General features: G+C 37.4%; 1 protein-coding gene and 1 long non-coding RNA gene across 3 annotated transcripts; one reads left to right on the forward strand and one right to left on the reverse strand.

Moving 5' to 3' along the window:
• Window positions 1-2932: 2932 nt before the first annotated feature.
• On the reverse strand, window positions 2933-77147 carry ACVR1C (activin A receptor type 1C). Of its 2 annotated transcripts, none has more exons than XM_008525444.2 (9): window positions 76830-77147; window positions 48980-49210; window positions 27726-27965; window positions 22394-22624; window positions 19635-19802; window positions 18434-18590; window positions 16256-16380; window positions 13764-13894; window positions 2933-9535 (listed from the first exon to the last, which is right to left on the reverse strand). In XM_008525444.2, the coding sequence occupies exons 1-9, from the start codon at window positions 76897-76899 to the stop codon at window positions 9410-9412; spliced, it is 1479 nt and encodes a 492-aa protein (XP_008523666.1). In that variant the 5' UTR covers window positions 76900-77147; the 3' UTR covers window positions 2933-9409. The 2 variants fall into 2 exon arrangements, with proteins under 2 accessions (XP_008523666.1, XP_070435924.1); XM_070579823.1 differs by lacking the exon at window positions 76830-77147 and adding an exon at window positions 58138-58173 and having other exon boundaries at window positions 6258-9535; window positions 48980-50961.
• A 1519-nt stretch (window positions 77148-78666) lies between these two features.
• Window positions 78667-81334, forward strand: LOC139076611 (uncharacterized). Its single transcript, XR_011528363.1, has 5 exons — window positions 78667-78798; window positions 79248-79342; window positions 80308-80398; window positions 80604-80675; window positions 81199-81334. It is a non-coding gene; the product is annotated as an uncharacterized lncRNA (long non-coding RNA).
• The last annotated feature ends 41771 nt before the right edge of the window (window positions 81335-123105 follow it).

Raw genomic sequence — 123105 nt, forward strand, 5'->3', positions numbered from 1 at the left:
ATCTATACCCACACTCAGCCTTAATGATTTTCTTCCTATGACATCTCTTGTATTACTAGCTTCTAAGTTTAGATTGCTCTTCATGTGCATGCCTTGCCTTCCTAAACAGATCATCTTCTCAAATGCAGGAGCTTTTTGTTTTCTTAGCATCACCTACAAAGACTGTTAATGATACTGTGCACTTAACGGCAATATTTGATAAAGATTTGTTGACTAATATTTGAGGGGAAAAGAATTTTAACCTACTCTAATTATAGAAGTGATTGTAATTACAATTTTGTTAGAGACGGCATTAACAAAAGACCCTCTCTATAGAAATATGTTTCTCATTAAATAGATTTAAAAAAACCTATTCAAAGTTTTAATAACTCTCCTTAACCACAACATACATATATTTCCTCTAAAAGTCACAGAGCATTTCTTAAAAATCTCACTTTTAGAACACCCCATAAAACAACCTGGCTTTAGTGATCCCCTAATCTCCAGGAATCTATCCTAAGAGAAAAAAGCAACTATCCAATTTAAAGTTCACTCATTAGGTAAATTATTTCATCAACATGAATGTTCACCACCTTTTGCACAAGGTGTTAAAAAATAAAAATGCTGAAAAGTTATTAAAAAATTACAACTGAAGAAAACACGAACTACAACTCGTCCTGCTGAAACTGAAGCATTTTTATAAAATTTCACGCACAGGTGCCACAATTTAGATTGCCATAAAATAAATATTTTGCCTTTCTCTACAACTCCATGAAGAAGCTAACGAGGACAGATGAGAACTTGACTTAATGACTGCTGATCAACAATATTTGGCTTTGAATCTGGTTAGTACCCATTTAATGCAAGAAAATGAGGACACATTAACAAAACTGTCCCAAAAGTGGAAAAAAAATGAAGCAGCAGAAGAACTTAAGAACCCATAACAAAAGTAAAATCAAAGCAGTGTTCTGTCTCTCTTGGGCTAAGTCCTAGAAAATATCAACTTGGTAGAGTTGGGAATTAAAGCAAACAACCTAATTTTCTCATAATGTCATTCTGGAACAACCACTATGAATTTGGCTAAACTGTTCTTTTTTCTTTTATTTTTTTGGGGGGGGAAGATTAGCGGTGAGCTAACTACTGTTGATCCTCCTCTTTTTGCTGAGGAAGACTGGCCCTGAGCTAACATCCGTGCCATCTTCCTCTACTTTATATGTGGGCCACCTACCACAGCATGGCTTTTTGCCAAGCAGTGCCAAGTCCGCACCCGGGATCTGAACCGGCGAACCTGGGGCTGCCGAGAACGTGCAAACTTAACCGCTGTGCCACCGGGCGGGCCCCTACACTATTATTGATGGGGCATATAACTATCCCTTGAGGTTTATTACAGACATTTGCGGGGGGGGGGGGGGTTGTGGAGGGAGGGGATAATGACTTCCATGGAGTATATCTCACTGTGCAAAACAATATATTACTCAATGTTTTAAAACTGTATCTTCAGACTTAAGTGAAATGACTCCTAATTCTAGTGCTCAAGGATTTAGTCATTGTGATACCGTATACATAAGATATATGATATAATATAATGCCAGTTAATGCAAAGTGATATAAAGAAAAATAAAACAAGCTAAGTGGATAGTGAATGACAAAGGGTGTTACTCTAGAAAGGATGGCAAAGAAGAACCCATTTGGTGATGGTATTTTAACAAAGACCTAAACCATACACATATCTGGAGGAAGAGTATTCCAGGCAGATGGAATAGAGCAAGTCCCGTGGATCAGGCAAGTGTATGGCAAGTTCAAGCAACAGCAAGAAGCACAACTCTGGAGAAGAGCTGAAGGTGGAGGTGGGGGGATACCGGAAATGAAAGCAGAGAGGTTGTCAGATTCCGTATCCTGAGGGTGCTTGTAGATCACGTGAGTGTTTAGGATTTTTTTTTTTAAATGTGAAGGAAGCTATTTTTAGCCTGAGAGCAGGACAAGCCATTAAGTCTTTCAATAAATGCTTACATAAGTGCAAAGAATGGTTACTCTACAGGAAAAAGAAAACAAAGACTATGGTCCTAAGTGTCATGTAGAGAAACGGCTGTTGAAGAAGCAAGTGTCACTTCCAGGAAGAAAGACGCAAAATCCCAGTGCCCACCGGAGCCAGCAGTGACATTCCAAAACGCCCTCCATACACTGCATATGAATATAAATACAATTTAAAAATAATAGGACATAATTGTACAGAAACCAAAATATGACACATTTCCTTTTTATTTAAAATAGAGCTCTATATGCTTCACAGAAACAAGTGCAAGGAGTGCTTAATTTATTATATTTGCCACTTTACAAAACAATACATTTTCAGAAAATGCATACATAAAAATATAACATTTAGGCAGATACGTATTTACATCTAGAGGCAGCTGAAAGTTATGCAATAATATTAAAAAAGCTTTAAAATAAATACTTTTATGACTTGCTGTTGGTAAAGTTAAACATTTTGGTATGAAGGCTATCATTGAGTTCTTACTAAATTCTAAAATACTATTATTTCTAAACAAAATAAGTATATATATATATATATATATATTACTATAAAATGCATATTTCCACAGACTAGAAATTAATGAAACATCTGAATATCATTCATTTCTCTTTGGATTTTGGAATTCTCTTCAGCTTCAACAACTAAATTACAACTACCAAAATTGCCATCTGCATATTTTTTGATACAATTTATTGCCCAATTCTTATTTTAAAACCTGATTTATTTCTTCATATTCCTTATATACATTCATTTGGGCCTGTCTCTTGAAAGGTAACCTCTTTTTACATACTTAAGAATATTAGCTAGCTTACAATAAGTCCTTACAACAGTGACTCTTTTCACAGTAGTTCAAGAGTTCAAGGCATGCTTTGCAATGTCAAAATGCAATGGTTTTGACATTTACAATATGTTCTTAGGTATAAGAAAAGTCACACTACCAAAAGAAAAGTATAATTAGTATTAGTACTTTGAAAGTCAATCCAAAATTCCTTTTTTTCTTTTGAGATTTGAATCTGATTTTCTGTTTTTAGGACATTTTAAAACCTGAAACACAGATTAAGTTTGAATAATTTTCTTTAGTCTAGGAGCAGAAGAGTATAAGAGCTCGACAGGAGTCATCGTGAAAATGAACTAGAATTTAATATTTTGGCTCAGATACCCTTGTTTTATATAAAGAGGAAAAAAAGAGTTCGATTTTTAGAATATTTAATTACTTGTATTCAGCCTATTGGAAGAAATAGACATATTGGTAAATCTCATTTTATGCCTGCATTAGTTAGACAGAACTTAGGGATGCAATTTCCTCCTTGCAGGCAAAGTCAATGAATAGGTTTGCACAGGAGATGAAAACTCAACTGAGATATCAAAATTAGAGTCCATATGTCTTGCTGCAGATTGGGTCAAAAAGTTAAACCAACAGGACAAACATGTAATTTCTTTTGATCTCTTGGGAATGCTAGGATGAAAATCTAAAGTATTTTTTTCTAATTTCTCTATTCAATCTGCAGATGTCAAGAACTATTTTGAAATTTTAACTCTCATTTTCGGAAGATATGTAAGCAGGGCCATTTCCTGAAGATATATAAGCACATAAGGTGCTTTTTGCAAAATATAAAAATATTTCTGAGTTGAGGAGCCAATTGCAGGTTGGATTTCAGCCCTACCTGCCCCTCAGCTGAGAGTACTTTCGTGGGGAGCACAACATGCACAGCTGGATGTGGTGACCCTCGGTATAGGCTAATTTCCTAATATATTCAGATTCTTAGGGCTGTGTTAACATTCAGGTTCACGTAGCCCAGGGTAAAAATCGTGCAGTTAAAACTGTTAGATCTGGAAAGAAAAAACTTCTTGTAGGAAAACATGAACAAATGATAAGAAAATATAGTCATATCTGAAAATATTAAAATCTAGGATGAGATAGAGCTCCTGTTCTCCCAAATGTTGTACTAACCTACAACTGAATTAAGAAGTATCCAGGCAGTTCTTAATAGAGAGATTTTAAAATAAGGATTATTACCTAACTTTGATATAATATTATCTTCCAAACCATATGATGTAACGGCTTAATTTAAAAAGATAGCCAAAGCACAACAAAGGAATAGTATGAAACAGCAAAAATAAATTTAGCAATCACATTATGGGATACGTATTTCACATTCTCTGCCCAAGTCACCATCTCTTAAGTGGAATTTAGCATTAAGGCAAAAGTAGACATTTCTTATATGTTAGCTAAAAGCTAGAGTATAACTAGATTGCTAGTCTTTTTAAAATTTAAAAGAAAGTCTTCTCTGCCATTAATGAATATCCTCTTCATCGTGACAAGTGAAAAATTACTGGAGGAGGCATGAGACGAAATCTTTCATACAGGGGTATAGGAAATTGAAATCTTGTTAAGAAGTCCAGTGTGTAGCAATCTGAACAGGGGCAAGAATATTAGACAAACAGGAATTATAGACTGATTGTTGGAGTTGATGAAATCCTGCAAAAATTTTTTAATGTACTGAAAGAAAATGAATGCCAAAGATAAACTAATGAGAAACTAAGAAGAGTGAGAAGAAATAATATGCTACTAGACATGGTCCCAAATTCAACTACCAAATCACCTTTCACTCCCGTTCCAACGCATAAAGAGACAGAACAATTCCTACAGCTAAGAGGGGAAAAGAGTCATGAAGAGTCTCTTACCATTACTTGCACTAAGAAATTCTATGTTCTCACAATTCCTAAATTTTATTCAGCACTCCAATAGTTGCCTACCTAACTTGGCAAATATTTCACAATTCTTCGTGAGCCTATTTTAGTTTCTCTCACTGACCTCACCATGAGTGAACAAACTATTTTAGCAGAAATAAAAAGAGAAGTGGGATTTGATCATCACCATTAAACAGCACATTATGTTCGTGTACATTCAAAGTAGGTTACGATGTATGCTAATTATTTCTTAATTAGTAAACGTTGGATATGGGAGGGCACTGCGGTGGGTGTCACCATTCAGTGCTCCTGTCAGTTCTGCAAATAACTAGCAGTCATTTAATCTCTGATCCTTGGTTTCTTCATCTATAAAATATAGAAATTGAATTGTAAAGTCTCTTATATCCTTTACAATTTCCAAATTCTGGTTTTTGTTTCTGTGTGTGACACATCTGAAATAATCTAGACCACCAAGGGATTCTCTTTCATAGAAGGATAAACACTAGAATGATTAGGTTAAATAATAGCTGGTTATTCTCAAAATTAGAGACTAAAGATAATTTTAAAAGAGTGAGGGAATGTTTTAAAAGGAGGTAAGAGAAATAATGAAACATAAAAGAAAAGCTAGAGGAAAAAACAAAAGTCAAATATCAGAAAATTTGCATTAAAACACTTTGAAAAACTATATTATAGAAATTCTATTTAATATTAATATTTTTATGAAATTTTTATATTCCAACTGATTTTTTTTCTGTTTGGAAGAGGCCCTCAGGAGCAAAGAGATTACTGTCTTCACTAAATAGTACATAAAGTCCATGTAGGTAGAAGCTTGTGGAGGGACCTCAAACAAAGCATTGTCAAACAGAGAACAGTATGTTTCACAAAAGAAAAGATATTTAGAATATCTTCTAAAACCACAACGATACCATTTTAAGATACTAATTCCTAACCATTTCCAAGTAACTTAAAATTTTGTTTTTGTAAATTTATTTAACGAAATGATTACAGAAGACATCAATTGCCATCAGCTTTACTCATTTGCTACTGTTACTTTCTTAATTTCCCGATGGGAAATAAAATGTTCATATTTTAAATAAATTTATATAAACAAAATACATTTCCACATTTATCTTATAAGTAATCAAAAACTATTCTCTGCCAAGCAATTTTAAGTTGAATTTTGCGTAATGGCAAACGTGGGCTCCCTGCTTTCGTGTGATTTGCTAAGTAGGTTCCTTGGTACTCTTGCATAAACTCTAGATAGCCCTGAGTTTTCTCTGCCCCAGTAAGTCACATGGTGGCAAAATTCCAGCATAGTACAAGTAGTTTTGTTTTGTTTAATAATTCTACTAAAGTAGAAGTATTAAAAATAATAAATTATTATGGAACTTCTAACCTAATGAATATATTGTAGATTTTCATTTTAAAACAAAAGCTGATTTGGAAGTCTTCAGACACTGCGATTGGGTTACTATTTTCATACAATCATGGAAATTTAAAATGCAAAGTTAATTGAAAGTATAAAGATGAAAAACAAGTGCTACGCCTAAAATAGTGCACGACACAGTCATGTTTCACTTAACTTTCAAGTCAGAACATAAATTAAGAATTCTAGATGTGACATGCCAAATATTTTAGACATAGAAGAAAGCACACAACAGAATCTGTACCAATTACACACTTAAATGCATAGCTTATAAGGCAACAAGTTCATGCTGAAATATTGACAACAAACAATGTTTCCCTTATTTTAAGGAAGTGATGCTGCATACAAACTCCATCACCATTTTATACAGTACTGAAATTTCATAAATAGCATTTTCCCAAGCTTTATATTACACCCAAAGCCAAAATATGTGAAAGGAGCAAAGAACACTGACACTTTGAGCCTAGGAAGAGTATTTTTTGCTTATAACACAATTCAAAAGAAATAAATATTATACAATAAGACTCCATCAAAAACAAAGAATAAGAAGTTTGACAGCATAGGTATATACAGAAAATTTGACTTATGCTCTAAACTTTATCCTATTTTTCTAAGTGAGCCTTTTCTACTTATAATCATGTTGAGTGTCAAGGAAAAATTAGAACTTTTAAGTTTTCCTTGTCATTTCTGTTAACCTACCCATTTTCTTAAAAAATGTACGTGGTAATTGAAATATAAGACCATTCAGTTAGGAGTTATAGTTAACCAACACAAAAACAAGAAAAATATCTCAAAATGTACAGATTTCTCTAAAGTTAAAGTTGAACTAATAAAAATATGGAATTATATTCAGACACTTTCAAATAGATTACAAAACATTATGTCAAGGAAAATGTTAAAACATCCTCTCCTAAAAATTAAATAAGTATATTTACCCAACATAAATGAATAAAACAGGAAATATTATTCTTGTTTATTTGAAACTATAGTATGACCATAGTAAATAAATAATTTCATTCTCATATATGCAGAAACAATCTATGAGAAATCAAACTAACAAGCATAAGCAAGACTACCCCTTCACATAGCTCTTTTTAAAATCCCTCCACATATGCACTTTTAAAACTTATTATATAATTTAGATTGTCTGGAATAGCCAAATAAAGATATTTTCTAAATGTGATGCAAATTAAAAGTAATTTTCAAAACCCACTGTCATATAGAACTCAAGACATCCTACTTTGTATTATACCTATTTGCCAATTTACTTCCTTCCCCTACACACCCACATCCCTATTCCCATTCCCAAATTAGACTTTAAAATCCCTGAGGGCAGAACTTATCCAACTTTTCATCTCCCTATGGGACCCAACATTGTGGCAAGGAAGATATGGGGGCTCCATATTATTTAATGAATGGATAACTGCATGAATGGGAGCAAAAGTATACGCAAACCACAGGTGTCAGAGTTTTGCCTTCGATATCTCATACCAGTCAAATGAAGACAGGGTCAGTAACATATTTCCATAGCGAAATGAAGTGTGATCACTAGATTGTGCTCTACGTGAAAATACTAGGTATATCCTTTAGAATACTGTTACCCAAGTTGTGCTTTGTGGAACCCTAAAATTTGTGATAGCAAAAGGTTTCCCCTGCTCTTAACAAAAGGGTTCCATGGTCAAATAATGAGGAAGCCCAGTTTAAAGAAATTCAAGTAAATTTCTTTACTGCTAGACTCCTCAAAGCATATGATATGTGAAAGTGCAGTATCACTTTTCAAGAATCTATCAAAGAACGCTTTTGGTCTTCGTTCATCTCAGCAGAAGAGTGTTCTAAGGAATAGAGTTTAGGAAAGAACATTTTAGAATAATAAAAGATACCATGTTCAATCTCCTTCACCAAAGCTTTGAAGGAAATATTTAATGTTCCATGTATTATTCAGAACTTATCGCTGAATTTGTCCGTCTCCACAGGAAGTAGAATAAAAGCAAATGATCACGAGCTTTCTTCTGCGCCCACTAGCTCATTTTGAAAGGGGAGGTGGTTATCTCTCCACAGTTAACTGATACCTCTGTAGGGTTTAGTGGTTGTACGTCATTTAAGAGTTTTATCAGTTTTTCTCAAAATATCTCCTAGTTTCCTCTTTCTGTTCTTTTCTTTCTAAAAGTGTATGTGCAAAAGTAGTAGGGACCTCTGAAATGCATCTTAAAGACATCTTCTGACAATGGATCTTCATGCTTGATTAATCTCTGGAAGTATTCGAAAACAATATTCCTCTAGAGGGTGACTATGAAATTTCTGTGAGGAAAATCTCAATGGATATTGTCTTGAGAGTTCATGCAGGTCCATTATGATTCAGCAAAATAACTCAATTTGTCTTCTGTTTGACTAAACCACAAATACCATGATGAAAGTTGTTGTTTCTGCATAAGGAGAAAAGCACTATGGGAATTAAAGGGAAAGTAGGAAGCTAGCTAACTCCACAGTGTGGATTACCACAGGATTTGGACCTACTGCCGGCTCTACCATTAGCTATGTGACTTTGGAACATTTCTCAATGCCTTAAGATGTCAGCTATCTCATTTGTAAATGAGAGGAAGTAACAATTTTAGTGGCTTTCAAACTGTTTGCCTGAGAGGCTGCTGTGGTGGTGGATTATGAGGAGTAGGGACACAGGGGGAAGGGAGACCAAGTAAGTGACCTCTGACCTCACTTCTATCTTCCAACCAAGCAGCGCCATTTTTACTTGTTTTATATACTAAAGTTCAGAGCAATATTTATTTTTTTAAAGATTCTACTTAATTAAACGAAATAGAGAAAACCATAGATGGTATGATCTAAAGTTTTGTCTAGACATAACATGCTCTAGTTCACATTTTTAATGAATGTGTTTTTATCTCAGGAAAAAAATGTGTTTTTACCTTTTTGTTTCCTATTCATTCATATGCTCTTGATTCAAGTAAAATAAAACCTTAATAACTTTTATTATTTTTATATAGCTTATTTTACACTTTTATAATATCCTTCTTATTAAATAAAAAGATGAGTTAATGTATTGCTTTTCAAAATAAAATTAAAGACAACACAGAGAGTGGATGAAGTCAGCTCCTGCCCATGCTTGACTTGAGAGTTATTTTTTCATGCTGCCTTTGGGCACTTAAATACTGTACTGTATTATCTTTGAGGTAGAACAACAACAAAAAAGGCAAACATTCACATAAAGAGGGAAAATGAGAAAGAAAGCTGTGAGAGATTTCTTTTTTACACGATTGTCATTATTAGGCCTTGCAGTCTTCTTTGACACAAAGTTGAGAAATAGTCTTCTTAATACGGAGGGCGGTTAGGCGGGCTGCCCCATTGGCATACCAACACTCGCGCATTATTCTCCCCATGACTCGGAGTGCCTTTAAGAGAGAAAGAGATCAAAGATTTTAGCTACTCACACAAAACAGAGTGCAAGAGAAGCAAAACCACAAACCCAGAAATTGATGCTAGGCTCTGATGAAGAAATAGTAAACTTAAAACAATATGAGAAGGAAATTAGGGCAAAACTCCATCAAAAATCCTGTCAAAACACATTTATTAATCTTATAGAGGCTAACTTTTAATTGAAAATTCAATCCATTGATTTCTGGGAATATGGTAGAATGGCTATCTTTTAAAATCTTCTAAGAAGGGACATGAAACACAAAAAGGGATATGAGTGGGTTGGAAATTCTCTGTATATCAACCTGGATGGTAAGTACACACTTGTATACATTGTATAAAAAATTCATCAGTCTGTCTACTAAAGTTTGTGAATTTTACCATATGTAAATTATGCCACAATAAAATAATGATCTAAGTATAAATATCAAAAATTCTGAATTAAAAAACATCAGTATAAGTGAACTGGTAAATAAATAAGATAAATACTCTGAGGAGAAAACAATGAGAATGCATAAGTCCACAGAGATATGAGAAATCGCTGAAGTTGAGAGGCCGCTCTGGTGGCATCACTGATCTCAGAGTCTAGAATTTCAGAAATGATGGACTACATGCGAAAGACAAGAAGCATAGCCCAAAGCACACAGAAGGTGTCAGATCAAGATGTTCACAAAGTCCTGAGTGTGAGGATGAAGTAGTCTTAGAAGGAACTTTGTAAAGAAAATTGTCTAAGTCTTGGCTCTTGGTAAAGAAAAAATCAAACCCAGGCCTGAAAATGTTGCAGTAAGTCTGAGCTCATAATGAAAATTCACAAGCACATGAGGAAATAAAGTATCATAAGCAAGAGTCAACTGAAACAACACAGTAAAATCAGACCCATCAAAACACAAGGTGCTAGAATTAAATGGTATAAAATATAAAATCAGTCTATAAAAATACATTTTTAAGAAGCGAAGTGGAAATTCAAAATATAAGTAAAAAAACAATATTTTTTAAAAAGTGCTAGTAAAGCTTCTTGACCTGAAAAATATAGCCATTAAAATAAAAAACTAAATGGATGAGTTACATGGCAGATTAGACACATCTAAAGACAGAACTAATGAAATGGAAGATAAATAGGAAAGATGATGCATAAAGACACAAACATGGAAAATAGGGGAGACTAAGAGACAAGAAAAGTAAAATGAAAGGTCTAACATGTCTGCAATGAGTTCTCTAAAAATGGGCAATAGAGACAATGAAAGGAGGAAGTATTTGAAGAGATAATGGCTCAGAATTTTCTAGAACTGAGAAAAGTCACAAATCTTCAGAATTAGAAAGTCCAAAAGTTCCAACCAAGATTAATCAAGAGACATCTACACCAAAACCTCATAGAGAAACTGCAAAATACTAACAACATAGGGAAATTCTTAAAGTAGTCAGAAAGGAAAGATAAATTAACTAAAAAGAAACAAATATTAGTTGACTTCTCAACAGTCAATAATGGAAGCCAGAAGACAGTGGAATAATACCATTAGGGTGTTTAGAGAAAATAACTGTGAACCTAAATTTGTGTGCCCAGATAAACTATTTGTTCAAGATTGAGGACAAAATAAAGACATTTTCAGATAGCCAAACACTGGAACAACTTACAACCACTAGATCCCCACTGGAAAACCAATTTAAATAAAATACATTTAAAAGATACATATCAGGAAGTCAGAAAATGATCTTAAAAGGAAGCTCTGAGAGCTAAAAAGGAATGTTGAACAAAGAAAATGATAAACATATTCATAAGTCTAAACAGACAGCGATGGTATAAAATCATACTAATATCTAATACATGGGATTAATACAAAACAAGATAGAATTAAAATACCGGGCAAAAATGGACAAAAATTGCATATATCAGCAATGTACAAAATTGATCACATAAAAATTGTTAGATCTATTTCAGGAACGCATGATTACTTTAACAGTGGAAAATCTATACATGCAATTCATCAGCTTGAGAGACTACAGCAGAAATGTCCTATCATCACCTCATAGAAAGGGAGAAAGCTTTATCAGAGTCAGCTTTTGTTTAATGTAATTAAAGTTCTTACAAACAAGACCTACAGCAAACATCATACTCAGAGATGAAACATACAAAACTTTCAGAAGCAAAACAAAGATAGTCAATATCACTACCTTCAGGCAACATTATACTGGGAGAGCTAGAAACTGCAATAAGAAAGAAAGAAAAGGCATGGGGACTGCTCCCAAAACTCTCATTATTTGCAGATATGATCATCTATGTGGACACCCCAAAAGATCTAAAGTTTTATGCCTTAAAGAAACTTTTCCATGCACACACATGTATAGCAGCATTGTTTTAAAACACTAAAAATCACACACATGACAGTCAACAGAGTAGAAAAAGAAATTGTATTATATCCATACAATGGAATACTACAAGAAACGAAAATGAACAGATACAGCTGTACATATACAAGGGAAAATGAAAATAATTTTAAGAAGAATATCAATAGTAGGTTTCCGTAATATGTTTCATGATATACAAAAGTAAGCAATATATTTTTCAGTATATATATATAGATGGCAAAATTCTAAAATTCTAAAGAAAAGCAAGGTAATAATAAATGATTAACTATAATAGTAACCTCTCACAGGGGTGAGGAATCTTCAAAGGTACTGGAAATGTTCTATTTTTAAAACTTGGGACTGAATTCACTGGCTTTCAATTTATTCTTATACTTTATATATTATACTTTAAACTTTACACATATGTTATTGTGTACTATATTATGTAATGTATATATAAATTGTTTTATATGCATGAAATTATTAATATTAGAAAAGAATTTAATTTAATTTCAATTTGGTTCTAAGTGCCTCAAATTCTGCTTCTAAAATAAGTATGTAGTTAAGATATCTATACAAAATAGGAATACCAAGAGATAAATAGAAAAAGAGTTGAGTGAAACACAAAGAAGGGGAAAAGGTGAAGAAAAAAAGTAACTGTATATAATAATCCCTATGACAAAATCAAACTAAAAATGTCACTTAAAAAAAGACCTCAAGCATTATATTTAACTATGGCAGAAGGTACAGAGTAATAACTGGGATGGAGGAGATTAAAGTAGTTCTGGACTTATTTAGATGGTTTATAGTCTTTCCCCCACCTTCCCTTCTTTCTTCTTGTGGGAGCTAGAAAAGTCTCTCTCTTCATGTAAGGGCAGAACAACCACTGCGATAATCATTTATGGTGTATCTACTATATGATGGTTACTACATGTGTCAATGGGGGTGAAGAAATAAACAACAGTGGGCCCTGCCATGAGGAAACTTCTCTGCTGTGAGAGAATAAGCTCAAACTTCAGCAAGTTAGGGAGTAGGAATAATTTATTGACTATAAGGATGATTGAAATTGTAATACTCTGTGCGGCACAGACATTGACTATCCACCAAATACGCCTGTGTTCTCCACAGTTCCCAGCCACCTTAGAGTCAGATGGCACGGTGGGACTGATTCTGATCTATAAACCCTGAGTGAAAGTGATGTGAGTCACAAGGAGCCAAAGCATTAAAGAGGCAGTGTGTGACCCTCCAGCTCCTCTCTTCTGCTGATCTAGACACCTGGAAACTGTGTGTTGAGATAGCAGCAATCCAAGATCAAAGTCACCTGGATTACTGAATCATCACAGAGAACACAGACGCTGTTGAAAGTTGCCTAACCTGTAAAGGACTTCGCACAGCAAGAAATAAAGTCACGTTAAGTAAAGTCACTGAGATGTCAGCGTTTGTTACTGCCACAAAACTTAGCACTATGTATACACACAGCTAAAGGGAATAAAATCCTTCTGAAGACTCATACAAAGACATATACCCACATACAGTCATGCACCGCTTAACAACGGGGATATGTTCTAAGAGATGCGTCGTTATGTGGTTTTGTCATTGTGTGAAAATCATAGAGTGTACTTAAACAAACCTAGGTGGTATAGTCTACCACACTATCTAGGCTATATGGTGCTAATCTTAAGGGACCACTGTCATATATGTGATCCATCATTGACCGAAACATTGTTATGTGGCAAATAACTGTATATGAAAGGAACTGGATGCCTGGATTAAGAGAAAAGAACTATACGGTCTCTGAAAATCTCCCCTGATAGTTACCTAAAAATTATAATTGAAAAAATATACATAAAAATATAGCCTTACTTCACAGCTTTGCCACTGGTTTGGGATACTCGGTCGAAACTTCTGGTCACAAACAACCTTCCTCATTTCCTCTATTGAGGGATCTGAAGGCACCATGTCATAATAAGGCAACTGGTACTCCTCAACAATTCCTATAAGAAATTTGCATAATAAATTTCCCAGTGTGAATAAAAACAAAGATGCTTATTTCAAACTAATACCAATTATGTCTTCTAGGTACAGGTGGCACCCGGGGAAACTGGAAAGTCAGGTTTATCAAAATTAAGAATCACTATAAAACCAAAGATATAAGTTTAAAGCACTCAGTTGAATAGTTATTATATGTTTATGAAATTTTATATTATGAAAATTTATATAATTTTGCAATTATATAAAACAAAATTATATGCAATTATTTTATATATCATTTATATAATTATTTTTATAACATTTATATTTATATAACTATAAAAATATATTTTATATAATTATGTATTACATATACTTAATTTCTTATGTAAATATATTACATCTATATAATTTTAAATAACTGTACAAAATAGAATTTTATATTATGAAAATTACGTAAATCTTGATTTACATAAAATGCCGTTGTGCAATTCAAAAATATTGTGTAATTGCAAAATTTGTAGCATGGCCTCATTCCTCTGTGAATGAAGTATATTTCTCTATTAATTAACATTTTCAAAACAAAATAGCTTTCTCTTTTTGAAAATTGTTAGGCGATCTCTTAAAAGCTGAGTTTCTTATTTAGATTTTAGAACCAGTGCACCCGAGAATGTTCCAAAGAAGCAGCCAAAGGTATTTGAAGACAGATAGTTCAGCATGAAGGTCAAGATTTAGAGTCTCAAAGACATAGACAAAGACTTGACCTCAATTATCAGAATATCACTCGAATTTGAACATTTCCTTATAACATCATTTGAATTAACTACAGTCCTTTTAATTTAAAATATTTAAGATATGCCATAATATTAGAAAATAAACTTCAAATCATGTTAACTAAATTACTATTTCAACAGTTGAAGAAAATTGAAGGACAAAAACCTAAAAGCAAATCTAAACATATATCAATATGAAATTTTAAAAAATAATAGCAAACATGTTTGAATCTTGCTATTTAATAAGCACTGTCCTAAGCCCTTTACTTATTTTAACTAATTAGTCCTCAAAACCACTGACTAAAGAAAGTGCCATACTGTCCCTATTGTACAGAATGAGGAAACTGAGGGACAAAGTGTGTCATGCATTTGCTCAAGATCACACAGCTAGTAAGTGGCAGATCTGGAATTCAAGCCATGTTCCACACCACATAATTCTATTCTATGAATAGTTTCATCTTCCTAATGCCTTACTATCTCATCTATGAATAAAGGGGAAAAGTATGTTTTCTCATTCAAATACAATTTTAACCTTGTAAGATTTTCATTTTTTTAAAACGAGATTGATGTGGGGCTGACCCAGTGGTGTAGTGGTTAAGTTCACGTGTTCCACTTCAGCAGCCCAGGGTTTGTGAGTTCAGATCCTGGGTGCAGACCTACACCTCTCATCAAGCCATCTTGTGGGGGCAATCCACATACAAAATAGAGAAAGACTGGCAACAGATGTTAGCTCAAGGCCAAATACAAAACACAAAAACTGATAGCGATTTAATAATAACAGCTGCTATTGAAAGTTTAACCTGAGCATGCTCTGTATTAAAAACGTTACATAAATTAACTGAATTAATTCATTAAATCCTCAAAGCCCAAGGGGTTGGCTTTATTATCATCTTCATTTTACAGATGAGGAAAGTGAGACCAAGTAACTTTCCTTAAGACAGACATTCAGGAAGCTGCTGAGCCAAGGCTGAGCCCTAAGTCTGTCTCACTTGAAAGTGAAAACTCCAAACCATTTTCTACCAGTATTTAACGTTTCTCCACTGATGCAACAATTTCACCAGACTGCATTTGTAGGACTTCATCCTCTCAAACTCTTCCTCTCATTATTAATCTCTAAACTGCCGGGAGCAGTAGAGTCAGGAAGTCAGTCTGTGCTCAGCTCTGCCCTCCACTTTATCCCCCACACATTCACCATCACAGGAAAGAAAAGCCTGAGAACCAGCCTATGAACCAGGACTTCAATTCAAGTCCGGTGGCCTTGGCAAGTCATTTGACTTCTTTGGGTTTCATTTCTGGTATAAAGTAGGGAATATAGCTAACTGCATTCAAACTCAAATAAGAAAATTTTCAAGCGCTTTGCAAGGTATTGTTATGGAAACCAGAATTATCAGGAGAACTGTCACCTCACCTAAGCAGTAATCATAATATAAAATCTCCGTTATATGCAGGATGCCCCACTTTTGCCACTGGAAAGATAGTACCTAAAAGTATTTTCTTAAATATTAAGAAATGATTCAATATAGTGCTTACGAAAAAAAAAAGATAGAAAATCCTATCTTATATTCGCAGCATCAAGGAAAGGCTGACACAAAGACTGTTTCTAAATCTTACCTCCAACTGAACACCTTCGGGCTATTTCCCAGTAAACCAGACCAACAGAATAGATGTCAGCTCGTTTGAAGGACTCAAAGATATTCACATTTATTGTATCATCGAGCATTTCAGGAGCCATATACCTTCAAAAACAGGCACATTTCAGATTCTGTATAAGATTTATAGTAGTCCAGGAAAACACAATCTTAATAAATCCTGATACAAAATATAAATTAAGATAGCTTACATCAATTTAAGCCACTATAATAAAATTTAATAACATAGTTACTGACTCAACAACCATAATATAGAAAACATTTTAAATAGAGCTAGAGGTCAGCCTACTCTGTGTTAAAGTACATGCGCCAGGAGCCAAATACTTAGAAAGTACAAGCTGGAGGGAAATTCAGTAAGCAAAGAACTCAATAGGAGAGATGGAACTCAATTTCCACCAGGAGTTTGTTGCCACAGAAAGTTCCTTGAGGGCAAAGAGCAGGTTTTATTCATCATGATGGGCCCAGCACTCCAACACAGCGCTCAGCAGCATTCCCTAAATATCTTCTCTGAATGAACAATTTTATTATGCATTGGCTCCAAGAAACGTATACATATTAAATATTGGCTCCCCCAAAAATGACAGCCTTGTCTGAATAGAAGTAAATCAAAGAAATCTACAGACCATGGGACCTGAGTGAATCTAGCTGTCCTAGGGAGATTTTGAGGATTTTCCAGAATATTGAGGTGAGGACATTTCCCAGAATATTGAGGTGAGGTTGCAACCCTCTCCCAAACTCTTTTACAAATTTTAGATCCTCGGAAGGACTCTGACATCTAAGGCTTCCCTGAGGGTCTCTAAAGTGGGGACCATCAAATGGGCAAGTTAAGACTTCCCTTTTACTGGGAAAAGAAGAGGTGCCTTACAGCCACCCAGTTTGAACAAACTGTCCTGAAGCATTCCTAGGGCCTCATTAAATCCTCCCATCGAACCAAGTGAAAGACTCAGAAGGACTAGCTTGGAATCTTTTTCTTTCTCTTTTTTTTTTTGAGGAAGATTAGCCCTGAGCTAACTACTGCCAATCCTCCTCTTTTTGCTGAGGAAGACTGGCCCTGAGCTAACATCCATGCCCATCATCCTCTACTTTATACATGGGATGCCTACCACAGCATGGCTTGCCAAGCGGTGCCACATCTGCACACGGGATCCAAACCAGCGAACCCCAGGCCGCCAAAGCGGAACGTGTGCACTTAACCGCTGTGCTACCAGGCCGGCCCCTAGCTTGGAATCTTAAACAGGGCTGAGGCCAACTATACCAGCTTAGAAATTCCTCTCAAAAGCCTTTAACAACTCCAGGAAAATGTTTTGGTTGTTTTCTGATTTCAAGGTCAAGTACCCTGGAATTATGCCAAAGCAGTACAGAGCCTGAAATTCAAATAAAAAGAAATGGAAGTATGCTGGCCATATGGTCACTGGCTGGCCATAACATAAAAACACCAGAGCTCCCATTATTAATGGGCCTGTCCTGATATATGTGTAAAGGTTTGCTCTGTTTATATCATGCTTGTTCTTAACCCTCAGAGATTCTGTTCTTTGAAAGTGAGAATTGTGTGCAAACTCATATTATCTTAATACACATCAGTTTGAGAGATTCAACAATAAGCACAAGTACAGGTAAATACAAAAACTGTTATATAACATTTCTAAATATTAGAGAACACAATAGCATACATATGTATTTTATTACACAGAGTCCCTTTCTTAGTCCAATATATTGATTCTGTACCAGTTGTTTAGAACCTGAACACATAGAACGAGCCCTGAGTTTCAGTTCATTTATGAGGTATATAGGATTTGGAGGAGTTATACACTGCTGACATTCTTCTCTCTTATCTGTAGGAAAATGTATTTTCAGAACATAGCACACTAAAAAAATACATCACCGTCTCTTCCTCCATTCCTCTTCACTGGATTCCCCACTCAAATGGATACTGTCTATATGACCAAAATGCCAACTCTCCTTGCTTCACAACCATTGTGCCATTGACTTATCAACGACACAGAGAAGCCTTCTTGCTTTCTTGGGCCTAATGATTTCCCATTCGGACCTACCTGCCCCACCCCCTCTCCCCACATCCCAGGCATTCATATTTATGGGGTAGTCATAAGTCTTAGTATGCTACCAAAGTTAGTCATCTTACCTTTTGGTTCCCACTTTAGGATTCTGAGGTATGTCGATAGTGTTCAGTATTGAATCATGCTTCACAGCCAATCCTAAGTCTGCTATGGCACAAGTTTCACATTTTTTCACTAAGATATTCTTTGATTTTATATCTCGATGAGCAATAGCAGGTTTACCTATGAAACAGAAGAAAAGCACATTCTGTTTTTTGTTTGTTACTGAAGATTGACTCTCCAAAAGGAGTCATTTTGAAGACTTGGCTCAAATGTTACCTCCTAAAAAAGGTCTTCTCTCACCACCATTCCAACCCCAAGTCCTTCTCCAACAGAGTATCCCATTTTGCCTTCTTCATAGCTCTTATTACTATCTAAATTATCTTGTTCATTCACATGCATGTTTAGTTATCTGTCCCCCCCAGCTAGACTATAAGCTGCATAAAGGCAGTGACTGTGTCTTGCTCATCGCCACGCCTCCAATGCTGAGAACACTAGATGACATTTAGTAGTCACTAATAAATATTTGTTGAATGAATAAGGAAAGAATTAAGATTGCTTTGTCCACATAAGAACATGGCAAATACTCTCAGAAAACAAGTTTCAAATTTCTACTACCCTAAATCAGCAGTTCTCAAATGTGGCCCAAACATCTCCAGGGGTCCTTGAGACTATTTTCCAACCACATATCTGTGTGATATCACTTTTTCTTCACATACTTCAGCCAAAACAACAATATGGGAAACAAGTGAATAAAGAACAGACACGAAAATCCAGACATTAAAGAGATTTGAAAAATGTAAAACAAAACCATTACCTTCACTAGATTGGGTTTTGTATTACAAAAAGCTATGTAATTTTTTTAAACTATAATATTTATGTTAACATTTACTTGGTTAATTATTTTATGTAAATTAATAAATATTTTTAAATTTCTCAATTTTAGTTTCTAATATAGTCAATATCCCAAGTATAAGTGCCAAATGACAAAGGTGGAGGCACTAGGAATAAAAATATTATTATGGGTAATATACCAAATGAGGAGTATGTAGATGAGAGTTGGCTGTATCACGGCAAAATCTTCAGCTTTATAAAGTACCTTTAGCATTTCTTTACATTTGATAATTGTTTGTAATAAACTAAAATACAACTGAACACTAACATACAACCTAGTGTTTCTGTCCTCATATTCAAGGAAATTAACATTCATTAGAAATAAAAACATACCTTGTGTACCAACAATCTCCATATGAAGGTGGGCCAGACCACTAGCTATCGAAAGGGCCAGTTTGATCATTCCAGCCACTGTCACTATGTTTCTATTCAAATAGTCATATAAGGAGCCCTGTTCATGATATTCGGAGACAAGCCAAAGTTGAGTCCAAGTTCCATTATCTAACAGAAAAAATTATTTTGTTGCTATAAATATACATTGAGAAAGAAGCCAAACACTTTTAAAAATGTGTTTTTTTAAAGTAAATCTGTATTGTTAACAAGGCAAAGTGAATTCCTTCAGTGATAAAGTTTACGGTCCAAGTGAGTCAAGCAAAGATTCTCAGTGAATTCCTGACGATGCTGACATATTAGAACTTCTCAAACGCACCCATCATAGTTACAGAAAGCTGTGAGACAGTGATTCTAACTGAACAGCTCCTTTCTCACTCCCTCTACATCAATACCTGCTGGTGATAGCAACCACATTGTAGGAGAAACTACTGAGAGATGCTTTTGGGCTCAGTCTTGGATTATAAATTACTCCTGAGCTTTTAAGAAAGATTGTATCAATGAAAAACAGAAATATAACAAATTACACAAAGTAGCACAAAAACTCTTACACTCCAAGAATGTTCATGTTATTCACCTTTCAAAATATGAAGTTGATGATTTTCCCTAAAGGTTATAGTAAGAGACAAACACAATTACCAGACATTATCAAATAACTTATCTCATTTAACCAAAAGTGGATCCAGCTTATAAAAGACTTTTAGCAGAAGAGAATTTAGCCTAAAATTTCTCTAGGTATTATAGCCCCTAGAGCTGGTTTAAGCTTTTGCGATAAGGTGTCTACAATAGCCCTGGGCAGTCCTAACCAGTTCTGACACGCAGAGAAAGGAAACCATAATAAATATTTGCTAAGGAATTTTTCTACCTAGTGCTTTATGAACAAGAACTCCTTGCTATCTAAATATTTAATTTCCAAAACTGGGTGGTGATAACATTTCCTAGCAATGCAAATCAACATAACATGATAAAGTTCACTAATAAACTCACCATATACAAAGTTAACCCTTACTCACCCCTCTCTCCCTGCTTAACATCAGTGACTACCTTTGCCCTCTCATATCAATGTTTCTGTCAGACAGTTGACTAAAGAGCGAAACTGCAAATGTTGCAAAAAGATACATAAACGCATGAAGATGAAAGCGATATTAGAGACTACTTGGAATCATGCACAAAGCCACTGACAAGTAAACCATTGGCAGAGGTAGACCGGTTGACTGAAGAAGAGAAAACCAAGGATGATCTCTCTTGTGCATACTGTTTATAATCCAACAAGTGTCATGAGTGAATTAGCCCCGCCAAGATGACCCATATAACCACAGTCGTTACTGCTTGACAACACTGCTTATTAATTTAACCAGTAAGCAGTTCAGCGCAATCTCAGGAAGGAAAAGAAAAAGTTCTTAACAGCTTAATAAGAAATATCTCATTTTCAACAGTCTGGATATATTTTCAAAGTACATATAGTTAAGAATTTGGAAAGAATCTTTTCTTTTTAAGCTCGCCTTGGCTTTAGTCTGTTTCTGTCTAGCAAATCAGAAAAGACAAGTCATCAGCACACATTATTCCGGCCAAAATGTACGATAATGCTAAGCATCTCTTTTGCCGTCTAAGTAATAATGAATACTTTCATGATCAAGCTTATATTAGACAAAAACAATCATATTTTTAATTTTCATAGGTAATGGTGGGTCCCTGATATCCATAGATGATTCGTGTTTTAGATAGAGCTTACAATCTCTGCCTCACCAAAGTTCTTTATGAGTATCACTAATTCAAACAAAAAAATAGACTGGATCAAATTTTTCTCACTTTTGTTCCGTGTTTCTCTCTAAAGGACCTAAAGTCAAATGAGTAAAAGCCATGTGAAAAGAAGAAGGAGAACATGGGATATCCACAAACTTTATATCCAGCCTCAGGTTATTCAGGCATATATACAATATTTTATGAATATGGATTTAAATATCACACGTTGATGCTGTGTCTCGCTCCATGAAACTCAAAAAGTAATACTGTTTGGGGTTGTTAATGTTAAACCTCAAGATGTAAATCAGATTCAAAGTACATTAACAGAAAATTTCACTAAAATTGTCTTGCTTGCCACCATTCTGATAATGTTCACAGAAAACTTGAGTCCAGGAGTTGAAGCCTGTTATGTAGATGGAAAGGAAAGTCCTGGCAAAGGTGACTATTCAGATAGCACTCACTCATGTGTCTACACCAGTTATTAAAATACTGAAATATTTCCATCTTGGTTGGTTAACAGCTACTATACAAAACTCCCAATGACATTCCTCTGCCCTAGACACCCAAAGCGACACCCCTCTCCCTGCCCCCAAGATGCCTCTAAATCTCTTCATGACCCACCAACTAAAGCGGTAAAACCTAACAGAGTAGGGTGCTCCCAGGACTCTGTTCCCCCTGAAGCTTCTATTCTGATTGGTTAGTTCCTATGCCATACCAGTCATCAAATATTTTAAATATCAACCTGGCTATACAGCATCATCATGATTTTATATCACTCATTTGCCCTGCTTTATTGTACGGTTATGCACATTTATCTGCAGAGAAGAGAAAAGCATTTTCGTTCCTGAGTAAATGCATCAGGCTTTTACGTAGATTTTATTTAAACAAAGAGATTATTCATTCTCATCTGATAGTAGACAGAATATCTTATTTGCTGAACCCAACGAGATTGAAAATACCTTTGTTGTCGGCAGCAATGAAACCAAGGATGTTTTCATGTCTCAGCATAACCGTCTGGTAAATTTCCGCCTCGCGAAACCAAGATCTTTCATCTCTGGAAGAGAATATTTTCACAGCCACATCTTCCCCACACCATCGTCCATGCCAGACCTCACCAAATCTCCCTTTTCCTACGATCTCCTGAAGTACAATCGTCCTTGCAATTGTTCTTTGAACCAACAGAGGTAGACCTAATCAAAGAAAAGATGGCATTGATGATTAAAAACAAGTGCCAGAAAAGAACTGTCATGATGACTATTATTTTCATAGAAAAAGCAAACATTTAAGCACTTTAATAATTTTACCAATTGTGAAGAAATAAGCACCTTTATGCCAAATTTTAATGTCAGGCCATGCTCAAAAAAATACTCCAAATTCTTAATATGAATTTCTCTTCTCATATTCATAAATAAAAATTTCTTGAACACAGCCTGCTGCTGCAGATAGCTGGTTTTCCAGAATTGCTACAAGTCTCTCTGATTTGTTCATTAAAGCCAGGGAGGTTACCAAATACACAAAAGTTCAAAAAATACATGTCGTTGGCCTCTAAAATCAACTGGATGGCTCCTAGGACAACTGGGAAGGCAGAAGAATTCTTTGCGAGTTTTTTTAAAAACAAATTAAAATTGGAAAGTGAAGAATCAAACTCAGTGATCAAGTGGGGTGAACATGTTACACTAAAGGCAAGATCCAGTCATAGAAAATATCAAATAAATATTTTTTGTGGAATAAAAGAATATTCAATATATTCAAGAAAATATATTCAGGGTAGAATATTTAGATTCTTTGAGCCAATAACTTCACCTCTAGAATTCTATCCTAAAGATATAATGCAAAATGCAGAAAAATTTATGTCAAAATGTTTAGAGCCAGCCCCAGGTGCCTAGTGGTTAAATTCAGCATGTTCTGCTTTAACAGCCCAGGTTCGGTTCCTGGGCACAGACCTACACTGCTCTGTTAGCAGCCGTGCTGTGCTGGCAGCCCACATACTAAAAAAGAGAGGAAGATTGGCATGGATGTTAGCTCAGGGCTAATTTTGCTCAGCAAAAAAAAAAAAAAAAAGAGAGGGAGAGAGAAGTTTAATATATTATTATTATTGATGGAAAAATAAAGAAAAGTGTCAGATAATAGAAAAATTGTTAAATATAATGCAGAGACTAAGAGCACAGAAAAGAAAGACCTGGGCTCAAATTTCAGTTGTGCCACATAGTAACCATAGGCAAGTTTCTGAACTTGTCTGAGCTTTAGCTTCCTTGTCTGAAAAACTGGGGATAATTATATTACCTATCTCATAGGGATACTGTGAGAATTAATAAGCTTAATATTAAAATCCTAGCACAGGATCTGGCATATTACTTACTCAGGAATGGTTAGCCCTTAATATTATGTCTTAGGACAGATTACTTAGAGCTAACAACTGCTGCCAATCTTCCTCTTTTTGTATGTGAGCCGCTGTCACAGCATGGCCACTGGCAGACGAGTGGTGTAGGTCTGCACCCAGGAACTGAACCTGGGCCACCGAAGCAGAGTGCGCCAAACTTAACCACTAGGCCACTGGAGCTGGCCCTGAAGAGGTATTTCTTAGTGACATGAGAAATTACTTTTGCTAGAATGTGAAATGAAAACATTATGGTAAATTCTATCCATCTAAATAAGTGTATCTAGCTATTCAAAATATGCTCAGGAAAAAGACTGAAAAGGAAATATGCTAAATGCCATAACAGTGACTTCTATTTAGTGGAATCAGGGTGAACTGTGATATGCTTCTTTCTAATTTTGTACATTTTCTTAATTTCCACAATGGGTATTTACTACTCTTATAATTAGAGGGAAAATAGTTAAAGGGGTCACAGTATAAATTTATTCTGGAAAGTCATGTTTAGTTACTGTCATTGCACTCAGATGGCTGGGAAACCCTCATAGCAACAGCCCTGGAAGCTCCTGCAGACTTCGGCCTCCCCTCCTGAAATGAGCCACGGTTTATGCACACGCTCTCAGCTTCATGAGAACCACCCACCATGGCTAAATAAGCGCAGACTGTAAGTTTGCTATTATGGGTCTCAACAATTAGTCACAGAGCCCCACAGCCAGAAAGTTCTCCTGAGATCATCTGGTTCAACTTTATCATCTTAGAGATGAGAAAATTAGGGCCCCAAGGTAATCAAAGATTTGCCTGGGAATATGTTGCTAGCGAGAGGCAGACCTGCAACTAAAACACTGGTCCTTAGTTCAAACTTTTGCTCTCTCATCATCCAACAGGTATGCCTGCAGTCTTCCTCTGTTGAGCAGATTTCTAGCAGCAAACCATACGGGCTATTTTTGTAGCTAGAGCCAATTTTTTTTTTAGTACTTGACCACACAATAAAAGTTGTACTAACAATTATTAGGCCAAATCGCAATATTAATCTCTCCCTCCCGCCCCCATCTTGCACACACACTCACAAAAACATCACCACCAACCACCACAACCAAACAACAACTGGCTAGTGACCTAGACAAGCCGATGTTTTCAAACCACAAATTGATCAAGCACGTGATCAATGCCACAGACCATAGACAGAAGTAAGATGACAGCATCTAAGGGACTCAGCACAGCAATTAGGTTGGGACAGTAAAAGTCAATGAAAGGTGCTTCAGGGGGCCGGCCCAGTGGCGCAGCAGTTAAGTTCGCACGTTCCACTTCTCTGCAGCCCGGGGTTCACCAGTTCGGATCCTGGGTGCGGACATGGTACAAACGCTTGGCAAGCCATGCTGTGGTAAGCGTACCACATATAAAGTAGAGGAAAATGAGCACAGATGTTAGCTCAGGGCCGGTCTTCCTCAGCAAAAAGAGGAGGACTGGCAGTAGTTAGCTCAGAGCTAATCTTCCTCAAAAAAAAAAAGAAAGGTGCTTTGGTATCTTTGAAAGCAACCTCCCCAAATAATCCAATTCTTGTGTTATACACTTAGAGCTTTCTTTTGAAGATCCATGGACTTTCCTTCCCTTTGTAGGTTCGTTTTACTCTTTTTTACAGGAGTTGTAGAAGCTGATGCCTTTCAGATGGAAAGGCACCTCTCAGCGGTGTCAGAAGTGTTATATCATGAGAGGAAAGCCGCCATCTACCCAGTTTCTGAGAAGCCACCTGAGACACAATCCACTCTCAAAGAAAGCCCAGCAAAACAGTTCACTTTCTCTCCTGCCGGCATTATGTCTCTTTGAAATTTGTCCCTGACCTGGTCATGGATAAGCTTCACAATTTCTGTTTCTCAACATCTGACAAAGCTGCCTCTCGTTTAAGGTTACTGGCTAACGAAGAGATGCCGAGGGGAAGCAGAGCTGCCTGCCTTCCTCCCCAAGGGTGAGCTGCTGTGACAGAACCCTGGCTGCAGATGGACCCATCCTCTTGGGTTCTGGATGGCAGCACAGAGTTCCTTTCAGCCAGTGGTCACTGCTAAAAATATGCAGCTGGCTTCGGGAAAAAGTGTCTAAAACCCTTTCAAATTGGTCATTAAAGAAATCCTTCATGCTTGGGTACATTTACAGCTTTCTTTTTAAGAGACAGAATAATCTAAAAAGGAGAGGGTCCAACAGTCAATAAATCCAGTTTCAGGATTAAAGATGCACCCCAAAAATTCACTTTTTCTTTTATGCCCTGGCTTAGGACTACTTTCTTAAACTAAATATCCAGTCTCCAGTTATAAAATCTCTATTCCTTTTATTGGAAAGGGAAATCCTTGGTCATCTCAAACATATTCAAGAAGTAGCTCCCAAATCCACATTTCTACCTGACATCTTCAGACGAACCGCCACGTTTTGGTGGGGATTAAATAGATGACTATTTAGCCACTCGAAACTTTTAAAGAAATTACGTGAGGTTTCAAGGAACTTGGCACAAATCAGAGCTCTCTGTGCCCACAACGTTGCCAGTGCTCAAGAAATAGGGCACAGCAGGCCTCAAAATGTAATGCTAGAGGAAAGAGTGTTGAGTCCTACGAAGTTGTAGTTTTAAATAAAGAACACTAACATTACATCCAATAATCTAATTTGGATTTCAGTTTTATAAACTTGGCAGTTTGGAGATAGTCTCCCGAATATTCCTCCTCTGAAAACGTGCCACCTAATTTGTGCAATGGTGGTGTAACCATTGAAACTGGTCAGTGACAGTGGAGGCGACCTTGCTCCTAGAAGCAGCAGTCTGAGCTCCCCGGATGACGTAGTTAGGCTTCTCTTTTCCGAGGAATACTTGTCTGTCCAAAGCTGCTCCATGTTAAATTTGATGTTCATATAGATGCTATCATCCCTCTGTCATCTGCCCCCGTTAACTGTGCCTGCCTGGAGGCTCCTAAAGGCCATGGGCAAGGGAGTTCCTCAAAATCTGTTTCGGGTAATCATCCTTAGTGATCTTTCCAAAGCAAGAGGCGATGCAGGAGCTTCTGAAGTGGCTCTCCTAGGCTTACCCTAGTTCTTATTTCTGCAACACCACGTGCTGACAGGGTTTCTGGAAATATATATGAGACCAGGGTTCCTCTCTGCCATTTCAGAGAGTTTGCTATTACAAAGGAAACTCTCCTCTGTCACCAGAAACCCAAAAAGCCCACAGATGCTTTGTGATGTGAGAAACGCTCATTTAGGCCATAATACAGCCTGGTACTTTGAATTGCTTCACCAGGGATTCTGGAGTTCCATTAAAGAGGAAAAGAGTGCTATGTAACCTTAGCAGCAAAAGCCAGCACAGGAACGCTGTGCGCTTCCCTTTCATCTTCCATTGCTATGCTTTAAGAACACATTCTTGATTTTAATTTCGGGTCAGCTCCCTGTTAACTTCACACACACATCCCAGGGGATGCCTACAGATTCTGAAGACCTTCATAACCACAAGCAAAGGGGCTGTAAGAACACTACTTTGCATGACTAACATCTTTTCCCCAAGACTCAACTGCTTATATAAAGTAACTCTTTTGAACCCATGAAACATTACCAAGAGAGCAACAATGATTATTACTAACTATGATGGGGGAGAGGGGAGAAAAGAGAAACTCTTTCTTGCTTCAAAAATAAATTCTGAAGTCATGTGAAAATGACAGTCTGAATGCCTAAAACATAAAAGGCAATTGAGAAGACTTCTTCAGGCCATGACAGTGTTTTCTCTTCATCAAATCCTAAAAGAAGTTTCTATATCAGAATTTACCATGTACCATAGCAAGCATTTTAAACAGTAGAATTCATAATATTTGGGCCCTTTTTTGTTAAAAGTTGTTTTTATTTATTTTTAAATAAGTTTTCTTACTGAAAAATGGACAATGGGCACATACCAGAGCCAGATCCAGAGGCGGTCACATCGTAAATCAGATCTTTTAGAGTTTTTCCAGCATTTACCAGATTGCACTCAGAGAGGGGCTCCTCCACATTCTGTCTCTTTTTCTTTCTGTATGTACACTGTCGGCCTTGGCAGACCCATACTGTCAGCACTGCAGCTATGGACAGGAGGCAAACTGGCACAGTAACAACAATGGTCAGCTCCAAGGGTCCGAGTTTTGGGGCATTTGGTGATGCTTTAATTAAAAAAAGAAAGAACATGACCATAAATCAACCCATTTCAAATATTTTAGAAATTGGAAATGCAATCGCCCAAATTTCACATCTATAACGTGCAGCTACACTGTATGCACTTATGTCAGTTGGTAAAGACTCTGTGCTATAAGCAAAGATGGGGAAAGGGATTGAGGTTAGGGCGTAGCTAGGAATAATTATGCCAGGCGACAACACGAGACAGAATTAGGAACTTGGAAAGCACTAGCATACAGAATCCTTTTTAAAACCTCCAAACCATCTGAGATTTTTCTCCCACTCTCTCCCCATTTTTCAGCTGTCCATCCTTAGAGTACATTCATTCATTCATGCCACAAATAATTCCTGAGTTCTGGCAATATGTTGCCAGCACTATTCGAGGCACTGGACATATAGTGGTGAGTGAGAGAGCCCAAATCCTTGCTCTTGTGATGCTTATGTTCTCATACACCCATTAAAAAGATGGCTATGCAATACAAACGCAAGGGATGGTAAGTGCTATGAAGAAAATGAAGCCAAGGAAACAGAGTGACAGCGAGATGCTACTTTCCATCGACTGGTCATGGGAGGCCACTCCGGGGAGGCACCAGGGAGCAACAACAGAAGTCTCTCAGGGAAACAAGGGTGAGGTGCCCTAGGTGTGGACCTGTTTAGCGTGTTCGAGAACAACCTGTGCCCAGAGCACAGTAAACTCGGAGAAGATAGAAGGAAATGGGGTCAGGGAGGTAAAAAAGAGAAAGATCATGTGGGGTCTGGTAGGCTAAAAGGAGGACTGTGAATTTTATTCTAAGTAGAAGCTGTTGCAGGGTTTTCAGCAGGCAAAAGATAAGATCTAACTTATATTCTGAGCGGCTGCTGTGTGAATAGACACACGTAACACAAGCTTACGAGTGAAGAGACCAATTAGAAACTGAATGCAATGATCCAGGTGAGACATGATGGTGTGGGGTGACAACTCTCTAAAATAGCACTCCCTTCTCATTCTCCATTCACTCTCTGTACCCTTTTCCTGTTTTATTTTAATTCCTGGATCTTATCACCACCTGGCACATCATATATTCATTTATTTATTATCTGATTCCCTCCCAAGAACATATGCTTCGTGAGCGGAAGAACTTGGCCTGCTTTGTTCCCAAATATATGCGCCGTGTTTACAATGGTAGTTCTTGAATGGGAGAATCACTAAAGGTTCTACTGGTTTTATGTTTAATAAGTAAGGGATAAGACATTTAGTTTCAGAAAAATAAATATGATCACTGAAACCAAATAACATAAGGATATAATTAAACTTGTGACTCTAATTTTAAAACACATATAGCCAGATTTTTTTTTTAAGTTGACCTTGCATGTAAGAAATCTTTTTAATTTAGAACAAAAGGGGATACAAGAAAAACCTGTGATGACAGATACTTCCTGTGTTTTTCAAAGAAATTATTTTGACACTTGAAGTGAGCACGTAGTTCATTTTCTTTTCATTCACTAAAGACAGCCTCAGCATCAATTTAATTTTATCCCTAAGTCCTGCCATCAAGGATGTTGATTTTTAGTTTTGATAAACCTTGGGGTGTATTTGATAGAATATTGGAATAGAATTCTGAAGTCTTAGGTTCTCAAACACCAAGGAGAAGGAGAAGAAAGCAGGCTTTGGAGAGAGAGGTCTGCTTCCAAGCGTGGGCTGCCACTTTCTCACTATGTGGCTATTGTGCCGTGGGACAACTGCACGCCCTCCGGCCCGCTGACTCTGCACAGGCACGGTGAGAGTTAGAGACAATGCATGGGAATCAACAGCATAATGCCTGCACCTGAGAGTCTACACTCATGACAACGACAATGGCCCTTGTGAATCAGCCATTCCTCAGACTTCCTAGAGAGTTTATTATAGTAAATCTATTTACATATTACTTACAATGTGTCAACCAGAATACATATGATTTGAAAACAAATATTATTTAATTCTAAAGGAAAAAGAATCAAATTCCTCAAAAAATGTGTTCATAGAAGTTTCACTATAATCCTAAAAATAGTAGTCTATCTACTACCAATGAGTAAAAGATTTAAAAGTGTTGAGTGAACCTTGGAAACAAACACAATCCACACTCTTGCACTTCGCCTGGTGACTTCTGGCAGATCACCGGCTTTCCTCCTCCTGAGTGTTTTATACTCCTCTGAAAGCATTAGACGTCGCACGGGTGCATCTGAGGACAGCTTGGGCTTGAGAGTTCTTACAAGAAGGAGATAAAAGCTCCTGGACTTGACTTTGCTTGAGAAATCATTAACCATGGCACCTGCAACTTGTAACGTTTGCTGTTATAAAAGAGCTTCATTACCCATTTGACAATGAACTTTCAAATCGACATTTCAAGTTGTATTCATATTTTCATGGCCTCACAAAGGTATTCTAGGAATGCAAAGAAAGCCCACAATGCTCTTAATTACTTGCAACTTACATAAACATCTATTTAAATCTGTTTTTAAAAATAAAATTCCACTATCTGATACATTTATATGGCTAAATTTTATTTTGAAATACATTATCAGGAACTATCAATATCAACATTACAGTTAAAAGCTTATTGATTATCTTCATTTTGGTAAAGCTCTATTAAGCAGAGCTCTGATCATCACTATGGCAACCCATAAAGAGGCAAAAGGTCAGTAAGCCTGAAAACAGAATAATATTTATAAAAGTACACTGCTCTGGTGAAGGCTGCTGCACTCAGGGATGTTTATTACAGATGGGCAATGTTTCTACTTTTGTGAACAAATTTACTGATATGAGTTAGTAAGAAAAAAAGATTACTCAGCTAGAAAAAGGCTAGCGACATCATCCAGAAAGAGCTCCTTAAACACTGAGCAATTTTCAAAGCAAACATTTGTAACACTATCTTCGAAACCAAATGTTGATTGTAATTTCTACAGGAGATAAATGAAAAACTGTAATGTACACCCAATGAGTCATGATAGAAGGAGACAGTAGTGCAGTTAAGAATACATTTTAATAAGTTACCTTTGATGACATATTAATTTTTCTGGCAGGTTTTACATTCTTGATCATAGAACTCTTATTTTTTGATAGTTTCCAGTTTTTGAGATTGTCTGTGTCAATTGAGATGCGTTCTCCATGGAATAAGCAGCTTCATGGGGGGATATGTTAATCCCAAGTGCGGTCTGGGAAGTGCTGCACTGCTAATTCAAGTTATTTCACTCCCTAGTGAATTAAATAGAAGAGAATGGGGAAAAAGAGAGAAAAGTGCTAGGCCAGATGGGTGAGAGCAGAGCTCACAAATCTCTCCCCTGTATAAGTTATAATACATTAAACCAAGACAACACAGGGGAAGGAAGTATTTACAAGGCAGGGAGAAGGGAGCATCGACTTGAATGAGGTGGAAGATTCTGTACAGCTGAAGACATCATGTGAACGGCAAAAGAATTTAAGAAGATAAAATTTTTTTTAAAAAAAAGGAAAAACAGAAAAGGAAAAAGGAAGGAAAGAAGAAAGAAGGAAAAAAGTTTTTTACCTGTAAAAATACCTTTATTAAAATGGCATCAATATATGCTTGGCTATAACTTCTTCCTGGCTCCAACACATATTGGTTTATATCTCCAAAATTTTTTTATTGAAGTGTAAGTGACATACAATATCCTATTAGTTTCACAAGTACATCACAGTGATTTGGTATTTATATAACTACAAAAGGATCACTATGATAAGTCTAGTTACCATCTGTCACTACACTGTTACTACAATATTATTGACTATATTCCCTATGCTGTCCATTACATCCCCATGACTTATTTATTTTATAATTGGAAGTCTGTACCTCTTAATCCTCTTCATCTATTTCGCTCACCCTCCAATGCCTCCCTGCTCTGGCAACCACCAGCTTGTTCTCTGTATCCATGAGTCTGTTTCTGTTTTGTTTTCTTTCGTCTGCTCGTCTGTTTTGTTTTTTAGATTTCATGCGTAAGTGAAATCCTATGGTATTTGCCTTTCTCTGTCTGACTTACTTCACTTAGCATAATACCTTCTAGATCTACCCATGTTGTTGCAAATGACAGTATTTATTTTTGTGAATTTTGCAAGTTTCCCTAGAGACGCGAGGGGAACTGGTGATGGTAAAAGGCGATGGTGGTTGACACTGCCCAAATAAAGTCCAGAACCAGTTTAGATGCCTCCACTTCTCCCAGGACAGTTCACTGCTCCCATTACCTCCTTGCCACTTCCTATTTCTGGCTTTAGGGAGGCAAACTCCTCAAGACGAAAAGAAAAAGATGAGAAAATGTGGGCATGATCCCCATCTTTCCACCCCTGCTGACCTCTTCTCTTTCTTTCCTAAAAGTCTGAAAAATTATTGACGTGTATGAGATTTATTTGACCTTCAAATTAATTTAACTTACATTTCCTTAGTAAACGCTATTAGGAGGAGAAGCCTTGGAACTACGTGGAGATACAGACTTGACCAACTGCTTCAAATAACTCGTACTGACACTAACATAAAAGTCTTGTAGTAGTATATCTACATTCAACTTACAGGCACATTTCTTCTCTATATTTGAATGACATTCAACTGACTAGAAACTAAGATATGACTATGGAGCGATGTATGGAACCTCTTTGAGGATAGAGTGACTGAAGAGACATATATCGGCTGGACAGCTGTTTAAAAACAAATTCAGATAAAGAACACAGAGGTCTTCATCCAGACAAAGCACATTTTAATGAAACATTTCAAGGTTAGCGCTTCCTTCCCAAAAGCTGCTGGAACAAGTAGCTAGCGAAATTTAAAAGGATCAGAACATCCCTAAAGAAACCACAGACTGATTTAGCATTAAAACCACTCCTCTTCCTTTCATGAAAGATTTTCCTCAAGTGAAAAGATACCATTTGGCAAGGCTGAATCCATGAATGTATAAATATCAAGTCTCCAACTGCCTCCTCACCCCACCCCCAAAAAAGGGGAAGCATTTCTTTCTCCAGTTTCTGGCTTTGAAATGTTCTCAGGTAAAAAACCAGCCAAAAAGACAATGTTGCTTGAGATGCTTCTGATGGGTCTGTTTCTGTCCTTACACAGCGAGGAAATGCCACAAGGTCAACTGAATGATGTGGTGATATACCGTGCAACCACATATCCTATAAATCTCCTATGACACAACCCTGTGACTTCAATTAAAGAGTTTTTGTTTAGTTCACAAGTTTCTGGGGGAAAAATGTGGAAATAATATGTGCAGCTGAAAGAAGAAAGAATAAATTACCTCTAAGACATTCAAAGCTATCTCATTAATTAGCTCAAAAGGAATAATTTCTTTTGTCAAAAACAGAGTGACATTTTGAGCAATGAGAAATCTCTCAAATCTTCATGATGAACCTCCTTTAACCTGCCATTTTTGAAGCATCCTTAAACGTGGGTACCATCGTTTCAAACATTTGCTTCACGGTAACGAAAACACATGTCTAATTGGTTTCTTCTTGCTTTACTAAGTTGGTTCAAAGACTGAAACCAAATGGATTGGTTTGTAAAACGTTGCACTGAGAACAACTCTCTAGAGGGTATGTCAGAGAAATGGAGCACAGTCCACACCCTTGTGGAACTGAAAATCTACTAAGGAATACATGACCCATCTAGGGAACAGTTCCAAAGCGACTTTGCAAGGCGAAATATGAGAAAACTTTATGTAAGAGCAAAGGAGATGGGAGATAAGAAAAAGATCCTCATGAAGAGTTCCATTCATGATGAATCAGCTCAATATAAAAGAATACATAACTGCACTTACATGTGTGAAGCACACCCGTGAGGTAGAATGGGTCTAAGGAGCGAAGTCGCAAACACTGGTTTTATTTGTCTAACACTCCCATGGAACTCTGTACTCACTGCTTGCAGGCAGCCTCCCCACCACCAGCCCCTGCCAGAGTTTGTCCTAGCCTCCTACTTCTTCACAGTGACCCTTATAAACGTCATCAGGAATAATCCAGGTAGAAGTTAATTTGGTTAGATCCCTCCAACATGTTCCACCATCCGGAGAAGCAAATGGTCTCCCTTCTTCACAGAGCAAGAATAAGCATGTCAATCAGGTTGTTTCTGATCAACGTGACATCAAGTACTGGACAAGAGCAGAATATTTTCTAATCTAGATATTCTACTAAGCCATGACAGTAACAGAAACAACATGAGAATTATTTATACCTTTTAACTGAATCAGATGAGCTACTGATGGGCCATTTCATTGTTCAGTGCTCAATCTTTAAGTGGCTATTTGCATACACTGTCTTTGTCTGGCTTGATTTCAGGAGTGTACAGCAGGCAGGGGGCATCACACATACAAGTACGTCCTGGACAGTTTTCCTCGTTCGCCTGGTTTTCTGGGAGTATGTGAGGAACACTGAGAAGCTTCAGATCTCATGTTGTCCTCTAGCATCTGAACTTAATAATAATACTGTTTTTGTATTTTACGGAAATATGAATGATAGACTGAAGAATATAATCTTTGGCATAAAGGGTCTGAAGAACTTTGACTGAAGCAGAGACGAGACTGATAAAACATAGAAAGGAGAGTTTAAATTGGCTCCTGAGAATTACATCAGTTTTTCTTAATTTCAGGGGATGTACCCAGAGATTAGTTTTAATCTGTCATCAAAACACATATTCTCAAATAATACATATCTGTAAAGAAACTAGATAATAATTACTCAAGGAATATTTTAGGTTTTCTTCTCAAGCCAAGCTTGCACATGGGAAAAAAGAAAGTTCCTTGGAAGCATCACCCATATCTTGTCTCTCTGTTTCTCCAGCTCACAGCAGAGAGCCTTTTTCCAAGAAAGCTCTTAAAAATCTTGATGACAAAGGATCAGGTACACTTCTCTGTCCTGAAGATCATGCTAGAATAAATTCTCCCACAGCTGACACATTCACACAAAGCAGCTTGTTCACACAGAAAAGACTGATGTGAGAGAATCATATTTTGACCCAGCTCAATGTCCCAAACATGAGAGTCGCCCCCAAAATACTTGAGTAAACAGGAATAGTATTCACATAACTGAAGGAGTAGGGGCTTACCTAAGGTAAAATCCTTAATTTAGAACTGGTCATAAATTTTACTTTCAATTTCCCATTACATCTCTACGAACAAAATTTCACAACTGCCATCAGTGTACTTGTTTCTTGAGACAAGAAATGCTGCCTATTTTTAACTTTTAAAGCACAAGTTTGACTTCTTTGTATGTTTATATTTCATAGCGCTTTCCAAAATATAAAAATCGTAGCATCTTTCAGTTCATGGGGAAAAAAATCCCCCTGTCTGACACACCTGTCAGGTGTGCCCTGAATCCTCAGAGAATGAGCTATAAATGGATTTGTTCATGTGATGGCAGAACAATTCCACAAGGGGTCCTAGGAGTATTTCTCAGCATGTAGATGTCACCTTCCACTGACTAGAGCAATGAATTTATGTTTAAAATAGAAAACCATATAAGTTAAGAAACAACAATGGATTTGTTCAAATGAATGAAGATAACAAAATTTTTAAACTTCCAAAAGAATAATACTCATTATCTGAGTCTGCAATTTTTATGATTATTGCACGCTTTAAAATTATTAATTTTTGATAAATTTTATTCTAATGTTTTGGCAGTTTATCCTCCTTCGGATGTAATCCTTCAGTTTGACTTAAATTAAAATCTAATTTAGACATGTACCCAATCAATACGCATTGTTCACCTACCCTAACTGATATAAATAATCAATTTTTCTTCTTCTCTCTACACAACTAAGAACAGAATAGGAAGGCAGAAATTATACTGAGGTTAATAAAGCACCCACATTTAATGTTGTGCATGTATTTTCTTTATTTAAACTAATTATTTGAATCAGTCAAAAATATAATAACATTATTAAAATAGTGTATTGAAATCTGATAGGAAAAATCCCAGAAATTATTACTACACTTACCCTTTCAAGCACTGTATGTTTGGGTAGCAAAATGGGAACAAAGATACCTGGAACTTGAATGTTTTTGTTGAATAGTCTATTTCCATATGAAGGGTGGTAATTAGCACAAGCAGGAACTAAACAGCAATTGCTATCAAAATTAACCCTATAAATAACCAGCATCTCTGGCCCAGGTTTCCTGACCCTCTCCTGGATGAATTTTCATAGATGATTTTAGAGTGCTATTGACATCACTATTTCTCTGACCATTTCTCTGATGTCACCTAGAGTCACCCGAAATCATTTCTGTTACAAACTGAAATGCAATCCAGCCATGAAAGAATCAAGCAAGAAAATGTGAATCCTTCATGTAGGAAAAGTCACATGTTTTAACAATAAGGGAGAAAAGCAAGATACAAAATTGTATTAAACAGAATAACTCAACTATACTAAAATAGAAAATATGCTAAACTAATGATAGCGAGAACTCTAGGCCACTGGATATAAGCTCAATACATACTGAATGAATGAATGAAAGGGAAAGCCGGTGCCCAGTATGGAAGAGTCAGTCACTTCCGCTTCCACCAACTGATAACAAGAGGGTGACCTCAAGGATGCCAAATCTTCTGATTTTTCAAGACAACCCAGATATCTGGATTTTTATATTGAGACTCTTAATTTTTAACGTTATAAAGAAGTCCACTTTTCTTTTCCAGAAACTGTGTAAATCAAAAATAACCTGTCTGTGGTCTGGTTACAACCCACAAGCAGGTAGAACTCTGGATAACTTGTTTTGCTGTTTCTTTGTTCCTTAGAATTAGGTTTAGCTACAAGTAACAGAAGAAACCAAATAGAAGTTTCCTTTTCTCTTTCTTGCAAAAGAAACTTAAAGATGGGCAGTCCACTGTTAGTAGGGTGGCTCCATGACTCCGAGACTCCATCAGTCTTCTCAGAAGTTCCGGAAAACACTACCACTCATCTTACCAGCCAGAACTTAGTCACAAGGCCACACTTACCTATAAGAGTGACTGAAAATATTGTCCATTGCGTGGACAGTCACACAACCAGCTAAAAGTCTAGGTTCTGCCACTAAATGGGTATTGGAGGAAACCAGATGGCTTTGAAACACTTATTTATAGTCATAGTAAACTTTGATCCATTAGATTTTTTTCATTAGAAAAAGAACATGGTTGCAACAAAACAAGTCAAACAAGTAAGAATTGATGAGGAAAGAGTTAAATAATGTCCTTAGCCTGTCTGCTCTCCAATACTGACTTGAGATGTTAATAGAGTGCGTAACTTCCGTAAATTTACCTATACTCAAACATTACTTTGAAACTTGACATTTCATTCTTCTTTTGTTGTGAAATATAATGAATATACAGAAAAGTGCATAGGATACATAGATTGAGTATAAAAACAAGTCTAAATTCCCATGCATTACCACCCCTCTCAACCTGCATGTCCCTTTACCCCCATTCTGAGATACCCCGACATGGTCACCACCTTATCCCTTCTCCCAGGGTAGCCATTATCCTGATTTGAAGAATAATCATTTTCTCACCTTTGTACTGTGGTTCCCAGAATCACTTTTCCTATATGGTTCCAGGTTAAACTGGGGACGTTTGCATACATATTTATGAATGAGAATGGCTTGTGATCTCTGTTTTGATATTGTCTTTGTTGGGTTTTGATATCAAGGTTATGCATAAAATGAGTCAAGGAGTCTTTCCTCTTCGTCTACGTTTTGGAAGAGTTTATGTAAGAATGATCTGTTCCCAAAAGTTCAGCAGAACTTTCTGGTAGAGCCTCTTGGGCATTGAAATTTTGTTTACGAGAATATTTTTGACTCCCTTTTTTTAAACTACTGATTCAAGTTCTTTAATAAATCATATGACTATTATTCAGGTTTGGTAAATTATAATTTTCTAAAAATTTGGTTGTTTATAAGTCATGTTTCAACCTTACGTAGTCTTAATTTTTTTAATCTAGTTCTTCTATCAATTACCAAGACAGTGGCGTATTAATATCTCCCTCTGAGATTGTGAACTTCTTAATTTCTCCTTCTGGATCTGTAAATATTTTCTTTATTTTTGAGGCCATGTTCTTAAGTACACAGAAATTTAAATTTATTAAGAATCTCTGGTAAACTGAAATGTTAATCATTGTAAAATGACCCTTTTTAACTGTAGTAAGTTTTTTTGCATTAAAGTTTATTTTGTCTGCTATTAATATAAATAAATCAACATTTTTCCTTATTTAATATATGCATGGCATATCTTTTCCATCACAACAATTTCAACATTTTTATAAACTTTCATTTTAGATACATTTTTTAAACAACATTTAATTGGATTTGTTTTCGCCAATCTGATCAGCTTTGCTTTTTAACTGGAGTGCTTAGTATATTTACATTAGAATTATTTACATTTAACTATTCCTGACATATTTGGATGCATTCTTTATGTTATATCTGTTGTGTGCTTCCTTTTATCTCTCTCCCCTTTTTTTGGTATTTTACTTCTTTTAGATTGTTTTGCTTATTCCATTTTTACCTACTGTAGATTAGAGGGAACACAGTCTCATTCTATTCTTTTAGAACTTACTTAGAAATGACAACAGGCATATTTAAAAGCATAAAGTTAAACGATAGCCTTATCCTCCTCCTAGACAAAACAGGCCCTTACAAAATTTTAACTCCATCTACCCCTCTCTTGACATATATAATGTGCCATTTTTATACTGAATAATCATTTTATCTTGGTTTTTAAAACTCCACAAGACATTGTCGTTGTTGTAGATTAATGTTCTTTAGAATTAGTCACCTATTTATCACTTTCTTTGTTTTTCATTCCTCTTTGCATGTCAGAACTTTGGTATTACTTTCTTTCTGCTGGAAGTACATCATTTGGAATTTCCTTTATCAAGGAGTCTGATGGCAAACTCACCTATTCTGTTACTCTGAAAATGTCTTTTCCTTAACCTCATTCTTTAAAGATGTTTCTGCTGGGTAAAGAATTGTGGTTTACCAGTTATTGTCTTTTAGAATATAGAAGATACAATTCTACTTTTTCTCTTTTTACTTTTTGCTTTTGAAAAGGTGCCATCAGTTCTTCTGTAACTTCTTTCAATGTGATCTACCCTTTTGTCTGTCAATTTTTAGGATTTCCCTTTGTCTTTGGTGTTCTGTAGTTTTACTACACTACGTCCAGGTTTGAATTTCTTTTTATTTCTCCTCTTGATATTCATTGAATTTCTTGAATTTGTAGATTGGTGTTCATCAATTCTGGAAAATTCTGAGATATTATCTCTGCAGATAATGCTTTTGCCCAATTCTCTCTCTCCTTACCTCATGGACAACTATGTACAAGTACATGTTAAACGTTCTCATGCTTTCCTCTATCTGTCATTCTCCCTTCCACATTTTCCACTATGTATTCTCTATATGCTACATACAAGATAATTTCTTCTGCTTTGTATTTCAGAACTCTAATTCTCTCTTTAGTTGTTGCTATACCAATTGCTGTTAAATCTATCCATTAAGTTTTTAATTTTCATTATTGTATTTTTAATTTTAAAATGTTTTGTTCTGTTATTGTTGAAATCTGCCAAGCCACTTTTTTACAATTTCCTATTCTCTAAAAATATTTCCAAATTTGCCCTTTTTTGTTTTGGTGAAGAAGATTATTCCTGAGCTAATATCTGTGCCAATATTTCTCTGTTTTGTATGTGGGGATGCTGCCACAGTGTGGCTTGACGAGCGATGTGTAGGTACGCACCTGGGATTCAAACCTGCAAACCCCAGTCTGGTGAAGCAGAGCGGATGAACTTAACCACTACACCACTGGGCCAGCCCCACCGTTTTTTTTTTTAAACTTACAAGAATATTTGGTCTACAATTATTGTCTGATAATTCCAATACATGAAGCCTTTGTGATCTATTTCTGCTGTGCACTCTTTTCTGCTGGTGCATGCTCATGCTGTCTTGCCTCTCTGCGTGCTTGGGGTGCTTATTCTTCACTGCTGCTCATGTCCTTGCAAAAGTGTTCATGTGTCTCTTTGAGACCTAATATTAAAGTGCCTTCCTCTAGGTTAGTACTTTTTGCTGGCGGGCAGCTGAGGCACTAATAGTCTGGGACTACCTTAAAGAAATTCTTCCTTCTGGAGAGTCTCTCTATTACTTAGACAATGGGAACTTAGGCGTAAAATCCACACGATGGCCAGGCTATGTTCACAGCTTATCAGGAACAAGGTTTTTTTGTTTGTCTTTAGACTATTGTTATTTTTATTTCCTTCTTTTGTTTTGCCTGCTCTTCTTAGTAATAAATCCAAGCCCTCTTCCTGGGGTTGGAAGAAGATGGGTTTATATCTGGTTTAAACTTGCAATAAGGAAAGAGACCATCAATATCTCTGCTAAAAATGAGAGTTTCTATTAGATGACCCAATTTGAGCAAATTACCTCTTGACTTTTGTCTTCCCTAAACCTTGAGATCCCAATAACAAAACTCAACATTTTCCTTATTAGAAAAAGCAGATACACATGAGGAAAAAAGTATCAGATAAAAGTATAAGAAAGTTAGTGCTGGCCTAGTGATGCAGTGGTTAAGTTTGCATGCTCTGCTTTGGCGGCCCAGGGTTCGCCAGTTCAGATCCCAGTTGCAGACCTACGCAATGCTTATCAAGCCATGCTGTGGCAGGCATCCCACATATAAAGTAGAGGAAGATGGGCATGGATGTTAGCTCAGGGCTAATCTTCTTCAAAAAAAAGTATAAGAAAGTTAGATAATAATGTTTTAAACAATAAGGGTGTTCACTGATTCACATAACAAGAAAGCTTAAAGTAGCCTGGTGACATTGTTGAGCCTCTTTGCTAACAAACCATAAAATCAACCTTTTTAATAGTTGCCATTTTTCCAGTCACATATGTCACAAATATTTCTATCCCATATTTAAATTATCTTTGGTTTTATTTGTTATGTTTTATTATTCATTTTTATTTTAGTCTTCATGCAGTCAACTATATCTGTCTTTTCCTTTTATAGCAGTTGGATTTCCTGTCTTATTTAAGAACAGCTTCCATACTATGAAGTCATAAAAGTCTTTTTTTTTCTAAATTTTCCTCTGACATTTAAATTGTTTTATATTTCACAATTAGATATTTAATCAAGCTGTAATTTATTTTTGTATATGGTATGACACTGTAGTACAGCCCTGTTTTCTTCCAGATGGATAGATAATTATGCCAGCATCATCTCAAAAATAAACTATCCTGGAATTTCCATTTCTGCCAAGTTACACTTTAGATGTCCACAGAAGCATTTCCTGGTACGGCACAAACAAAAATGCTAAATAAAATATAAATGAAAAACTTTTTTTCTATTTCGTGATTAAGTTGGTAGGAAAATAAATGAATTGCTCAGCAGACAAATATAACTCACAAATCCAGAGAGATACTTAAGCACTGGGGCTGCCATTTACCCTGGAGGCATCTGCCAGTGCTTGGTGGCTGGGGTTTAGTTTTTCCAGACTGTATCACAAGATCAGGAGATAAAACATGGTTCCTAAAACAGTGAAAGATCAGATCAGAGGTCCTTGTATAAATCAGACAACTATGAAAGGCATTACATTGAAAACAAAACAGAAAGTGTTCCACAGAGAGAGACAAGGTATATATACTCATGTATTTGTCCGTCTCAAACTTGACTTTGGGTAGAGCAGAAAAAAGAAAAACAAAACGTCTTCAAGAGTTCCTCACCACAAGTGTGTACCCATATAGGGAGGCTTAAAGCCAAAATTCATGCTATATGTTGGCAAAAAAAACCTAATCAAAACACTGAATGAATTTTGGTTGGTAGCACCCCCAGATACCTGGCAGATGCAAATGCAAATCTTCTCTGGAGGAATACATTTTAAATACAGGCTTCAAAAGTTTCCTCCAGATATAGTTTCCAAAAACATGAGCTCACAATCAAAAAGTCACAAGATGCACAAAGAAAGTAGCCACCAAGAATATGAGTCCGCAGAATCAAAAACAGCAGATTCAAACTCACAGAAGCGATAGATATTGAAATTATCAGAGATTCAAATATTAGAAAATAAAGGGAAAAGAGATAAGAGGCACAGAGAAAAGATACAGAAGGCCCAACTTACAGAAAATCAGTGAAGGAATTGTGAGAAGAATGAAGGAGAACTTAGAGGGTTCACAAAAAGAACCCATTGTAGGGACCCACACGCGAAACATCTTCCAATGTGAATGGAACTTTTTCACCTATTATTGCTTTATTTACCCTACCTGGATCCCACCCTCATGCACACTCATTTGTGTAAATAAGTCTGTGATTTTGGAAATGGAAATATTCTTGAAGAGTTAAGAATATATCATTTTTTAAAAAATTTTTTCCTGAGGAAGACTAGCCCTGAGCTAATATCTGTGCCAATCTTCCTTCACTTTATATGTGGGATGCTGCCACAGTGTGGCTGACAAGTGGTGTAAGTCTGTGCCTGGGAGCCAAACCTGCGAACCCAGGTTCCTGAAGCTGATCCCACTGAACTTAACCACTATGCCACAGGGCTGGCCCCATATCATGTATTTTTGAAGGTGAGTTTTCCCTCCAAAGTTACCCTTCTCCTAATTTCAGAGGAAGCTGAGAGTGGACAATCTGCACGAGTTACTGGGAAGGAAATTTAATGAAGCCTGGGAGTATTAGACCAAAGGTCACTGGAGTCTGAGTAAGACAGGCAGCATCCAGAAAGGTGGGCAGACATTTTTGGAATTGAAGATAGCTATTCTTATCCGGTCCAAAAATAAACAGAAAGAAGAAATTAGGGTACACTGTACAAAGTGTATATATTTTTCTTATTTAACTGACTTGCATAGTCTAATTTTTAAATATTAAAAATTTTTAAATATTAAATATTTAAATAAACACTATACTTGTTTCATGAAAATAATAACATATTTGCTGTTAGTAGGGAGACAAACTCAAAGCACTAGTCAAATAAATGGCTGTTTTTGGAAATGGCTGTTGTCTTTCAAATTTTACGTAGGGAAAAAAATCCCTCGGGCCAGCCCCAATGGCCTAGTGGCTAAAGTTTGGCACACTTCACTTCAGTGGCCCAGGTTCCCTTCCTAGGTGTGGAACCATGTCACTCCCTTGTCAGTGGAGATGCTGTGGCAGTGGCTCATATTAAAAAAAAAACAAAAAAGAAGAAGATTGGCACCAGACGTTAGTTCAGGTTAAATCTTCCTTAGCAAAAATCAAAAACAAAAAACCCTAAATATTTGTGAGAACAGTTGCACCTGGAAAGTCACTCCAGTGACATCAAGGTATCTCCTTCAATAAGCTTCAGGGAAGGTTGCAAGTTTTCTAACATTTTATTTCTACCAAACTATAAAATTACTTCTATCAAAAAAAATTAACAACCCCTAAATATTAGCCCCCCCATGTAATGTCAAAGAAGAAAGTATTTTTCTCTCTTTTTTTTGTGAGGAAGATTGGCCCTGAGCTAACATCTGTGTCAGTCTTCCTCCATTTTGTGTGTGGGATGCCACCACAACGTGGCTTGATGAGTGGTGTGTAGGTCCACACCCAGGATCCGAATGAGCAAACCCCAGGCCGCCAAAGCAGAGTGCACAAACTTAACCACTACATCACCAGGCTGGCCCCAAAAAAGTATTTTTTGAAGGTCAAGTGACAGAATTTAATGTGATCTAAATAAAATCTTGCTTACAGTGATCTGAATTAATTCAACTTAAATGTAATCCAATTTAGTATTAAAAAAGAATGGGCAAGAAGGTTTTTAAATGCCATTTAGAAGCAAAACATTTTAAATTAAAATAGTGACTAGATTCTTAATAGATTTTTGTACTAATAAATTAAAATAATAAATGTCCTTACTCCATTTAAAATTATCACATTTTAAATATCAGCTAAAGCAGTGTTTCTTAAATTGTAAACAACTTATTAGTGAGGGCTGACCAGCATTTCTACTTAATGAAAGAGCACAGAGCACCTCACACATTTTAAGAGTAAGAATACTTTGTAAAATTCTTGTTTCAGCTGTGTATGCGTGCAGGTTGGGGGAAATTATACAAAATGAATTTCTTTCTGTGTGTCACAATGGAAGCCAGCAGGAAAGCCACTAGTCTAAGGTTTTAGGAAGTAGAATCAAACACTTAAAAGAATTTTTAGGAGAACAAGAGTGAGTGCTCACAGCTCTGCAAGTGCTGAGCTACTGGGGTACCAGCACGGACAGGAGGAGGCGAACAAAGTCCCCAGCTGTATTCAAGGTAGGAATTTTGTCACAAAGAAACAAAGGAAGAGCCTGATTATTACAAACAGGATCTGAGGACAGAAGAGGGCCAGCTGAAACACGACAGACTTGGTTACTGCCCCTATACCAAGTCAGCTATCCAGAAATGGCCCCACAGTCTTCGGTGATGGATGAAAGAGTCAGAGGCAAGCGTCCACTTGGCTCTCAGCCGAAACTGAAAAAGGAAGTCCCAGATTTTCTCCAACCTCTTCTGGTCACCTCCCAACCGCTTCTTCTACTGTTTTGCTCATGAATGTGATGCAGAGTATTAAGTACTGTAGAAATGCCACGCTGTCTACTTTTCAGAGTGCTTATATATATTTCATATATATGTGATCACATCTGAAATTGATGAATCTCTACAAGCAGAGCAAGGGATTTCAATCACGCCCCTGATGAGATGGAAACAGCGGCAGTTATTGGCACTGGCTGTGTCAGCGCTCAGCCTGGAGGTTCCCAAGTCCTCTTCAAACAGCTGCTGTTCCAAATACAGCTAATAACCCTTTAGTGCTGCCTCACAGAGAAAACAGCATGACACAAGATGACGGCGCACACAACCCTATTCAACTGAATGTCAACTCACCAGACAAGGTCATTAAAAGAAACAAACTCTTAGTTTAAGTAGAGAAATTTGAATTCAATTAAATATCATATAGTATTTTTTGTAAAAATATTAATTACTGGCTAGACACATATCTTCTCTCTTATAAATAATATTTGAAAACCAATTAATGTAATCCATCATATCAATAGACTAAAGAAGAAAAATCATGTGACAATCTCAGTTAAGTTCATGAAAATACCAGGAAAAATTTAATATTTATCCATGATAAAAGCTTTCTCCTAAACTAGGAATAAAAGAATCTACAAATAACCTATGGTTATTAGACTTAATGGTAAAAGAATGAGTGCATGCCTCCCAAGAGCAGAAAAAAGGCAAGGATCTTCATCTAACCACTCCTATGCATCATCATATTGGCAGTCTTAGCCAGTGCAAAGAGGGAAGAAAAAGAAATAAAACACATACAGCTCAGAATGGAAGATGTAAAACTGTATTCACAGATAAAATGTTTGTGTATGTAGAAAATGCCAAAGAATAAAAAAAAAAAGCTACTAGAATCAACATATTATTTTGTCAAGCTTGTAGGATGTAAGGTCAATATACAAAATTAATTTTGTTCTCATACACTAAAAATTAACATTTAGAAGGTGAAAGTAAAAATACCATTCACAATAGCACCCAAATCACGCAAAATTTGGAGACAAATCCAATGAAATATGTCCAAGACCTGTTCTCCAGCAACTACAAAACACCACTAAGAGTAACTGAAGAAAAACTAAATAAATGGAAAAATATACTATGTTTTTAGATCAAAATGTTTAATATTGTTAACGTACCTATTCTCTCTAAACCTATATATTCAATTCAATCTAATAAAAATCTCAGCATGTATTTCCATAAATATTGTCAAGCTGATTCTAAAATTTAAACAGAAATGCAAAGGACTCAGAATGGCCAAATCAATTTTCAAAAAGAACAAAGTCGGAGGGGGTCACACGACCTGATTTTAATACTTACCATAAAGCTACAATAATCAAGAAAGTTTGATAGTGGTATAAGTATAGACATAGAGAACACTCGAACAGAATAAAGAGCCCAGAAATATACCCACATACATATGGTCACTTTATTTTCAATCAAAGTACCAAAGGAATTGAAAGGATAGATTTTTCAACAAATGATGCTGGAACAACTTCATATCCACATGTGAAAAACAAAACTCTACCTTAACCTCACATAATAGCAAAAATTAAGTTTAAAGTGAACATAGATCTAAATGTAAAGACTAAAATGTTAAAAATTTCTGGAAGAAAACAGAAAAGAAAATATTTATGACGTTTGAATAAAGACTTCTGTTAGGACATGAAACATGTGAACCATAATAATAATTTTAAAAAGACAAAATAGACTTCATCCCATTGTAATCTTCTACTCTGCAAAAGAAACCTTCAAGAAAACACAATGGCATTCCACAGAACAGGAGAAAATTGTCCTAATACACATATCTGATAAGGACTTGTATTCAGAATATATAGAGAATTCAAATTCAATCATAAGAAGATAACCCAATTTTTTTAAATGTGCAGAAAGATTTGACACTTTTATAAAGGAAGATACACAAACATCCATTGTGCACATGAAAAATAATGAACATCATCAGTTATCAGGGAAACGCAAATTAAAATACAATTAAATACTATTACACAATCACTTAAAATGATAAAGACTGATTACACCAAGTGTTGGCAAAAACATGGACCAAGTGAAACTGTCATACATTTCTGTTGGGGATGTAAAATGGTACAAGCAGTTTGAAAACTACTTGGGACATTATTATTTATGAAACAAACATATACTTATCACATGATCCTGCAATTTCACTCTTAGGTATTTTCTCAAGAGAAAGGAAAACATATGTACAAAGACTTGTACAAGAACATTCATAGCAGCCTTGTTAATAGCATCCCCCAAATGGAAACAACTTGAATACTCATGTGTGGGTGAATGGGTTAAAAATATCCATACAGTGTATATCCACACAATGGGATATTACTCAGAGGTAAAAAAGGAACAAGCTACTGATAAACTCAACAACATGAATAAATCACAAAAACATGCTGAGTGAAAGAAGCCAAGTGCAAAATAATTTGTTCCAGAAAACTCTTTGTATGTGAAACTCTAGGAAAAATAAATCAAATCTACAGTGATAGAAAACACATCAGTTGTCTAGCCCTGATAAAAGTGAACATTGACTGAGAACATTCTGAGGTAATGGGAATGTGGTAGTGGTTACATGGGTATATGCATGTGTCAAAACTTATCGAACTCTACACTTAAAATGTGTGCAATTCATTATATCTAAATTACACCCCAACAAAATTGATTTTTAAAAAAGAAAGACTGGTACCTGACTGGACTTGAGGGCAGAACACAGACTTCTCGGTAGTGAGAGTGTATAGTTGGGCTGGGAAGGACTTACATTCTGGCTGCAATAAGCACCTTTAATTTGCCCAACTGCATATGAACCATTTTGTCCTCCAAGACCTTTTATTGCAGTCAAAGTACTGTCTTGTACCCCTACTCACTTGCAGAATGTGGTCTTGTGAATAATTCATTATTGAGAAAACATTAGAAGCCACTGCCACAGACTAATGTGGAAACTTCTCTCTCCCTCCTTAATCTTTTGGCTCTTGGTCATGGGTAAGACCAGCATCGAATATAGAGAGCCTTCACTTTAGGGTATCTCTGGTCCACAGATAACCAGGGCAGAAAACGCAAGGAAAGAAAAGTGTCCAGAACAGATGTTAGATCACTACCAAACCAAGGAATCTACAGAATCTGAAACAGAGAGACTAAGTGTGGTCTAAAAACCAAGACTGCAAGTAGCTCTGGGGGATGAAATATGCCAAGTATGACTTCTGAGATTGCAACATGCAGGATAACGCCTTAGAACAGTGTTTCCCAAAGAGTGAGACATACCAGTGGTGGTATATGAAATGATTTTAAGTGTTCTTGAGATAAATTGGAGTGGTAAACAAACATGATATTAACATTAAATCACATGATGATTTTTTTCTTTAGTTCTCTTAGTTTTTCTGATTATGTGTCAAAAAGCCTCATTTCATGCTCGAATATCTTAACACCTCTTTCTTCTCTCTTTTAAACAAAAGTAAAATACAAAATACCCAACTGGAATGCAGTAGGTACGTTTGTTTATTTGCGTATTTATCTTCTATCTATGGCAAGTAAAGTGGTTTTTCATTTGGGGTAGTGATGCCAAGTTTTAGCATAAAATAAATGTTCTTCAATAAAAAGGGTTGGAGTGGCTAATTTATAAAAAAATATTAGATTAAAAATACTATACTAAAAATACTATAGTGGATATTGATATGGTGATATACGAACATCTGAGATTGGATAACAGTACCTTAAAATGTTCATTTGTAAGGAAAAGTCTGTATCTGGGTAGAGATATTAACATATGAATAAGCACTGAATCATCACTTTATTAATAAATATTGAAGAAGATCCACCAACAGGACATTTTCATGTCATAAGTTAGTTTTTAATTTGAATTATTTGCCCTTTAATATCCCCCAAAGTTTCAGATTCCAGATTACTGATAAAAGGCAAGATTAAGATTTTCAGTGGCTTATAAATTAAAATAAAATACCATAAAATTGGCGAAAGGCAGGAATATATCTGAACAACAATGAAGGGTCAAATCCCATTCTACCTCTATCTTTCTGCTAATGAGTGCTCTCATTGGAGTGTGAGCAGATGAAGAAGATAAACAGAAGATCTCCATGAAAAAAAGCTTGTCTTCATAAAAGTTGGCAATCTACTACTTTTAGTTTCGCTCTTTTTCTTACTTGGTGCACATTTCAATTTCTTTCCTTTACAAGAATCCATAAAAATTTACATTTTACTTTAGGTCCATTAATCACTTCAAAAAATGCAATTCATGTGGACAAATTTCTCCAAAACTGTTATGCTCTTGTCAATGCTTTGACAGTCTTGTGCAACTGAAAAAAAAGTCAACCTCAGCTAGGCTTTAGCGAATTTTACCAGTCAAAAAAGAAAGAGAACTGTAAAACAGATTTTCTTATTTAAAGAAACAAAAAACAGTTTGATTTCTACCACGCTTATAATTTCCCAAGAGTAAAATTAAATTTGGAATGAACAAAGATAAACCCCTTACCTGTTGGAAGGTGCAGAGTTATGTTGTTGCAAAAATCTGTGAAGCAGCATTCGGTTTTGGTAACATTGTTGGAACTATGACAGAAGACTTGAGCATTTAATTCCGGGAGAGAGACACAGGACTTGATCACCTGTTCCTTTCCATTGGTTAGCATAACTGAAGCCCAACATGCTCCTTCTGTTTGGCAGGTAAAGTTTGAAGAGTCACACAAAAGACACACACACTTCAATCCTGGAAGGTGTAAGGCAACAAGCTTTAAGATACAAAAGACATCATGCAAATTTATTTCATAAAATACTTGAGTATCAAAATTCAATCTTAATGAAAATTGAGAGAGGGATAAACACAAGGTAATCCTGTCACTCCCTCTCAGCCATGTGTTTTATTTAACAGGTTGCCTAATCATTAGTTACCATTCTTTGTATTTTTGTGAATTTGTTCAGTTGCTACTATATTTAAAACAATTCTCTCATCCGTGGTCTAATTCCTCCTTCTTAAACTCAATCAGCTCATTCCTAAGTCAATAGCCCCTCTAAAATGCTAGGATATAGTAACACAGCAACCAAGGGGTGCTGTCCAGCATCACCGTAGAACATAAAGTGTGATCCCAGCAGCTGTGTAACCAAACGATCCAGTATATCCTGTTCATTTACCCTTTCCCCTTTACACTTCTGAGCAAATACGCTAAATAGAAACCTAACCATAGATATTGACAGCTCTAAAAAAAAAAAGTGTGATTCTTTACATTTATACTCTGTGGTATTTGAACATTATTATTGTCCTAGTACCTTCAAGGCACTGATGAGCCATTATACCGCCCCCTCTTCACTAAAGAATGCATCTTAAAATGTGAGTCATTTGAAAATAGACCATGACCTTCAAACAATTTTCTTTAATGAACACATCTATTCCATAAAGCAAAACACATCAATCACAGAATTTAATATATCTGCATCAACAAAACTTTCAAAAATTAGACTTCGATAAATTAATCTGTTCGCCTTATAAGTTTCCTCCACACTCCCCACTTACTACACACACACACACACACACACACACACACCCTGCACATTAACTCACGTGTTCAAAGTGATGCAGCAATTCTGTTCTAATGTAAAATATCTGTCACCATAGAGTCCAGTGGCTGTGAGCAACTGATTCGAATTTTATTTAATCATATTGTTTTTAAATAATACAATAGTGAATAAGCTTTTCGTATTACTTTAATAAAATTTTTGTTAAGTCAAAAGTGCCCCCCACAATTATCTAAAAGTCCTAAGTTTTACTATACAATCGTTTTTACTCAAACTAAAGTCTTTAAATCACTAATTACTCAAATTGGAGCTGATTTTATACCTGTAAAACATTTGATCCATAACTGGCAAGTTTTATACTCACCTTCAAATACCAATATATGGATAATATTTCTATATAACTCAGTGTATAAGAAAAAATTACATATTGCCAATAGAAATTATCTCTTCTTTTGATCATTTTTCCTGACTGGTAAAATACCATCCCTATAAACACTTTTATTATTATGTGCTAAGGATAATACAACCATAAAATAAAATACTATTTTGTTATCAACACTGGACCAAGCATAATAGCTCACTCTTTTATGTATTTCAGTGGTGATCAACATAAACAAACATATTCTTTTGCTGATATTTACACACTTTGGTGGGACTTTATAATCTAGATTTACTTGGATTCAGTAGAGCTAGATATATAAAATCTAGGTGATTTGAAAAATGTTTTCAGTCACTTTCCTTGCATAAAAGAGAGCTCATAGAATGAGGATCCATCCACCCATGTCTTCTGACAGTAGAATCTGCTACTCCAGCATCTTCCAATTCCAATTTGACAAACGCCTTCAAATCCTGATTATACTAGCTTTGCAACCTTGGGCTTTACTTGGCCCCTTGTGCCTCCATTTCCTTATATGAAGGATAAGAAGAAGAATATACCTCCTCATAGTGCTGTTGTGGAAAATAAATTAGTTAATCCCTTAGAATTAGTTAAAGCCCTTAAAACAATACCTGGTACATAGGAAATACTATGTAAATATTAGTGACTGTGTCTTCTCCTAGTGGAGGAGGTACAGCTCATCCTATGTAAACAATCGGAATACATTTGTAATCCATGAAGGAATGGCTGAATGAACTAGGGTGTACAGACCATTTAAAAGGCATAACAAAGAAATGCAACTCTTTCTGCTCTGCCTCGTGAGTCGAATATTCTCATTCTTTTAATGGTCCAGACTAGATCCCAGACAGTCACACAGCAGGGTGGTGTCTGGCAACGTTCCAGATAAAGAATTCAGGAAAAGACGAAGGTCCCAGTCCTAGCTCTGTCACCACCTTGCGGATTGACTTTGGAGAAGATACTGAACCTTACAGGGCTTCACTGCCTTCCTCTGAAAATGGGAAAAAAATTGGGGTAGGGGCAGTGGGTCCAGAAATCTTGAAGCCTCATATAGTGCCAACATTTTATGACTCCATGAATTTACAATTTATGGAAATTTACAATTATAAAATAGGGAAAACTCTTTGACAGTTAAGAAACTTACTCCACTATGGTTATTCTTCAATCTCTTATTTTAAGGGGCTAAAGTTGGGAAGAGTAACTCTCCTGACACACAATCTCAAACCATTTGTTACTAGCTTCCTTACCAGAATCTCCTTGAATTTTCTATTTCCAAGAGAAGCCTAGCCTGGAAATCAAGGAAACTAACTAATAACATGGATCCACTGGGCGAAGACAACCATAAAGTACTCAAACAGCTAAACATATGTTAGTTTCATGTGCGTTTATATTGCGTATAATTCTCAGTGCAACTGTGGGAGTTAGTTGTCACGATCTCCATTTTATAGATAGTGAAATGAGGCTCAAAAAGATCCAGTGACTAAACTGATGCGGCAGTCATTAGACTACCCAAGCAATGTTGTTTCTATCCTACCAAAGCTGATATTTAAAAAAAAAAGACGGGTACAGAAACCATTCTCCCACATCATCAGTTCCTAGCAATTGTGAATAAAATACAATTCTAAGACAGCAGAAAGAAATTAATAATTAACAACTGACATTTGAGATTTTGATCTATATAGTCCTAATTACCTTTTAAAAACACAGATTTTTTTTAAACAAATTCTACCTACCTTTTTCTGACGAGACAGGTGGTCAAATGAAAGTCAATATCATGTGCCTTGCATCTAGCATAAATCACCTTATCTTTCGGGTAGTTTGAGTTTTGTACTAAGTCTAAGCCTCTAAGTACCTAACATGATACTTTTTCTTCCAAGCACTATGAGCTCCTTACAAAAATGGTTACATGACAGTTCTCATCAAGGAATAACGTGGATACTCACTGAACATTTAACAAGCTATACAAATTTCCTTCAGTTTAAAGTAAAAGGTACCAATAAGAAAAATAACATAAGACCTAGCTGATATAGTTTCAACATAGTATACGACACCTTACTTTAAATATTGCACGATGGAAAACACTGAAAACCTGAGAATTTGTTGATGATAATGGCTTCAAATATCTGCTAAATGTTCTCATTTATTCCAGGTCAACTAGCAATATTATAGCACTGACAGAGAGCAAACAGCAACCTAAAAGATATATATCTAAAATACAACACAATCAATCTTGCATTTTTTCATTTCCCACCAATCTACTATATGGTCACATTTGGTATATAATTAAATTATATTTATGTCAACCATCCTCAACACAGAACCCTTGTGCTGCCAGTTAAAACATGTTGCCATTGATGATTAGGCTTCTGCTTTCAGATTTTGTTTTTTAAAAAACTAACGTTAAGTCAATTATTCTAGAATATTCCCTGACAGGATAAATCTGGTTGTTAGCAGACAGTAGTCCAGCCTTATGTTTCTTTATTTTATACTTTCCCATTATAATATACTTAAGTTACATGGAAAGAGATAGTAAATGACCTTGAAGAAGGAGGTAATTACCCAGAAGAAGGAGGTAATTACCCATAATAAGGAGGTCCATTAGATTTTTTTCCCCACAAAGATTGCACTTTCCTTGTGCCTCCTCCCACCCCTTTAATTAGCCCCTCTTTCCCCCTTTCTGCCAATTAGTCTGTAAAAGCCAAGACATCTGTTACCGACATGAAACCAAAGGATGTGCACATTCCTAGTCAACCAGAAAATAAACTTTCATCCATATTTACATGAGATGGCAAGCGCACCCTGGTGTCCAGAAATGTAAAAACCATCAGACTACAAAAAAAGAACCAAATTTACCTATTTGCATTTTTGTGCTATCCTTATTAAAAAGTCAAATATTTGCTTAGGAAATACTAGCTGTTTTGAATTAGATACGGTTTTCAGTAAGTTGGTTTCATATTTCCTAGGTTTCCTACATTTTGGATCTACATGCTAAAATATCTATTGACCAGTGCCTTATGTAAATTTCTGACACATACTCTTTCCTCTTCTCTAGACATTACTTGATTTGACTTCCCTAATTTTAGAGCAGGCTATTAAACACAAAATATTTTTTAAATTCAGAAAACTGTCCCAAATTTGACCTGCTGCATATGTAATCTTTTCATCATTTGCAGGCTCCTGAGTTAACAAAAGGAACAATTCAAGCTGATGAGTGTGCTGAATGTGAAAAGTACAACAACAGGAAAAAAGCCAAGACCACCAGCAGGAGGGCCGGTGAAGGAAAGCCAGAGAGGGTCAAAGGAAGCCATGCAATTTCCTTTCTACTCCTTTTCAAAATTTTATTTTCTTGTCCTGCAGTCATTTCAAAGAATTTGCGTTTCTTAACAGAAGGAAAAGTAGAATAGAGAAAGAAAATAGCTTTAATAAAATATGGGCAATATAAATGCAAAATTTTAGTCCAAAAGTGCTTTCAATAGTTTCAGCTTTTAGAAATTCTACTTGCCAGGCTGTATCTAAGAACTTCAGAACTCCCCAAATATGGGAATATACCCAGCACAAGGGAAAAGTCTTCCTTGGTGCAAAGTGGCAATTATGTTCCCTGTTCAAGAAGGCCTCACTCTTACAGCTGAGAAGGAATGGACCCACCCTCACAGAGGGAGTCTATCCAGGAGAGCGGCTTTCACTTCCAACTGCAGGGCTCAATTTACGAAGAGTCCAGCACACTTTGAATTATAGCGCTAGCCGTGCTGAATGTCCTCTGTTCAAAGGCAGCGCTAAATGAAATCTGAGGTTTCAGTTTACCTCTAACATAAGCCTAAGACTTCAGACAACTTTCTCAATCTCTCTATACCTTAGATTCCTCATCTGAAATACGATGAAGTCAGGAAGTAGATCAGAAGATTTCTAAAGACTCTTCCAGTTTTCTAGTCCTCTGCGGCTCTGAGCTCATGTCACAATTCTCAATATAAGTAACTTTAGGGTTATCTTATCTATGTGGATAAGAGAGAGCTGGGGTCTGAAGTATGAGCACCCAAAGTAGGATAGATTTGCACCCTCAAATTCACACACGGATATTTCAGTGGGTGAAAGGATCCTACTGGTTTATAATCCAACAAAACTTCTCCAGTGGATTTTAAAGATGATTTATCTTGTACTATATTTATCATATGAGAATTTAATACTCTTTCCAATATCGGCATAACAATTTTGGGAAATGGAGGGAAAGTGATGGCCTGCAAATGCTTATATCCTCTCTGAGTTTGGCTAGACATCCAGAGACTCTGGCCTGGTCCCTCCATCACTAAGTGTGCTAAAGAAAGCACCCTTTAGCAATCTGATTCTGCTAAGAAGAAATGAAAACATTTCCCAATAATATTTAAATGACTGACAAAAAAGTAGAGCTCAAAATCAGCTAGAATTATGTTATTTTTTTACTGATAGCCTCAAAATTGTGACTAAATACAGAAAGGATATGTACGATGGCATAATATCATGAAGCTTTTATTGCAATTTAAAACTTTAAATTTAAAAGAGAAAAATGATCAGTTTAACATTTTTGCTTATCGGCATAGTTATTAACTGAAAGTTTCACTTTTCAAAGAAAGGCTTTTCCAAAAATACTTAATAATAACATTAGCCTCTAAACTCTTTCAGTCTGGTACAAATATAAATCAACCATAAAGGGATATAATCTAATCTAAAATGGCTGATGACAAAATTACTTGTGTGGATTCTCTTAAATTATTCCTATGAAATGGGATAATTTGAATTCAGAGATGGGGAGAGACAGCCTTTTCCTTCCTGCCCTTGGAAGTCCAGGCATCAGCGGGCAGCAGCTGGCAGCGGGAGCAGTTGTGTGATGGCTGCTTTTGGGAATAACACAGCATGTCCTTGTCTAAATTCTCGTTTCCTTAGGGAGGACACACCGCCTGGAGTCCTCCGGCCAGCTTTAGACTTTAGCTGTAGCCATGTAAAGAACAAAAGGACCCAGTTGGGGTCTCCCATCTCAAACCATCATGCCAAAGAAAAGAGTGTTCCCAATCACAGGACACATTCCCCCTGCTGCCTCCCATATAATTCTTACTTAATTTGAGAAGTTATTTTCTTACGTTGGCAGCCTAAATGGTTCCTTGTCAAACTGTTCCCTCATTCTTGAAGTTTTTTAACTTACTGTCTCCTGCTTAGGAGAAGAGTGATGCTCAACGGATTCCAATTAGAATTTATAATAAAACAAAATCCATAATGATTAATAGGACCTAACAGGCCAGTAGGTCTGTGTTCTTTCCACTTCTAGAACCTCATTTCTTATAGCTCCGCCCTCCAGACACACTGGTCGACTTTTTATAGCTCTAATATAACAAGCTCATTCCCACCTCATGGCCTTTGCTCTTGCTTTCCTTCTAATTCTTCAGGTCTCAGCTGGAATGTCAGCACCTCAGAGAAATCTTTACAGACTCCTCTTAACAAACGATCCGCTCCCCAACCTTCCTGGCACTTACTGCAATCTGTGATTAGCTTATTTATTGTATCAGCCCAACTGGAATGAAAACTCCATGAAGGCAGGGATCTTTTCCTGTCTTATCTACCATCATATCCCCAACAAGTAGAACATGATGTAGCATAAAAACCCAATAAACATGTACTAAATTAAAAAGTATAGAAAACTGCTATGTACAGAAGAATGCAAACAGCCAAACACATAAAAAGACTCAAAACCCCGTAACTATTCTCATTGCGGTATACTTTCTTCCAGTCTTTTTTTCTATATGAGTTTTCAAAGTTGAATTCTACCTATAAACACAATTTTAAATACTGCTTTTTTATTCTGTCAGTGTTATATCATGAACTTTGTAATCTCTTCTTTAGAGTCATTTAATGGCATTTATAGACCTATCATTAATGTAAATGGATGGCATATAGCATTTCCATACTTTTAGGCATTTCAGCTGTTTCCAGTTTTTGCAATTAAGTAACACTTTGTTGAATATCTTTGTGGGTTAATCTTTAACCAAATTTGATTTCCTAGGCTAGAGTCCCAGAAGTGGAATTACAACATCAGACATTCTTGATATACACTGTCAAATAGCATTCTAGAAAAGTAGTACCAATTAAGATTTCCATCGGCCCTGGATGAAAGTACCCATTTCACAATGCACTTGTCAGCATTAACTATTCTCACCAAAATATTAATAATATGATAGATAGAAGTTGTACGTTATTTTAGTGTGCTTTTCCCTACTAATGGGATTGAACTTTTTTTCAAATATTTCCTCTGGATTTCCTCTTGGGTGAATTTTTTTGTCCATGCCATTTATCTCTTGGATGAATCTTAAAATTTCTTCCCTGTTCGAAAGAGCTCTTTATAAAGATGGAAATCCTCTGTCATGTGTTACATATAACTTTTCCCACTTTCGCATTTGTTTGTTTTTTCCCAATGTACCATCTGCATTGTTTTTGAAAAAATGATAGTTGCCCTTTGTCAAAATGTAGTAATACACATGACATGAACAAGAAGGTAAAAGAAAATAAATACCCCTAATCCCACATCCCCAAAATGACTGCTCCTATCAGCCTCTCCCAAGATCTGTCTGTGGAGTTTTACATTCCCTATGCATTGTGATGTTCCCATTAAAATCCTAACACAATAGTTGGAAATTGTGTCTAACAACCTTTTACTTAGCACTTTCATTTGCCTTCAAGCTTAACAAATCACCCATCCAGATATTTTCTAATTATTCAATATTTTCTTCCAACTTATGATTTGGTTTTTTTAATACACTTAACCCCCAAATTCACACAGAATTTGTTTGCATCGAGATAATACATAAATCTCTTTGACAGATGATAAGTGAACTGCTTTATGGTAAATTCCTAGATGTTAAAATTGTTTAAGTCATTATTTAAAGAATATTTTATTAGTCGGGGTTCTCTACAGAAACTGCAGGATGTCCGTGTGTGTGGAAAGAGAGAGAGAGAAAGACTGATTTATTTTCAGGAATTGGCTCATTTCAGTGTAGAGGCTGACAGTTTCGTTCCAAAATCTGTGGGACAGGCCGGCAAGCTACAGACCCAGAGAGGAGCTGACGGCTGCAGCTCCAGTCTGAAGACAGTTTGGAGGCAGAATTCCTTCCTCAGGGGACCCCAGTTTGTTTTCTCTTAAGGCCTTCAACAAATTTGATAAGACCCACTCAATTACAGAGGGTAATCTGCTTTACTCAAAGTCTAACATTTATACGTTAATCTCATCTAAAAGAATCCCTTCACAGCAACACCCAAACTGGTGTTTGACTGAGTATCTGGCCTAGTCAAGTTGACACACAAAATTAACCACCCACAAGTATTTACCATGCATCAAATACTATGGTAAGAGCTAAGAAAAGGAGGGAGGGAAGAAAGAGAAAAGATCATTCCCTAAAGGAATTGGAGAGTTAAAGGGCCTTATGATAGCGTGGTAAACTGAGTCAGGCATGTGTACAGGCTGTGTCACAACACAGAGGCTGAGCAATACGTCATCCAGCTGGGGCTGGCGGCAAGGACGCGTAAAGGCGGCTTCTTTGAATTGAGTGTTGAGGAGCACAATTCTTCTTCACCATTCCCAACCCCTCCTCGCCCCATTTAGAGTACCAGTCCCACCTCACCCTCTCAGTCCTCAGAGACCCTCCAGCCAGTCCTCACCCACCAGGCAGCAGGAAATACCTCCTGCTGTGGGGCTGAAACGTATGGGCACTAACCTGACCCTACTTTGCCAACGGGTTCTCGTCACACTCATTGCGCAGATGGAACTCCATGCCCCACCCCTCTCCGAGTCCCAGGCCCCGCCCTCGCAGGGCCCCTGGAAGGTTCAGCCCCCATCCCTGGAGTTGCAGGTTGGGGCTCGGAGCCCTGCCCCCGTGCAGGGCCCGACAGCCTCCGCCTCCTCTTTGCTTGATCGGTTTGCAAGCCCTCCCTGGGTTGCCGGGACCCCCAGGCTTTCAGCCTGGCTTTGGCGAGAGTGAATTAGGGACCTGTCAGCTCCTGGCTCGCTTTGACCTCTGGACGGTTTCCCGGTGCACCCGGGTACCATCTAGCGGCAGCGGAGAGAGGATGCGGGCTACTTCTTAGAGAATGACCTCAACTCCGGGGGAGCGTTTCTAAAGCACTTTTTTTTTAATTTATTTTTTTATTAAGGTTATAAAAGTTAACATCCTTGTGAAATTACAGTTGTACATTATTATTAGTCATGTTGTAGGTACACCACTTCACCCCTAGTGCCCTCCCCCCACCCCTCTTTCCCCTGACAACCACCGATCAGTTCTCTTTGTCCGTTTCTAAAGCATTTTTAAAACTCGAGTCTCCTTAAAATAAACATAAAAATCTCACAGCCTTAGTTTTCTGTTATTTGGGATTTCAAAATAAAATGTATAGCTTGTCTAGAAACAAATCAACGCAGTGGTGACTTGAATGTGCTTTTCCATTTGAAAAGTAGTCTTCCCTCTCTTGAATATCATCGCTCTAGCCTAAGGGAATGGCTTTGAAAGCCACTGCTTGATAGATCGGAATTTACTAAAGGAAATCTCTTGCTTGCACCAAAAGATTCCAGCTTTCTAAATATTGCTAGTGAAGTCTCAACAAATTATAAGAAAAGAAAAATTAATAATTAAGCCCTTAATACTTACTAGAATTTGCATATTCATTTAGATCTTATTGGCTATATACCTGTTACACTGATGGTCACATAAAATCATACTTGATAGCAGTGGTTACGAGATTCCGGGATTTCATCAACCAGTAAAATTTCAAAAATAATTTTAGGACTCAACCAAAGGTTGAACTAAATTTTTGTTTTCCCAAGGGAGAACACTAAAAAACAAAGGAAAAAACACACCCTCTATTAGTATCATTTCAAAAAGAAAGGGCATTATGCTATTGACCAAGTAACACAGGGCATAAATCTCAGAATTAAGGACTGACTTTACCAGGAGCAAAGATGCTTTTTTTAAAATTTCAAATATTGAAAACCAATTGCATTTTATAATGTTCTATTTCTTTTGTCTTTTTTTGATACAAATTGTTAATCCGGGGGTTGACTGTGCATCAGAAACTGGAGCTTGAGTGTCCAACCTGTTCCTGTACTTTGTTTTGTTCACAATTAATGGCCACAATATATATAGAAATGTTCTGTAAAATGAAAGAGGCAATCTTCCATATGCTATTTTTACTCTATATGGAATGTTCTGGAAAACTGAAAAAAGCTGAATAACAGTAGCCACCCACCTCAAGCTACAAAGAAAGCTAGTAGTGGGAGACCAGTGTCTGGCTAACAAAGGACCTCCTTGCTCAGGGAACGGGCTCCTGGGCCTTCTGGGCGCAACTCAATGAGTTCACACTAGGCAAATGTTCACCTGCCAGAAATTCACCTTGCAATGCCTCCTCCAGGACGGGGGCACAGATCTTAACAATGTATTTGATCAATGTGCAACTCAGGTCTATTTTACAGGACTTGGAGTATGGTATACATTTTTTTGAATTATTACAAGCCTGTGTTAACTATATTGCTTGTCAAATCTATGATTTACTTGATGATAAACTCTTGATCAGGAATACACCATATAATTTTAACATGGTTTCCATGCGAAATTATCACCAGTTATAACGAACTCCTGAAGGATACCATTTCCAGCAACATCCTATAATTATACGTAGAGATTGCTACCTTGTCTTGTAAAGAAATGAACCTGTGTAAAGAAAAGAACAGTGCAGGAGTTCTGATACAGTCCAGCACTGGTCAAAGTTAGGAGACTGGGGGTTCTAATCCTCTTCTATTCATGTGGCCTTTGAGCTTTCTTTGTCCTCAACTGACCCGTCCAAGAAAGAATTCAATTAGATGATCTCTAATGTCTTCTTCCAGCTCTAAAGTTCTATGACCCTAAGAGATGAACGCATCAATGGCCACCATGCAGTATCAGAAAGAGCAATATGAGTGACTACACACCCAGGCAACAGAGAAGTTGTCGTCCTAGAATCACAGTTCACGAAGAAAGCTGTTCAGGGGAACATCGTATTAGTCTGATAAAGATTGAAGTGAATAATCTAAGTTCATACTTTGGAGGCCCATTAAGTCATAGAATCTAGTTTTGTGTTTTCAATTTCCATGAAGTAGAAAAAGTGGAAACCAAATGGGAGAGGATCACAGAGAATTTGCTAACAAAAGGAGAAGAGGAGCACATGACATGGTCAACCTATTTGGGAAAGATGGAATAAAATACAAAAGATTAATGATAAAAACATAAGGTTTTAAAAGCTAAGGAAGCTTTCACTTATGAAAGGAGGCAATTAAAAATATCAGCAAAGAAAAAAGTAAGCAATTAATAGTCAGTCAAACTACAGGGCTAAAAGAATATACAGATAGAAAAAGAGACAGAACTGTCTCAAGTTTAGAATGAAAGTAACAAAGAAAATTGAAAAGTTAAGGTCCTCAAGAGTTCTCGGGGGCTCACTTGTCAGAAATTTTTTATCACAATCCACAGTTATTCATTTATATGATCAGACATGGTAAGGAATACATAATTCTCAATCTAGAAATAAAAGGAAACTATCCAAAATAAGCTGATCTAACCAAAAATAGAATGGCAAGTGATGAGTTGAAAGGGGAAGAGGAGGGCGAGTGATTTAGAAGGAACGCTTTTTTTAAGGCTGATCCCAGCTGGGCCTCTTTCCAACAGTGACCCCAACACTCAAGGTTTAGGTTTGATACTCTGGAGAACTCATATGGTGCAGGCATGAAAAGGGCAGCATTGCCTGCACCTCTGCTCCAAGAAGATGGGTGGGAGCGGGAGCTGAGGAGGGGTAGATGAAATTTTTAAATCCACAATTTAAACTATATATATATATGTTTACTATATATAATATATATAATTCTCAGACTTAGGGTTTATCATAGCTGCTTTTAGAAGTTAGACACATGGCTTTCTCTGGAATTATATTTTCCTTATGTTTATCAAAGCACTATTAAACAAAATAACTGCTTTTTTTTTGCAGCTACAAAATATATTTCAAGACATCAAAGCGAAGAATTATACAAAGAAATTAGAGGACCTGAAAGAAGTCTCAAAGAATTCACATTAGCTAGAAAAAAAGAAGTCTAAGGCAGGTCATCTGTCTGAGTTTTGCTGCTTCTCCTGTGATAAGCCAGTATAAAACAAGACAATTTTAAAAACTTTAGCAAAGAAACAAACACAAACCTTGTCTTTGTACCTCTGTTCGAGTTTCATATTGTCGGAATTCCGCACCGTGTCATGCAAGGATCCCGTGCTACAGAGACTGCACACCTGTAGCTGAAATTCTGACCCACTGCTAGAGCAGCCTGGTGGCCCGGGAAGTTACTCCACCTCTGTAAATGTGACTGCGTGCACATAGGTGAAGCCCGGATAATAATTCCTATCTCACAGGTTATTATGTGATTAAGCGATATCTTAGATAAAATATTTGACACACAGCAGATATTTTAAAAAAAATGAAACATTATAAGCTCCTGATATGACAAGTTATGACCTACTCCAAGTTCAATATTCAAGGCCCAAACGATACTCCTTAAAAATAACATTTAGATGAATCTAGAAGGTATTATGCTCTGTGAAATGTCAGACAGAAAAAGAATACAGTATGATTTCACTTATATGTGAAACCTAAAAAAAAAGAACAAACAAAACAAAACAGAATCAAATTCATAGTACAGAGAACAAACGTGGTTGCCAGCGGTGGGGGGGGGGGGGGGAGGGCGGAAGGGTGGAATAGGAGAGGATTAGGAGGTACAAACTCCTAGTTATAAAATAGTCACAGGGAGGTAACGTACAGAATAGGGAATATAGTCAATAAGATTGTAGTAAGTTTGGGTAGTGACAGTTGCTAGTCTTATCAGGGTGATCATTTCATAAAGTATATTAACATCGAGTCACTGTGTTGTCACCTGAAACTAATACAATACTATATGTCAACGATATATGAATTAAAAAGAAAAAACTTTCGGTGTTTCTGACAACCCTTTCGGACTTGGATTAACTTTTTCTTTGGTAGCGACACTGCCACACTGAGGTGATAAAGTCAGCAGCTCCCAAACAAAACGGACATTTTTGTTAAAAAGAAACAAAAAACTGGCATCGGGGCATGATTAAAGGGTACAAGTATCCAGGATGTTAACTCTCATTAGTGGTTACCACACTAATTTTTTTTCCCTTCTAAGCCAATTATTTCTTGGGTCTGACAAATAAACGTGGGAAAGACAAATATGTCAACAGAAAAACAAAGTAGATAAACGGAGAAAGAAAAACTGTCAATAAACACGAAAAGGCTTGATTTCATTAAGATTCAAAATGGAAAATTAATACAAAGACGTTATTTCCATTTGCTAAATTGTAAATTATTGTGTAAATCATTGTAAAACACCCAGAAATGGTAAGAGGTGATCAAAAAGCTTCATCTTTATTCACAGTTGGTAGAGGATCAATTGGGACAAACTTTCGGGAGTACAATCTGAACTATTTGTCTCTAGAGTCCTAAAAATGTTTGTGATCTTTGTGGTTGTAGTCCCACTTCCTCTAAATGAAATAATCATAAAAATAATATTTTATTTAAATTTCTCATTGCAAAGTTATTATTCATAAAAGTAAAAAATAGAAATAATCTAAATGTCTCCAAATCAAAAAGTTTAAATAAATGTTGACAATACATATAATGGCATAATATCCTGCTTTTAGTAATTTTTAATTAGAGTGGCAATTGTTCACTGTAAATATTAAATGAAAAGTAGAATTATAAAAGATACAGGATATGATCTCAATTTGCATATTATGCATAGAAATAAGACTAGAAGGAAATACATCAAAATATGATAGTAACTACACGTTTGGTGGTGATCACTTTGTAGCGTATACAGATGTCGAATTATAATGTTGTACAACTAAAAATTACATAATGTTATATACCAATATTATCTCAATAAAAAATATATTAATAGTTGTCTCTCAGGTATAAAACTAAAGATGACTTAGACTTTTCAACACTTTCCCTAATTTCCTATAATGAACATATGTTGATGCTATAATCAGAAACTAACATTATTTCGTTAAAGTCATTTCTTGCTCTGTCAAGTATTTTGTTCACAGGGAGTTGTTGAGGATGTCACAGGCATATCTTCAGTCAGCTCTCCTGCACAGGCCTGTAAAGTAACACTGATGGTGGAGTCTGGTGAACACCCATCTCTCTGCCGTGCTGGCCCATAGCTTACAGCAACTCTATTTTCAAGACCAAAACTTGGAATTCGTGGTCCGAAAACAGGCTAGCCTATTTGAAAGCAGGGCTGTCCCTGAAAATTCAGGTACGTGATTATTACAGAATGACTCCTGTTCCACACTGGAAACCTACTTGATCTCTGGGACATTAACCAGCAGACCAGCCTAGCCTCTAGATCTTTCCATAGCTTTCCCCTCATCTTTAAATTTGTCTTGGAAACGGGTCAAAAACAGGCATAGTGACTTTCCATGATTGTGTAGAAGACAATCAAGAAAAATGCTGACTGCCCACTGTGTATATGACACTTTACTGAACAACGGGTACCTCTCATCTGACTCAGCAAAAAGAGGTTTGTTAATGAATTAATGAGCCTGAGTATAGACTGCAGATGCAAGCAAAATTCTCCATAAGCAAGTTTAATGCTATAGCAAACCAACAAAAAGAGCCCCAGCAGCCCGTAAGTGCTCCCTTGCAGGTGATAAATGACCTTTCAAGTTGAACCAAATGCTTTCACCTAAAAGAGCAGGTGAGTAATGCTGTATTTACAGTGGCCTTTATCTATGTATGGATAATGTCCCTCAGTTGCAATGTCCTTTGCTAAGAGAAGAAATCACTAATCCATGCTAATGAATAAAACATAGCCTAATTTATCGTAACTTGATTTCATTTCTATCTACTTTATGCCATTTTACACACTGAAGATGACACACACAAAAAACATTTTAACATGGACAGAAATCCCTTACATAGAAGATATATAACAAAAGAAAATCAATCATTTGTAATTTTAAAGTATTTTTATTTGTTTAGTCAACATTATAAATACACACGGTAAAATAAAATAGTATAGGAAGAATTAAAATGAAAAGCATTTATCTAGTGACCCATATCTCCCCAGTCTCACTTTAAAGGGGCACTTTGAACTATTTTTGTTGTTGTTCTTTAGGACATTATCTTAGACATTAATTTTAAAAATATACTGCTATTCCTGCTATTCCGGATTAACCACTTTGAAATCTTATCTGCTGACCTCCTGATTTACATAAGATTTCTTAGTTCACATACATGCCCTGCAATTTGGGGGCGAGGGTCAGGTTTATGAAGATGTAATTTGCACTTAGTAACATTCACCCTTTCCAGCGAACAGTTCTATGAGTTTTGACAACAGCAGTCAATCACCCCTCCCCCCAGATTTCCTCATCCTCTCTTTTAGACAACTCCTCCGGCCACTCTAGCCCCTGGCAAGCAATGATGTTTCCTGTTCCTATACATTTGCCTTCTCCAGAATGTCAAACGAATATAGCCTTTCGAGTCTGTCTTCTGTCATTTGCCTCAGGCATTTGAGGTTCATTCATGTTGTCGCATCCATCAGTAGTTCATTGAATGAATGCACAACAGTTTGTTTATCCATTCACTGGTTAAAAGAATGTTTGTGGAGTTTTTTCCCAGTTTTTGCTGATTAGGAATAAGGCTGTAATAAACATTAATATACAGATTTTTATGTGAAATAAGTTTCATTTCTCTTCGCTAAACATCTAGAAGTGACATTACTACATTTAATATAAAACGTATGTTTAAATTTATATAAAATTGCCAAAGTGTCTTCTAAAGTAGGTACCCATTTTATTTTCCCACCAGTAAAGTATGAGAGTTCTAGTTACTTAGCATTCCTGCCAGTACTAGGTATTGTCATCTTTGTTTTTTTGGGGGGGTCTTTTTCTTTAAGCCTTTCAAATAAAGATGCAGTGGCATGTCATTGTGGTTTTAATAAGCATTTCCTCAATGACTAATGGCCTGAGCACTTCTGGTGTGCTTATTTCCATTTCCACAACTGACCATATATGTATGGGTCTATTTCCAGTTCCTCTTTTCTATTCCATTAATCACTGTGCCTCTCCTTTTGCCAGTAACACACTGTCTTGATTACTGTAGATTTACAAGCCTTCAAATCAGTCACCATGAGCATTCCAACTTTGCTCTTCCTTTTCAAAACTGATTTGGTTATTCTAGTTGCTTCACTTTTGCACATAAATTTTTTAAACAGTTTGGTGGGTTCTGAAAAAATCCCTGCTGGAATTTTGACTGGGCCATTGAACAGGATTACATTGAATCTACAGACTAATTTGGAGATAACTGAGATTAACTCTGAGCCTTTGATTCTGTAAATATAGTATATCATTCCATTCTTGTAGGTCTTCTCTAAATTCTTTCACCTCTGTTTTATAGTTTTCAAGATACAGATTCTCCACGTATTTTGCTAGATTTATACCTAAATATTTCGCAGATTTTTAGATGCTATTGTAAATGGCTCCTTTTTTCCCAATTTCTAATTTTTCATTGTTCTATATAAAAATACAACTGATTTTTTTTTATATTAACTGTGTATCCTGAAATCCTAAACTTGAACTACAACTTATTAGTTCTAATACCTTTTATGGAGAGTTTTTAGTATTTTTTATATATAAAATCAAATCATCTGTGAATAAAGAAAATTTTGCTTATTCCTGTCCAATCCAATGGCTTTTATACATTTTTCTTATCTTAATGCATTGGCTAGAACTTTCAATGCAGTATTGATTAGAAGTGGTCAGAGCAGACATCCTTGCCTTGTCCCCATTCTCAGTGAGAAGCATCCAGTCTTTCACAGGTAAGTGCAATGCCAGGTGTAAGTTTCCCGAAGAAGCTCTTTATCATGTTAAGGAACTTCACTTCTATTCCTAGTTTGCTGAGTTTTTATCATAGATGTTGAATGTTGTCATCTGTTTTTTATGCATCTATTAATATTGTCATATGGTTTTTCTTCTTTAATATGCTAAAATGGTAAATTGTAATATTAGATGTTTGAATGTTGAACCAGCCTTGCATTCCCAGAATAAACTCCATTTCATCATGGAGCATTATCCTGTTATTTTGTTGGATTCAATTTGATAATATTTTGTTGAGGATTTTTGCATCTCTATGAGAGATACTGGTCTCTAGTTTTCTTTCATTGAGATGTCTTTACCTAGTTTTGGTCTCAGTGTAATGCTGGTCTTATAAAATGAGCTGAAAAGTATTGCCTCCACTTCCAAATTCTGAAAGAGTTTGTACAGAATAGATAATATTTCTTCCTAAAATTTTTTACGAAATTCACCAATAAAGCCGTCTGGGATTGGAGCCTTCTTTGATAGAAGTTATTCAAGTTATCTATTACTCTTTAAGTGGCCTTTGGCAGTTTGTACTTCTCAAGGAATTTGTTCATTTTACGTAAATTTTTTAATTGTGGGCATAAAGATGTTTGAAACATTCTCTTATTTTTATTTTTATCTATGTAGGGTGTATAGTGATCCTCTCTTTCACTTTTGACATTGATAATTTGTGTATTCCCTCTTTTCCTTGGTAAATCTAGCTACAGGTGAATCAATTTTATTGATGTTTAAAAAAATAAGAGTTTTCTGGTTTCCTTGATTTTCCTTAATATTTTTCTATTTTCAACATCATTGATTTCTCTCCTTACCTTATTATTTCCTTCCTTCTGTTTGCTTTGAGTTCATTTGTTGTTCCTTTAAATTTCACTCTAATCACAGCTTTATGTGTTTCTCACAATTTTTATAAGTGTTTTCCCTAAGTACAGCTGGAGATTTTTAAACAGACTTCTTCCAGTAAAAATACAGACAGTGGGTACAACACTATCAACAAACTTCACCTAACTGGTATTTACAGAACAATACGCTTAACAGCCAAAACTAATCTATAGTAGAAAAAACAAGAAGAGCAGATGCCTTCAGGAGTACAGCATTAAAGAATGACCAGGTAGGGACAAGAGGAAACTCATTTTGGTGATGTTTATCTTTAATAGCTTGAAAAAAATCAAGTGAATGCATTTCTAAAACTCCATGAGTGCATATATAAGACTTGTGAACGTCATTATATGTAAACATTTCATCAAAAGAGAGAAATGTTAGCAAATATTGAACTTGTGTAATAATATGTAAGCTGAAGTATTTAGAGAGCGTGTAGGGCTATTTATAACTTATTTAGAAATGCATCAAAAATAATATGTATTAATGAAGAGAGGGATAGATAAATGGATATATATGTGATAAAGCAAATATAATAGTATAATCTAATTGGTGGATGCATGGGTGGTAACTGTAAAATTCTTTTAATTTCAGTGTCTGAATAGTTTCATAATAAAATTTGGGGGGAAAATGAAAATGAAATAAAAACTTTTCCAAAAACAAAATAGATAAGAATTCATTGCCATCAGAACTGAACTACAAGAAATGTTGAAAGAAGTTCTTCGGGCTGAAGGAAAATGATACCAGATGTAAATTCAGATCTATACAAAGTAATGAAGAGCAGTGAACTGAAATGATAAATAGGTGGGTAAATGCAAAATATGACATTTATTTTTTAATTCATATAAAGGTAATTAAATATTTAAAGCCAAAATAACTATTTGTTTCAAGGTTTATAAAACATTTAGAAGGCAAAGATATAAGATTAATAGCACAAAGGACAAGAAGAAGAAAATGGAGGAATATGATAGTAAGGCTTTTAGATTAAACCATGATAATTTAAAGATGGATAGTATAAATCTTGGAGAAATCACTAAAAATAAAACAAAGACATGGAGCTTATAAACTAATAATGTAAATAATACAGAATACTAACATTAGTCAATTAAACTAAACGAGGGCAAAAACAGAGGAAGAAATAAAAGGAGAGATATAAAAACACAAGATGACAGATTTAAACACATATATTGTATAAACACAACCATTATCAATAAATATGTTAAATGTAAATGGTCTAAATGCTCCAGTTAAAAGACAAGTATGTAAGACTAGATAAAAAAGCAAGACCCAACCATATGCTCTCTTCAAGAAACCCAATTTAAATATATATTTTAATATACATGTCCATATACATATAAGCTAAGAATAAGAGGATGGGAAATCTATCATATGCAGTCATTCAGCACAAGAAAGCTGGAGTAGCTATATTAACAGTAAAAAAGAGAGAGAGATACAAATATTAAATATAAGAAAGCTGGGGTGGCTATATTAATAGTGACAGAGTAGACTTTAAAACAAAGAATATTACCAGTGATAAAGACAGACATGTCATAATAATAAATATTACCAGAGATAAAGCAATAATGGGGATGAAGGAGGTTTCCTAATGATAAATATGCATCAAGAGGACAAAACAATCTTAATGTGAATGTACCCATTAACAAAATTTTCAAAGATATGAAGCAAAAATTGGAAAAACTAAAAGAGAAACAAACAAATTCAGAAGTAAACTGGAGATACAAACAAGCCTCTCTCATAATTGATAAAACAAGAAGACAGAAAATCAGTGAAGATAGAGAAGACTTAAATAACACTGTCGAGCAACTTGACCTAAATAATATCTATAGAACATTAAACCCAACAAACTGCAGAAAATACATTATTTTCAAGTGCACATGGTACATTCACGAGGCACAGGCTAGACTCTAAAACAAACAAAAAATGAATTCAAAAGAACTGAAGTCATACAGATTATGTTCTTTCATCCTCCCAATGGATTTAAATTAGAAGTCAATAACAAAATAATCTGGAAATTCCAAAAATATTTGGAAATTAAACAACAGACATCTAAATAACCCACAGGTCCCAGAAAGTCACACACACACACAGAAACTAGATAATATTTTGAACTCAATGAAAATGAAACACAACATAGCACAACTTACAGATGAGCTGAAGCAGTTGCCGAAAAAAAGAAATTTAAAGCTTTAAATGCTTATATTAGATAAGAAGAAATGTCTTATATAAATGATTTAAGAAAGGGTCAGCACACCACAGCCCATTTGGCTGGCCCATTTATAAATAAAGTTTTACTGAAACATGGCAATACCTATTTATGTATTGTCTATGGCTGCTTTAATACTACGAAGGCATAATTAAGTAGTTGCAACAGAGATTTCATGGCCCACAAACCTAAAATATGTACTATCTGACCCTTTAAGAAAAAACTTGCCAACCCTTGATCTAATAGGTACCATCTTAGGAAGCTAAACTAAAAACGAATAAATTAAATTCAAAGTAAGTAGAGGAAGGAAATAAGGAAGATAAGGGCAGGAAACAATTGAAGGAAAAAACCCAGAGAAAATCAATAAAACCAAAAGTTATTTATTTGAAGGAAATCAATAAAATTGATAAACCTCCAGCTAGACTGATCAAGACAAAAAGAAAGAAAATCCAAATTCACAGTGTCAGGAATATAAGACGGGACAGCACTACAAATCCTAGAGATATGAAAAAGATAATAAGGAAATATTATGAAAAACTTTATGATAATGACAATATCCAAAGCAGAGTTCAGTAAAAGCAATTCCAAAGGAGCACGTTCACCTCAATCTGGTGCAGCAACTCTCAGTCCTTTTAAAGTGGCCCAGTTGTTTTAACGAAGTCAACTTTCTTCTCTGTGCAAAAAAGTAATGGCTTTTAATATACAATAGCTAACATAATACAGCTAGAGAACAGCTGTAGGAAAGAAAGATAAAAAAAAAGGAGGGAGAGGGCTTGGCCCCGTGGCCGAGTGGTTAAGTTTGCGCGCTCCGCTGCAGGCGGTCCAGTGTTTCGTTGGTTCGAATCCTGGGCGCGGACATGGCACTGCTCATCAAACCACGCTGAGGCAGCGTCCCACATGCCACAACTAGAAGGACCCACAACAAAGAATATACAACTATGTACTGGGGGGCTTTGGGGAGAAAAAGGAAAAAAATAAAATCTTAAAAAAAAAAAAGGAGGGAGGTTCACTCAATTATGCATTTATTATCCTGTAAGGAATCCTCTGCTAATCATATAATTATTCTTTATTCAGTGTTTCAAATTTACAGTGTACTATTTCCTGGAAATGCACACTTCCGATTGTAAGTGGAATCTGAGTGAGAACGCAGTCTCACTGTGGTTATTAGAGCAGGCAAATATTCACAAAGTAGGTCTTCACTCTTGAAGAGCAATAATGGGCACAAAGGAAAGGAAAAGACACACTTCTAGAAGAGTAGGCCAGGAAAATGTCATCAGATCAAATTGTGAGATGTGATGAGTTAATAGTCTTTAACATATTTTGGCTCTGTTTTAAAACAATCTGGTTCCTTAAAGCTGTGTTAATCTGGATTGCCACCCTCTGAGTTCTCTCTTGGATAAGCATGTATTTATGAAACTAAACATACTGCATTAAAATTATCATTGTCCAGATCCCGATGGATTAAATTATTTTCTAATCCTGTTTTTGACCACAGAGCATTTATTTCAGTCAATCACGGTGTTGAACAAAAAATTTACACGGGACTTAATCAACATAGAGAGATGTGGCATCTATCTCGGTCATTTTACCTTACCATGAGGTTAAGGAAGATAAAATAGACCAGCAGAAAATGTATGTGTTTCACTTTCAAAATTAGAGCATCCTAATCATTTCAATGTGAAAAGTTTAATGGAAAAGTAGATTGATCTAATCTGGGGTGCTTAAGTCACTGGCAAATTTAAATTGTTTAAAAAAAATAATAAGCCAAGCTCTTGAGTCATGCTGAATGATTCACCCATGAATTCTTGAGGGGATTAATTTAAAACAGTACTAAAGAAACAGTCTTCATGCACCTACTCTAAAAAGACAGAAAAGAACAACAGACAAGGGAAGTTATTCCAGAAGAGAAAAAGCGAAGAAACAGGACAGAGCAGAACCTGGTTAGTCTGGTTGGCCAATCAGAGCAGACGAATTCAAAAGCCACGTGATAAGGCAAGGGAGCGTCCCCTGAGGAACAGCGGAGTGTGGCTTCTATGGAAATAAAGTTTTCCTTGCCTGTTTCACACTCCTACTCACCTCCTCCCTCTCTTTTACTTTTTACTGGATCCCTAAGTGAGAGGAGTAGTGATTTGTGTTGTTCAGATTCCAGGGAACCAAGAGGCTCACACACTTTAGGGATCCAGCTTTGAAAGAACACGAAAGGCACACGCTCACAATCACGGTCTTGTCTTCTACTCTTTTCATAGCAGGTGTGGGAAGGGCAGGACTTGCTTCCTCATGGAAAAGAACCAGCCACCTTTCTCCACAGACTCTGTCTTTTCCTCACTTAACAGTCGGCCCTGAGATTATAGTCTGGAATTCTTATCACAAGGGCCATGCAGCCTGCACTAATGTGAGGTACTGGAGATGGAGGTCCTCTCCTCTGGATTCAACTGGCCAGGCATTGCACAGTCTTCCAATGGTATCACAGTGTCAGGATCCAGGATTCCAATTTATCACAACCCCTCTTTCTTTATTCTGAGGCTATTTAATTGTTTATAAAAGTTTAGAAAAGGGGAGTGTATAGAGTTCCACTATGCAATTTGGAGCCAAAGTACCAGGTAACAAGAAAAAGTTACTTTGCCTCCCTTTTTTAGGATATCCCCCTTAGTATAGGACAGAATAACCCCTCTTAGACTGGCGGTGAGGCACAGCTGAGCCAAAACAGTATTTAGGTATTCCCAGGTTCCTTCACAAAAGTAGCATTTCTCTATCACTTATGAACATATTCCAATATTATCCCAATTTCTTAAACAACGTTAAGGATAAACCTTGAGATTTTGACTATCGGCTATGAAAAACTTAAAACAAAGAAGTCCAAAGCAATGGAAAATCCAGAAGAAGCCTCACAGATATAAATGATAAGGAATGATACATAGTACCCTCTTTGTGCTTGGAATTTTTCTCTTTTTTTCTGTTTAGTTCTGTTTTCAACTTACATTTGAAAATAAACTCTCATTTTTTATTTATTGAAATCAACTCTTTAGATACATGTGAACATACCTGTTTGAGCTTTTTAATGTTCTATGCGTACAATTGTTCATTTCTAGGACACTTTCCCCTACAAATCTCAAAATGAAGCCAACGATAATCATTTGGTAGCAGGTCCAGACCTAGCTCGAGCAGGCACTAAACAGCCTGTGGCTGATATTTACGTCTCCCTGCCCCTCTCCCAAAGGACTTGCCATCACTGTTGGGGCAACATGATCTCAAACCTGAAACTGTGTCAGATTATCAGGTCCTGGGGGGCTCACGGCCTCTCTAGCCCCAGCTCTATCCACTCTCCTCTCCTCTTCACCCTCTCTTATTTACAATAAGAGATGCAAGTACTGCCAAGAAAAATACAACAAACTGGATCTCAACTACCGCCTGGAAGCGTTTCTCCTAAAAGGGAAACATACGAATGTTTATTCAAAAGGAAAATACGCTAAAAATGCATTTGAAAACAGCAATCACATTCAAAAGACAGTTAATTTGGGCAAAACCAACTGCTTTCACATAACAGTCATTTGCAGGGGGCCTAGAGAGGTATTCTTATCTTTTGCACATATCCTTTCATGTTCAGATACTCATGTAAGATAGGAACGACTAGGGATCCCTCCCCGCTTACTCAGAGCAGTGGAGACAGCCAGCGCAGAGAGCTGGGAGTGCCCCATTCAGAGATGTATGTGGGGACGGCAGAGGAGCTGGAACAAAAGTTTTAACAGACGAGGACTAGAAAATAGGTCTATCCTTCTCTTTCTAAAGCAATAACTAGGAATACACGTATCAGACACAGTTCACCTCATCACAACATTTCTTTAATGTTGGGTTGCCACATAAAAGTACAGAATGCCTAGTTAAATTAGAATTGAATGGCAACTAATTTTTAATATATGTATGTCCCATGTCATATTTGTAACATGCTTAAACGCAAAAATGATTTGTTGTTTATCTGAAATTCAGTTCAACTGGGTGTTCTGTGATTTGCCAAATCTGTAACCCTATTTAATGTCTTTTAAAATTACCTGTAATTGTCCTTGGGTTTAGATTTGTTATCTTCGGGTCAGACTTACCCCCTGAACTCCAGACCCATAAAATCAATTGTTGACTTGACATCTCTGCTTTAGTGTCTAATCGACATTTCAAACTCAACCTATCCAAAACTGAGCTCCAGCTAAATGCCACTGTCCCCTTCTTTCCCCAGATGCTCCTCCTGCAGTCTGCTTCATTCCACTTAAGGGTCTACTCTTTGCCTGGGTTAACAATTTGGGGTCATCCTTTGCTCCTTTCTTTCTCTCACATCTCAAATCCTTTATTTTTGTATGACTGTAGCGAATGAGAAGAACTCTCTAGTTTACACTTCTATAAGTTTGAGGCTAGAAAATGGCTTGAGGCAGTACAGTCAGTGAAGAAATATGCCCCCAAAGACTTGTGCACAGAGTTTCTGCCTCCTGTGGCAAGAGGCTCCCTGGTTCCAAAGAAGTCTCTTCCTTGGAACCAGGGAGCCTCTTGCCACATTTGTGTCAACCAACCAGTAAATAACTGTGCTTAAACAAGGACAAAGGGGCTACATCTTTTGCATTTATAAACGCAGTCAGCCCAAGGTTTTGACTTTCCCTTCCAGTACCACTTAACATTTATAGTGGGAACTGCTAACAGTTGTTGGGGGGAAACTCTCACTACCTGACACCCCCACCTCCACCCTGGTTATTAAATGAAACAGTTATCTTTTCACTTTTAAAGTAACAGCATCTAGCTTTCCAGATTCTTAATAATGCCAAAACCAAGGAGTTCCGTGAAATTGGTAGAGAATGCACAATGTGTCAATCTATATAATATCCAAATCACAGTTTCAAATTTGAGAACTCCAGGACACTTCTGCCAATTCTTTGTTTAGTACACATGATAAATGTTAGGAGGTCATGTCAGGTCTTTCTTATCAAACATCAAGGAACCCAGAAACTAGATAATTACACAACTCAGAGCAGACTAATTTTTAGGCCACTCCAGACCAATATATATTTTCTCTAAATTGCCATCAGCGGTTACCCTCTGAGATTCTCATCAAGGAGCAATAGTTTCTACTCTGCTGTTAATGCATGCCGCGCCTAAGTAATAGGGATGCTGTTAAGAACAGCTAAAGCAAAAAGGGTGTATTGGTTTATCAATGTCTTCAGATATTTAAGGTTCTAGGCTTGGTGCTCAGCAGAGCCAAATTGGAATGTGATGTTTTCTGTCATACCGTTTTGCTATGTCATCATGTCAATAGCAACTTCTCATATAACATGTCAACAATGGTATGTACATTTTCAAAAATGGTCAACATGATTAACAAGGTGATTTTTAAAAGAGAGCAAGACAAAAATAATGTGGCTAACCACATGAGAAAAACAATTTAAAAGAGGAAATAAATAAATTACCTTAAATCCCTCTGTCAAATAATCAAAGATTTATATAAAAATTAAGAATCAAAAATGTAGATAACAACAAACGTTTTTTCTGTGGGACAAAGAGAGGTAAAGTTTCTTAAAGAGATTTGAAAATGATAGCATTTGACACAGAAAAGTTCATTATAAAAGTTCCATTTTAATAAGTACGTCTCTACTATATTGACACATTATCTCCATATCAGGCATTTTTCTTAGCCTTCAAGTTTTGAGGAAACAGTCAAATTTGAATGGATGATCTATTTTTTTTTCTTTTTTGCACATTTCAATGTCCAAATTTTCCATGTCTTTTTAAGAACATAGTGGGGCATGTTTACCTAAGTTGCTATGCCCAGGGTCTCTGAAATTTTCTAAAGATTCTGTCCTATAACAAAATATACCTTTCAAGCTAAACAAAAAATAATTGTCTATTTTTTAAAATGTCTGCAGCAAAGTTATTAGCTCCATAAAATCAAAGGGTTGTACAGACAGCCTGTAGCGAGAATTTCACAGGTGCCCAGTCAAAACTGTGATGTTTGGAAGACTTTTTGCGCGCGTGTGTAAATTCTATTAGATTATCACGAGCACTCTGAGTACTCCAAGTTAGTGGAGTTTCCACCCATTTTTTATAAAGACTTTCTGATAATCAGTTTTCTTCCCATTGATGGATTTCCTAACTCTGAACGCAAACATTTCACCGTATCCCATCATCTTCCTGACAGTCTCTGGGTACCCGCTTTCCTAAGGGGCTGTGCCTTTTCAAAGATAAATGAAATGCTTTAATCCTCATATTGTACCAATTCATCACTTCCAATAATCAAATTTTCACTTGAATATTGTATTTAGCGATTCTCTCAGGCCATCTGAAACACTGAAATATGTACAGGGCACAAATCATACTATTCAAAACATTCTCCTGCACACGTCACTAAGAGAAAAACTACCCACCCCGAGCATAGCTATTAATGTCAAACAGATTGTCATCCAAGAAAACAAAAATGCATCAAAATCAGCTTCGGACAAAGTACAGCTCTACGGAAAAACACCAGGTTTTTATGTGCAAATGTCTTAAATGTCTGTTTGAAATGTTTAAAGAACAAGTTAGCAAGGAAATCTGTTCCTGGTCTCCATAACCCAGGATAATGTAATAATGAAAATAATTCTAGAGTTAAAGGGTTTCTCAACATAGCATACTATGATTTTACCAAAGATGCATTTGCCCCAGTTTCTAGTGAACGTTAGAAAGAAATGGGTTTCTAGCTTGGGCCGAGGGCTCTATTTAGCCTTTCAAGGCACAGACCTGTTAGCAACGCTGGGACGCCTGCCAGAATTTTTTCAACTCTTAGTAAAGATCGTACCTCGAAAGCAATGTGCGTTGCACACGACATAGATTTAAGCTCCCACTCCCGCCTACATAGCTTGGCACCAGTGGCTTTTGAGGTATCCCCCACCTCCCCAAATTCAGACTGATTCGTTACCACCGTCCCCCACCCTCCCACCACCGCCACGCCAGCATCCTTGTTCAGCTTCCGGAGCTCGGCACAGAGGGTCCCCGAAGCCCCTGCAGAGTAAACTCATGGTGCCACCCCATGCCCAGCCCTGCGCACACCTACAAACACGCTCTCCTACTCCCGTCGCGGCAAACTGCCCCCAATCTGTCACCCATCTCACTCATAATACTCATACCCCTTCATCTCTGTCGCTTTTTCCCTCCTCCTGGTGTCTTCGTCCCCAACACACCTGTCTACCCCTACAGCTGCCAGACTCAGGGGCCCACGCTGCGCCCTATCCCGCGCCCCCTCAATCCAACAGGCGCTTCCCACTCGGCCCCGTGGCGGAGCACCTTCTGCCCCTACCCCAGCGCCCACTGCAGAGAGCCCCCGACTCCCACCCTCCGGGAGCGGGGGAAGGGGCGCCCATCCTACCTGCCGAGAGCGCGGCGGCGGCGATCAGCAGGAGAGCCTGGCGGAGCGCGGCGTGCAGCGCTCGGGTCATGGCCACCAGGCGGCTGCCGGGGCTGCGAGGCCCCGGAGCGGAGCGACGTGGCCGGGACAGCGCGGGCCGCTTTGAAGTTCCCGGGGCGCGGGAGGCAAGCACAGCCCTGACACCCTTTTGAAGTGTGCGGTTGGCTCTAATCGGCGCGTGTGCCCCCCTCCTCTGCCTCCCCCATCCCACGCCCCCCGCGGCGGGCGGTGCGCGGCGCTCCTGCCACTGGCCCCAGCAGCCGCGCTCGGAGAGGGGCGGGGGCGGGGGCGACAGAGCCCGCCCCTGCCGCGCCTCCGCCCCCTGCGCCCTCTCACAGCCGCCCCGGGCCTGTCGCTGCCCGGCAGGCGGGCAAAGGCAGCCCGATGGCGAGGCAGTGAGATCACCTAGAGCTGGGGGGAAGGAACGGGATGGGATGGCGCGGAACCCCAAGACTGGATACGGTGGGGGTGGGTTGGGACGGGAGGGAAAGCCCTGCTGAGACTTTAGGGAAACTTAAACCCTGCAGCAATTGCTTCTTGGTGGTCCGCTCTCTAGTCTCCTACGGAAGATCCAGCCGTCCAGATCGCTTGACATTCGTTTGTGGTCCAGTGCCCTAAAGATTTTCTAACTAGACTGAGCCATGAGACACCCCTAGTATTCCTCCCCGTGTCGTCCCACCACCACATCCTGGCTGTGCGTGCGTCTGTGGAAGGGCGCCCTCTCTGTCCAGCCTTGGAAATAACCAGCTGTCCGACCGAATCGGCTACCTAAAGCTTTGGTTTAACAAACTTCATTTCTTGTCTGATGCCTTCCAGCGACTCTCCCCTGTATGAATGGCTACCAAGGCTAGACCACCTGCGCCAGGTGATGTGATCGTCTGCAATATATAATCCAGGTTTGGAGGTAGAGGCCCCGACCTATGGAAGCTATCTCTGCAGCTACAATTTCAGCAATTGAAAAACTGGACGCGGGGAAGGGAGAGGGGGACAGTGGGGGAGGGGGGATTAGATACACGGATTAAGGGGAGGTGAAGAATGATTTAAAGTAATATATTAGAAACTTGTTTGAGTATTGTTTAAGTCCCTGGAGGCTTATTATCAAATAGGTGTGCTTCCCAGGTGGATTATGATTGAAAATGTAAGGGCAACGTTACCAAAGAATAGAAATTAGCCTAAATTCAATCCACGTATGTAGCCTATACATTAAAGTGAATGGGATTCTTTTAACCTGCACAACACAAAAAGCCGAGAATCCAATACTGGTGTTATCGCTACTGTTATGGGCCTCCTTGGAAAGTGATTGCCATTTAAATTAATTGCTTTAGAGTAAGAGATATTACTTGCTTCACCCAGCTCAGCTCTAAATAAGGCGAATGTTCTTTCTGAGGTCTAGGAAAGACCTATGGTGGAATGGTGTATACAATTGCCTTTACCATCAAAGGGCCACAGTATTGGAGGTAGGATGTTTGTTGGACTTTGATGCGTGACTGTGACAGTCCTGAGGCTCTCAACCCATCACCACCACCTTGGATGAATCAAAACATTTCTAAGCATAAAAAGACTTTGTTCTCATTTTATTCTGGATCCAAGCAAACAACAAAAAAAAATGGAGATGTGGGACAAGCCTGAGCCCTTCCAGACACCCACAAAACAGATGCTTTTTTTAAAAAAAGGCAAGAAAATGCTAGGACACATTATATTTTGGCTGACTTGGCTTGCTCATTATTTGGTAACTGTACCTAGATTGTGATCTACCATTGGATCATGAGATTTGGTGCTGAAAGAGCAAAACTGGTGTCCTCTGTGGGCCGGCTTCCTCAAAAATAAATGGACCGTCATCCCTCCCAATTTCTTAGAACCATGATCGGGGTTAAAAAAGGCAGTGAATGTGAACACACTGTCAAATCATAAAGCATTACACTCATGTCAGGTATGTACTCCCTACAAATTTATTTTGTCTCTTGAATGCAGTAAGCAATGTCCCTGCAAGTCGGAAAGCTCTCATCTTCTAAGGAAAGCAAGGTTATTATCCTGAGAAGTCGGCTATTGAATAACTTCAACATTCTAAACAAACTCAACCCTTTCCTCTTAGTCCAGCGGTGCATTGTCCGCTATGGTATCTGCTAGCCACATGGTGTGGTATTTGCCAGTCACATATGGATAGTGAGCACTTGAAATGTGTCTAGTCCAAGTTGACATGTGCTGTAAGTACAAAATACACACTGGCTTTCAAAAACTTAGTACAAAATAAGAATGTGAAGTATATCATTAATAATTTTTATATTGCTTACATTTTGAAATAATATTTTGGACATACTGGGTTAAATGAAATCTATTACTAACATTAATTTCACCTATTTCTTTTTGCTTTTTAATAAGACTACTAGAAAATTCTGAATTACATATGTGGCTCGCATTATTTCTTTATTGGACGGTGCAATCCTCATCAGATGGCAGAGATCATTACCTTTGCCGTAAGTACAGTATAAAAAAACCAAGAGTTATTAGGTGCCGTGCCAATCAACATATGGCCAGCCAATGAAGGAAGCAGGATGTTTTGAGTTCTTAGTGCAAAGTTCTGTAACGCAACAAAAAAAGGTTAATATGTAAAAAAATCTAAGTACTTAATCTGTAGGATTCTTTTAAACTACATCTTCAAATACTATTTCCCTCTGTCCTCTTATGCATGTTCTTCTTCCAATATCAATACTATGGAAGCTTTGAAGTTAACCACTCTCAATGTATTGAATCCCAATAGCGGGCAAAGTATATTCTTAGGCAACTTTAAATATTTCTGATATGCTTGAGTCCTTAATGCCCTCTTCATAACAACCAAGAAAAGACCTTCATCCTTATGTGTCCCAAATTTTACTTAGGAATATTCTTTATTTATACACACACGCAAACACTCCTATGGAAATTAATCCAGTCTTAATCCAATATCTTTTTTTTTTAAAGATTTTTTGTTTCTTTCCCTTTTCTCCCCAAAGCACCCCAGTACATAGTCGTATATTCCTCCTTGTGGGTCCTTCTAGTTATGGCATATGGGATGCTGCCTCAGCGTGGTTTGATGAGCAGTGCCATGTCCGCGCCCAGGATTTGAACCAGTGAAACACTGGGCCGCCTGCATCAGAGCACGTGAACTTAACCACTCGGCCACGGGGCCAGTCCCTCAATATCTTTTTAAATGAGCTATTATTAAGAAAATACTCTTTGGAGCATACTAAGTGACTCCTGTTATTTAATATAAGCAATACAAATGCATTGTTCAAGATGTGATATAATACATCTTTCATGCTTTTTGTTCATAACAGAAAAAAATTTACATGAGAGTTTTTTTAAATTTCATTGGAAAGAAATTTACGTGCAAATGTTTTTCTCAAGATTTAACCTTCTCCCCACCCTTAAATCATCTATTTGTACATATTCGTTACCATAGCAACGTTACATCATGACTCCTGGATTCTCATAATGAAAAGAAAACAAAAACAACAAATAACTGAGGAGTTCATCAGCAAAACAGATTTTGGGTAAGTAAATCTTGCGTAACTAAGGGAAGCAGATATTGGGACTTTAAACTGTAAAAATTTGATACAATTTCAGAATAACATTCCAAATTAATAAGGCAAATAAATGTGTGTAATAAGTGAACTTTCAAAATGACTGTTTGTTGAACTTTAAAAATGACTGGGATTTTTTTATCATATGGGTTTCTTTTATTATTATCCTTTCCAGAATCTCCCATGCCATGCATCTTAATTTCTTGTTTCATCTTGGAACGTGAACTTATCATGGAATGAGCATATGGTGAGGAGGCATACTATGATAATTTGCTGTATACTATCAAGGTCTAATCTTTTCTCATTTTACTGAATTTTTCCTTCCCTAAACTCACATCCCCCCTAAAGAATCACTCGTCTCCACTCATCTCATCTCTTAATCCCAGAAATCTTTCCGTTGGGGACTCTCAGTTTCACTTGTTGAATATCATGTTGAAATGATAATATTTTGAATATATTAGGTTAAATGAAATAAATTATTAAAATTAATTTCACTGCATGGACCGTCTGGGTGGCATAGTGGTTAAGTTTGCATGCTCCACTTCAGCAGCCCCAGGTTTGCAGGTTTGGATCCCAGGAATGGACCTACACACCACTCATCAAGGCATGCTGTGGCAGCGTCCCACATAACAAAACAGAGGAAGATTGGCACAGATGTTAGCTCAGGGACAATCTTCCTCATCAAAAAAAAATTAATTTCATTTTTTTAATGTAGCTATTAGAAAACTTAGAATTATTATGTGACTCTCATTATTATTTTTGTTGGACAGTGCTCATCTCATGAATCCTCACTGAATGTCAAGGATTTTTCCTGTGCTTGAAATGGTAGGAGAAGCAAGACTTTTACTCCTTTTGTCTCTTCAATAGCAACCCATATTCAGTCAATAATAAGGTCACATTTATTTTTCTTTCATGTTGTCCATTGTCATTCACACTGTTATTTCCATAGTCCAAGCCCCAAGTAACAACGTACTGAGTTGTTGTAATTACCAGCTAAATCATCTCCACAGCTTCATGTTATCCCCATCATAATGTATCCTCAAGGCTGCCATCAGAACAACTTTCTATTAACATGACTCTGATTATGTTCTCCCCTGTCCTCAAATCTTTAATGATCACCCTTGCCTATAGAATTAAGGCTAAATTCTCTAGCATACTGGTTCTCAAACTTTTTTATATCATGACCCCTTTACATTTCAGAAATTCCGAGGACCCCAGAAAGCTTATGTTGGGTTATATCTATCGACATTTACAATGTTAGAAATTTACATTGATAAATTCTTAAAACAAAGGAATACAAAAGCACAAATTCCATTAGCCTTCTAAGAGATGACCTCATTACACACCATGTAGCCTCTGAAAAGTTCCATTGTCTCTTTGTGCCAGAATGAGAGTGGAAAAGACAAATTACATTTTAGTATTACCTACAGAGGTAGTTTTCACCTCGTGGACCCCCAGAAGGTCTTGAGAACACACAGGGGGCCCTGAAGCACACCTTTAGAACTGCTACACTAGCTCATTTCTCTACATTCTCCCTAGGTGACCTCATCCCTTCCCATGACTTCAGTGTTTATTTCTGTGTTATATGCTCAAGACCCCCAAATCTCCATCGCTAGCCTTGATCTTACTCCCAAACTCTGGATTTGTATGTCCTACTGTCGTTTCTCTCTATACAACCCAAAAGTGGTCGAAACCAATTTGTACAACAGAAGCTGCTCCTCAAACCTGTTCCTCCTCCTGTCCTACTTCTCAGTAATTGTCACTGCTCAAGCCAGATACTTTGGATTTTTTCTTTATCTCTTCCCTCTGTCTCATCGTTTACCTCCAATAAATCAGCAGTTTCCATTGATTCTAACTTTTATAAAAATCTCTCAAGTTTTTTCACTTCTTTCCACCTCACTGGCACTATCCTATGTCAGATTATCATCTTCTGTTACTTGAAATGTCAAAAAAGCCTCCTAAGTGGTGTCCCTTCCTTGAGGTTCACTCTTCTGCAATCTATTCCTGCCAACCCTTCAGCCAGAGGAACCTTTTTATAGCACTAATATGAGCATATCACTGAGAGCTATCTAAGACATATGGCCAGTTCTAACACTAGCAGGTCTAACATTGGCATCTGAAATCAGCTTGGCACATAGTAAGCACTCAATAAATACTTGTTGAATGAGTGAGTAAATGACATTTAAGATCCTCAACCTGATTTTCCAAGTGTATCTCCATCTTTCCCTCTGCTCCCCACACATCAACGCTGTGTTGAATAAATAAATTAGCTCAACAACAGCAGCATTTTTATAACTAGGTGTTCACGTCCTTTGTATTCACATTGTCCAACCACAGATGGTAGTTTGGGTAAAGTATAGCTAATGAGCGTGAACGCTAAAACTGAGAATGAGTAAACCTTAAAAGTGACCAAAGAATGTTCGTTACGAAATTTTCTGACTTGGGAGCTAAGTCATCTCAGTAAAAAGAAACTTGAGCTCTATATCAGTCAAGGTTTTTAATCGCAAAGAAAATAAATTTACCTTAATAAGTGTAAGTGGGAATTAAATTTATTAAAGAATGCTAAATAGCTTATAGCTTCTCCAGAAAAGCCCATGAACCAGGCTTGGGAGTTACACAGCCGGGGACAGCATGCCACATGCTACTACAGACCTCAGAGATGCTGTGCCCCATCCTTCCACTGGGCACAGACAGTGCATCTTGCACCATCAACACCCTGAGGCTGGACAGTGGATGATTCTTCTAGAACCTCTCCAACTGCTGCATCTGAACACCAGCTGTGGCTTTCTGCACTCTAACTGTAGCTTCAAGGTGGCTTGGGAACGGAGCAGCAGGCTTTTATAAAGAGAAGTAAGGATTCACAAGGTGGGGAATTCCCTCCAAATAGGATGAATGTTCAAAAGTGCTACTGGTCCAAAAGGAATGACAAACTGGGATCCAGAAGCCCAGGATTCTAATCTCACTTTTCCAGAATTTGGGCAAATTACCTAATCTTTTCAAAGTTACTGTTAGAAATTGAGGCTTCAGACCTCCCATCAGCCTTGTTTAGCCACAACTTTACCACATTTTATATTCTTCACCTATAAAATGGAGAAATGTACCTCCAAGACTTATTTTGTGAATGGAATGCTTTTAGATTGTTATGAAAACGTGTTAATACTATTGTTATCACAAAATGGGCATGATACTATTTTCCCATGCACAAAACCTTTGATAATGAGATAAACATTACATGGAAGTCTTTTGAATTTTAAAAAAAGTTGGACAAATACAAGGAGTAGATTTTTTAATCACTTGTGTGAGAAATAGAAGTGTAGAATACTTAAATATAATTAAAATTTGCAAGGATTTAGTACTGTTGTTGGTGAAATTGTTTGGAAAATGTTTGATCTTTGTTTTCCTTTTCTGCTATGGTGATAAATGCAGTTTATGTGCAAATATTGGTGGCCATGAGTGACCTATTCCCAAATGAAAGGGACCACATGATTGTCCTTGTTCCTTTCTATTTCCCTGTTTATTTGTCTGGCAGGGCCTTGGTTCTCCTTGTTTTTCAAAACAAAATGTAAAACATAAAATGTACAAAATAAAAAAGATTGCAAATGACAACAGCCCTCAAAAATACTTAGCAAAAATAATCCCTTTCTATCTCCTCAGAGTAAGTCAGTTGTTCTTAAACTCAAAAGTCAGAGGTTCTTCTAGAACCTAACAGGGCAAGAAACTGAAGAGAACAATGATGGAAAGCACAACTGCCCAAGCTCCAGAGGTGCAAATTTAAGAGTGGTGAGAAGGTGAGATGCTGGGAGATCTCTATAAAATCCCAACTCAATCATTTCCTGTTGGATTGTCTGTGTGACCTATAGCTTTTACCATCCTGCCGCCAAGTGGGGTTCTTTTCTTGTGATAAGGGCCCCCGAATGTGTCTGTACTCTTAAAAGCTCACAGTAAGTCATTATCAACCCACCCATTTCCTTTGAGATGACTCCTAAATTCGAATTATTAACTATATAGCAAACCATAACATTTTGGAACAGGGAGTACATTATTTTCTTGGTTTCCCCTTCTTATTTATTGTGTGGAGATGTAAAATACACTGGTACCTCTGTTTGTGAATTCTCTGGCAATCAGATTCTCCTTAAGAAACCCTGCTATGGCTGGGGGAAAAACGTCACTGAATACTTGGTCCTTCATTGAAAACCTAGTTGTCTCATAGCTTGCCACTCCTCACACAGGGCAGAAGGAGTTGGAGCAGGACCTGTTGTCCCAATATCCAGTTGAAAGTACATATGCCTCATCTAAGAGAAAAGGCAAAGTAACCCCACATGGTCTTTGATATTTCTAAGCTGTCTTCTTTCCCACCCTTTTGCTCCCTCTGTCCTGCACAAAGGGCTCCTAGTCTCTGACCCATCCCTCCCATTCAAACAAGAAAGGTTATGAAATCCTATGCTTATTGGTTGATAAATTATATTTCAGAATGAACAAAATTCTCTCAGGCTACTACTATAGCCAGGTATTTGTATATTGTGCCTTTAAGCCTTTTTTGGAAGAAAAATTTTTTTCTTAAATGACTTTCAGACAACAGCAACATGATCAGGGAGAAATCTGAGGACTATGGAGAAACTTGAAATCTTATGTAAAGAAGACTCTAAAGATATTCCTCTAAGGAGACCAGAGTCTGGCTTAATAAATCAAGTCTAATATTTTCTGAGGTTTCAATGGAGAAATATTGTCGTGTGGGGAAGAGGTGGATGGATAGACTTTTCAATAATCAATTCTGCTATTAACACATGGGCCCAGAGAGTTGGCACACAGGGACACAAGTAGAAAATGTTCACCCTGTAATACTCCAGCTCAAATGCAGAACACAACTGTTCTCTAAATTCCTAGTACTAGAATTGACACGGGGCGAAGCGTTTAAACAAACTCCACTTAAAGCCCAGATAGAACGAAAAGGGAGGGGCTGGCCCCGTGGCCGAGTGGTTAAGTTCGCGCGCTCCGCTGCAGGCGGCCCAGTGTTTCGTCGGTTCGAATCCTGGGCGCGGACGTGGCGCTGCTCGTCAGACCACGCTGAGGCAGCGTCCCACATACCACAACTAGAGGAACCCACAACGAAGAATAAACAACTATGTACCGGGGGGCTTTGGGGAGAAAAAGGAAAAAATAAAATCTTTAAAAAAAAAAAAAAAAAAAACGAAAAGGGAAACAAAACCAGATAGGAACATACAACCAGGCAGCACAGTTCATAAAATATCATTTGCTCGTGTTTTGTCTTGTGTTCTCCTAGAAAGGCGTTTCCCCCCAGCTCCAGGCTCATTTCCCTGTGGCCCATTCAGCAAAGGTCATCCTTTACAAGGGGGAGGCTGACCCCAAAGAGCAACAAACATTCCCTCTTGCCTTTTTAAAGCCTAACTTCTACATGTTCATTCTCAAGAATGAACACTTCTTCACCACATTGACTCCAAGAATATCCGACTCTTGCGAGGAAGACCCCTCACTCTCCTCCCACCCATGTCGGTGTGGCCTTGCACGTCACAGGAGAACCATGTCAGAATCCAGAGCAAAGGAGACACACACATGCACACATACACACTGTGGCAAGGGACCCAATTCACTGCAATGCCAGATTTCTCTCTTTGTGGATGCTTGATAGTCAAGTCCGCACTCAAAGGCACCAAAGATGAGTTTCCCTGAGGAGATTGGCCTATCCATTACCCTGCTGCAGCTATCTCTTAAAAGACCAAGCCCAGAAAATGAGAAAGAGGCAGAGAAGTGAACAACATGCTGTCATCTGCTTCTTCAAGAGTCCTGGAACATGTCGTGCTATAGTACAGACACATCTAACAAGCTCTTATGTCCTTAGGATAAATGAAATGGAGAACAAGGGTTTTTTAATACGCTTTCATAAACTTTGAAGGTCGAAGTACCCAATAGCACATAGCATAGGAGCAGATAGAAAACTTGCTATTTTCTATCTTGATTTGATTAAGACTGCTTCCACAAACCCCCAAAGTTTCACTTAAGCTTTAAGTTTTCTGTGCTATTAATACATCTTTAGTGTTTATATCAAAACACTACTGCTAATTGCTATCTTTTCTTCATTCATCCCATAAGTGAGTGACCATTACGTGATAGAAATGGCTTCTTGACACTTGAGTCAAACAGACCTAGATCCCAGCATGTCCTTTTGTTAATAAAAATCTAACTAAATCAACATAATTACTCAGAAATATTTATTTAATGCCTACAACTTGGAAGGTATTATTCCGTAGTCCTATAATACACAAGAAGATAAATTTGGTCCCGTTGTTTCAAAAAAATGGACTTATTTTGTTGAGACATTTGAGTTATTGTCATCTCTGCCATTTGATAACTGTGTAACTATGGTCAAGTTAGTCCTTGGGTCTCCATCTCCTTTCTCATGAATTCTCACCGGGAAATTCTGAGACTTACACTAGAATTAGTAACATGATGTTTTAAAGCCCTTTTACATTGTAAGCACTCGATAAATGTAAAGACCCATCCTCTTCTTTCCTAGTTTTTGCCAAAAATTGTGTTTAGAATTGTCTTCTCCCAAAATGACATAGAAATAGTTAGTAACATTAATTTTTAATAATTTCCACGAGGTAAAATCATGTAACTGATTGGCATCTTACACCTAACTCATGCAGCTGGCACACCACTTGTCACTTAATCCATTCAATTCCTACTTTGTGCCGTGCACTGTGCCATATACTGAGTATGTAGTGTGAAAAGAGAAATGTCATCCACTTTTCATGAAATTTATGTCAAACAAAAAGATGTTAAACATCTACTTATATAATTAATTAAATTTGATCAGTATTTGAAAGGGCATATATAGGATACTATAAAAATTATAATAGGTTGAATCTGTCAGAAGTAACAGGGAAAGTGTCTGTTAGGAAGTGTGTTGAGCAGAGCTTGAAAGTAGAACAGAAAGTAGTTAGGTGTTGTGTGTGAGAGTTTGTTTGTGTGTTTGAAGGACTCAACGCAAGAAAGCACTTGGTTTTAGAGGAACCTGAATAACGCCAGTGTGGAAAGTGCTAGAGATGAGTCTGAAAAAATATTCAGCTCAGGGGGGTACCTTTTAGGCCACGTTAAGGATTTAGGTCTTAATTTTTAAAGTAATGGGAAGTCACTGAAAAATTTAAATAAAATCAGATCGTAACGTTAAAATATCACTGTAGCTTCTAATGTGGAGAATGGGCTGTGCCTAGGCAAGAGTGAAATCTAGGTCACTAGCTGGGAGGATTATTCAGTCATCTGGGTGAAAAAAGATTTCTGGCAGGAACCAGTTTTGGCAGGGACGATAGAAGGGAATTGTACTGAGGGAGGAGGAGACGGGAAAGGAGAGGAATGACTCAAGGTAACCCCCAGGGTTCTGATGTCTGCACTGGGTGGGCAGAGATGCTGTGCACTCAGAGAGCGAACACTGAGAAGAGTCAGGTTGGATGTGTATGAATTCCACTTAGATGTTGAGTTCCAAATGACTGTGAGACACCCAACTAGAGCTGAGGAGCCAGTAGTTAGATATATAGGTTTAGGACTTACAAGATTAGTTTTGGCTAGAAGCAAAAATTTGAGAGTTCTCTTGGTATGCAGGGGGTAACTGAAACCAAGGCTGTGGATAAGATTTTCCGGATACATGTTTTCAGACCAGACAGTCACTGGAGCTGTCTTAAGCTTTTTCCTGATTTTTTTATAGTCTCCTAGCAAAGCTCACAACTGGTTCAATCCAACTTAAAATGTTTTCAAGAGTCATATTCTGTAAGGTAAGGCTTAGAATTTTAACCAGTTACTGATTGTAACTACTTGAGAAAATCCAAAGTTTTTTCCTGAGAAAAATGTTGACGCTACGCCTAAATACCACTACATTGCCCAACTCCTGTGCTGGCGTGTTGATCTTTTGATCATATACTCAAGTGTACACAAGTGAAAGAGAACTTTGCCCCTTCAAATCCAAGGTTTAAACCATATGGCTCTCATTTAATTCACAACACAATATAGCTGCATAACAGCTATTTCTCAGAAAATCCGATCATGAATGAAAAAAATCCATTTTTGCCTGAGATGAGTATTTACAGGGGGGAAGGGAAGCAGGATGCAGTCCTCTGCTAAGTCAATAGAAAGAAAAATGTCACTGGAGGTGATTGTATTATTTCAGTCTGCTGTATAACCCTAACTGGGGATCATTTCCTTGTATCTTTGAAGGTTAAGGTATCAAAAGAACAAATTTCTACAGGATTTTAAAGCTCTGCCTCCTTCTTAGGCATGGAGCTGCAGAAAAAGAAGGTTTGAAAAAGCTAAATTTTTAGTTTACATTCTTCTGTGTTCCATAAAGAATCTGAGATGCCTTACAAGAATACATGGACTGAAATATATATATTCAAAACAAGAAAAAATACAAACTGGAGTAGATGACTATGACTGAGGGAAAGGTCAAATGCAAATATAGGCCAAAGACCTCTAGACAAGTACCAAAGCCGGATTGCAACTTTGAGTCTGAAATTTTGACTTCTAGGTAAAGGGATACACCATTACATTCTTTAAAGAAAGACGTTTTTTCTTTCCTCCAAAGGTAATTTATTGCTTGGGGTTTGTTTAGAAGACGTTGAAGGATATATTTAAAAATACACTCAAAAATATCCCTAATGTAAATGTGGTAGTAGATTTTATATAGCTATTTCTGGCAGTAGTCTTCATTCAAGACATAATTCCAAAAACAGCTCAATAGGAGCAATTTTGTGAGGTGAGAGAAGTGGAGGGAAGATGATCAATGTGGCCCAAACACGTGGCTCTGTGATGACCTAACTTAATCCGTAGCTAAAAATCTGGCATCACTAGATGACGGACTCTCCACTACTGTAGATGAAATATCCCAAAGGAATCTGATTAAAGCTCTGGATCTCCAGAAAAACAAACATAGCATAGACACACAAACAATGTAGCATATAAATTCAGCAGGCTCACTAATCTTTCAAAGCCCAGCTTGGAATATGGGATCTTAAGTGCCTATAAAAAATTAAATTAAAAAAATTAGAGGTAGTATAAAGGAGTGTTTAAAAGTATATGCTCTGTGGGCCGGCCCCATGGCTGAGTGCTTAAGTTGGTGCGCTCCGGTTTGCGGCCCAGGGTTTCCCTGGTTCGGATCCTTAGTGTGGACATGGCACAGCTCATCAGGCCATGCTGAGGCAGCGTCCCACACAGCACAACCAGAGGCTCTCACAACTAGAATATACAGCTATGTACTGGGGGGCTTTGGGGAGAAGAAGAAGAGAAGAAGAAAAGATGGACAACAGCTGTTAGCTCAGGTGCCAGTCTTTAAAAAAAAAAAAGAGTATATGCTCTGGCCTCAGACAGACCTCAGTCTGAGTCCAGGCTCTGCCACTTGCCAGCTGTAGAGCTTCAAGCAAGCTACTTAACTTCCCAAAGCCTCAGTTTTCTCATCTGTAAAATGGGGTCAATAATATTGTTTACTTCATTGCATCAAGAGGAGGATTAAATGAGATAATGTATATAAAGGGCTTAGCACAATGCCTTTAACATAGTAAAGGCTTAATTAATAGTAGCTATTAGTTATTATTAGCTTAATTAATTAATAACTAATTGGAGCTATTATTGCTAGTCATGTTGTTTCCATTTCCCTGTATCACCAAGAACATTAGCAAAGTGGTGATCGATCCACAAAACACTATGCTTCTATGTGCATTGCTCTAGGAAGGGTATATATAGTCTTTTTTCAGATTTTCAGTGAGGTCCACGAGTGAAAGATGTAAAGACCACTGCAAGAAAACAAACATAAATTAGCTCTGTTCTTTCTGAAGGTACTGACTCAGCCTCTGTTCCTCACTCTCCATTTTGACAGGGCGCTCAAGAGATCAGGGCACGTATTTATCTTATATGTTGTTTCTCTAAGAAACAATAGTGGCCTCATTTAGTGGTCGCTAAATGTCACTAAGCTCTTATATTAATCTGATTCTGTTTCTGGACACTCCGTTGTTGACCTTAATGTGCCTGACCCACCTGATAGATCCTTGGATGGGTCAAAGATATATTAACACAACAAATGATAGAAAACCTCCCAGGTAAATTACTGAGCTATGCAAAATTACTTTAAAATCCCTCCCATAATGCTGGCAGTTATCACTGCTTCCCTGTTTGGGGCTACTTTCTCTTTTTCTGTTCCCTGAGTTATTTCACCCAGGCCTCTACTGTCCTTTTCTTGCCTAAACCAGATTCCCCATTTTTGTCCTTTTTAAAATTAGCATTTGCAATAAGAATATTCTTTTTTGTTGCCCAAACAACCAATGAGGGTAAATCTCCAAATCTTAACTCTTCTCCATGGTGTTTATTGCATCATATTCAAAGATTCTTTTTTGTTTGTTGCTAGACATGAGACATGGCTTGTTTTATTCTTTTCCCGATTCAGAACCATTCTGGACACTTGAAAGAGTCTCCTTCCACACAACCAAGAATTTATTGAAACGGCATGAAAATTTAAAAGCTTTAGGAATTGGAAAACTTCCAAAAGTCTTGCAAAATAAGGGTTGAAGATGAGACCTGTGGACCTAGGGGTCAATGAGCTTTGCTTTCTGAAGCTGTGCCATGCTAATGTGTTTATCATTTACATGACTCAAATAAAAACCATGTCCAGCTCACACCATTGCTATTTTATCTTTGATTTGGTATCATGAATTTTGTTTTTAACGTTCAATGCTTACATTACAGCCATGAATTTCTTAGCTCAAATAATTACTTAATATTTGGACTGCAAACAAATCAGGCCCCTTATGAGTGTCATGATAAAGAATAGACTGACTAACCAGGAGGGATCCGGTTAATGTCATCAGAAACAATGAAAGAATTTTATAAAATCGTGTATTTTTGAGCCAGTGAAGCTTTTCATTCAATAGAGCTAGGTGGAACTTGGAAAACTGGTAAGGATTCAATTAATGGTATCTATTGTTAATTTTTAGCTATGCTGCTTCAGTTTTTCTAATAGGACCAAGAACATTGGAGAAGAGGTTATTAATATTCAAAACATTGAGTGAATATGCAAATGTGCATCTCTCTGGGAATCATTCCATAACCTTGTTCAAATTCTCAATGAAGCCCTTGAACTGAGAAAGTTAAAAACCACTGGATAGAGGCAAACACAAGTTGGTTTGTTCCATCTTTTTAATGAAGATTTCTACTCACACCTGACTACACTTTAATCACCCCTTAAGAATACCAATGTACTCAGGGCAGGCGTGTTTGTTTTATATATTGTTACTCTGAACTCTATAGGTCACAAAATGTCTCTAGGCTTTTTTATTGTTCAAATTACAAATACCTTGGACCATTCTATTGTTCACACTAATGCACTTCAGCTACCGCATAGCCCCTTGGAATTTCTAAAGCCCGTGTGATTCAGACTCACAGCCTGGTTTGGGAACAACTAGTATTTACTGAACCTCTTGGTGTAATGCTAATCTTATTTATTAACTAAAACCTCTTTATTAACTAGCATGGCCTGAAATAATAGAAGTTTTTCTAAATATATCTTATAAATGCATAAATGCAAGAGCAGTCGTTCAGTAGAATGCATCTTACTATCACAACTAAATTCATAACAGTTATTGCTTTTGTGCATCTTTTATTGTCCAAGCTGTTTATGAACGTGAATGCCTGATCATTAGGAATGCCGTCCTTGGCGTGAAATAACACTGATCATCCTAGCACTAGGATCTGTTCTTTGAACTGATTTCTAGATGTGACATAACATACACTACACACTGTCGGTTACTTTCCCATCACTCATTCCCCCCTCTTTCTGATTTGTTGATTACAATGTGTCCAGCCCCATAGGATGAATTGTAATTGGTCCCAGTCACTCCCCATTATTCACCTAGTGGTGGGCATATAACACAGTTCTTATTCATTAACAAGGAAACTGGAGGTGGGCAGTCTCAGTGTTGGTTTGGTTGATCACATTGTCATGAAGAACCAAGGTACCATGCCAATGTCAACTCTGTACAAATAGCATACATCCCTTTTTAAAAAGGATTTAGGTTCCTACCATACATTGATCTAAACCTGTAATTAAGCATTACTGTTTTCAGTAAAAACAGAATGATTTCTGTCAGCTTCAAGGCTAGAATTATCCAAAGATATTTGATCATATCCTTTAAAACTGATTAATTTTAAAAATAGTATATATTAAAAACTGATTTGTTTGATTATATGGTTAAATTAATTGATTTCCAGTGAGTATGGCTAACATGAAATGATATCTAGAAGCCTTGAGAGAGGATATTGTAGGCAAGGCAAGGAAATGGATGCCAGAAATTACATCAAACAGAACATTCTGTGTAGTCATGCCCCACATAACGATGTTTTGGTCAACATAGATGATGTTTTGGACTGCACATATGACCATTGTCCCATAAGATTAGTACCATGTAGCCTAGGTGTGTAGTAGGCTATACCATCCAGGTTTGTGTAAGTACACTCTATGATGTTCGCACAGTGACCAAATCACCTTAATGATGCACTTCTCAGAATGTAGCCTTGTTGACGCATGACAGAGCCAAAGAGATGCACAACTGGTTGCCACACTGTAATAGTGAAATATTCCTTATTTTCTTCAGATTAATGAGAATCCTGAACAACTCATTTAAAAACAAGAACTTCAACATACGAAATGCCACAAGGTTTAGAAGAATAATTTATTCACACTATTCACAATGACTATGGCTCAAATAATTGTCATGATTTTAGTAAGGACTCGCAAGTACTCACCATTTTATAAGCACAGTGTCATTGAGAGGACACAGCCAGACATGTTTCCCATCAATTCACCATGGATGATTTTTTTAAACGATTGTAAGCAAACTTGGTTCAAAATGTATTCAGTGGCTTATATAAATGCTTTACATAATATATTACATGCAAGAAAAGGAATTTGTCTATTCATTTAGTTCAACTTTTTTTGCTGTTCTCATTTTGTTTTGTTTTTGCTAGAGAACACTTTCCCTTCACCTAGCACTTACTTTTAAAGGCTTTAGCAAAAAATCCTCATCTGAGAAAACAGTAGTCTTAGGTATTTGGGGTCTAGGCCAATGTGACAACTAGGAAACATCTAGTCTGCCATAGAAGAGGATCAACTAAGCTGTCGAAGTAACTGGAATGGAAGTCAGAAAACTTGGGCTCTTGTTCTGGCTGTTTCACTAACTACTATGTATTTCAAGGGCAAACTACTTAACCTGTTATGATAACTACCATTTATTTAGTGCTTGTAACATGGTAGGAATGTTACCAAGTGTTAAAAAGAGGTTTTCTCATTGAACCAACATATTATCCCTATTAAGGACCTAATGTTATTGGCATCATTCTCACATCAGAAAACTGAAGCTCAGAATTTACATCTAAGTTCGCATAGCTAGGAAGTGGTGGAGACAGGATTTGAACCCAGGCAGTCTGAATCCAGAAACCAATCTTAACCCATAATCTTCCCTCCTCTCTCAACCTCATTTTCTTCTTGTATACAATTATAAGGGAAATATATTAATAAGATAATTTGTAAGGAGCTTTTATGCTTTAATATCTTTTTAACGTCTTTGTTTCCAGGTACCTTGCCCTTAAGCAAGATGTAATTCAGCAAGAAAGATAAGTCTTCATTACAAACATATATACTACAAGTTTATAAATAATAAACATAGCAAAGTTCAATTTAATAAATATTAATTCATCACTGCAGATGTCCTAGATGTAGTTTAGTTATATAATTGATAATACATTGTGCATTTATACATATATGAATAAAATATTCAAGCAGGGAAAGGTTCCAGTTTAGGGAGGAAATGGCAAGTATAATCCGATCATTTTAATAAAATGAAACAAATGCTATGATGGAGATATTCTTAGGACACTTACAAGGAAGCACAAGGCACTTAATCCATCCTGAAATGAAAAAGGAAGGGAGAAGAGGTCAGAAAAATCCTCCTCTGGAAGAAGATATCCAAGCTGAGCCCTAAACAGGAAGTAAGAGGCACCCAGAAAGGGAGGAGGTCGGGGATGGAAATGGCACGAATAAAGCTACAGAGCAGTAGAAGAGAATGATACGTTGGGAAGCAACAAATACTTTGATATTGCTGGAGCTGCACATATGAGGCAGAATAAAGTGGATGTTGAGACCAGAGAAGAGAGTGGGATCACTTTATGGAGGGATTTAAATATCATTTTTAGAAGCATAGATCCTACCAAATGAGCCATAGTCAGCAAACAACCTGTGCACGTACCATCTTTCCATTCACCTATGCCCAAGGTAGGCATCACTAAAAGATCACCAATCTTTCCCCACTGAACCAGGTCACAATCTGGCAGTCCCCCTCTAATCAGTGCTCCAGGCAGTCACCCATTAATGGCTTGGAATTTGCATTCAAGATGGATTCCATCTGCCATTCCAGTTATAGCTGATGGGCTGCTAGCCAAAAGCTCTTGTTGGGCTAGCTTATACAGTCAATAGGGGAGCTTGTTAAAAGTGTAGTTTCAAATTTAGTACACTGAGTGAGGCCTGATAGTCTATATCTTCAATAACTTCCACAGGTGGTCTTTACGCACTGCCATGTTTGGGAATCTGTGATGCAGAGCACTCAGGGGAAAAGGAATGACGTAAATCCGAAGTTGCAAAGTGGTGGCCCATAAGCTAAATTTGGCTTTCGTATGTTTCATAGGGTTGGCTAAATAATTTTTACATGCTACATTTTGTATTTATATTTTATATTTATATTTCCCTATCTATAAAAATTGGGGGGAAAATCACATAAAATCAGGATATTTTCCTTCTCTTTAAAAATTAGAAAATCTGGATGTCATGTAAGCTCTGACTGTTGGTTTTTCTCCTTTTTGTAATGCAAGTGCCTGACTTAAGTTTGGATTGCCAAGGCATCCATTTCAAGGAGGCATCAACTTTGAAGATGACTATCACAAATAAACACATTGCCAGCCACACCACTAGATAAAGAGCTAGGCCACCACCATCACTTTAAATTTCTGCTCTTGTTTTAAATTCACCGATAAACAGTGAACCCAAGAAACCCTAGGCTCCCATCTTCGACCCCAATAAAAGCAGGACCCCAGGCCCATGCACACTCTCTCTCTCTACCAGAGACTTCGTTGTGTGGCCCCAGGTGAGGTTGAAATTTCTAGGTCTTGTGAGTAATAAATCTTTATTTTCTCAAAGTTTCCTGATGATTATTGCTGAAGGGCCTCTTGCAAGCATATTAAGAACCACAAGGGCCAGTCCAACCACCACATTGGTTATTGATAGGCTGACACTGGCACACAACACTGCACCACGAGACTTCCATTCCAACACGGTAACAACTAGCTGGAACTGAACGGCCCTGCCTCTTTTGGGTGGAGCATGAACTTACCATTTTGTCACAGTCCTCTTCATTCCTTGATGTCTCCCTTCTTCTGCAGATGAATAACACTGCTGTTTACCATTGTGTTTTCACTCTTGTTTTGTTTATACAGATAGCATGTACAGAGAAGAGGAAAGTGAAATTTTTTTTATAACCTCATCTTTGTCAAAAGCAGGAAAACAAAAGACGGATCAAAAGGGCCAGTCTCAGAGGCAGAAAATTCAGGGATATTAAGGCATCAATCTCTTTCTCATGAAGTTTCAAGAAAGATTAATGATGTCCTTGTGCAACAACTTTGCCAAATAACTGTGTCAGTTTCACAATCTTAATGACACCAGGGAAGTTTCACTCTGCCACTGTTTTTCTTATATGTTAAAGAGCAAAAGTTCAGTAGGATTGCAGCAGAGAAAGAAAGTCCATCTCAGAATGTGACACTGCTTTCTGCAGCACAGAATTTAGTATGATGGGGTTGGGTGCAGTTTGTCAGCAGAATCACCTCATTATAACCTGACTCCAGCTCTAATGAGGACCTCGGCATTGTCTTAAACGTGTGCTATGGCAGGCCGGTCCTAAATTTAGTGATTTGTGAGCAATCCTCTTATACGCCCTGATTATTTGTGATCTCCTAATTGGTTTTCCAATTGTATTCTGAAAAATATAAATTATATTACGCAAGGTTTTACAAGTAATCATTCCATTAAACTTTATGGCAAGCAGTACTATGTAAGGATAACCATGATGTCATTTTTGAAAGTTTTAGTTATGTAAGTACACTTGAATACATTGTTGTCATAAACTTTTTAAACAACAAAGAGGTATGGAGAATGAAAAGTGAAAATTTCCCATATTCTCTCTCCTACCTCCTCACTGCTCCACCCTCATGGATTCCACTCTCCTTATCAGAACCATTCTAACATGAGGTGTGCATTTTTCCAGACCTTTTTCAACATAATTATACATACGATATATACTTTGGTCTGGATAATTTCTTATCACTTTTGAAATTGCACTATACATTTTATTTTACCACTTGATTTTCCATATAATTCCATAACTTGAATTCTGTATAAAATTTGATTTCCATATAATACGTTTGGAAAATCTTTCCTCGTCAGAATTTACCACATGATTTTTAACCATTGTGTAGCGTTCCATATCAACCATTCCTCTATTGATGGATATTTAGATTGTTTTAACTTCTTCTTTATGGCGTGGCAATTAATTCCCTTAATCATATATCTTAGTGCACACCTGTATGTAAAAAAGATATCTAGGAGTGGCATTTGCCGGTTCAAAGTGTATGTATAGTATAATTTTTTTAGGTACTCCCAAATTGCATTCTGCCTGCAATGTACCCATGATCTTGGCTATTATAAATATTTTAATGTTTGTCTATCTGAAGGGCAAAAATATATCTCTGTTTTAATTTGCTTTGAACATTTTTTCACAGGTTTATTAACCATTTATAATTTTAAAATTTATATTAGTTGTTTTTTTCTTTCTTAATTTGCATGGAATCTTTAGATATTAAGGCTGATATCTTTTTACATATATATATTCCAAATTTTTTGTCAGGTTGACAATTGTCTTTTGTGTGTGTGTGTGTGTGTGTGCACGTGTGAGGAAGATTGGCCCTGAGCTAACATCTGTTGCCAATCTTCCCCCTTTGTTTTTTTTACTTGCGGAAGATTGTCACTGAGCTAACATCTGTGCCAATCTTCCTCTATTTTATATGAGATACTGCTACAGCCTGGCTTGACCAGCGGTGCTAGGTCTGCGCCAGGGATCCAAACCTGCGAACCCTGGCCGCTAAGCAGAGGGCGCAAACTTAACCACTACACCACCAGGCCAGCCCCCAGAATTGTCTTTTAACTTTGCTTTTGACATCTATTGAACAGAAATTCTGAACTTTCAGTTATTAAAATCAATTGACACTTTCCTTTATGACTTCTGTATTTTGTGAATGCCCAGGAAGGTTTTACCTACCTCATGGTTTTAAATATCTGCTTCTTTATTTTCTATACATGTTACTCACCAGGCCTATCAGCTTGGGTTTGAATCTGATAATGAGATGGTTATGAGGATCTTCAGCCTTCGTGAACACTGGGTGGACACGGAGTAAGCAAGGCTCTTCGGGGCCCAAGTGGCAATGTGAACTGCACATTAGGGAACACGCCCTTTCCCTACCTGTTAACATAGTCCAGCTCTATCAGCTTGTGGCTTTGGGAGTGGCATGTCTAGAGACAGCACGTTAGACAATGACATTCACATTGTATGTCCCTTTGGCATCGCTCAGCCTCCTGTCCAGATCAGCAGAGGAAGCTATCTCAATGGGACTCTACCCAACAAACTGACTTTAGTGATAATAACAATAATAACATTATTAACTATTAATAATTATATTAATAATGATGATGATAATCATGCCTAACATTGCCAAGCACTTACTGTGCACCAAGATGACGTGCATCATCTCATTGAATATTCCCAGCAACTTTATGACGTAGGTATTACTACCACTATGACCATCAGCATCTCCTCACATTTTCTGAAGGTGCCATAGCTAGTAAGTAGCAGAGCCAGAATTTAAATCAAAGTCTGTCCAACTCCAGAAGCTATGATTATAGCCCAGGAATTATCATGCCTCATCCTCATATGGTTCATGAAATAATTCTTTGAGAATATCCAAACACAACTGAGGGAGGCTAGTGAAGCAGCGAAGCTCCTCGAATCCAGTAAGGAGGGGTTTGTGTGACGTAAGCTGAACTTTAAATCAACACGAGTAGATTCAAAACTTGATATGGAAAAGGAAATAGAATAATTTCCAGATGGATATAAGATCTAGATGAGAGAAAAAATAATAATGCATTGAAGAGCTAAAAAGATCAAGTGATTTTTGTTAAACAGCTTGGAAGAGGAAATGGACTTTCCAAATATCAAACAAAACTCGGAAACAACTAAAAACAGACGATACACTCTGCTATGTAAAAATAAAAACTTACTGCATTGCAAATATGACCAAAAGTCAAATGACAGAGGACAGCTTTGGGAAGAAGCAGGGTGGGAATTTGCAACCAAAATCACTAATAAAAGACCAATGGCCTTAAATGTAACGAGTTCATATAACTCAGTAGGAAGAGTCTAAAAATCAAATTGGGAAAAATGGAAGATAAATATTAATAGAAAGGCTAATACAGATGGTTCTTGAACACATGAATTATTGTTCAGCCTCACTGATAATCTTTCAAAATAGTAAATAGAATCATAATGAGGTTACATTTTCATCTACCGGTTTGGCCATGATAAAAGAGAGAAAGAAAGAGAGAGAAACTATGTTGGACCGAGTTGAAGGGAAAATGCATTATGTAAAATGAATTATGAAAATGTATATTTTTTTAATAAATTGTTGGTCAAAAGTATGTGGGTACAGCTTCTCTCCACAGGAGGCTTGAATTTAAAATTTTTCAGAATAAAATTCCTCATACTCTTCGATCCAACAATTCCACAATTAAGTGTGATGCTACACATACATGGTCACCTCTAAAAGTGATATGCGTACGAAGATATTCACTTTATTGTATTAGCAAAGATGGGAAACAAGTTAATAAAGGACTATTTAATATTTAATAAGGTGAATAAATTACACTATATCCATACAAGGGAATACTTCAGAGTCAATAAAAAGAAATAAGCAGCTTAAACAGACTGACCTGTTAGCAAGTTAAAAAGCAAGGTACAGAGCGGTCTATAGATTATGCCAGAATATGTGGGGAAAATTTTGTATACACACACGTGCATACATACACAGAAGATCTCTGGAAGGATTCACAAGAAAGAGAAGGAAACTGAGTGGTTGGGAAATAAGAGTGGGAGATTTATTTTTCACCATATACTCATGTATAACTTTTAAATTTGGAATCAAGTATAAATGTTACCTATTAAAATTTTAATGATTAATGTTGTGGGAAATTTATAAGGATGTCTTCAACAGGAAGCATTTTTTATAGAAAAAATATTGAAGACAACTTCAATATCTATTAACAAGGAAGTGATTTTTTTTTAATTTTATTTTTTTCCTTTTTCTCCCCAAAGCCCCCCAGTACGTAGTTGTATATTCTTTGTTGTGGGTCCTTCTAGTTGTGGCATGTGGCACGCTGCCCCAGCGTGGTTTGATGAGCAGTGCCATGTCCGCGCCCAGGATTCAAAGCAACGAAACACTGGGCCGCCTGCAGCGGAGCGCGAGAACTTAACCACTTGGCCATGGGGCCAGCCCCTGCAAGGAAATGATTTTTTAAAAGATGATACATGGAATCATGCACAGCTGTTAAAAATTAATTTAATCTTTATAATAGTGGATCGCTTTTAAGATTAAAAAAACCCAAGTTACCATACAATAAGTATAATTTGGTCCCAATGTTTATAAAACAAAAACCACACTTCTGTATGTACGTGCACACATCTAGGGATGTTTGTGAAAGAGGGCCTGGAATCTTACACTCTATGGATCCCTGAAAGACAGGGGGGAGTGGTGCGGAATCATTCTCATTTTTTTATTCATTTCTGTTTTGTCTAAATTGTACAGGGTCATGTGTTGCATTTCTCATTAAGTGTGTATGCTCTTTGTAATTAAAGTCACTGAGACCTTATTTGTATTTGGAGAATGGAGAAGTCATGGATCTGGTGGTTATATAATATTGTTACTTTATTATTTTTTTCTGAGTTTCCCAGATATGTATATTCTTTACTTAATATGCTCGGTATACTCAAACATTAGGAAATGTATATAAAATAAATGAAAAATATTTACTTGTTTATCATATGTTAAAGTTTATATGCTAAAAACCTACAGTCGACATTTAGACCTCAGTGAAAAGAAATGTTTGATAAAGAGCTTAAAATAAAAGGTACTTGATTGGTTTAAAAAAAAAAACCCAAGAACTGGGATTTCAAATTGAGTTAAGAAAACAGCCTCAATTCTAACTCAGAATTTTTTACTATGTATTTATTCTTTTGAAGCCCTGTGTCAAGCCAATTTACAGATGGTCTGGTGAGCCACAGGAAAATAACCTCGCTTAGCTCATGAATCATAAACAGTTGCTCTAAATAGTTATTAATGCAACTTCTCAAAGCATCTGCCTCACCCAAGGGAATATTTTACCCGTAAGTTTGAATCTGCTCAGAAGCAAAATAGGTAGATTGATGCTCTGCTTCTAAGTGAAGCTGCCTTGTAATGAAGTCCTCTGGGTACTCACACTCTAAATTCCTCACCATAAAGAAAGGTTAAATTTAATTCAATTTCATACTTGGAAATTCTGTCCTGTAATTAACAGAGTTTATGAGAAAGACCATGTTCTATAGTTTTCACAATTAAATACCATTGAGCACCTTAAACTACTAGGAGACCTTCACTTTCAGATTTTTCAGAAAGCCAGCTATTAAGGGGCAGAAGGCACGTATTCCACATGTTCTTAATGTACTTGACTCTACTTGTAGTTAACAGATGTTAACCAACAATGAGTTTTCCATTTTCAAAAGAAGTCACTAATCCAGATAAAAAGTAGACTTTCGGTGGTGAACACGATGCAGTCTATCAAGAAACTGAAAATAATGTACACCTGAAATTTACACACTGTTATAAGCCAATATGACTTCAATAAAATAATTAAGAAAAAAAAAAGTAGGGTTCCCTGGCCTGCCTCAGCCTCCGGGGGACCCTGGAATCTGCATGCTGTGCCAGGAAGAGCAAAGGTTCTGCTAGCCGGCATGCTCTGTTACCTTCCAGAATCTCAGCTGCTTCTTCTAGAGCAGGGGTCTCCAGAAGCAATCCACTGGGTTGCAGACAGAAAAAGTTAAAATTTCTATTTATTTTTCATCTCAGCCTATAAAAGTCTAGTTTACGTATTTCTGTTATAGTGGATATAATGCACATAATAGGTTAATGCAATGGTGTGTATGTGTGCATTATGTATATTTTTAAATTTAGAAAATATTTATGGAGATTGTATCCCTTAATTTTTTAAACAGCTTTAATTCATATATCGTACAATTCATTCATTAAAAAAGAAAATCACTTATTTTGCCTATGCCTAAGAAACTAGTCCTGGATAGGAATGAAATCTTCCAAGGATTGAAGAAGCAAACCTAGTCCAGTTCACAGTTACTCAAGTACTATTCAACTTTGTTCCAGGGATGTGGATGTTTAACTTTATCGTTTTAGATATGAGGAATGTAAACTACCTGTTTTTGCAATATAACTCAGCATGACTCATTTATGAATGATATTAAAGAGAATGGATGTGAGAACCCTGGACTATAGCCCTTCACAATTAAGGACACTGGTGGGTGATAAAACGGCTTCCCTAACAGGCCAAATATGGGTGATATTCTATGCCATCTATGAACTATCCAGATTGACAGGTCGTCACAGGTAGCAATAAATATAGAAATATTCCAAGAATCCTATTTTAATCAATAGGCTAAGTCTCCACCCCTACCAACCATTTTATTTATGGAAGAGTGAAGAATTTTGGTTTCAACAGTTTTTCCCCTGTAAAGTGAACATTCTGGCAAAGATTGTATTACTTAGAAAATAAGAGCAAAGTATAATGTTAGAAAGATCACTGTATAGGAAATCGGGGAATGTGAGTTCTAATCAAAGCTCTGTCAAGAATTGGCTGAGTGTCAAAGGAAAGTCAGTTCTTCTATGTAGAGAGAAGAATTCACTTTGCAAAATAAAGGCCTAGATACAATGAAAATTTCACTAAGATCTCACCAGATCCAAGGTAATATAGAATAACATTTAAGAGACTCTCCTCAGTAATATATACTAGTTGCATAAATTTTGGCAAATTATTAACTTTTGTGCCTCATTTTCTTCATCAGGAAAATCAGGATAATGATAATATCTACCTTATTGGATTATTGGGAGCTATGAATGAGTTAATATGTGTCAAGAGCTTAATACATTCTCAATAATAGTGATGGCAATGCTGAAGAAGACGATAGTGGTGATGGTGGTGATGATGATGATTTTATGAAATGAGCCTTTATGAGAGAAGAAGATAAGGTAAAAATATTTGGATTATCTACAAACTGTGTAAAATCCAAGAGAACACAAAATATGATTATATATAGTGGTCAAAGGAGAAATTCAGTTGAGGAACTTTATAATGTAAGTCTCATCCATGTTTGAAATTTTTAAGGCAACTTGTGCCTTAGGCACTTAATCATTGGGTAAATAAATCCCTAATTCTATTAATTGCTTTAAATACAAAATTACATCAGATTACATATTTAATTTCAAACATAGGCACTGAAAAACAGTCAAATGTAAGTTTTTCTTTTTATCACACATAGAGACTCATTGAGAGTGATACCAGGTCTATCATTCCCAGTCTTGTTCTCATCCAGTGGGATCCCTCATACCATGCTTCTCTCACCATCTTGACCCAGAGATGGATGTTTCTCAGTCATTTCATTGTAAAATGTTAATCTTTGAAGAGTGGGCAACTTTCCCAAATGAGTTATATAAACATGAGACTAGCATGTAGAACATGTTAATGCAAGTCAAGAGATCCGTACTGTATTTCTAGCTCTCCCCATTTTGTCTTACTCTACTACCCTTGGTCAAGATTCTGAATTGCTCTGTGTTCACATGTGTGATTCTTAAAAGTGACAAGAACATTACACATCCCTTTCCTACTCATTCAAAGAAAAACAAGAATTTATACTTGATAGCTCATCTTCAGATTCAAAGATCCACTTTTCCTTAGGTAACTAACATATTACAATTCTTCCAAATGTCAAAATGAAGTCCTCCTGGTACACTTTTTCACTTCTTCTTTTTTCCCCTTCAAGAGAAAAGCCACTATTGGATACTATATCACTCTCAGAAATATTTAGTCACATAACTCCTGCAAAAAAAAAAAAAGACTCTTCACAAGTCAATAAAGTACCCTGTGTACCATTTGGAAATGGAAGTTCCTAAGCCAAGATCCATAATTCCTCTGCCCAGATGGCCAGCAATTCCACCCTTGAATTTACTGTGTGCATTGGTTCCCCTTCTGATTCATAGGGCCTCCTTTCTCATTAGTGTAGCTGTTCGCTGGAGAAGCCAGGTCTAGTGACTGACAACATGAAGCAACTTAGGCAGACCTCCAGGAAATACTGTTTTGCCAAAAGATGGTGAAATTCTAGCTAGATGTTTTCCACCTCAAATCCATGCCCCTGTGAAACTGTGGGAGTGTAAGATTAAAAGCCATTCTCTTTTGGTTTGCAGAAACTCTGTAGTTAATAATTGACTGAAGCTGTTATCGACGCACTAGAACCATGCACACAAAGCAATGAGAGATGAGAGAGGACGAAGCAAAAAGGTAAAAGATGCACTCGTTTTCAGCAAAACTGTTAAACTCAATCACACCCTTCCTGGGAAAGTCAAATCAAACGTACTTGTTTTCAATTCTTTTATGTTGTTAAACACATTTTCTGCACTATCTCCCAGTTCAGGTGCACAAAATCAGCCCTCAGCAAAATTATTAATGGTTTTTGGGGTAATCAAATCTCTTCTTTTGTCCAGCCAATGCCCAAGGATAAACAAGCTCCTTTTTTCATTTACTATAAGCTGCGAGCAGATATCCAATCATGTTAAAATTCTGGATGAGAGAGGAGTAAATTGGCTCAAAGTGAGGAGCTGAATTGTTTCCCTGCAACTAGAGCACATGAGCTTGAGTAAATAGACTCCGGGACTTCTATCTGGGTGCTCAGAGGTTCATTTTTACTTATTAGATGTTTGCGATTTTTCAGAATTTGAGATTCTGGAATTAGTGAGCTGCTGTAGCTAATGAGCACGTTTGCCACTGCCTTACAGTTGTTCCGTCGTCCCCGTGTCTGTCTGTCATGAAGTATGAACATTCAGAGCAAAGCCTCTGCCTAAGCCAGTTCACACAGGTCCTGCTCGACATGGGCTATATAACAAGAAACAGCAATAAAAGGGGCAGCAAAAACAACAACTCAAGTAGGTAATGAAAAATAAAACCTACATCTTGCCATTTGGCATAGATCCCCCTGGGGCAAAAACAGTGACCCACTTACCTTTGTATCCCCAACACTGAATACAGTGCCGAGCATATTACATATTAGCTGCCTTAATCATTACTTGTTGACAAAGAATAAATAAGTGAGGTCTTTTTAACCCACTCATACCACCGTACAGCATAGTGTAATGGCTGGAATACTTAGCGTGTGGGAGTCTGCCTCCTCATCTGTAACTTGAGTAATAATATCCACCCTACAGAGTAACCATGAGGAGTAACCTCAAGAACATGTGCTGACACAGGACCTGGTCCAGAGCGGGTACTATTGGCTGAACTAGCATCTTGGACACTTTTAAATGAGTTAATAGGCAAAGAAAGAGAGTGAATTCCATCATTCACAGAGTTTATTTGGATCAGAACAGCCTGCTGCAGGAAGAGGAAAGGGACTTGCCCTCAATATGGGAACAGTTATAAGCAGTCCCCAGTCTCTAGATACGGAGCCTACATTTATATGAGCAAAGGATTTGACAAAAACAACTTACAACAGTCCAGAATATTTTTTTTTTCTTTTTTTGCAGAAGATTAGCCCTGAGCAAACCACTACCAATTCTCCTCTTTTTGCTGAGGAAGACTGGCCTTGAGCTAACATCCATGCCCATCTTCCTCTACTTTATACAGGGAACACCTACCACAGCATGGCTTTTGCCAAGTGGTGCCATGTCTGCACCCGGCATCCGAACCAGTGAACCCCAGGCCACCAAGAAACGGAACATGTGAACTTAACTGCTGCACCACTGGGCAGGCCCCACAACAGTCCAGAATCTTAAATCTGTATATATGCTCCCTGAGCTACGGGACACCAAGTCATTCAGAGGTACAAGAGAACACAACTGAAATTTAGGTCTGTAAACCCCCCTGGGCCAGCATCGCCAACCCAGCCCAGCTGAGAGACTCCTTCCGTGAATCTACACCAGCAGCTTCATAGTCCAAGGGCCTGAGCATCCATTCTGGAGTATCCAAGTCTCTTCTGTTTCTCCTTTTTTCTTTTAAATGTAATTTTTATTTTAATGGACTCATTTGAATCTGCATCAGAGAAATGGTAAAATGAGATAAAGAAAATTATGTCAAAATCAATCAAATTTATTATTTACCAACTATAGAAATGGGTTTAGTAAGGGCAGAAAAAAGTGCCGTCAAAACCATGGTTTCTAAACCAACCCTGTCCCCTGTTCCTGTGGTGAATTGTGAGTAACTAGGACTACTCTTCTCAGGTTCCAAAAAATACACAGTGTACTTTTGCCCAAATTAATAAGCTAATAAATTTAAAGTGTTCTCTCCTCTTTGATAAAGGAATCTGAGCTCAAGGTTAGCGAAATAAAATCCTGAGCAAAGCAACAGCAACAAAAACAGCCAAACAAAACGAACTTCTTACGTGTTCCTCACTGTGACAAATGTTACAGCGATGGAGGTGATGATGAGATTTATTAAATTCCCCGGGTTGACATACTGGAACCGCTCATTTACCACAACAAGAGAGCACTCTGCGTCCATGGCTTTTGAATTTTCATTTTGGATTGTTTGGGGAGGGTAAACACATCTCCTGCTCTAAGGAAGAACACTGTGTGCTGTTGGAGACATTCACTGCCCTCCCACCTAAGTATCTTACAGAATATTCTACAACTTTAGCTGGTATTCACGTACAGGCATTGTTTGATGGCAATCAACTTATTTCTTGTGTTGGAACAGGCACTGACATGCTGTCCTGCTGCTCAGTATGATTCTTGCAGAGTTCCAGGAATTGTCCCCAGTGTGATGTCTCAAGAGTAATAGAAAAATGGCCTTGTTTTACATGACTTTGTGGTTTTCTTCATTTAAGAGCCACCAAAACAAATTATGGATAGCAAATAACTTTTTTGTTCAATTCACCAAACCTCTCCCCCTCAAAACTGTTAATACCAACTGTAGCCATAGAGGAAATGAAATCAGAAATAGTGAGATGGACAAAGAAAGAGTGAGTATTTTTGTCGTTGCAATAAAATAGAGCAGTGAAGCTAGTAATAAAACAGCAACTGCTTCTGACCAGCATCGCTAATCCCCACAGCCACCCTTGGGCTCAAAAACTGCTCAGGGTTGACTGCCTTCATAGCCAAAGCATGTGGCTGCCTAATGGTGCAATTTGAGGAGTACTTGGAGTCTCCCTGGCCCTAGCGTATTCACCTTGTCAGTTTCCATAGTCCTGAGATTCATTGTTAAGGTTTTATTGTTTGGGGTTAAGAACTATGGCTTGTTAACATAGTGATACTCCTGCAACCCGTAAACATTAGGCCACCAGCCGGACTCTCTCTACATCCTAGAGGCAACGCCTTCTCAAGAGTGAGTTCTTCTAGGGGTTCTCCTCAGTCTCCAGAGGTACCTAGATCAGTGCTCTCCAACTGTGATGTACACATGAATCACCTGGAGATCTTTTAAAATACAGTCTCTGACTCAGTAGGTCTGGGGTTGGGCCCAAGATTTTTATATTTATAATAAAATTTTTGATGCTGTTGCTTCTGGTCCACAGACCACACTTGGAGTAGCAAGCTCCTAGGTTCCTCCCAAGGTTTCCTTGACTGGGATACAAGACCAGAGGTCAGCAAGCTTTTACCGTAAAGGGCCAGATAGTAACTATTTTAGGTTTCATGGGCTGCAGGGTCTTCACTGCAACCACTCAACTCAGCCATCATAGCAAAAAAGGATCCATAGACAGTATGTAAGTAAACAGGCATGGCTGTGTTCCAATAAAACTTTATTTACAAAAGCAGACAGCAGGCCAGATTTGGCACCCAGGCCTTGGTTTGAGGAGCCCTGCTCTACCCATGCCTAAGCAAGGCAAAGAATAATACATTCAGAATGCAAACAAGAGAGCAACCAGGAAACAAAACTGTGGGTTGGAATATCCTCATAGAAAATTTGGACTCCCCTTCAGAAGGCTAGTCTGGTGCCCTAGACAGAGAGGACACGAGAAGTAGAGGTGCAAGAGCACAACCACTTACTGCCTCACACTTTACACATAACTTGCCCCGTGCTCGTGTTGGGTTTTCCCTAGCAGAACAAGGGGCCTAGGAGTGGGAAAGGAACAAGGCAAGTTTATATCCTGTGAGCTCATGCCCCAACCACCAGCCTTTTGCTGATACAGGTGAAGTCACACATAAAAATTTTTTTTGGCAGCCAGGAGAAGAAAAGATATTCCTGAAAGGCACTGTGAGGTCTACTGTACAAGTAACACAGATGGTCCTCCCCTTTGTCTTGCTGACTGTTAAACCCTTTGTAACTACCCACTCCATTCTTGAGAGTCTGGATATGTTGATACTCTACTAGACATTCTCATATGCCCAGAATCATTCATTTACTCATCAAATATCTACTGAGCATCTATTTTGTAACTGGGATAGCACTAACTCCTGAGGAAAACTTGAACAAGACAGACCCAATCCCTGCTATAGTTTCTTGTTTAGTGGTGACTTCAGACAAATATATTTGTAATTAAGCTTCAATGTGGTAAGAACCATGAGGACAGAAATATCAGTGCTCTGAGTGATGATAAGACAGACATATAACTGAGCTAAGCTGTGACCTGCAGAATGAGCAGCCATTAGCCAGGGTTGAAAGAAGATGCAAAGCGGTCCAGGAGGACAGGAGTATATGGGCAATAGTCAGGAAGCAAAAGAAAGAGTGTATGTCAGAAGAATTAAAGGTGTTTGGTGAGACTGGAACAAAATTTAAGTAAGGAATGGTGAGAGATAGGCCTAGAGAAGTATGCAAAACCCAAAAAATGAAAGGTCTTATAAATATGGTGACTTTCTAATTTATCAACCAAACCGGAACACGTTTGTGAGTGAGAAGAGGGTCTGTTAATAATTATACTGAAATAACGAGCATAAACTGAAACTATTACAGGAAAGTGGGACATACGGTCAGCCTACTTATAAACCACAGGAAAGATAGAGATCTGTATACAAAGGGCAAGGGGAAACTGTTAAATATTTAGGGCAAGTGGTGACATGACCAGATTTGTGTCTCAAACAATTACTCTGGCTGCCGTATAGCAAAATTGCAGGCAGGACAATCATTAGGCAACTCCTGCAATAACCAAGTGGGGGATAATGGTAGCCTCAATTAGAGTAGTGACAATAGGCATGAAAGAAGTGGGTGGAGTCAAGAACTACTTGGGACTTAGAATCTGCAGGACTTAGAATTGATTAGGTTGGTCTCCATCCTGAGCAAATGGATTCATAGTGGTGCCATTCAATAAGATTAGGAAGCACAGACATCATAATATATTTGGTGGAATGATTATAAATAAAGTTTTGTACTTATTAAGTTTGAGAGGTTGTGGAATATCTCAATGGAAATGCCCAGTAGGCAATTAGCTACACATATGGATCTGAAACACGTAAGAAAAGATCAGGCTGGAGATATGATTGGATGGTCATTGTCTTGTAGCTGGTAATTGAAATCATAAATTGCCATGTAGAATGTGCAGTAGGAGAAAAGAAAGTTGCCTGAGACTGAGCAGATGTGAATTTCATAGGCCCCAGACTAAGGCATACAAAATGTTCACTTCCTTTATTTTGGGAAACATTGCATTACTTTTTACTGCCTTGGTTGAGTGAATTCCTTTATGAACAGTTGCCATTTATTAACTGTATATTCTATAAAAGATGTTTACATAGCTTAGCAACTCAAAGGCTCTTTATTTTTACCTCTAATGCTAACAGACACTCAGACCGTGTATGATCCCCAGTAGTGGACCTAGCCATGCCCAAATTAGAACTTCTGCTGACTGCAGCATTGATCTAAAATGATCATTCCTACAGAAATAAGGCAAAGAGTGTAAGCTCTGAGACTGTCAGGACAGGATCAGGAACTTTCCTCCCTCCCCAGAGTCTGCATTGGAGATCCCCTCTTATACGTTCCCAGAGCAACACAAATTTAATTCCATCCCGGCAGTGGCCCCTCTGTACTGTATCATCCGTTTCCTTGCCATCTTTCCCACTGGACTGGAAGCCTTTGATGGCAGGGACTGTATCGTGTTCACTGCTGTTGCCCAGACCAATCATAGAGCCTGATAGGTAATAGACTCCTTAAATATTTGCTGAATGAAGAGAGAATGGATGGAAAGGAGGCGTTTATGGTATTTTCCCCTCTGCTGTTCTTCAACAGAGTGTTGTGCTTGCTGATCTCCTATATAGGTCATAGCATCTGGTATCAGGGTCTCTGAAAACTTTCAATTGGACAGGAAAAATCAGCTACATAGAAGAGAAACCCAGTGTTATTTCAGACAATGGAACTACTCCTTTGGGGTCAGATCTCATAAGCAGAGACTCACAGGTACATTTCTAGCTCATGATCTTGGCAAGTTAACTATCCTTTTGGTGCCTCAGTTTCTGTCATTGTAAAATGAAGATAAAACTCTCTTTCAAGATGGTAAGGCTGACTCGAAGACGTTTGTGTACAGCACCAGCACGTGATGATGAAGGCCTGCTCTGTGCCGCACCGTGCCAGCAACCAGAGGATGAGCACACGGTGCATGGTAATTATTAATGTGGACCGTGTTTCAAAATGCGGGTCATTACTCACAGTGCTCATGTTTTATTGGTTTGGACAATCATGGCTAGTTGCTCAGTGCCAATAAAATGTAGCATTGACTTTGCATAGCCTTGACAAAGAAAGGAACAAGAGAAGAAAAGAAATGGAAGTAAAAGAAAGAAAAAGAGAGTAAGAGTGTTCAAAGTAGGTTTCTAATACCAAAAATTAATTATCAGTGGTTCCCCATTGCAGAGATGTAGGTTCCAAGAGCTTAGCAGATTTGCTTGAGATGACTGAAGCATCTAACGTAGGGAGGAACTAGAGAGTAGAATGTGAGGTCTTCATCCTTCATGCATGAAGAGGTGCTCATCAGGGATGGACAGAACAAGACTGTATTTTTGACATGGAAATTGCTGGGTGTTTGTCTTGACAAATCTTGTACAGTAAATCATGTGTAGCTATTGACTGACTCCCCACCTGGGCAACAGATGACAGATTCTGGAGGCATTAAAACAGCAATTTACTACGTAAGGGACATTAGAACACGAAATGGAGACAACAGTTGTGATACTGCTGCTAGAGAACTTGACCTACCTCTTTCTTCTCTCTAAGTACTCATATTTCAGAAGGAGGGATGCATTCAAAGTACTTCAACCCACCCATTCGGCAAGCTTCACTCGAAACAACTTTTCCCAACCTCTAGAATAGGGTCCTTTGATGTGCTGGGAGGTGAGCATGCCCACACAGGTAACCTCACCGATAAGAAAGATTAAGTAGCCCCCATTCCAAGAATATGTCCCTCAAATTCTTGGGGGTGTAAAACACCCCTCATTTATCCAACTTTGTATGGACCTTTTTAAGAACACAGTCAGAATAAAACAGAGTAGGCACTTAAATGTATATTGATGAATGAACAAATATAATAATAAATACATGGCTGATAGACCAAATGAATGAATAAAAGATTAAGATATTTTGTAGCCAGAGTACAGAGAAGATAGTATGGCAGAATATTAGTGTCCCAAGATCCATTTTACTCCTCTTCCTGCATACATGGCCAAGAAGCTAGACAACACAGTAGTCCACCTTATCCACAGGGGATATGTGCCAAGACTCCCAGTGGATGCCTGAAACCACGGCAGTACCAAACACTATACATACTATGTTTTTCTATGAGAAAGCTTAACTTATAAATTAGGCACAATAAGAGATTAACGACAATAACCAATAATAAAATAGAACAATTATAATGATATACTGCAATAAAAGTTACCATAGATCTTAGCATATGATTTTTTTCTTAAGTCGAAAACTTTCACCTTTTCACTCAATGAAGCACTTTATGGCTTCTCTTTGGCATATCCAAATTGCCAGCATCACTACTTTTGAGCTTTGGGGCCATTTTTAAGTAAAATAAGTTACTTGAACACAAGCACTGTGGTACCATGACAGTCAATCTGATAACCAAGAGGGCTACTAAGTGATTTATGGGCAGGTAGCGTATGTAGTATGGATCCGCTGGACAAAGAGACAATTCACCTCCTGGGTGGGATGGACAAGGATGGCCCAAGATTTCATCATGCTACTCAGAAAAGCATGCAATTTAAAACTTAAGAATTGTCTATTTCTGGAATTTTCCATGTAATACTATTTTCAGACTGCAGTTGACCGTGGATAACTGAAACCCTGGAAAGCGAAACTGCGCATAATGGGGGACTACTATATATTTCCCCGTCTCCTTAGTCACATCTAGATGTGGCCATGTGACCAAGTTTGGGCCAACTTTTGCGATATGTGTCATCTTTAACTTAGAGACAAACTGTTTTCCTGGTTTTTGGCTTTTTCTCTTTCCATGGGCTGGAACTTTGACCTGACAGTGACTCAGCTTCAACCACGCAGATGCGGACCATGCCTGGGGTGGGTAGAGCTATGATTAGTAGAAACATGGATCTCTGAACGTCCTCTTAAAGCAGAGCTGCCTAGCCAACCTAGACAGACCAGACTCTCATGTGAGAGTAGAATGAACTAAAATCTTATGTAATCCACTGTATTCTGGGGGTTTCTTTGTTATACTAGCTAAGCCTTTACCATAATTAGTATAACAAGCAGCAGTATCCATGAACATATAGAAATAACTGAGGAGCATTGATAAAAACCTTGATCTTCTTCACAAGTAAACATCTTTCGAAGGTTCAAGGGAGATTCAAAAATAATTCACAGAAGTACTTCAAGGACTTTAAAGATTCGATGGGAAATAGAGAGAATGGGAATGAGAATATAAAACATTTTGAGGAATTTTGAAGAATCAATAACATTTTTGTGAGAAACTTTTTTATATAGGGTATGAAATAGAAGTTTCAAGATTTTGAATCTGGGGAACTGAAAAAGTAAATTTATCAAACTGGAAAAGTTAGGAAAGGAAGACGGCCAGTTTGTAGAAAAAAGTAGTGAGTTCAACTTTCCAAATGTTAAGTTGGAGATGCGGGTTTAAAAAAGTGGGAAAATCTTTCTGTGATTGAGTTCCTTTGGGTAACATTTGGTTAATAGGTTTCTTTCGAACAGAACTTCTCAATCCCTTTAATACACTAATGTGCAAGGGGAATCTCAAGAGAGAAGGCAGCGTGCTATCCAAACTCAGCTGATCACAGACCACGGTCTCAGAGAAACTGAGCTGGGTGTTCTTTTATTCTATGTTACAGTCTCTACCGAGGTTCAAATTTCAGTTGCTGTGGCAGTGCCATTCAAGGGGAGTGGCGCCTGGCTTTGAAAGTGGTTGGACTGATTTAAGGCAGTCATATGTTAGGGGAACATTCTAAGATTCCTGAATCTCAGTCCCGGCTGAGAGCGAGTTACCTCTTTGTAGAGATCAGCTCTGACATGCAGATGTAGATAGGGGAGTCTTGAGATGAAAACCAAGAGAAAGCAAACTTCTTGGTGGCCCAGTAGTCATATTATAAAACACCAGTTAGGGATGGCTTTGGAACTTTCTAGGGTTATAGAAATGTTCTATAGCTTGATCTGGGTGATGGTTACATGGGTATATACACAGATTAAAAAACAACCATCAAGCTGCACACTTAAGAGCTGTTCATTTTGCAATGTGTTCACTAGACCTCAACTTTTTTTTAAAAGGAAGACATATAGGAGGAGATTGCCCTTGGTTGTCAAATAAAGCATTTGGTGGCTAAAGACAGTATTTAAGTCAGATTTTCTTTATTGAAAACATAAGCAAACCTCATCATCTGTGATACCCCATAGGCCCCCACTCAGGTTTCACACCTGATTAACCAGGATGCCTAAAGTGACTAGGGTCTGGAAATTCATCACATCTGATAAAATACAGCCTGAATAAGGATATTAATGCAGGTTAGCTCTGGGTTTTCAAAAAAGAATAATAATATTAGCTAACATTTATTGAGTGCTGCTATGTGCCAAGGAATGTAGAATTTAACATGCTTTAACGCATTTAATCCTCACAATAGCCCTGGGATATAGATACTATTATTATCCCACATTACAGATGAAAAAATTGAGACACAGTAAATTTTCTAAGTTTTATTAAATCTAGGCAGATTGGCTTCAGAACTGCACTTTTTACCATTATGCTATACAGCCTCTCATCAAAGATGGCCATTTCCTTTGGAGTTCAAATTTACATAAGGATTATAATACTATCTTTTTATCGAGAAAAAAGAGTTTGCTTCTATCATGTTACAGTCTTCATTTTGTCTCTAGATTGTACTTTGTAAATATGCAATAAATATTTGGCAACTAAATTAAAGTGCACATAAGACATGACACCAAAAGTATAAGCAACAAAAGCAAATATAAGGTGGACTACCTCAAACTAAAAAGCTTCTGCACAGCAGCGAAAATAATCAACAGAATGAAAAGGCAACCTACAAAATGGGAAAAAATATTTGCAAACCATATATTTGATAAGGAGTTAATGTGCAAAATATATAAAGAGCTCCTACAACTCAATAGCAAAACAAACAAACAAAAACAAAATAATCCCAATGAAAAAATGGGCAAAGGACTTGAAAAGACATTTCTCCAAAGAAGACATACTAATGGCCAACAAGGATATGAAAAGATGCTCAGCATCACCAATCAACAGGGAAATGAAAATCTAAATCACAATGAGATATCACCTCACATATATTAGGATGGCTATTATCAAAAAAACAAAAGATAACAAATGTTGGTGATGATGTGGAGAAATTGAAATCCTCATGCACTGTTGCTGGTAATGCAAAATGGTGCAGCCACTGCAGAAAACAGTCTGGCAGTTTCTCAAGAAATTAAAAATAAAACTATCAGATGATCCAGCAATCCCATTTCTGGATCCAAAAGAATTGAAATCAGGATCTTGAAGAGATATGTGCACTCCCATGTTCATTGCACCGTTATTCACAATAGCCAAGCTGTGGAAGCAACTTAAATGTTCATTGATGGATCGGTGGATAAAGAAAATGTGGTATATACCTACAATAGAGTATAATTCAGCCTTAAAAAAGAAAGTAGTCCCAGGGCTGGCCTGGTGGCGCAGCGGTTAAGTACACGTGTTCCACTTTGGCAGCCCAGAGTTCTCTGGTTCAGATCCCAGGTGTGGACATGGCACGGCTTGGCAAGCCATGCTGTGGTAGGCGTCCCACATATAAAGTAGAGGAAGATGGGCACGGTTGTTAGCTCAGGGCCTGTCTTCCTCAGCAAAAAGAGGAGGATTGGCAGCAGATGTTAGCTCAGGGCTAATCTTCCTCAATTAAAAAAAAAAGAAGAAAAAAAGAAAGTAGTCCTTCCATGTGCAACAAAATGGATGAACCTGGAGGACATTATGCTAAGTGAAATAAGCCAGTCACAGAAGGACAATTGTTGCATGATTCCATTTATACTAGTTATCTAAAATAGTTAAACTCACAGAAATAGAGAGTAGAATGTTAGTTGCCAGAGTCTGGGGGGAGGGGAAAGTGGGGAATTGCTATACAATGGATATAAAATTTTAGTTATTCAAAATGAGTAAGTAAGTTCTAGAGATCTTCTGTACAACATTGTGCCTATAGTTAACAATACTGTATTGTACACTTAAAAGTGTGTGAAGAGGGTAGATCTTAAGTATTCTTACTACAATAATAAAAAAGGAAAAAGAAGTAGTCACCATATAACATATAATTAGATCATTCTATTTACTCAAAGCTTTATATCTCTTCCTTTGATGTTCAGCACTCCACTAAACAATAGGCAAATTCTTTTTTTTTATCTCATTCTTCCTTTGTTTAGCTCCTTGCTAACTATACCTTATCTATAAAAAAGCTAAAAAAAAAAAAAAAAGATTTTAAATAAAGTTAAAGCCCACAGGTGAATCAGGGGAAATTATGGAGCCAAGAGCATTTAGTCAACCCTTAAAAGCTTGTCTCAAATGTCACGTCCTCTGTGAAGTATTTCCTAAATCCCTAGGCAGGACGAATCTCTCCCTCTCTGTCTTTGTTTCTGTGGCGGTAGGTTATGTTAGCATTTATTACACTGAATTATTACAATTCTGACTCCACATAGGGAGGAAATATGTCATAAGCAGCTTTGTATCTCAGAGCCTAGCACTCCTGACATATAGTAGTGGCTCAATAAGTGATTGATTGCTGAATGAAGGAAAACACTTTTGGAGGTGCTTGGGAAATTTGTGTTATCTCCTATATAAAGCAGCATCCTTAAGTTGATTGAGTGGCAACTGAAACGGACAAATACATTAAAATTAGGCAATGGCTGTTTGCTAATGAGCAATCTGCTCTTATAGTCCTTACATTTATTCGGTTACTAAGCACAAATTCTTTCCTAAAAACTCACAAGTGATTTTTGAAGTTGTTGGATAATCCTTTCAACGTGTCTTTCCACGGATTCCCCTAAACACCACTCTCCAGCCAACCATCTTGAGGGATATGTTAAAGTGTTTCTCATCTTAATTCCTACAATACCTGAGTGATTAAAGCATTTTATAATTCTAATTTCCTGTCCATGAAGCAATCTAAATATTTGTGCCTAGGTTTGAGTTCTAGATATTTCCTTACCATTCTACCAAATGCCCTTGAGAGAATTACTGGGGCGGTACCTCTGCTACCTTGCCCCTGACTGATCTTTTGAACCAATTACAGCTTTCTTCCCTGCAGCTTCTGAAACTTTCTCAACACATTGCTCAAGACAGTCACTACTAAATAAACAGACAAGGCCTAAGCAGTATTTCTAATGCCCAAGATTTATCTGTCCACACCCTTGGTCTACCTTCCAAGTCGTGTTTTCCCAATCATTACCATTCTCTCTCCCATTCTTTCATTTATACCTGAACCACCTAAAAACCCTGAATCTGCAAAGTTACAATAGTTATCAAGGTTCTTCCTTGTCCCAGGGCCTTGAAATTTCCCCTCCTCTTTCAGCTCTTGCAGGTCTCAAGGCCTCAATCTTTTGCCTGGACTTTGAACCACTTACATTCCTCTCTCCAAGAGTATTTTTTTCCTCCTGACATGGGATTCAGAAGATTTGCTTCTGCTACTAAGGCCTTACAGATTGGACTCCATTAAAAGTGCAATTCCCTATGCTTCTGAATCTCCAGGAAAAAAAAGAGAGTGTGAATACTCAGAAGACTCCTGGCAAATAGGAAGAACAGAACCCAGAAAGAACCATGAGGTCCTGTTGAACATATTTGTTCTTCACCCTCTTCATTAGCACATTATCTTTGTGAGTGCCAGATTTGCTAACGGTCATTAATAGGAGGTAGGTCCCCAAGAAGTAACATATTCTTAAGAGTGTCATCTTTAATGATGGGAAATACCTAAAAGATGGGATAATTCATATCTCAGATGTGTAATATCCCCAATTCCAACTCTCCATCCTTTTATTCATGTCTACATTAGTGACTCTTACTATGTACAACCTGAAACTCAAGAAGCAGCCACATCTAAATGTTTATTGGCACAAATTAAGGTAAAATGAGTAATTTCATGTCTGTAACAAAACTTCTTGTCTCTCTCTTCCCAGTGCACCTTTTCACTGAGAAACTGCTCTTCCCTTATGCCGTGTGATTAAGACTCAGTCAGTCATCCTCTGTCCATCATGACTGGTCCACAGAGCAGGCAGAGCAGCTCCCAGACACTTCCTATATATGAGTGCTAAGAATAATTGTTCTCTAATCTTCTGAGAGGGGAAACTGTACGGGCCACGTAAGACCTGAGTTGACCATAATTCCCACCACATGGAGAAAGCCTGCCTAAAAATCAAGTCAACATATAGGAAAGCAGAGCCAAGAGGTAGAGAGAAATTCCTGATGACATTATGTGAACATCCACATCCATTCAACCTGATTCATTCTGACATTGACCTTGTCAATCAGATTAGTCAATAGAATTTCTTTTCTTAAAGTAGTTTAAAATGGGTGTCTGTAACCAGAAGAAACTTGGTTAATATATACAAATATGTGATAAATATATTATTATATATGAAATGTGATCTTGAAATTTGGGAAACCCAAACTGTACATTATAATATGCTCATTTAAGCTGCCTCTGTATTCCAGCTTGCTGCATCTAAACTGCTGCCCTGAGTTCCGACCACCCGAGCACTAATGATGAGCTAGGAAACAAAAGCAAGAACTACCTAATTTATTCCTCCTCTGGTTTGGTGGATCCACCTACCTCTTGAATGAAGTCTTCTACCTCCTTTATATTTCTCCTAAAGTCATTAATATCCCTGCCACTAAAGTGACATGTACCCCCTTACTTTTACTTATATTGATTTATAACATCTTTCTCCTTGACTAAATTGTAAGACCCTCAAAACAAGGGCTCTGTTTTATACTAGTTTGGGTTTCCCAGAGCTCAGAAAAGAAGGTGTGCCTCAAAAGCATTTTCTTGGGATTTTTTGAATTGTCACGTGAATTATTGATTTTTCATGGCAGATTGCTTCAGTAATTCTTTGCGATTCTGGAAGTTTCATTAGAGGCAGCTACTGCAAAGCAGTTACTAAAACAGATTCTGGATGAAAAACAGTTTGCTGCTGTTGAATGTGGCCTCAAGCCTACAATTTTGTAGACTCAGCTTCTTCCAACTAAGCAATTCCATAGTTAAATATTCTGGGCAATTGTTTACTTATTTACTTCCATTCCGTAAAGCTAGAATAACTTTGGGAAATGGAGCATTCTGGTGAATGGCTTACAGTTAAACTAAAATCCCTTCACGTTCTATTCTCATTGTTAAAAACTTTTCTGAAATGTCTATTTCCACCTTATAAAATAAAGAGAGAATATAATTTATTTGATAGAAGACATTATAGCATCTTAAGGTAATCATTTTGAACATCAATTCTCTTTGTCGCTTAGATATGGAAAGTGTAGAATGTGGCCCCACATCTCTTCAGCCTCAGGACACATATCGGAACGTTTATTTTTATTTTGACTAAATACCTGATGCTGTTGATATATTTGAACTTGTTTCTCTCACCTAGAAGCCGAGTGCAGAGAAAAACAAGCAAATCAATTGAAGGACTTGCCATTCTACTATACTGTATTTAGATGGCATAAAACTTCATGAATGAGGTCTTATTTTATATGTCATACTAAACGCACAGTCTTTTGTAATTTCTCAGTAAGCCAGAATTGACACATTAAGAGACACAAATTCTATTGTGCTACAAACACATTGAGAAGACCTAAATTTTCCAAGACACAAGGAACAGTGGACTTGCCCCTGGACTTAGTTTGGTCATCTATATTTGTTAGAGTGGGAGAAAGAGTAGCCTTCAAATGTACATTTACCTTCCATGAGAAGAGATTTGGAAAAGAATACCACAAAGAGAACAGGAGAAGAGATTTTAGTCGCAAATTTTTGGAAGCTAAAAAACATACAGATAACTTCACAGACTCAAGAAGCTAAATCCTAAACTGGCAGTGAGGACAGCTGAGAGGCAACCCATTTCACACTACAGACCCCTCAAAGACTCAGGAATTACTGGCACTAGCTACCTCTAGAGACGGCGTGAAGGTGGGGTTAAAATCAAGATGTTTGGTTCCAACTCTGTTTAAGAACTAGTTAGCCTCCAAGATCCCCTCCCCTTCTTGAGAGAAGGCCAGAGCTTAGTCTCTGAAGAAAGTAAAATAGAGGGTCTCTCGCCGGAGAGCCCTCGACACAGTTGACAGTGGGTGTCTTAACCTGAAAAGGAAAAAAGAAGATGTGTGCAATTTTGTGTATCAAATGTTGTGACTCTCAGCCTTTTGCCCCATTTGGATTCCTGAGCACTGGCAGCCTGGCATATAGCTTCCAGGTCAAAGATTACAAGAGTTTTCTCTAAGGAATCTGACCAGCCAAAAGAAAAGTCTTCAAGATAACGACATTGGAAGCTTTTGTTCGTTTGTTTTTTTGAGGAAGATAAGCCTTGAGCTAACATCCACCACCAATCCTCCTCTTTTAGCTGAAGAAGATTGGCCGTGAGCTAACATCTGTGCCCATTTTCCCTCTACCTTATATGTGGGATGCCTTCCACAGCATGGCTGGATAAGCAGTGCGTACGTCCGTGCCCAGGATCCAAACCAGTGAGCCCCAGGGCACCGAAGTGGAGCACTGGAACTTAACTACTATGCCACTGTGCTGGCCCCTTAGAAGCATTTTAATTAAATGGCTCACCCATGCACAGAGAGCTTTCAATCAGCTTTTCAGGGCCCCATTTTTATATATACTAATCAGCAAAAGCCTGGAGAACAACTTTAATATGAATACAGAGGTCAAAACCACAAGAAAAAGATAAAGTATAAAGGAAACAAAGGGTTTCTTTTCATGAAGTATAAAACAGCACATGAGCTATAATTAATATGCAGAGAATTCAAAGACAAATGCTGCAACCACTGAATAAGAAGAGAAATGTGTGTGTGTGTGTACATACATACATGCATATATTCAGAAACAACAACAATAAAAATCCTTTGGGAATTTAAATGAAATGAAATGAAAGCATCCAATGAATCAGAAGGTAGAGTTGAGAAAATCTCTCCAAAAAGTAGAGCAATATGGCAGAAAATGGAAATAGAGAGAAAACATAAGATTTCAGGAAGAATCCAGATGGTCCAAAATCCGATTAACAGGTGTTCCAGAAAGGGAAAACAGAGAAAATGAGGAAAGGGAATCATCCAAAAAAAAATTGAGAAATTTTGCCAAAACTGAACAACATAATTTTCATGAAAGGGCTCATGAAAAGCTCAGCACGATGGAAACAAAAAGACCCAGACTGTATCAGACACCTCTAATGTAATACGTCAGATCTTCCTGGTTTCCCTTGTCTCTTTTTTCAGTCACTTCTATGGCAACCGGATCTGCCAGGCTCCGACAAGCTTCACATATGTCTCTCCTCAAGCCAGCACTACATGCCTCTTAACTCCTGCCCTGCAGCTTTTCTGCTGACACTAAAGAGTGTGATGCCCCAGAACCCTATTTAATGCTTACACATGTACTGATGTTCAGGGTAAACCTTTGACCAGTGGGAAATGGGAGCTGATGGATAAACTTCTTTCCTCTTGCTTACCTCAGATGGATGATCCTGAGATGTGTTGCATCATGGATGACAGTTCTGTGATATCAGACCAGTAACGCATCTTCGTATTGGCTCTACTTATTTTTTCCTCCACTCCCCTTGCCGCTTACCCCTAACTTCTGGATGTGCACTACCAATAAAGTAACAGCAACTAAGCCTTTGCCTCAAGTTCACTTTCTGGGAAACTGATGTCAAAATACACCAACATATATCATCGTGAAATTTTAGACCTCTAAAGGATAAAGCATAAGAATAAAGAAAAAGTCCTAAAATTTTCTGGAGAGAAGAAAAATAGATCACATACAGAGGATCAAATATCACAACAACAACACTGGAAATCTAGAAGAAAATGAAACAAAACTTTCTCAATTCGGAGAAAAACAATCCAACTTCTTTAATAAGATGCTAGGGATAGAATATCTGAAGTGTTCAAACATAATAAAAGGAGAAATAAACAACTAGAGGAGATCTGGAGATGAAGAAAACAAGATAGTTATCAACTCCAGGGAAACTAAAAAATGTGGACAATAAATAAAAATAATTGTAACATATTATGTGATCAGCTATTTAAAATATTCACATACCATTACAATGTAAACACAATATTTATCCAATCAAAATTTGTATGTATGGAGTAAGGGTGGAGAATGTGATAAAGAACCAAATCTATGTATTCTCTGGTGGAAAGTCAATGTTTCAAAACTAAACACTCAAAAAATGGCAACATAAGCAAAATGGAAGTAAATATGAAAACAATCAACAGAAAGGTTTGAAAGTGATTGCCTTTGGGAGTGAGCAACGGGGTCAAGAACAGGGAATTGCTATTGTTTTGTTTTGTTTTATTAAAACATTGGAAAATTATTTCACTCTTTAAACTTTGTGCCTGGGTAAAAATTAAAATTAGAACTTCTGCTTCCAGCCCTTAGGAGGAAAAAGTTTGGCCTTACTGTCAGGACATACTCAACTAGAAAACTGAGTGAAATATATGAAACAACAATTCTCAGACATTGAACAACAGGTAGCACAGGACTATAATGGCTGAGATGGGAAACTAATAAAGTAAACCCTGTGAGTGCCTAGATGTAATTTCCAAAACTCAGTGTGGAAAGAAAGAACCCAAAGACACTCCATCAGTTTCACTGGGTAGGGGAGACAGAATTCAGAGTTCAAGGAGGCTGAAGGAGCTAGAGTGTGCAGGGAAGAGTAATGGAGAATAGAAGAGAAAGAGCTTCAGAAATATTTATAGGTTCCCCTTTAGTGTTGGGGTAAATGTCAAACTGCACATGCAAAGGGTGAAATTCTACAAGTCTGTGCAAAGAACAACTTCTAAGGTGATAAAAATTGCCAGGGAGCCACAAAGAGAACAACCCCAGAGTTCACACAGACTTGGGAATATTTTGAGTTCACAATAGCCAGAATAAAATATCCTTGTTAAATACAAAGGGCATTCAGTAGAGACCACTGAGGAGTCAACATTTAGTAGTGGTGATTAACCAGCCAGAAAGTAAAGTCTAGTCTAAACAAGCCCTAACAAAGTCTTTTAAAATAATCTTTGAGGGCCGGCCACATGGTTAACTTCACGCACTCCACTTCAGTAGCCCAGAGTTTCGCTGGTTCGAATCCCGGGCATGGACGTGGCACTGCTCGTCAAGCCACACTGAGGCAACGCCCCACATGCCACAACCAGAAGGACCCAAAACTAAAATAGACAATTATGTACTGGGGAATTCGGGGAGAAAAAGCAAAAAAAAATAGTACAGATGATCTTTAAGAAAAAAAATAGTCATCCTTGAAAGAATGAAATTGATTTGCCAACAACCTAAATAACCTCCAGAACAAAGGCCAACAAACACTTTTTAAAGGAATACAACAAAATCCACCAAATAACATAAAATTTATAGTGTTAAGAATCTAATTAAAATCACTACACATGTATAAAAACAGGAAATATAACCAATAACCAGGAGGAAAGTTAGTCTATAGTAACAAATCTAAAAATTACAGAGATGTGGAATTAATAAACAGGAACTTTAAGACAGCTATGATCATTATGCTTAAGAACTCAGGGGAAAATGAATACAAAGAGGAG

The sequence above is a fragment of the Equus przewalskii genome, chromosome 17, assembly GCF_037783145.1.
Source record: "Equus przewalskii isolate Varuska chromosome 17, EquPr2, whole genome shotgun sequence".
Lineage (NCBI taxonomy): Eukaryota > Metazoa > Chordata > Mammalia > Perissodactyla > Equidae > Equus > Equus przewalskii.

Excerpts from the sequence above, each read along its gene's own strand:
- ACVR1C (XM_008525444.2), bottom strand. The coding sequence starts at position 76,899 with ATGACCCGAGCGCTGCACGCCGCGCTCCGCCAGGCTCTCCTGCTGATC. Across the intron at positions 19,803-22,393 it reads CATTGCTGCCGACAACAAAG|ATAATGGAACTTGGACTCAA; the intron begins GTATTTTCAATC and ends TTTTTCTGTTAG. Across the intron at positions 9,536-13,763 it reads ACCAGTGGCAAAGCTGTGAA|GCACTCCGAGTCATGGGGAG; the intron begins GTAAGGCTATAT and ends TCTCTCTTAAAG.